Source organism: Aquarana catesbeiana, linkage group LG04 (genome assembly GCF_042186555.1).
Source record: "Aquarana catesbeiana isolate 2022-GZ linkage group LG04, ASM4218655v1, whole genome shotgun sequence".
NCBI lineage: Eukaryota > Metazoa > Chordata > Amphibia > Anura > Ranidae > Aquarana > Aquarana catesbeiana.
Genome location: NC_133327.1, coordinates 68,053,589 through 68,197,767, shown reverse-complemented (window position 1 = coordinate 68,197,767; position 144,179 = coordinate 68,053,589). Strand labels below are relative to the sequence as shown.

General features: G+C 43.1%; 3 protein-coding genes across 12 annotated transcripts in view; 1 reads left to right on the top strand and 2 right to left on the bottom strand.

Annotated features, from left to right (window-relative positions):
* Positions 1–41,251: 41,251 nt before the first annotated feature.
* PFN4 (profilin family member 4) lies at positions 41,252–74,848 on the bottom strand. 3 transcript variants are annotated; one of them, XM_073625302.1, is made up of 7 exons: positions 74,356–74,848; positions 69,255–69,411; positions 66,763–66,805; positions 61,889–62,030; positions 47,365–47,499; positions 47,160–47,265; positions 41,252–42,054 (listed from the first exon to the last, which is right to left on the bottom strand). In XM_073625302.1, exons 4-7 carry the CDS (start codon positions 62,003–62,005, stop codon positions 42,026–42,028), a joined length of 387 nt encoding a protein of 128 aa, XP_073481403.1. In that variant the 5' UTR covers positions 62,006–62,030; positions 66,763–66,805; positions 69,255–69,411; positions 74,356–74,848; the 3' UTR covers positions 41,252–42,025. The 3 variants fall into 3 exon arrangements, with proteins under 3 accessions (XP_073481403.1, XP_073481401.1, XP_073481402.1); XM_073625300.1 differs by lacking the exon at positions 69,255–69,411 and having other exon boundaries at positions 74,356–74,847; XM_073625301.1 differs by lacking the exons at positions 66,763–66,805; positions 69,255–69,411 and having other exon boundaries at positions 74,356–74,771.
* LOC141139310 (protein FAM228B-like) lies at positions 74,766–131,266 on the top strand. Its single transcript, XM_073625298.1, has 9 exons — positions 74,766–74,894; positions 95,440–95,561; positions 102,728–102,874; positions 103,954–104,031; positions 106,074–106,271; positions 115,191–115,268; positions 116,680–116,767; positions 120,892–121,036; positions 126,119–131,266. The coding sequence occupies exons 2-9, from the start codon at positions 95,442–95,444 to the stop codon at positions 126,312–126,314; spliced, it is 1,050 nt and encodes a 349-aa protein (XP_073481399.1). The 5' UTR covers positions 74,766–74,894; positions 95,440–95,441; the 3' UTR covers positions 126,315–131,266.
* Positions 131,267–140,641: 9,375 nt separating this feature from the next.
* ITSN2 (intersectin 2) overlaps positions 140,642–144,179 on the bottom strand; it is a 272,629-nt gene continuing 269,091 nt past the window's right edge. For 6 of the 8 annotated variants that reach the window (XM_073625291.1, XM_073625295.1, XM_073625293.1 and 3 more), the window contains one exon: positions 140,642–144,179. This exon is cut by the window's right edge and continues 532 nt beyond it. The gene's annotated coding sequence lies outside the window, so the exon portion shown is untranslated. The other 2 variants (XM_073625289.1, XM_073625294.1) reach the window with 1 other exon arrangement.

Here is a 144,179-nt window from a genome sequence, read left to right as displayed (position 1 = left end):
CTTTTGTTTTTCTTTTTTTCTTTTTTGTTTGTACCATTCTAAGTTTATAACTTACCATCGTTTCTTACAGGTTTTATCTACTGTTTTATAGGTATATTTGTCTATTTATTTGTATTAACTCAGTTTCACCACTGTGACTGTAGGTCTACCCCCTCAAATTATTATGTGTACAGGAAACCCATTTTGCATTCATCAAACCCCCTTCCTGTTCCCACAAACAATACCCTCACTGTTACTTCGCCAACGCCACCAAGAAAAAAGCAGGTGTTATGCTTGCCGTACGCTCCACAGTCTAATTCCGACCAATCCACACAGACATAGACCCGGGTGGCAGATTCATAATCTTAAATGCCACTATCAATAACCAAACCATCACCATTGCTAACATCTACTCCCCCAATACAAATCAACACCGCTTCTTCAAATCACTATTGAAAAAGCTGGAACCCTTCAAACAGGGACCCCTGATCATTTGCAGGGACTTCAACCAAATTGTTGATAGACACCTCCAACCCTGCCCGCAAACGCTCCACCTCTCTCGCCTCCCTGCTAAAATCGGAAGACCCTTATGATCCCTGGAGGTGCCATCATGGCACCGAAAGATTATACCTTTTTCTCCTACAGGCAACAAACCTATTCTCGGATAGATCTCTTTTTGACTGACAAGCATACCCTGCAAATGGTCCAAGATACTAAAATTGTCCTCATCACATGGTCCGACCACGCACCCATATCAGTGAGGCTGTTCCCAGGACTAACAAACAAAAACAATACTATCTGGAGGCTAAACACCTCTATTATTGCACGCCAGCTCTACCAAAAACAGATTATATCCGAGTTACAACAATATTTCACCACAAATGAAGGATCGGTGGATAACCCCACCGTACTATGGAATGCCCACAAGGCCTACATTAGAGTATATAATTCCATCACAAACAAACTCTTGGATAAAATACGTACTCTTGAACGAGCTAATAAACCCCAACCCTCCCCTCTGCTCACCTCTGAACTGCAAGCAGCTAGACAAGCCCTCAGTGATTACCTCCATACTAACTTCGACTATCACCTCAAACGCCTCCGCTTACAAACCTATTCTCATCACAACAAACCTGGGGCATACCTAGCTAAACAACTCAAACGCAAAATAACACAATCCAAAATCCCGTTCCTTACAGACCACCATGGTACAAAACATATCAACCCTAAAGACATTGCGGACCAATTTGGTTCTTATTACTCCAAATTCTATAATCTCACCAGCAATAGCTCAGCCTTACCTCCTTCATCCTCTGATATAGATTTCCTCCCCAACCTTCACCTCCCCACTCTCTCACAAGAACAAATCCTCCAGCTTTCCTCCCCGTTCTCCCCATTGGAAGTTGCAGCAGCCATCAACGCCCTGCCACTGCATAAGGCCCCAGGCCCTGACTGGTTTAATAATGAATATTTTAAAACGTTCTCTGATCTCCTTACCCCCTACCTATGCCACTCTTTCAATTCTATCGCAAACACAGGCTGCATTCCACCAGAATCCCTCCAAGCTACCATTGTCACCATCCCAAAACCGGGTAAACCAACTGACCAGCCTGCCAGCTACAGACCCATTTCCCTACTAAACACTGATACCAAGCTATTTGCCAAACTCCTGGCCACACTACCTGACATCATACCGCAACTAATTCATATCGACTAGGTGGGTTTTGTGGCTGGCAGGCAGGCCTCAGACGGCACTCACAGATTCATCGACCTGATACAATGGGTGGAACATCATCAAATGCCTTCTCTGCTCATCTCCCTTGACGCAGAGAAGGCGTTTGATAGAATGGATTGGTCCTACCTAACTGCTGTCCTCCGTAAATTTGGCTTTAAAGGGACCATTCTACAGGCAATACTCGCCCTCTACACCTCCCCCAGTGCTAGAGTACTGACTTCCGGGCGACTCTCAGACCCTTTCTATATCTCCAATGGGACACGTCAGGTATGCCCACTCTCACCCCTGATATTCGCCCTTGTCATGGAACCCCTTGCCCAATCAATTAGAAACAACCCGCTTATCTCAGGAATAGAAGTGGCACAAGAAACACACAAAATTGGCTTATACGCGGATGATGTTATCATCTCCCTAACCGACCCTGTCACCTCACTTCCCGCACTACACAACACCCTGGATATATTCAGCAAAATTTCTCTCTATAAAATCAACTTTTCCAAATCCAGCATGCTAGGCATAGGACTGGACCAACAAGTCAAACAAGCTGTTACCAACTGCACCTCCTTCTCGTGGATGCCTAACTCCACCCTTAAATACCTGGGCATACAACTGACCACACCCTCATCAATCATACGTTCTCTCAACCTTAGTGATCACTGCCAAACTACAAAAAACTGTATAAGACCTCAAACACACAACTGCCTCCTGGGCAGGCAGAATCGCTCTTGCTAAAATGTTCCTTCTACCCCATGTCCTATATATATTCCGAACCCTCCCCATACCCTTCCTTAGACAACAAATAGTACAATTGCAAACCATAATTAACACATTCATATGGGGCGGCAAACGTTCTTGACTCAAAAGCACCACTCTCTGCAAACCGGTTACTGCTGGTGGGATGGGAGCGCCGGACTTAGCGGCCTACTATAAAGCGATTATACTTGACCAGGCCAAAACCTGATGGAACACTGCTCAACTAACCACATGGTTACAAATAGAGCAAGCAGCACTCGTCTCCCACTCATTCCTGGACACAATTAATGCCACCATCCGGGTATGGAAGGCCACCATACAAACCTCCAAGGGTATCCCACCAACCCTGCTCCAGCATATACCACTGACAGCTCTCCACATCCTCACCCCTGACATCAATGTCTCTGAATGGACAGCCATGGGCATCCCCAATATCGGAATCCTCTACCAGGGTTCCATTCTCAAATCGTTCCATACTCTCCAAACCACCTTTCACATAGATCATAAAGACTTCTTCAAATACCTTAAAACACCATCGATTCTCTCTAAAATACAGTGGTCGAAAAGTCTACTTACATTGCACATGCTGACATTTTTCAATCTTACCTCATCCCACCAATGAAGAATTTCATTTTGCTACAAACTCCTCACCAAAACCTGCCCAACATTCAAATCCCCCACGATGTTAAAATGGGAACTCTTACTACAACGTACCTACACTCCCCAGCAATGGCATTGCTCACTTCAAACACCCCTGAAATTCTCCAAATGCCTACTTCATTGGGAAACAGTTCAAAAAATATACCACAACTGGTACCTCAAACCAATCAAACTCGCCCACATAAACCCAACTACAAGCATTCTGTGCTGGAGAAACTGTGGATCCCTTGGTACCCCACTCCACATATGGTGGGACTGCCCGATCCTAAATATGCTATGGTCTATGCTCTCCAAACTCCTCCTCTCCATATTATCAGTTCCTGTACCCCTGACTCCACAAATGGTACTATTAGGCCTTGACTTGGAATCTTGGCCTCGACCCTCACGGAATATTATCTCCCATGTTCTTATTGCTACACGCTTAGCCCTCACCAAAAACTGGAAATCCCCTCTACCCCCCTCCAACGTGGAAATAATCACACTCCTAAATAACCACTGCCTGATGGAATTCATGCACGCCAAAGCCCACCTCCAAATTCCTAGCTTCCAAACAAACTGGGACCTTTGGCTTAAACACCCTAAATGCAAAACCCCTATGAACGATCTCCCACACAACTGACACCCCTATACCATCGCCATCCGATTGATGTAACCCTGTTTACCTGTCTTGCTCCTCTCAGTTAATATGATGTTTAATATTACTGTTACATACTATAACCCATAGCTATACTATATGTGTTGCATTACACCAATAGCAAGAATTTTTTTTGTTTTTTTTGTTTTGTTTGTGTATCAATAACTCACGGTGGAGCTGCTGGTTTATAGTGGGCTGTTACTGTCACCTTCGTTACCTCTATTTCACCAGAACCGGGTCTAGGGTCCCATTGAGTTTAACACCAGACAGTGTAGGCACCGGACACTTGAGTATCTTTTCCAATGCTTTAATAAACGTAAATTAAAGGAAGTAGCAGGAAAGAGGTAGAAGGAGAGTTGCAGGGAAGTTCAAATACCTTTTATTAGTGTAGTATTAGGAGTTGAAACTTGTAGATGAATATACTCTCTCTGTAGAGTTAAATCTTTGCCCGCCTGGATAGGTTTCTCTCACTAACCTAGCAGCCAATACGCAGCACGAACAAAAGTCTCTGCCACAGACTTGATTGGAACAAAACCCGTACGATCCTCTGCCACAGGATGTAATGGTTTACGATGAACAGCAAACACAGCACTAGAACCTTTAAGCCGACCCGGCAGTACTATGCGGTAGGATTACTTTAGGATGCGTCCTCCAACTGAGTCACCAGGCCCCTCTCCAGACCAGCACTCTGCATGATCCTTCCATGACGGGTCCTCCCCTGGGATCTTCTCAGTTGTCCAGCTTCTTCCCGTAGGACAGACAGCCCAGGACCATTCCTCTGCCACTGTGGTGGGCCCCAGACAGGCTTCTGGGCCCACCCACATGATGCAGCGATGTGGGCCTCCCGATCGGAGGACCACGAGGTAGTACTCTCAGCACATACCTGTCGGCCAGGAGGGCCAGCAGGTGAAACGAAAACAAACCCTAAAACATGACGTCTGTCCCATAATTACCCTCTCCCAGAATGCAACTCGGAGGACCACCTCCACCGAGTTATCTCCGGGACAGAGGAGCTCTCATACGCTTCAACGTGTTGCCTTTCCAACACCGACCCATGGTGACAACGACACCCACAGGCACAGTGTGAAACTACATGCAACTCAGCCAAGCTGGAACAGAGGCAAATCTGACTATGGATAAACAGATAACCCACTAAATTTACCTATAAGCAGTAGATTGAAAATCTACCAGCGCTACATTTGTTTCTTAGTTAATACCATTATACATATGCACTTACGAGATAGAACTCCAGAGACCCTCATCTGGGTCAGAGGCAGGCCGCGTACACCGACATTCCACCAAGAACCTGCTCACAGTGAGTACCCAGATGGGGTGACAGGTTCTACCTCCTATTGAGGCCATTTACTACTTACTATTCCATGAAAAGCCTGCATATTTGAGGCATTGTTTAACCGTTGACCTTCTATCTTTTGTTATCACTTTGTATATCTAGCATGCTGTACTCACTGTAACCTACCTTATACTGTACATTATGAAAATCAACAAAAAACTATGGTTAAAAAAAAAACAAAAAACAAGCATAATAACATTATTCTTGATATCACTAGGAAAAAAAGCCTTTGAAAATTTGTTTGCAATAATTCCATCAGTATCACCAGCAAATCAGCTTCATTATTATCCCATTAAAGAAGAAGAGAATGTGCGCTGCATTTCGAGATTTCATAATTTTCCACGCCACGAATGTTAATTCTCCATTCCGACCGCTAGTTTACAAGACTGAACGCTTCTAGCTCGTCCTTGCTTCCGAACACACGCTCGGAAAATCCGACAACAGAGATTTGTCCACGGAAAAATTTAAAACCTGCTATCCAACATTTGTCCGCGGAAAGTCTGACAACAATTGTCCGATGGAGCGTACAAACGGTCGGATTTTTCGCCAATCGCCTGTCATCACACATTTCCCGTCGGAAAGTCCGATCGTGTGTGCGCGCCTTTACACTATCAATCACTTTTCATTCCTGGTATTCAGGGTTTTTCAGGTGCAGCAGACTTAATCAATTGAATTGTCAGCGCTTCCCTTCACCTACAGACATTGGCATGGATTGGGGGGACCCCACATGCTTTTTTCCCAAAATTTCTTTTTTCACATTAGCTGTCAGCGGGGAACGCAAAACGCATTGCAAAGTGAGGCTGAAAAAGAGAGGCTGCAGCTACTGGAACATGTTACATGTTCAGTCCTAAGTTTGGGTGGAACATGTAACATGTTCCAAAAGGTGATCCTTTAAAGTCCACCCTCCTTGCCTCTGCTCATATGCATTACGTGGGCGGCAAGAGGTTAACATTACATAAAAGGTGAAAGCTGGGTAGGATTTTAAGCAAGTAAAAAGGGAAGAAGCAAAATGATGCTGTGTGAATGGGGACGTGTAACAAATATATAGTAGGTGCGATCCCAATTATGCTGCAACAGTGGACATACACTTTAAGGTGAACATTCAAGCGGAGATTGGGTAAGTCAATGGGTAAATAAAAACACAAAGCCGTAGTAAGAACTATAGTATGATTGAATATGTCATTTTAAATCTCTGAAAATATAATGATTTACAATAGTGTACCTTACATACCAGAACGTTGTCACTGTATAAACATTATAAGTGTTATTGGTTAATAATGCGGTCAGCAATGTTTTATGAAAGTGTATTTCCTCCTCCCAATCAAATATGTGATGACTAGAATTGTTTCATTTGACAATATGTTGATGATGACAATGAATGCTCAATCCAGTTTAAATTAGGTACCGACCGCAAAATTTCATTATGTAGCCTTGAGTGCCGTCACCTAGCCATAGTCGTCTGCCAGCATGGATGTTGTTGTGGCACGCACCACTATTATACAGATGAATAATGCAGGGATTAGCTGTGACATGACTTGTACATCTCCGTGTGATTGCTTATGTTATGATTTTCTGTAGCCAGGGAGCTAGAACTCTTATAATAAACCACAGATTCTTAACTGGGGGTATGTAGACAAATTTAGAAGGTTTTAATCTTCTTAAACAAAATGAAACACAACAGTATAGAATCTCAACAAATATTTAAGTATACAGTCAGGTCCATAAATATCGGGGCATCAACACAATTCTAATCTTTTTGGCTCTATACACCACCACAATGGATTTGAAATGAAACAAACAAGATGTGCTTTAACTTCAGACTTTTAGCTTTAATTTGAGGGTATTTACATCCAAATCAGGTGAACGGTGTAGGAATTACAACAGTTTGTATATGCGCCTCTCACTTTTTAAGGGACCAAAAGTAATGGGACAGATTAACAATCATCCATCAAACTTTCACTTTTAAATACTTGGTTGCTAATCCTTTGCAGTCAATTGCAGCCTGAAGTCTGGAATGCATAGACATCACCAGACACTGGGTTTCATCTCTGGTGATGCTCTGCCAGGCCTTTACTGCAACTGTCTTCAGTTCCTGCTTGTTCTTGGGGCATTTTCCCTTCAGTTTTGTCTTCAGCAAGTGAAATGCATGCTCAATCTAATTCAGGTCAGGTGGTTGACTTGGCCATTGCATAACATTCCACTTCTTTCCCTTAAAAAACTCTTTGGTTGCTTTCGCAGTATGCTTCGGGTCATTGTCCATCTGCACTGTGAAGCGCCGTCCAATGAGTTCTGAAGCATTTTGCTGAATATGAGCAGATAATTTTGCCCGAAACACTTCAGAATTCATCCTGCTGCTTTTGTCAGCAGTCACATCATCAATAAATACAAGAGAACCATTTCCATTGGCAGCCATACATGCCCACGCCATGACACTACCACCACCATGCTTCACTGATGAGGTGGTATGCTTTGGATCATGAGCAGTTCCTTTCCTTCTCCATTCTCTTCTCTTCCCATCACTCTGGTACAAGTTGATCTTGGTCTCATCTGTCCATAGGATGTTGTTCCAGAACTCTGAAGGCTTTTTTAGATGTTGTTTGGCAAACTCTAATCTGGCCTTCCTGTTTTTGAGGCTCACCAATGGTTTACATCTTGTGGTGAACCCTCTGTATTCACTCTGGTGAAGTCTTCTCTTGATTGTTGACTTTGACACACATACACCTACCTTCTGGAGAGTGTTCTTGATCTGGCCAACTGTTGTGAAGGGTGTTTTCTTCACCAGGGAAATAATTTTTCGGTCATCCACCACAGTTGTTTTCCATGGTCTTCCGGGTCTTTTGATGTAGTAGAGCTCACCGGTGCGTTCCTTCTTTTTAAGGATGTTCCAAACAGTTGATTTGGCCACAACTAATTTTGCTATCTCTCTGATGAGTTTGTTTTGTTTTTTCAGCCTAATGATGGCTTGCTTCACTGATAGTGACAGCTCTTTGGATCTCCTATTGAGAGTTGACAACAACAGATGCCAAATGCAAATAGCACACTTGAAATGAACTCTGGACCTTTTATCTGCTCCTTGTAAATGGAATAATAAGGGAATAACACACACCTGGCCATGGAACAGCTGAGCAGCCAATTGTCCCATTACTTTTGGTCCCTTAAAAAGTGGGAGGCACATATACAAACTGTTGTAATTTCTACACCGTTCACCTGATTTGGATGTAAATACCCTCAAATTAAAGCCGAAAGTCTGCATTTAAAGCACATCTTGTTCGTTTAATTTCAAATCCATTATGGTGGTGTATAGAGCCAAAAAGATTAGAATTGTGTCGATGTCCCAATATTTATGGACCTGACTGTATGTAAACCCAATCTGTTGAGTATCCTGGAATCGTTAAAGTAGGGTTGCACCGATACCATTGTTTTTATCGGCGAGTAAGAGTACCGATACTTTGCTATGTGATTTGCGTCAATTCAAAAATAATTGGCGCGAATCGCACTGCAAAGAATCACATGCGATTTCCCCCACTGCTCCTGTGTGTGCGTGTATAGAGAAAGGGTATAAAGCACCATCTAGTGGGCAGTTTAAAAACTGTTAGCACTCACAGTACATATCTGGCCTCATACAAAATAATCTACATAGGTGTCACAGTCCACCGATGGTAGCAAATCAGGGCCGCTGGAGGAGAAGTTTCAGGACCCCATGGGTATAGTGCGGAAGTAATGTCAGCTTGGGGGCGGACCGCCTCTACACCTCCTCCAGCCCTGTGAGCACCTCCAGCGGCCCTGATTTGCTATCATCAGCGGACCGGGACACCTATGTAGATTATTTTGCACGTGGCCAAATATGTACTGTGAGTTCTAACATTCTTTACCCCCTTCCCGACCAGCCGACGCAGTTGTACTGCGGTAGGTTGGCTCCCCTGGGCGCACCGACGTAGCTGTACATTAATTCGCCTTTTGACCACTAGGGGCACATGCGACGCCGAAGCCGATGCCCGTGCCCGGTGGTCGTGATGACCGCCAGGCACCCGCGATCGCTCCACACAGAGACAGAATGGAGATCTGTCAATGTAAACAGACAGATCTCTGTGCTGTCAGGGGTGAGGAGAGCAATCTGTTGTTCATACTAGGTATTAACATACTAGGTATGAACAACGATCAGTCTCCTCACCCAGGCAGTCCCATCCCACCACAGTTAGAATCACTCCCTAGGGAACACAGTTAACCCCTTGATCGCCCCCTAGTGTTAACCCCTTCCCTGCCAGTGACATTTACACAGTAATCAGTGCATTTTTATAGCACTGATCGCTGTATAAATGCCAATGGTCCCAAAAACGTGTCAAAAGTGTCCGATCTATCTGCCATAATGTCGCAGTCCCAATAAAAATTGCTGATCACCGCTATTACTAGTAAAAAAAAAATAATAATAATAAAAATGCCATAAATCTTTTCCCTATTTTGTAGATGCTATAACTTTTGTGCAAACCAATCACACGCTTATTGAGATTTTTATTACCAAAAATATGTAGAAGAATATATATTAGCCTAAACTGAGGAAAAAATTAGCTTTTTTTAAAAAAAATTGGGGCTATTTATTATAGCAAAAAGTTAAAAATATTGTGATTTTTTTCAAAATTGTTGCTCTTTTTTTGTTTATAGTGCAAAAAATAAAAACCGCAGAGATGATCAAATACCACCAAAAAAAGCTCTATTTGTGGGAAAAAAAGGACGTCAATTTTGTTTGGCTACAATGTCGCATGACCACGCAACTGTCAGTTAAAGCTATGCAGCGCCGTATCGCAAAAAATGGCCTGGTCATTGAGCAGCCATATCTTCTGGGGCTGAAGTGTTTAAACTGCCCACTAAATGGTGCTTGAATCCCATTCTATACAAACACACACAGGAGCGGTGGGGGAAATCACATGTGATTCGGACAGGAATCTCACCGCATTCCTGTTCAAATCGCATGAGATTTTTTGCAGTGCGATTTGCGCCTATTCATTTTGTATTGATGCAGATCGCACCGCAAAGTATCAGTTTCACTATGGGGAGCATTTGGGCAAGTACCGATACTCGCGCAAATGCTTGATATCATGATCGGTGTATCCCTATTTTAAAGCGTACCTAAACCCAAAACCAAAAATGTAATATAATGCAGTTTACTAGTGGTATGGTGGCTGCATTAGTTTTCAGTTTTCTTTTGCTTTATTTTAAACTGGTAATCCTGCAAAAAACACACTTCCTGTCGCTAAGTGGCTACGTCTTTCCTCCACTATGGAGGGAGCCATGGTTGTCACCCTAGGCTGCTCTCCTGATACGGACTACAAACATGTTTACCTCTATATCTTCATATAGTGGTCCCCCCAACCTCCAAGGGCCTGGTGGTGACCCCCTGGTGGTGAAGGGCTGACATTCCTTCTCAGGGTGAAGGTACTAGGCATGGTGGGTGTAGTGCAAGATGGAAAGATGGGCGCCAGTCACTTTTAAAATGAACAAAGAGAGTTTTATTTCTCTTAGCAGGAACAGGGGGAGAGAGGGATAGGGCACAGGACACCCTTAGGCAAATGCAATAACAACTTGGCAGAATCCACAGACTAAAAATAGAACTAGGCAGACAGCGATACAGAAAAAGGGCCTTTAAGCTGAATGCAGCGATCTGTATCTTGTAGCAACTGTTGTCTCCTATGGCCACGACATCACGACTATCCCACTGTAGATCCTTAAGCTTAGCTCCCAGCTACCTGCTGGACTTCTCAAGCTTCACTCACAGCTACCCACTGTATTCTTCAAGCTTCACCCACGCTACCCGCTGGGTTTCTCGGACTCACAGCTGCCCGCTGGATCCCTCAAGCTTTACTTGCAGCTACCCACTGTACTTCTCTTAAACCTTTACTTACAGCTACCCGCTGTACTCCTTCAAGCTTTACTCACAGCTTCCCGCTGTACTTCTTGGATAAGTTCTCTCCTGATGCTTTCCCACTTACTTCACTGTCCCCGGCTAGTGAAGCATCTGCTCTGGTACTCCTTCAGAACTCCATCCCTTCTACACTTGCCTCCGGCAACAAGAGTGGATGTCCCTCTGGCAATGGCTTCTCCTTTGCCTCCGGCAAGGATCAGTCTCCCCTCGGGCCAAGCCTCTTTATACGTAGCTAGGCTTCAGGTCTACACCTCAGCTGCTGTTTCACACACACCCACCCAGGCCGCAGCCCGGGTGGAAAGAACCCCGATCACCTGACTCTCTCCAAATAAATAGACTATCCCAGCAGCCTCAACGGCCAAAGAAGCTTGTGCTGATTGGTTGAGAAAGGCATATTCACTCATACCCTGAATTCACTGTAATTTATCATTTTAATGCCAAAGGCAACAGTGTCACCTATTGACAGAGGAAAAAAATCACAGTTAAACTCAAGGAGAAAACCATTTGATCAAGACTACCAATTAGCCAGGCTAGTTACCACCTAGCACCACAAAATTTACTAGCAGCCCTGTTTAGGAAAAGGAAGCTACATTCATTATGTGGGCAACAGGGCAATTGGTAGATTACAGAAGATAGCTAGACATTAAATCTGTTTTCCTCTAGACTTGCAACCCTAGATGATCCCTTTAAAAAATCGATATGTGCCCTTTTAAAAAGCAGGATAACGTCGTAACTAAGTAAAGTGATTAAACACTGCCTGGGATCCATCCACATCTTTCACCAGGCTGACTTTTTTTGAGAAAGATACAATAAAGTTTTGCCCCCAAGTTCAGGGCAGTTTTGTGTGGGATTTTTACCTTTAGTACTTTCACAGTTCTGGATGATGATATTAGTTTAGCCTGGAATTACACCCTGTGACATTACCAATTGCTGCACCACGACGTATGGGGTTTCAGTGGTTATACCGGTGTGATGGTTGTATCAGCATCATGTAAAAGCAATCCTGGATTGCTTTTTACAAGTAGCAGGAGGGAGGTCCCCATTCCTCCCACCGTCTTCCTCTGCCTTCCTGGCTCTCCCGTCCCTCCAGAGAACCCGGAACTGCAGCTGGCAGTTTTGCCGGCTGACCCTAGAGTTGATCGGGGACCGGAATGGCCCCAATTAGCTCTATGGTCTAAGAAACCAGAAGCGATGAGTATTTCATCACTTCTGGTTTCCCCGGTTGTAAACAAACTGTACTGGTTTAAAAAAAAATCTTGGTATGCTCTGAAGCATTTAAGGGCAGAGGAAAGATCTGGGGTTTAATAGAGACCCCAGATGTCTCAGTAAAGAGGACCTATCACTGCCTATTGCTATCACAAGGGATGTTTACATTCCCTGTGATAACAGTAAAAGTGATTAAAAAAATTAAAAGTAGAGTGTAAAAATAAAAAAAAAAAATAATAAAAAAAGTCATTCCCCCATCCCCATGAGGGTTTACAACCCCCTTTAATGCGTAAACACTGATCACCCCACACATGTGAAGTATTGCCACGAACGTCAGATTGAGAGCAATAATTCTAGCACCAGAACCCCTCTGTAAATCTAAAGTGGTAACCTGTAAAGGCTTTTAACCACTTGCCCACTGGGCGCTTAAACCCCCTTCCTAACCTGACCAATTTTCAGCTTTCGGTGCTCTCACATTTTGAATGATTACTCAGTCATGCAACACTGTATCCATATGAAATTGTTGTCCTTTTTTTCACACAAATAGAGCTTTCTTTTGGTGGTATTTAATCACCGCTGGGTTTTTTATTTTTTGCGCTATAAATAAAAAAATACCGAAAATTTTGTAAAAAAATGCATTTTCTTTGTTTCTGTTATAAAATTTTGCAAATTAGTAATTTTTCTTCATAAATTTTGGCCAAAATTTATACTGTTACGTGTCCTTGGTAAAAATAACCAAAAAAGTGCATATTATTTAGTCTTTGTGGAAGTTATAGAATCTAAAAACTATAGTGCCAATCATTGAAAATTGATCACACCCGGCCTATCTCATTTCAGGAGACCCTAACAAGCCAGGAAAGTACAAATACCCCCAAATGACCCCTTTTTGGAAAGTAGACATTCCAAGGTATTAAGTAAGAGGCATGGTGAGTTTTTGAAGTTGTAATTTTTTTCCCACAATTCTTTGCAAAATGAAGATTTTTTTTTAAATGTTTCCCCACAAAATTGTCATATTAACAGGTTATTTCTCACACACAGCATATGCATACTTGCAACTACACCCTAAAATATATTCTACTACTCCTCCTGAGTATGGTGTTACCACATGTGTGAGACTTTTACACAGCCTGGCCACATACAAAGGCCCAACATGCAAAAAGCACCGTTAGGAGTTCTAGGAGCATAAATTACACATATCATTTTTAGACTACCTTTTACAATTTTGAAGGCCGTGAAGCACCAGGACAATGGAAAGGCAGAAAAAATGACCCCATTTTGGAAAGTAAACACCCCAACGTATATTCTATGAGGCATAATGGATCTTTTGAACATGTCATTTTTTGTCCACAAATTTTTGGAAAATGTGTTAAGAAAATGAAAACGCGTTTTGTTCATTTATAAGATATTGCTAACACATAGCATGTACATAACAAAAATTACACCCCAAAATATATTTTGCTACTCGTCCTGAGTATGGCGATACCACGTGTGAGACTTTTACACAGCCTGGCCACATACAGAGGCCCAACACGCAGGGAGCACCATCAGGTGTTCTAGGGACATACATTTTAAATCTAATTTGACTACCTATCACACTTTTGTATGGCACTGATGAGCACTGATGTGGCATGGATGTGGCACGGATGAGCACCGATGTGGCACGGATGTGGCATGGATGTAGCACTGATGAGAACTGATGTGGCATGGATGAGCACTGATGTGGCACGGATGAGCACTGATGTGGCATGGATGGGAACTGACGTGGCACGGATGTGGCATGGATGAGCACTGATGTGGCATGGATGTGGCACAAATGAGCACTGATGTGGCATGGATGAGCACTGATGTGGCATGGCTGATCACTGATGTGGCATGGATGAGCACTGATGTGGCATGGATGTGGCACAGATGATCACTGATGTGGCATGGATGTGGCACGGATGATCACTGATGTGGCATGGATGTGGCACAGATGATCACTGATGTGGCATGAATGTGGCATGAATGTGGCACGGATTATCACTGATGTGGCATGGATGAGCACTGCTGTGGCATGGATGTGGCACGGATGAGCACTGATGTGGCATTGCTGATCACTGATGTGGTATGGATGTGCACTGATGTGGCATGGATGTGGCACGGATGAGCACTGATATGGCATGGATGTGGCACAGATGATCACTGATGTGGCATGGATAGGCACTGATGTGGCATGGATAGGCACTGATGTGGCATGGCTGATCACTGATGTGGTATGGATGAGCACTGATGTGGCATGGATGAGCACTGATGTGGCATGGATGTGGCACGGATGAGCACTGATATGGCATGGATGTGGCACAGATGATCACTGATGTGGCATGGATGAGCACTGATGTGGCTTGGATGTAGCACGGATAAGCACTGAAGTGGCATGGATGTGGCATGTATGATCACTGATGTGGCATGGATGAGCATGGATGAGCCATGGATGGGGATGGATGAGCATGGATAAGGATGGATGAGCCAGGGATGGAGCATGGATGAGCAGGAATGTGGATGGATGAGCCAGGGATGGAGCATGGATGAGCAGGAATGTGGATGGATGAGCCAGGGATGGAGCATGAATGTGGATGGGTGAGCCAGCGATGGAGCGTTAATGTGGATGAATGAGCCTGAGATGGAGCATGGATGAGCATGAATGTGGATAAATGAGCCAGGGATGGAGCATGAATGAGGATGGATGAGCCAGAGATGGAGCATGGATGAGCAGGGATGTGGATGGATGAGGCAGGGATGGAGCATGAATGAGGATGGATGAGCCAGGGATGGAGCATGAATGAGGATGGATGAGCCAGGGATGGGTCATGAATGAGGATGGATGTGTGTTTTCTCAGTAGTGGGTGTCTTCTCAGCAACAGGCATGAACACCAGGTGCATTCACAATGCCTGTGGTTGTGCTGTCATTAGAGGGTGCAGATCATAGGCAAAAAAGCACACAGCCAATTAGAGTGACTCTGTACCTTGTGAGCATTGTGATATCCAATCACAGAGATCACTGTAGTAAACACTAGTTGAAAACAAATAAGAAATCCCTCCCCTTCCTCTCACAACGAATCTGTCTGCTGATCTCATATATCTATCTATAAAGTTGTATAGAAAGATCATTTAGTCTTTAGCCATTACAGTACTGTGTATTATTCAGTATTTATTGTGCACAATCATAATGAAATGAGTGCATAAAATGTTTAGCACAGGTCTCAGGTATTTGCAGATGTGTAAATTACACTCCTTTTACAGCTACAGTATAAAGGCAGCTATTTAAAGTGATTGTAAACTTAGACTTTTATTTTTTTTAAATAACAAACATGACTTACCTGCTCTGTGTAAAAGCTTTACACAGAGCAACCCTGATTCTCCTCTTCTGGGTTCCTCCATCTATGCTCCCGGCATAACCCCCCTGCTGAGGGCACATATAGCTTGCTACAACGTTTTGCTCTGGGGGCACTAGTGTGTGCTTGCTCCCGAGCCAACTCTGTGTCAACAAGACACACAGAGTGTGGCTCAGCACCGCCCCCCCCAGCTCCCTCCTCACTGACTGATTGACAGCAGCAGGAGCCAATGGCTCCCGAAGCTGCATCTGAGCCCATGAGGAGGGAGAGCCAAGATAGCCAAGAGAGCCTCACTGGATCAAGATCGGGGTCAGGTATGTTTAAGGGGGGGGCTGGGGAAGAAGCTGCATGTAGAAGGTTTTTTACCTGCATGCATAGAATGCCTTTAATCCAGGGCTGCATATGTTCCCTCGCTGGTCAAACCTTGACAGTCCCCTTGCGATGACATCACTCTTCTTCTGGATCCTGAGAGGACCCTACCACTGGACAGCCAATGGAAGAGGAAAGAAGACTTAGGACTGCAGAGACAAGTGCCTGCGGATTTTGATATGTGAAAAGGGAATTTCCTTTTTTTTATAATATAAGAATCAGTTATGCCGCGTACACACGATCGGACTTCTCGTCGAAAAAAGATACGATGGCTTTTCCAACGGAATTCCGCTCAAGCTTGGCTTGCATACACACGGTCATGCAAAAGTTCGCTGAACTTACGACCGTCAAGAACGCTGTGACGTACAACACTACGACGAGCCGAGAAAATGAAGTTCAATGCTTCCGAGCATGCGTCAAAATGTTTCCGAGCATGCGTAGGAATTTTGCGCGTCGGAATTGCCACAGACGATCGCATTTTCGGATAGGAACTTTTTCTGAAAGTTCCGGAATCGGTCTTTTGCGGGCCGAAATTCCGATCGTGTGTACGCGCATTAGAGGTAAGTGTGAAGGGTAGGAGGAGGCTAATCTTTATCCCAGCGATGGCCTTTATGTGTTATTTTCTGCCAGGCTTGGTGCGTTCACTACAACCCTTGTCGTACACATTTTCTACATCTCTAGGTAGGTTGGTCAGCTCTGGAGAGCTATGTTTGCTAGGCACTCCATAACATTTTAGGTGGAAAGCACCCAGCCACCTTATTTTCCATAATTCAATAGCAGTATCCACTTTCATAGAGTAAACAGTTCTGTACCCAAACACTGTACAGGTGACAAAGCTCAGACCTCCCACATCCTAACGGGAAGAGGTGACTTCTGCAAACACAACGTGATCAATTCATTCTATTGTACGGCACCAAATAAACACACAGCACAGAGCTTGTAATAAGACTAAGGCACGTCTGTATTATATGTCGCTTTGTATCTCCCAATATCAAGCCGCAGGATACTAAACGAATTAGAGGTAAGAGAAGTGGAAGAGTTTATCATTTTTTAATTGTATAACTTTAATTGCAATACTATAATTATAAGATTATAATTTGATTATAATTGCTTAGTTCTACATCTAAGATTTCAAAACATTGTACATAATGTTTGCCAAATTAGTATTTGTTCCCACGAGATGCTCTTTGTAATTCTGGGCGGATTTACTAAAGCTGGTGCACACTAGTGCAGATGTTCATAGTAACCAATCTGCTTCTAACTTCAGCTTGTTCAATTAAGGTTTTTTTAAATAGAACCTAGAAGCTGATTGGTTACTATATGCACAGCTGCACCAGATTCTGTGTGCACCAAAAATTAGTACATTTCCTCCTTTTTTTCCATTGTTTGCCTGATAGTTTACATTTCATATTTGAAAAGGATGTTTCAATGTACACTATATTACCAAAAGTATTGGGACACCAATGGCATCCCAGTCTTAGTCCATAGGGTTCAATATTGAGTTGGCCCACCCTTTGCAGCTATAACAGCTTCAACTCTTCTGGGAAAGAAATTTTAATTTCTGACAAGACCAACAGGTATTTTTTCTGTACTTGTAGCTAATGCAGCCACCACATCTAAGGATTTGTAAGCTGCAATATATGGCATTTGTGGTCTTGGGTTTAGATGCACTATATTACCAAAAATATTGGGACCTTCTTCCTTGACATGTACATGAACTTTAATGGCATCCCAGTCTTAGTCTGTAGGGTTCAATATTGAGTTGGCCCACCCTTTGCAGCTATAACAGCTTCAACTCTTTTGGGTAGGCTGTCCACAAGGTTTAGGAATGTGTCTATGGGGATGTTTGACCATTCTTCCAGAAGCGTATTTTCGATCATCCATGTCTTTATAGACCTTGCTTTGTGCACTGGTGCGCATGTTGGAACAGGAAGGGGCATCTCCAAACTGTTCCCACGAAGTTGGGAGTATGAAATTGTCCAAAATGTCTTGGTATGCTGATGCCTTAAGAGTTCCCTTCACTGAAACTAAGGGGCCAAGCCCAACCCCTGAAAAACAACCCCACACCATAATCCCCCCTCCACCAAATGATTTGGACCAGTGCACAAAGCAAGGTCCATAAAGGCATGGATGATCGAGTTTGGGATAGAGGAACTTGACTGGCTTGCAGAGAGTCCTGACCTCAACCCGATAGAACACCTTTGGGATGAATTAGAGCGGAGACTGAGAGCCTAGGCCTTTTAGTCCACATCAGTGCCTGACCTCACAAATGCGCTTCTGGAAGAATGATCATTCCCATAGACACGCTCCTAAAACTTGTGGACAGACTTCCCAGAAGAGTTGAAGCTGTTATAGCTGCAAAGAGTGGGCCAACTCAATATTGAACCCTACGGACTAAGACTGGGATGCCATTAAAGTTTATGTGCGTGTAAAGGCAGGCGTCCCAATACTTTTGGCAATTTAGTGTAAGTGAATGAACCAAAAAAATGCATCAATTAAGAGATTTTTTTTAAAAATGCATTGCATTCCTCTGTGCCTAAATCCCCCGAATTACAAGTCAAAAACTTTTAGCCCAAACTGGAACTTTAATGGTAGTAAATGGGAACATATTCCCTGGAATTCATAAAAACCAGAGCAGGCAGATTTTGCAAAAGCGTCTCTCATGTGTTCTAACAATGGTGCAGCAGGTGCCTGTCTAGAACTTGTACTTTGTGCATGCTGCGCCACTTAGGTATGCACTAAAGACACTTTCGCAAATTTTGTCTGTACCAGTTTTTTTCCGTACGCCAAAAGAGAATTGGTCTTTCAAAAGATACAAGCTGGCAGTGTTTTATTTGAATTTGGAGCATTCATTGCAACAGCACATTCAGTGCGCCACAATGTCTAAATGGCGCATTTTAGAATCACCTGAATTTGGTGCACGAGACACGGTGCAGATACTTCATAAATTTGGCGGAATACATCATCAAGAGGGATTAATACCAGAAAAGTGGTGCAGCATCAATATTTAATTCACCCCCCCCCCCCATTATATTTTCACGCCATGTAAAACTTAAACCTCATAGATCAAAATGTGAGAAATCTCATGATACATAATAAAGTAAAAACATTTCTTGTATTAACAAGGAAACAGTATGTTCACTTGGGTTAAAACATTATCCAATCATTTTAGGTCTGGTGCATAGACAGATGTCCCTCCATCCCTTATATTCCAAAAAAAAAACTAAATTGAATGCCTGTGGGGCTTTATAGCAGTACATCTGGACAACAAACATATATGCAATCTTTTAGGCTAGGTTCACACTGATGCGATGCTGGAAACGCACAGGAATTGCTGCATTTCCCACATCTCATCGCACAACATTACAATTGCACTGTCAATACATCTTATTAACATTTCCACAACAACTGTGTTCATACAATCTGCTGCAGGTGTCAATTGAAAGTTAACACCAAAAGCAGGTCACAGAATGCAGTGCGCTTGCTTGAATTGGATCGCATGGGTATGAACACCCATGTGATCTGATTCCGGTGCAGCAAAAATAAGGTACCTGCACCTTTTTTCGTACGAATGCGGTGCGATTTGAGTCCTACAAAATGATGAGCTCAAATGCACCGCACAGAATCGCATGTGATTTTTAGACAAATGCAGGGCAAGTCCTGTGCGAACCACATGTGATGCGACACTATGATCCAGCCCTTAATTTTATTAAATATCCACTTAATTAAAAATATTTTAGATATTTAATATTGATATTAATTAAAATGTAGGAGAATTAAAAACACACAGAAGAGCTGATTTGCTATTGTCAGTCTACGGTATTTTACTATAGACAGTAATAATACAAAATACATATTTCTACGTACAATCTTCCAACAAAGCTAAATTCCATAAACTTACAGTATAAATAGATGGATGAATTGCATCATGAGTTTCAAAACATTATGCGAATACAGTAAAACCTTGGTTTGAGAGTAACTTGATTTGAGAACGTTTTGCAAGACAAGCAACATTTTTTAATACATTTTGACTTGATATAGAAGCGATGTCTTGATATAAATGTAGCATCACATCAGAACTGAGTATAAAAGAGAAGAGAGGTGCCTCTAAGTGTAGCAATATGGTTACATTTAATGAAGGTATAACATTTAGAAACTCACATGGTTGATGATTAAAAGAGGCACATCTAAGTATGCAGGTATCCAGGGTAAAGCTGTCCACATAAATCATCCTCCTCACTGCCAATGGCATCGTCCCTTCCATGCTGCGCTCCACGAGGACAGCATCAACCATGTGAGTTGCTAAATGTTGTACCTTCATTAAATGTAACCATATTGCTACACTTAGAGGCATCTCTCTTCTCTTTTATATTCTGTAGCGCCTGCTGGATTTTGCTTCTAATCTCCTTGTGGAGGCTTCCATTTGTGGATGGACATTTTATGGTTAGACAACATATCACATTGCTATAATCTTTTTATATGGACTATAAACTGAAGGACTTATGAATAAATGGTTGTGGAACAAATCATTTGAGTTTCCATTATTTCTTATGGGGAAATTTGCCTTGATATACAAGTGCTTTCATTTACAAGCATGTTTCCGGAACGAATTATGCCGCGTACACACGATCGGACTTCTCGTCGGAAAAAGATATGATGGCTTTTCTGATTCCGCTCAAGTTTGCCTTGCATACACACAGTCACGCAAAAGTTCGCTGAACTTACGACCGTCAAGAACGCGGTGACGTACAACACTACGACGAGCCGAGAAAATGAAGTTCAATGCTTCCGAGCATGCGTCAAATTGTTTCCGTGCATGCGTAGGAATTTTGCGTGTCGGAATTGCCACAGATGATCGCATTTTCGGAAAGGAACTTTTCCTGACCGAAAAATTGAGAGCATGCTCTCAGTCTTTTGCTGGCTGGAATTCTGCCAGCAAAAATCTGATGGAGCATACACACGGTCGCATTTTCCGATGCAGAATTCTCATCGGTCTTTTGCGGGCCGAAATTCCGATCGTGTGTACGCGGCATTATGCTCACAATCCAAGGTTTTACTGTATTAATTAACTTTTTCAGAAGTAGATGATACTGACAGGATGTCTACAAAAAGAAAATGAACAAATTAAGAAAAAACATCATACATATGTCCACATAAAGTGGGTCACATCAATTTTGGGACAAATTGCTAACATTTTACACGTACAAACCAGATTGAACCAGGAGAACTTAAAACCAAAGAGCCTTATTGATGGTAACTGCCAGCGGGTGTCTGTTCCGGGAGCTGTGGGAAAGTGAGGCCCCCACTGTACAGCCCACCAAAGGGAGAACCAACAGGCATGGTCCAATTTAGTCTTCTAGGACAGTATTTCTCAACCTTATTTTCAGTCAAGACCCCCTTTAAAATTCTTCACAATCTTGATGCACCCCGTTCTAAAATGTAAAAAAACGAAGCTACATAATGCAGCAACATCCACACATTCTTTGTTGTGGTGCGGTTTCAAAATTGATGTATGACTTTGGTGCAATGCATTGCGACTTGACCCCATTCAAAATAATTGGGCTCAATTCTTACCACACGGAATCACGTGTGAATTGAACAGGAATACAGTGCAATTCCTGTACAATTTACATGAGGTTCATAGTGTGAACCTAGGCTTATTCTTCCACAGCACATAAGTACTGACTAGTATTCCAATTAGGGTTGTCCCGATACCACTTTTTTAAGACCGAGTACAAGTACCGATACTTTTTTTCAAGTACTCACTGATACTGATTACCGATACTTTTTTTTAATGTCATGTGACAGTGCCACGTATGTCAGTAGTTTTTTTGTTTTTACAATTGTATTTTTTACAATTCATTTTTTAAATTATTTTTTACAATTTATTTTGTTATGTTTTTTTTACAATGCTTTCTTTTTTTTAAGGGGGGGGGGGGAGTGGACAGTGTCAGTGTGTTTTTTTATTTTATTTTTTATTATTTTTTACAATTAATTTCTTTTTATTATTTATTGCAATTCTTTTGTTTTTCATTATTATTAGCCCTGTTGGGGGGCTTTGGTAAGATATCAGGGGTGTTAATAGACCCCTGACATCTCCCCTTTGAGACAGGGAAAGGGATTGAGGACACATGTTTCCCAGTCCCCTTCTCAGCAGCCTCAGCTGCACTGAAAATGAATGGAGAGGAGACAGATGCTCCTCTCCATTCATAAACTGAAGCATCGTAAACACAGGTTACGGTGTTTCAGTTATGTGAATGGACAGAGTCAGTTATCACTGACTGTTCATTCGGAAAAGGAAGGAGCCAGGCTCCTTTGCTGGCTCCTACCTCCGCTTTCCATCCTGAAAGATCGAGGGGGCAGAGGAGGAGAACGGAGGGGGACAGCAGCACAGAGGAGAACGGAGGGGGCAGAGGAGGAGAATGGAGGGGGACAGCAGCATGGAGGAGAACGGAGGGGCAGAGGAGGAGAATGGAGGGGGACAGCAGCACGGAGGAGAACGGAGGGGGCAGAAGAGGAGAACGGAGGTGCACAGCAGCACGGAGGAGAACGGAGGGGGCAGAGGAGGAGAACGGAGGGGGACAGCAGCACGGAGGAGAACGGAGGGGCAGAGGATGAGAACGGAGGGGGACAGCAGCACGGAGGGGGACAGCAGCACAGAGGAGAATGGAGGGGGACAGCAGCACGGAGGAGAATGGAGGGGGACAGCAGCACGGAGGAGAACAGAGGGGGCAGAGGAGGAGAACGGAGGGGGACAGCAGCACGGAGGAGAATGGAGGGGGCAGAGGATGAGAACGGAGGGGGCAGAGGATGAGAACGGAGGGGAACAGCACCACGGAGGAGAACGGAGGGGGACAGCAGCACGGAGGAGAACGGAGGGGGACAGCAGCACGGGGGAGAACGGAGGGGGACAGCAGCATGGAGGAGAACGGAGGGAGCAGAGGATGAGAACGAAGGGGGACAGCAGCACGGAGGAGAATGGAGGGGGACAGCAGCACAGAGGAGAACGGAGGGGGCAGAGGATAAGAACGCAGGGGGACAGCAGCATGGAGGAGAATGGAGGGGGACAGCAGCATGGAGGAGAACGGAGGGGGACAGCAGCACGGAGGAGAACGGAGGAGGACAGCAGAATGGAGGGGGGAGGGGGACATGGAGGAGAACGGAGGGGAAAAGCAGCATGGAGGGGGACATTGAGGGGGACAGCAGCAGAACAGAGGGGGACTGAAGGAGGATACAGGGACAGTCAGCGGTGATCAGTGCGGCTTTGGGGGCAGTTACAAGCACTGATCACCGCTGTGTAGATTTCACTAAAGCAGCTGATAGGGGGGAAGAAAAGAGGAGAAACGGCTGTCAGGCTTTATTGAAATTGGTGCTTGTAACTCCCCCTCCGCACCGATCACCCTGACTGTCTAGGTATCAGGTGAAGCATCGGAGCATTTGCCCGAGTACAAGTACTCGGGCAAATGCTCGGTATCGGTACTGATACTAGTATCAGTATCGGGACAACCCTAATTCCAATGTTTCTTTTCTCCCTCGATTTCTCTCCCTCACTCAGCTAATGTGACCCCAGTACTGATGGGGCAGGTTAGGGGCAATCAAGGATGCTGTGCAGGATCCTGATGTCCTCCTTATCAACCGATGATTTCAATGGTTGATAAGACACCAGCTCCTAGAAGGTTGGAATGGTGCACAATGAAAACCTGTGGCTTTGTGTAACTAAAAGGCAGGCTTGATCTATCCGCTGGCTTGTATACAATTTTCGGTCAATTTTCAGGTATTTTGCCAAGACAGCCCTGAAGAAACCTGAAGGCACCCTGGTTAAAAAAGGCTGCTCTAAGATGTTACTAAAGCCTACAAAAACATATAGGATAATACTCCAATACATATTATTATTAGACAGGATTTATATAGCGCCAACAGTTTGTGCAGCGGATAACAAAATGAAGGAAGACATTACAATTTGGTACAAGAGGACTCAGAGGGCCCCGCTCGTTAGAGCTTACAATCTAAGAGGGAGGGTCAATTGATACAAAAGGTAATAGCTGTGGGGGAATGAACTGATGGAGAAAGTAAAACAGTGTATTAGTTAGAAGCAGGATAGGCTTCTTTAAAAAGAAAGATTTTCAGGGATTGTCTAAAAATGGATAGATTAGGGGACAGTTGGGCAGATTGGGGTAGGGAGTTCCAAAGAATGGGAGTAGCTCTGCAGAAATCCTGGAGGCAAGCATGGGAGGAGGTGACAAGGGGGCTAGAGGGCAGGAGGTCTTGGGAGGACCGAAGAGAGCGGCCTGGTCGGTATTTTAGTGATGTAGCTGGGGGGGGGGGGGGGGGCAGAGTTGTGGATGGCTTTGTAAATTATTGTTAGTACTTTGAATTTTATTCGTTGGGTGAGGTGAAGCCAGTGGAGGGATTGGCAGAGAGAGGTAGAGGACACTGAACGGTTGGTAAGGTGGATGCATCTTTCAGCAGCATTAATATGGACTGAAGGGGGGATAGTGTATGTAAAGGTGATCCAATGAGAAGGGAGTTGCAGTAGTCTAGGCGAGAGATAACCAGGGAGTGAATTAGAAGCTTGGTGGTGTCATTGGTTAAAAAGGGGTGTATTCTAGAGATGTTGCGGAGGCTAAGGATTTGGACAGGGATGTGGGCCTGAAAGGACAGTTCAGAGTCTAGGGTTACCCCTAGCACCCAGGCATGTGGGGATGGGTGGGTAGTTGTGCCATTGATCTTTACAGAGAAGTCAGGGGAAGGGGCACATGGAGGAGGAAATATTATGGGCTTGGTTTTAGATAGATTCAGTTTGAGGAAAAGGTATAACATCCAGGCTGATATGTCTGTTAGTAAATTAGTGATGTGTGAGAAGACTGATGGGGTAAGCTGAGGGGTAGAGAGATAGATTTGGGTGTCATTAGGATATAAATGATAGCGGAAGCCACGGGAGACAAGTAGATCAAGAACAGTAGAGGTCCAAGGACAGAACCTTGGGGGGACCCCAACGGTAGGAGGAGTTGGAGAGGAGGAAATGGAGTTGTGACACTGAAGGTGCGGTGAGTAAGATTCAAATCAATGGAGAGGACAGCCATTAAGACCAAACAAATTTAGTTTTTTGAGGAGGAGGGGTTGATCAACTGTATCAAAGCAGTGGAGAGGTCCAAGAGTAAGAGTATGGAATAATCACTGTTGGTTTTAGCTGTTAGTAAGTCGTTTGAGTTTTAGGAGAGTAGTTTTTGCGGAGTGCTGTGGACGAAATCCGGACTAAGGGGATCAAGAAGGTTATTCTCAATGAAGTAGTCACTCAGTCGGTTGTAGACTAAACATTCAAGGAGTTTGGAGGCAAAAGGGAGTAAGGAGATAGGTCTTAGGTTGTTACATGACCATATAATAAAAACACTACCTTAAAGAGGATCTTCACCCGGTAAACAAAAATGTAAAAGTCAGCAGCTACAAATACTGTAGCTGCTGAGTTTTAACCACTTACGGACCGCCTGCCGTCGTTTTACGTCGCTACTTTGAAGAGGAATATTGTTGTTATGACAGCAGCTAGCTGCCATAACCCCAGTATCCTCTTCTTCAGCGGGTGGTCTGCTTTCAGATAAAAGTGGTCTCTGCGGCGGATAACTTTCAGATAAAAGTGGTCAAAACCTCACTTCCGCCCATAGCTCTTAAAGGGACAGGCTTTTTTTTTTTCAAATTGAATTAAATTTTTTTTTTTTTTTATTATTATTATTGCATTTTAGTGTAAATATGAGATCTGAGGTCTTTTTGTCCCCAGATCTCAACTTTATAAGGTCGTGTCATGCTTTTTTTCTATTACAAGGGATTGTAATAGGAATAAAAGTGACACCATTTTTTTTAAAAGAACAGTGTAAAAATATAAAAGAAAAGGTAAAATAAATAAGAAAAAAAATAAATTTAAACGCGCCCCGTCCCGCAGAGCTCGCGCGTAGAAGCAAATGCATAGGTGAGTAGCGCCCACATATGAAAACGGTGTTCAAACCACACATGTGAGGTATCGCCACGATAGTTAGAGCAAGAGCAATAATTCTAGGCCTAGAACTCCTCTTTAACTCAAAACATACAACCTGTAGAATTTTTTAAACATCGCCTATGGAGATTTTTAAGGGTAAAAGTTTGTCGCCATTCCACGAGCGGGAAGCGTGACATGTTGGGTATCAATTTATCAGTTTACTCGGCGTAACATTATCTTTCACAATATAAAAAAAAATTGGACTAACTTTACTGTTGTCTTTTTTTTTAATTCAAAAAATTGTAGTAGGCTATCATAGGGATCTAATTCATATGTTGTGGCAATGCCCAGAATTATACAGATACTGGGAATCCATTCTTAATACCATAAACCAGGCATTTCAAACTACTTTCACTCCAGATCCCAAGCTGTGCATCCCGGGCTTTGTACAATGCTGTATCTTGGCTTAGGCCGACAAGGCCCAGGCCTACGACGGCACGAAAAATCTGCCTCCTCTTGGCTCCTTCATGAAAAGAGTCCCCACCGGCTTGCCCTACACTTTTAGTGTAGCGACAGCCTTATGGGGTGGACTTGGCCAGGGGGCATATTCCAGGAGGCAAATTGGTCTGGGGTCCCCATAAAGTGACCGCACTGCTGCCTGTATGATAATACAGACCGGCAGCTGGTGACTGGCCTGACGTTCGGACAGACCGGCGGCCGCACTTAATACAACTGGTGGCCGCCAATACTAGTGAGTGCAGCACTGGCAGCAGATCTTAGCAGCCTAATGCTCTGCCTATCCTCCTCCGTGGCATCCATATGTAATGTAACTTCTTCCCAGGTCTCTCTGTGTCAATAGCATGGAGAAGAGAGGAGGGAAGCCCCCAGGTGTGGCAGCAAAGGGTTTTTGTTCTTTGCATTCTCACTGACAACTCTGAAGAGGGCATTTAGGTGGTTTCCTTCCTGCGTGATAACTTTGAGGAGATATATAAAGTGATTACGTGAATATTTCCGTGTTATGCCGTGTACACACGAGCAGAATGTCCGACAGAAAAAGTCAGACGGGAACTTTTCATCGTATATTCCGATCATGTGTATGCCTCATCAGACTTTTTACGTCGAAAATTCTGACAGACCTAGAAAGAGAACACATTCTAAATTTTTCTGACGGAACCAATTCCCATCGGAAAAACCGATCGTCTGTATGCTGTTCCGACGTACCAAAAACGACGCATGCTCTGAAGCAAGTACGAGATGGAAGCTATTGGCTACTGGCTATTAAACTTCCGTTTTCTAGTACCGTCGTACGTGTTATACGTCACCGCGTTCTGGACGGTCGGAATTTGGTGTGACCGAGTGTATGCAAGACAGCTTGAGCGGAATTCTGTCTGAACTCTGTCGGAAAAACCTTTAGAGTTTATTCCGACGGGAAAACCGGTCGTGTGTACAGGGCATTAGTCATACTTTGAGCGCTAATGAGTCTTACCCGTTGCCCTAAAGTTGATGGGGTTAAATCTTGAGAGCTCCGGTGTTGGTGTAAGGAAAATACGGAGGTTTGTAGTCTTCTGGATGAGAAGTAAAGCTGGAACGTATTTTGCTCATGTTTTTTGCAACCTGCTGATTTGTCTTACGTTTTTCTCTATAGGAACGTCTTTATGCCAGTTATTCCAGTTTTATTTAGAAAAATGTATTGTAATTAAACACACACAGGTTAAAGATCTTTCAGTCTGTGGCATGACATATTTCGGTGTCATTTTTGGCCTGATTGAGTCTTAATTCTTTGACTATGAAACTGGTTTGTGAATGTCACATAATCACAATCAAATGGAAAATTAGTTGAGCAGGTCCCCATCCCTGGTGTTCCTCCTGGTATAAGTGGCATCGACAGCCAAGAGCGATACCTGTGTGATCAGATTAGCATTGTATGTCCAATAATCCACAAATGTGGATTTAACCAAACCCTATCTCCTGGCCCAATATGTCAATTAGGAGTATTTTAGCAGGTGAATATGAGCACTTCCACCACTGGAAGTACCTTTGTTATCACTTGGCCCTGGCATTTGTTCTGACATCAGCTTGAGATGTTTCAGTGACCATTCAGAATTCATTGACAGGTGCATTTGACCTCCTTCTGACCTGCATTTACCTGTGCTTCATGCAGATTTTGCATTCCAATAGAGTTGCATAGGTATGGAAGATCTACTTGAAGCAAGCAAAAGCCTCTCAACACAGGAGCTTAAGGTCCATTCACACCAGCTGCTGAGTTGCAACGTATGTGGTGTGGTGAGGTCCAGCAGGACCCACGCAATGTTGATGTACTGATACCGGTGCAGTGCACTGTGTTTTTTTTTTTATATTTTTTTTGCAAACAAACTTTATTGAATTGTCACATTTATAGAGTTCTAGCGACTGCCATGTGGTGACCCGTGCTGGGCTGGAAAAAAAGTACTGCACACAGAACTTTCTTCAGTAGACACCGCCTGCACACCACTGCAGCACAGGCCGTCATTTTTCCTTGTCTTGTGTTGGGGTGCTGTGGGGCTGCGTGGGAATAGCCACAAAACACAGTCCCACTGCACCTGGTATGAAAGGACCCTTAAGCAGGCCGTAGATTAAGCAATTTTCCTTCCTGCAACCATAGGTTGCAGGAAAGAAAATAAGAAAATTGCTCGATTCCCCCATCAACACTGACTGTGGAGCTATCATGTTAACTCGGGGGGGGGGGGTCAGGGAGACGTCCCTGCCAGGAGAACACAGTGATTTACAGATGACAGGGCGGGTCTTAAAAAGGAAGGGGTGTGGCCTTAACAGGAATGGGTGGGTCATATTTAAATTAGGAGGTGCACGGGTTTAGTCAGGCCTAGGACAGCACAAAACCTAAATATACCACTGGTGTTGTAGATGATGTGGTGACAGACACGTTTATTAGAGAAGCAATCTCTAGAGCATTGTTTCAGGTCTTGCTTCTTCATGGAAAAGTACCTCCTCCCTTCCGTTAAGGAATAGACAGATTACAGAGGACAGAATTAGAAATAGACTTGTTAACATTAATAAATCACAGTGACCAGATGGCTTGCACCCGAAGGTACTTAGAGAACTCAGTCATGTAATTGCCAGACTATTGTTCCTAATTTTTACTGACAGTCTACTGATTGGAATGGTACCGGTGGGTTGGAGAAAAGCCAATGTAGCACCAATATTTAAAAAAGGGCCAAAATACATCCCTGGGAATTATAGACCAGTTAGCCTAACATCAATAGTATGCAAGCTCTTGGAGGGGATGATAAGGGACTACAGTATATAAAAGATTTTAGTAATGAAAACAGTAGACATGTGCAATTCGTTTAGTTCCGAATTCCTTTTTTAATGAATTTTGACAAATTTGTTAATTGCGAAACTTCCGAACTTTTCAATTTCTGAATTTCTGAATTTCCGAAATTCCGAATTTCCGAAAATTCGGAATTCGGAAATTACGGAAATTGGAAAATTCTAAATTTCGGAAATTACGGAAATTGGAAAATTCTAAATTTCGGAAATTGGAAAATTATGGAAATTCGGAAATTTAAAAATTCAAAAATAAGAATTAAAATCTGAAAATTTGAAAACCCGAAAATCTGAAATAATAACTAACTAATAATAACTATTAAATTATAGGTATTGGAATATCCTTTCAAATTTGGCTGTTGGTGAACGTAACGAGTATGAATTTAGCCTAAGTTACGAATTATCTGAAATAACGAATGCCGCATCTAAACGAATGGAACATAACAATCTAATAATAATAAATAACAATAATAATAATAATAAAAAAAACCTCTTTATTATTTATTATTAATTTGTTCCATTCCATTTGTTTAGATGCGGCATTCGTTATTTCGGATAATTCGTAACTTTAGAAAAATTTGTATTCGTTATGTTCACAAACAGCCAAATTTGAAAGGCAATTCCAATACCTATAATTTAATAGTTAGTTATTATTTCGAATTTTACTGATTTCCTTTCTTTTTTAAAATTTTAAAATTTTTGAATTTCCGAATTTTGGAATTCTGAAAATTCGGAATTTGGAAATTCGAAAATCCGAATTTTCGGATTTCCGAATTTTAGAATTTCTGAATTTCAGAAAACAGCAAAAGCGAATGAAACGAAAATGAACATGAACAAATTTTTTGTCAGTGCGGGAGCCATTGTTAACCATGACCGATGAAACAATGAGAAGAGAAGGAGACGAGGTGGGGCCAAGCCATGGCTCAGTGTGTGAATGGACATGCAGAGCAGTGGCTTAGGAGCAAGCCTGCTTGGGTGAGCCCACAGCAAGCTGTTCGCTATGGGGCACTTGGCAGGAGGGAGGAGCCAGGAGCGCCAGCGGGGGACCCGAGAAGAGGAGGATCTGGGCTGCTCTGTGCAAAACCCTTACACAGAGCAGTTAAGTATGACATGTTTGTTATTAAAAATTGCCTTTACTATCACCTTAAGAACAGAAACGGGTAGGAATCTGTTGCAAAGTTTGTTAAAATACTTATGCTTTAAGTCGTTTTTTTTTTCTATTTTACTACTTGCATCTTTTATCTACGAACAGAATATGTCGTCAATGGATCCACTACCCAAGCACCGTCCCAAGTCTGCTCCAGTTATAACCAATGCCTATGTCCAGAACAAACGAGAGGACGCATGTCTATGTGAGAAGTTGGACAGCATACATTACCAGCACTATGCCGGCCTCATCAAACTGAAGCAAGCTGTAGGCCACATCGTAAGACAAAGGAAAGTCCTGCTTACCCAACGGGCCATTACGCCTCAGTCAACACTGGATCACGTCCTGGATGAAATCCATACCTACAAAAGGGATAAGCAGGGTTCCAGTCTCAGCAAGAGCTTCTTGCCCACCAGCACAGAACTGTATGCCGAAAACAGTACACGTCCAAAATGGCCTCCAACCTGTCAGGGTTTGCCCAACGTATATAAACATCGGGAAGCAAAAACGTTTCCCTTTGTCACCTCAGGCAGAATAGTTCCACTCATGGAAAACACAGAAATTACATCGGTGGAAAGCACAATAAGACATCCACAGGGTTTGGAGAAATCAGCACGGAGACCTCGAGCCACCTCAGCTTTGGAGAGGACACCACACAGCAGTATGGATTTACTGACATACAAGCAACTCAGCGAGATCTCCCGTATAGAAAAGATTTCCGTGAGGGAAGCTGAGCGCCAAAAACAACAGATGCAACTCCAAAAAAACAACATGAACAAACAGCTGGACAATGCCCTGCAAGAGAAAGTGCACAACTTCCTCAAGAAGCTTGAATAAACACCCAAAACCACAGTTCATTGCCCAGTGTTTATTGCTTGAATAAACACTGCTTAACCTTTAGGGGTCATTCACACTTGCGGTTGGAGGGGTGGAAAAAAACCCCAATGTAACCGCATCTTTACCGCCCCCAACCACTGAAACAAATTCCCCTACATAAGTTGTACCTGTCTATCTGCAGTCTTCTCTACAGCTATTCAAAGTCCAGAATTTATAAAGCTTGTCCATGCTGTCAGAAAGCAGGGGATGGAGAACTGAAATTACACACTGCAGAGCTCAGTGAGGATAGCTCGCAGAGCTAATTAGAGGGAAGGGACACACCCCCTTCGTAGCACACGGGGACAGAGCTGAGGCTGTCAATCACAGGCTGTGTGCTGGAGATCCCTCCCGTCACCTTTTTTTTTAGCATGGTCTCAGAAAAACTTGTCAGAAGTGACTCTTGCTGATAGCAGAGGAACACAGAAATGACACTTAGTGCTCTTAATTGAGACAAGTACACATCATAGAGAAATATGCTTTGTTTATATTTCATGTCTAAGGTTTACAACAACTTTAAAGCTGCATTCCAAGCACAAAAGCTTTAATGGAAATACAAAATGTATTGTCCTTCAATTATAACTGTGGAAATAATTAAAATGTAGCTAAATCCAAGAGCAAAAACTGATAGTATTGAAGCTTACAGGTCCTTTTTCCCTTTGTTTTAACCTTTTTTTAACCTTTTTCCTTGCTTAGGGTGATAACCACACTGAGCAGCGTTGTCACCCTAGTGTAGGGCAGTGTGTTTGGAATTTATAACAGTGCGTTTTGATTGCATAACACACAACTCTTTCTTCTGAATAGCAGGGGGAGGTGTTTTATAGTCCATAGCGCTAACAGGGAACAATGCTAACTGATAACAGTCCAGAAGCAGAGATCGGAAATATGCTTAGCTCTGACCGGATGATCATATACAGGTAAAAGCCAGTAAATTAGAATATTTTGAAAAACTTGATTTATTTCAGTAATTGCATTCAAAAGGTGTAACTTGTACATTATATTTATTCATTGCACACAGACTGATGCATTCAAATGTTTATTTCATTTAATTTTGATGATTTGAAGTGGCAACAAATGAAAATCCAAAATTCCGTGTGTCACAAAATTAGAATATTACTTAAGGCTAATACAAAAAAGGGATTTTTTAGAAATGTTGGCCAACTGAAAAGTATGAAAATGAAAAATATGAGCATGTACAATACTCAATACTTGGTTGGAGCTCCTTTTGCCTCAATTACTGCATTAATGCGGCGTGGCATGGAGTCGATGAGTTTCTGGCACTGCTCAGGTGTTATGAGAGCCCAGGTTGCTCTGATAGTGGCCTTCAACTCTTCTGCGTTGTTGGGTCTGGCATTCTGCATCTTCCTTTTCACAATACCCCACAGATTTTCTATGGGGCTAAGGTCAGGGGAGTTGGCTGGCCAATTTAGAACAGAAATACCATGGTCCGTAAACCAGGCACGGGTAGATTTTGCGCTGTGTGCAGGCGCCAAGTCCTGTTGGAACCTGAAATCTCCATCTCCATAGAGCAGGTCAGCAGCAGGAAGCATGAAGTGCTCTAAAACTTGCTGGTAGACGGCTGCGTTGACCCTGGATCTCAGGAAACAGAGTGGACCGACACCAGCAGATGACATGGCACCCCAAACCATCACTGATGGTGGAAACTTTACACTAGACTTCAGGCAACGTGGATCCTGTGCCTCTCCTGTCTTCCTCCAGACTCTGGGACCTCGATTTCCAAAGGAAATGCAAAATTTGCTTTCGTCATAAAACATGACTTTGGACCACTCAGCAGCAGTCCAGCTCTTTTTTTCCTTAGCCCAGGTGAGACGGTTTTCACGCTGTTTCTTGGTCAACAGTGGCTTGACACGAGGTATGCGGCAGTTGAAACCCATGTCTTTCAAGCGTCTCTTGGTGGTGGATCTTGAAGCACTGACTCCAGCAGCTGTCCACTCCTTGTGAATCTCCCCCACATTTTTGAATGGGTTTTTTTTCACAATCTTGACTAGGGCGCGGTGATCCCTATCGCTTGTACACTTTTTCTGACCACAGTTTTTCCTTCCCTTTGCCTCTCTATTAATGTGTTTGGACACAGAGCTCTGAGAACAGCCAGCCTCTTCAGCAATAACCTTTTGTGTCTTTCCCTCCTTGTGCAATGTGTCGATGGTCGCCTTTTGGACAGCTGTCAAATCTGAAGTCTTCCCCATGTTTGTGTAGGCTTCAGAACTGGACTGAGAGACCATTTAAAGCCCTTTGCAGGTGTTTTGAGTTAATCAGCTGATTAGTTTGTGGCACCAGGTGTCTTCAAAATTTAACCCTTACACAATATTCTAATTTTGTGACACACGGAATTTTGGATTTTCATTTGTTGCTACTTCAAATCATCAAAATTAAATGAAATAAACATTTGAATGCATCAGTCTGTGTGCAATGAATAAATATAATGTACAAGTTACACCTTTTGAATGCAATTACTGAAATAAATCAAGTTTTTCAAAATATTCTAATTTACTGGCTTTTACCTGTATAATGTTTGTTGAACAGATATAATAAAATACTTTCAATTATATATTTACTGTGCCCTGAAAAAGTATTCATACCCCTTGACATTTTCCACATTTTGTCATGTAACAGCCTAAAACTTAAATGTATTTTATTGGGATTTTTCAGATATTTATTTGTAAAAAAAAATTGAAAGTCATTTATCATTTTCCTTCCACTTCACAATTATGTGCCACTTTGTGTTGATCTATCACATAAAATCCCAATAAAATACATTTACGTTTTTGGGTGTAACGTGACAAATTATGGAAAATGTCAAGGGGTGTGAATACTTTTTCAAGGCACTGTAACAGACCAAAGGGAAGCAAAAGGGACATTTATTGTTAGTTTACATACACTGTAAATGAAAAACATGTGATATTGATTTTGCCATCAGTAACACATTCCACAGTTTTACTACTGTATATACCTGTATATCTTTAGTAATAAACTAATAACTAGATCTCATGATAGCTTATATTATTTTTATGTGGATAAAAAACAATAATGACAGTATCAATATAATAACAAGTTAACACTAACTTATGTTATAATGAATAACTTTTTATTGTAATAAATAAAATTTTTTGTTTTGTACTTAATTTGTTTAAATAAATATTCTGTGAAGTGTATGTGTGAGAGAATCCTAATCAAATTTTTCCATCATGCTGCAATGAAGAACATAGTTTGCGGATATTACCAAAAAGAAAATACTGAAACAGCTTAAATAGATAGGCACAACATTACTATGGCCAAACTGCATAGTATATTTTGAACCTACTGGGTTAAACCTACTGTGAAAACATATGTAAAGTGTATGTTTCTAAACCAGTGAATGTGACATTCAGAGCCGATGTATGTTCCTGGTACATGTGTTTGATTTGACGATGATTGGTTCACCTGCAGTGAACGTTTGTTGAATGTCACTTTCACTGCTTAGTGTGCGATTACTATAGATTACTATTGATAGACAGACCTTTGATCAAAAAAAACATGACGTTGAAACATCTGCCCATCCTTTAAAGGGAAATGATTGTGTTTTTTCAGCAGGCATGTATATTATCGTGTTTATTCTAGAGCTCAAATACATACCCTGAACTCTCCCCTTCAGTCCTCCCTCTCACCCCCTGTGTTCAGGTCAGTCATGTGACACGAAGGATCGTTTTCCTCTTTGGATCTTCTCATGTGTTGGGCGGTCCTCAATGATGTAGAGAAAAGCACTGGCATCACCATTCGCTGAATCATTATATGCGAGCATGGGGAAGTCCATGACAGCCTACCTTCACAGGACATCCTGGGCGTCATATAACCTGGAAGACTGAGGACATCTAGTGGCAGAACAGAATTAATGCATGGTACAGTGCTAGATAGGTAATGAGTATTGCAGCCAGAACTTGCAAAAGTCTGTATATAAATATATATCTAATATGTACTGTATATATATATATATATATATATATATATATATATATATATATAAATACACACACACACACACATACTGTATGTATACACAGCAGCCTCTTCAGTTGTAAAGTTAGTGAGACATTGCTATAGCCACTGGCAATAATTGCATGAAAACTCAGACGTGCTGGTTGTACCCAAGTTGATGGATCAGCTTGGGTACAATCAGCTGGCCCATATATGGTTTGAATCTCGGCCAGTTCCTGCTGAACCAGCCAAGATTCGAACTGTATGGCCGGCTTTACATTAGGAGACATTTATTCCCTTTTCAAGATGACATTGTGATACACACAGGGAATAAAAACTTTTTCAGTAAATTGTTAGGAAACATTAGGATAAGATTAAGTCAGGTTGACAAGGGCACAAACAAGTATAACGTCAACTTTGAGTTCAATTACATGAGCATTGTGCTTGTACAGTAAACACAAATGTTATCCAGATAAACCGACACCATTGTTACAACCAATTTTTGGAGGGAATTTTATTTATTTTTATTATATACATAGTACACACATTGTGCAATTGCACTTGGGACTCAAAATGGTTAACAGACCAAAAGAGCGCAAATTAAAAAAAGGTTTATATTCCAATTCAAAACAAGCTTAATACTATTATGAAAACTGTTCTTTCCCCCCTCCTCTTACTTATTGCATAGCTTGTATAAAAAAGATCTGTGTACTTACCTATTTTTATTGTGCTGTGGTCTGGTCAAGTGACCCTGCATCTCCAGCTCCCCCATGTCAGTGAGTGACTGCTGCAGGGGAGAGGAGGGAGCACTGGCAATGGATGGGCCATGGGAGCCTTTGGGTGATGCCACTGGTGCTAAAATACCCAGCTGTGGTTACACAGAGCTGCAGGATCACGTAACAGGACCAAAGCAGACTAAAAATAGGTAAGTATACAGATATTTTTATACAGGGTATGCATGATAGATAGGAGGAGAGAGGAGGGGATAGTCTAATGCCGCGTACACACGGTCGGACTTTTCGGCTACAAAAGTCAGACAGCCCGTCCGACAGACATTCGACGGACTTTTGGCGGACTTGCGGCGGACTTTCTAACGAACGGACTTGCCTACACACGATCACACCAAAGTCCGACGGATTTGTACGTGATAACGTACACCGGACTAAAATAAGGAAGTTGATAGCCAGTAGCCAATAGCTGCCCTACCGTCGGTTTTTGTCCGTCAGACTAGCATACAGACGAGCGGATTTCTGGGTCCGGCGGAATTACGACGTAAAGATTTGAAGCAAGTTCCAAATCTAAAGTCCGTCAGATTTGCGACTGGAAAAGTCCACTGAAGGTCCGGTGAAGCCCCCACACGATCAGATTGTCCGCCGGATTTGGTCTGTCGGCGTCCGACCGTGTGTACATGGCATTAGGGATAGTTAATATTAGACTTTAGTACCATTTTAAGTCTAGGTTCTCACTAATCTGATCCAATTTTCAGTGTGATTTTCCAGCGCAGTTGCGGTGTCACATGATGTGATTTTGACGTGACGTGGATAAAGCTGTGATTTCTGTGCTGGGGAAGAAAACTTGCTGGAATCATATGACAATAGGACTGATAAGCAATTTGAAAGTGTTTCCACTGTTGGTTGCATCGTGCCAAAAAAGCACAGGACCCATTCCTAAAGGCAAAATAAAATAGATTTGGTTCTTTTACAGTATGTTGCCAGCCCATTAAAATAAAAAAAAAAAAAACACTTCTGCACATAAGCAAATATGGGACACTAGATATACTTATTAGACCCACTGCACATAGTAGGTATCGCTGCCTATAAGATTAATTTTAGGGATTTTAGTTTGGTCTAACACTAAAAAGAAGAAGTGGTAACGCCTTCATAATGTTATTGTTTCATAAAAATGTACAATTTTCATCCCATGCACTTTTGTTACTTATAAACTCGGTAGTTTTATTTTTTAGATTATGGAATCAGTTAACATGTAAAAAGATCATTTGTTGATAGAGTATTGAAACAAGGCTATAAATCACTTGAACCTTCAGTGAAAGTAACCAATAAAGCCAAAAATAAAAACAGAGAGAGAGTCTGCTTAGCTAAATAGTAAGAGATAACAAGTGAGACAATAAATAGATACAGATATGTACTGTATATTGTACAGCAAAAGAGATTGATTAGATATCTTGGGCCCCTTTCACACGATTGGACCGTTCAGGTCCGCCTGTCAGTTTTGACGGCGGACCTGAACGGGCGCTCCATGTTAGCCTATGGAGTGACGGATGTCAGTGGAGACATGTCCGCTGACATCCGACCCTGTCCGATCCGTTAAAAGCAGACGTATAGTCCTACGTCCAGGTCCGTCGCTGGCGGATCGGATTGGGTGAGATCTGATGAAAACGGACATGCCGTCTGTTTTCATCCGATCCCTCCATAGGCGGCGGCGCCGCCTGACAAGCTCCTCCCCGCTCAGTGAGCAGAGAGGGACCTGTCATCCGCCGGCTCAGCGGAGATCCACGGAGAGATGTCCCGCTGAGCCGTCGGACCGAGGCGGGCTCCGTAGAAACGGAGTCCGCCTCGTGTGAAAGGGGCCTTGGAGTTAAGAGATATCTTAGAGAGAGAGAGAGATACATTAAAATAGATTAGATAGCAATACCTTTTACATATATACATACAGTATGTCACAAAAGTGAGTAAACCCCTCACATTTTTGTAAATATTTTATTATATCTTTTCATGTGACAACACTGATGAAATGACACTTTGCTACAATGTAAAGTAAGAAAGGCAATCACACTTTTCGTGGTACATACTATATCAATACTACATGGTTAATCAAGCCTCTGTATATCTAATTTGGTTTGTCTACAATGTAAAGTAGTGAGTGTACAGCTTGTATAACAGTGTACATTTGCTGTCCCCTCAAAATAACTCAACACACAGCCAGTAATGTCTAAACCACTGGCAACAAAAGTGAGTACACCCCTAAGTGAAAATGTCCAAATTGGGCCCAAAGTGTCATTATTTTGTGTGGCCACAATTATTTTTCAGCACTGCCTTAACCCTCTTGGGTATGGAGTTCACCAGAGCTTCACAGGCTACTGCTGGAGTCCTCTTCCACTCCTCCATGATGAAACCATGGAGCTGGTGGATGTTAGAGACCTTGTGCTCTTTGAGGATGCCCCACAGATGCTCAATAGGGTTTAGGTCTGGAGACATGCTTGGCCAGTCCATCACCTTTACCCTCGGCTTCTTTAGCAAGGCATTGGTCATCTTGGAGGTGTGTTTGGGGTCATTATCATGTTGGAATACTGCCCTGTGGCCCAGTCTCCAAAGAGAGGGGACCATGCTCTGCTTCAGTATGTCACAGTACATGTTGGCATTCATGGTTCCCTCAATGAACTGTAGCTCCCCAGTGCCGGCAGCACTCATGCAGCCCAAGACCATGACACTCCCACCACCATGCTTGGCTGTAGGCAAGACACACTTGTCTTTGTACTCCTCACCTGGTTGCCGCCACACACTTGACACCATCTGAACCAAATAAGTTTATCTTGGTTTCATCAGACCACAGGACATGGTTCCAGTAATCCATGTCCCTAGTCTGCTTGTCTTCAGCAAACAGTTTGTGCTTTCTTGTGCATTATTTTTAGAAGAGGCTTTCTTCTGGGATGACAGCCATGCAGACTGATTTGATGCAGTGTGCGGCGTATGGTCTGAGCACTGACAGGCTGACCCCCCACCCCTTCAACCTCTGCAGCAATTCTGGAAGCACTCATATGTCTATTTCTCAAAGACAACCTCTGGATATGATGCTGAGCACGTGCACTCAACTTCTTTGGTCGACCATGGAAAGGCCTGTTCTGAATGGAATCTGTCCTGTTAAACTGCTGTATGGTCTTGGCCACCGTGCTGCAGCTCGGTTTCAGGCTCTTGGCAAGCTTCCTAAAGCCTAGGCCATCTTTATGTAGAGTAACAGTTCTCTTTTTCAGATCCTCAGAGAGTTCTGTGCCATGAGGTGCCATGTTGAACTTCCAGTGACCAGTATGAGAGAGTGAGAGCGATAACACCAAATTTAACACACCTGCTCCCCATTCACACCTGAGACCTTGTAACACTAATGAGTCACATGACACCGGGGAGGGAAAATGGCTAATTGGGCCCAATTTGAACATTTTCACTTAAAGGTGTACTCACTTTTGTTGCCAGTGGTTTAGACATTAATGGCTGTGTGTTGAGTTATTTTGAGGGGACAGAAAATGTACACTGTTATACAAGCTGAACACTCAGTGTACTGCACCTTTGTGAGAATATATATATATATATACACAGTGCCTTGAAAAAGTATTCATACCCCTTGAAATGCTCCACATTTGGTCATGTTACAACCAAATATGTAAATGTATTTTATTGGGATTTTATGTGATAGACCAACACAAAGTGGCACATAATTGTGAAGTGGAAGTAAAATGATAAATTGCTTTCAAACTTTTTTACATATAAATATGTGAGAAGTATGGCGTGCATTTGTATTCAGCCCTTTTACTCCGATACCCCTAAAATCTAGTGGAACCAGAAGTCACCTAATTAGTAAATAGATTACACCTGTGTGTAATTTACTCTCAGTATAAATACAGCTGTTCTGTGAAGCCCTCAGAGGTTTGTTAGAGAACATTTGTGAACAAACAGTATCATGAAGACCAAGGAACACACCAGACAGGTCAGGTTTAAAGTTGTAGAGAAATTTAAAGCAGGGTTAGGTTATAAAAAATATCCCAAGCTTTGAACATCTCATGGAGCACTGTTCCATTATTATTCCATTATCCAAAAATTGAAAGTGTATGGCACAAATGCAAACATACCAAGACATGGCTGTCCCCCTAAACTGACAGGCCGGGCAAGGAGAGCATTAATCAGAGAAGCAGCCAAGAGGCCCATGGTAACTCTGGAGGAGCTGCAGAGATCCACAGCTCAGGTGGGAAAATCTGTCCGCAGGACAACTATTAGTCGTACACTCCACAAATCTGGTCTTTATGGAAGAGTGGCAAGAAGAAAGACATTGTTCAAAGAAAGAGATAAGAATTCCCGTTTACTGTTTGTGAGAAGCCATGTGGGGGACACAGCAAACATGTGGAAGAAGGTGCTCTGGTCAGATGAGACCAAAATGGAACTTTTGGCCTAAAAGCAAAACGCTATGTGTGGTGGAAAACTAATGCTGCGTACACATGGCCGGACTTCCCGACAGAAAAAGTCAGATGGGAGCTTTCGGTCGGACATTCCGACCGTGTGTATGCCCCATCAGACTTTTTCTGTCGGCATTTCCGACGGACTCAGATATAGAACATGTTCTAAATCTTTCCGTCGGAAATGCCGATGGAGTTTAGCCCGTTGGCAAGTCCGGCCGTGGGTGCGCGGCATAACACTGCACATCACCCTGAACACACCATCCCCACCATGAAACATGGTGGTAGCAGGATCATGTTGTGGGGATGTTTTTCTTCAGCAGGGATAGGAAAGCTGGTTAGAGCTGATAGGAAGATGGATGGAGCCAAATACAGGGCAATCTTAGAAGAAAACCTGTTAGAGTCTGCAAAAGACTTGAGACTGGGGCGGAGGTTCACCTTCCAGTAGGACAACAACCCTAAACATACAGCCAGAGCTACAATGGAATTTGCAAAAGAAGAATGGGCAAAAATGTCACTCTCTAGATGTGCAAAGCTGGTAGAGACATCCCCAAAAAGACTTGCAGCTGTAATTACAGCTCTACAAAGTATTAACTCAGGGGGGCTGAATACAAATGCACACCACACCTTTCAGATATTTCTTTTTTTTTAAATTTGAAAACATTTATCATTTTTCTTCCACTTCACAATCATGTGCCACTTTGTGTTGGTCTATCACATAAAATCCCAATAAAAATTAATTTACGTTTTTTGGTTGCAACATGACAAAATGTGGAAAAACTTTAAGGGGTATGATTACTTTTTCAAGGCACTATATATATATATATATATATATATATACACATATAGTATATAAGTATATTTTTGACTTTCTTGGCTCACCTTATGTCAGCATACTACGGGTCAGCTCTGCTCCTGACCCCAAGGAAACCCTCCTTATTGACCTTCCAAACAAATTCAGTTGTTTGTTTCAACCTTTCTGTTGTTGGTACTTCCGATTGAGGTGGGGTGCCTTATGGTGCCAAGGATGTGTTTGTAGCCTAAAGCCAAGCTAAAGGCAGCAATACTTACCTCTGCTCAAATGATTCAACACCTGTGTGGTCCCTCACTGGCCAGCTTCTTCCACCCAGCTTCTTCCCCATGCTGGTCTTCGTCAGTCTTGATTTGCTGGTGGGGAATGATATTCCTCCTAGCACACTGGTACTGTGCTGGAAATTTAAATGGAGCAGCGCATGCACAGCTCTATTCACAATATGCAGAGGGATGCAAACAGGCAGGCAAGTTAATTTTATTGCAGAAAAAACATTGCTTGTTGCTTCTGCAATAAAGAGCTTGTCTGCTGGCAAAAAAAAAATGTGTGTAGATCCACTTTGAATAGCTTTTTTAGATTTACTGCACTGTACACATTACTCGTTGCCTTGTTAAATAAGCCTAATATTTTATTTACAATTGTGGTACACAAGATCATTAAAGAGCCAGTCATCAGTGGAGACAAAGTAGGTTCTCTCATTCTCCATTCATGGTCCATTGTCACAGTTCATCCTTTACATTTCCTTCTTCTCTTCATCCATGCCGAAGTGTGTGAAGATCATATTCCTTTCTCCCGGAAATAAGAACCTAATGACAGCAAATGTCAGAATATAACAAAGCAGACAATCGGGACAGAGGCAATTTACATTCATCAGTGCCCATTCACTGCAAATCTGACTTTATCAACAGATCTATAATATTATTCCTTTGAAGTTATAACTCTTTCACCATTTTATGGTCTGAAATTCTGAATACCTATCAGCAGCACATTTAACCACCATGACTTTCACACATTCTATAGCTGAGCAACTTGAGGTCATTTTAAACTGTTGCAGTAATGTGTTTGACCACTAGAGGGAAGAATTCAGGAAAAAAAAAACACATTTGTGCAACTGCACTTTTGTTTCATTTAATGTAACAATGCGCACTCTGTACTGTCTGTGAAGAAATGGTTACACATGCAGATTTTAGTTGCTTACTAACATAAAATTAAACTTTTGTTGATACTTCCTTGATGTGCAACACAAGGATTCCAATGTATTACAAAGAACGGAAGTCAACATATTCCAAAGAAGGTATTTGTCATTCTACTATGCAATTAAAAATTGTAAAGCTGAGTCATTAGGTTGTTATGATAATAGGAAAACAACATACTAACCTATTAGGTAAGACATACAAAAAATACCTCCAGGGCCCAATTTTCTTAAAGCGAAGTTCCAGATGTTTTTAGGTTTATCCACTTCAGCCCCGGAAGGATTTGCCCCTTACCTGACCAGGCCATTTTTTGCGGTGCTGCACTGCGTCGCTTTAACTGACAATTGCGCAGTCGTGCGACACTATACCCAAGCAAAATTTATGTACTTTTTTCCCCACAAATAGAGCCTTCTTTTGGTGGTATTTGATCACCTCTGCAGCTTTTATTTTTTGCGTTAACAAAAAAAGCGTCAGCTTTGAAAAAAAAAAACACAATATTTTGTCGTTTTTGCTATAATAAATATCCCAAATTGAAAAAAAAATATATATTTTTTTCCCTCAGTTTAGGCCGATATGTATTCTTCTACATATTTTTGGTTAAAAAAAAATTGCAATAAGCGTATATTCATTGGTTTGTGCAAAAGTTATAGTGTCCCCAAAATAGGGGATAGATTTATGTCATTTTTATTATTATTAATTTTTTTTACTAGTAATGACGGTGATCTGCGATTTTTATCAGGACTGCGACATTGCGGCGGACAGATCGGACACTTTTGACACTATTTTGGAACCATTGACATTTATACAGCGATCAGAGCTAAAAATAGCCATTGATTACTGTATAAATGACACTGGCAGGGAAGGGGTGAACACTAGGGGGCGATCAAGGAGTTAACTGTGTTCTAACTGTAGAGGGGATGGGACCGACTAGGGGAGGAGAGAGATCGGTGTTCATACTTAGTATGAACAAACGATCTGTCTCCTCTCCCCTGAGAGAACCAGGATTTGTGTGCTTACACACACATATCCCAGTTCTTGCTCTGTCACGAGCGATCGCGGGTGCCCAGCGGTCATGCGCATCAGCTCCGGAGAAACGCGGCAGCGTGTGCGCTTGCTGTGACATCTTAAAGAAGCAAAGTACAGCTACAGCGATTTGCGCAGCCGTGCCAACCTACCGCAGTATAACTGCGGTGGCTCGTCGGCTAGCAGTTATTAAAAGTCAGCAGCTACAAAAAGTGTAGCTGCTGACTTTTAATAAACACACACTTACCTTTCTCACGATCCAGCGATACAACCACCCAAATCCTCAGTTTTCTTCCTTACCTCTCCCCAGCGCCAGCATTACAAGTGTGGGCACCTGGTTGTGACAGCTTGCGGCTTAACAGCCGGGTACCTACTGCACATGCGCGAGTCGCGATGCGTCTCCTCAATAGCCAGTGTTCTGTCAAAAGTGCCAAATTGTCAAAATCTCCAATTATGTCACTTCCGCTTTCTCTCCAGCAGCAGTAATTGCAGATTTCGATGAACACCGGCAGCCTATACACTACGGTACATGACGAGTTGGCTGTTTTGATAAAACACCGGTTAAGCAGTAAAAAATTTGCCTTGGAGGTGGCCATGTTGTTGGTTATTAGCGGGTGGGCTAACAATGGGCACTCATTATATTTTCTACTTAAGTGTATATGCTGCTGATGTTACTGCTACCCATCAGATTGTGTAACGGAAGGGACGTTCTGACCAAAAATACTTACTGCGTATGCGCTATGCGTTCCAACTATACGTTCCACACACTTCTCAACTACCAACAGAGAGAGCAACGAGCAAGGCTTCCGCGTGATTTATCAGCCGCTGTGTCCACCAGACATGGCTGATGACAAATCACTGTACCGGCCCTCTGCCGGTACCATGTGATCGCTCTGGCTAATCACAGCAGATCATATGACAATTGTGCACATTGAATGGCTTTGCTTCATGCCATTCATTGTGTACTACTGTGATGAGCTCTGTTATTGGTCACAGTGATCACATGATACAGACAGGGTCAATCACAGCCCATCTGTACCATGATTGGCCACAGCTAATCAGAATAGTAAACACTTAATGAATAGTTTTCATTCATTAAAAAAATGGTTGCTTTTAACTGTAAAACTCACAGTTATAAGCAATCATGGTGTGAAAAATCCTTATCACCTCCCAGAGTAGTAGTGTTAATATGATGAGATAGTGGGTATTCCTGCGCTACTAAGGAAAATGAATGAAAATCAATCTAAGGTGCTGCAGACATCATGAGGGTCAAACACTACCCACAGGAAAATATATGTAAAAATCAATAGTTGGTGTTGCGCTCCAGAATAATAAATAGTTAAAAGAATAAAGTGCTGATCAGAGACAAAATTACCTTAAATAATGCATATGTTCTGAAACTTTAAAATATAAATGAATAAAAGTGCACAATGCATAAATGCACAGTAAAATATTGTTCAAATAAAAGTGCAAAAGGTGCTAATAAAGTGACTGTAGTGAATGAAAAATATGGCTTTCAGCTATTGGTGTGTAAAGATATACAATGCATAAACAATTCAAAGGAAGTCCATAAAATAAAAGTGCAAGTGGTGCTGATGAATCGCAGAAGGATTGAACTCTTCTGGACCCAAAAGTGCAAAGTGCAAGGCAAGGAAGTGCTATGTAGCATCAACAGGTGGCACTGTGACTTCAGTGGTTGTGAATCTTCGGTGCAGATAACACCTGTGGGTGTACTAACTTCTTCCCCTACTGCTGTAAGGTAAGCAGCATTCAGAGAAAAAAAGGAAGGGGTTTGATCATTCAGAGGGGGTCTCCTGCGCATTCCTTCCAGGGGGTCTCAGTGTGTGCAGAGCCTAATGGGTACTTCTTCTATGTTCCTTTCACTCAGGTTAGGATCAGTAGCAAAGAGCCGCTCAAATGCATCAAACTGGACATATATAGGAAAATTCGGAGAGAACAAGGAGCCTCTATGGTGTAGTATGCTTAATATAGACGTTTATTTGCAAAATATCAGTAGTAATCAAGTACAGGGGGTCCCCTAGTTACAAACATCCGACTTACAAATGACTCCTACTTACAAACGGAGGCAGACAACAGGAAGTAAGATGAAATCTACCCCTAGGAAGGGAAATTCACTCCTGTAAGTGCTATTTTGGGGAAAAGGTACCTCCACTAATGCTTTATCACCAAGGCTTGTTTCCACAACAACCCAAAATTTTCAAAATCCAATTGTCATTGGGACAGAAAGTAAGGTGAAATCTTCTGAACAGGGGCACAGACAGCAAAACAAATGTTACAGGGGTGATAAACCTTCCCTATGCTATCCAAAAAAGCTTAAAAATAGTTTTTTTGGCTGGAGCTACACTTAAAAAATGTACCTGTTCCGACTTACAAACAGATTCAACTTAAGAACAAACCTATAGTCCCTAACTTGTTTGTAACCCGGGGACCCCCTGTACTCACATTTGGTATTAAAATTGTGCACAATGTAAAAAATGAGCAGCAAGCTCGGGACCTAGACGTTACTTCCGGTGTCCGTATGTCTGTATGTCCTATGCGTCACATGACTTCATCTAGGTCCCGAGCTCGCTGCTAGTTTTTTACATTGTGCACGATTTTAATACCAAATGTGAGTACTTGATTGCATTTGAGCGGCTCTTTGCTACTGATCCTAACCTGAGTGAAAGGAACATAGAGGAAGTCCCATTAGGCTCTGCACACACTGAGACCCCCTGGAAGGAACGCGCAGGAGACCCCCTCTGAGTGATCAACCCCCTTCCTTTTTTTCTCTGAATGCTGCTGACCTTACAGCAGTAAGGGAAGAAGTTAGTACACCCACGGGTGTTATCTGCACCGAAGATTCACAACCACTGAAGTCACAGTGCCACCCGTTGATGCCACATAGCATGTCCTTGCCTTGCACTTTTTTGGGTCCGGAAGAGTTCAATCCTTCTGCGATTCATCAGCACCACTTGCACTTTTATTTTATGGACTTCCTTTGAATTGTTTATGCATTGTGTATCTTTACACACCAATATCTGAAAGCTATATTTTTTATTCACTACAGTCACTGTTTTAGCACCTTTTGCACTTTTATTTGAACAATATTTTACTGTGCGTTTATTCATTTATGCACTGTGCACCTTTATTCATTTATATTTTAAAGTTTCAGAACATATGCATTATTTAAGTTAATTTTGTCTCTGATCAGCACTTTATTCATTTAACTATTTATTATTCTGGAGCGCAACACCAACTATTGAGTGTTAATATGATAACACTGTATTGCTCTGGTCACTGTATGTAAAAAATGTTTTAAAAAAATGTAAAAGAAATAAAAAAAATTTAATGAAAAAGAAAAAAAAAAATTTAAAAAGTATTTAATTTTTTCTTTTCTTTTACATTCTATCACCAGTCAGTGTCTCTTATCGCTGCCACATCAGTAATATGATGAAACTGTACTGCACTGGTGACAGTATGTAAAACATTTAAAAAAATTGTGAAAAACACTTGGTGGTGAAGTGGTTAAAATACAATTCAATATCTTTTAAAATGAATAGATAATGGCAGTTCAGACCCTTTTCTGTCTGACCCTTTGATGCTCGATGTCCATTCTGAAGAGCACTGGAAGTAGCTGACAATGTGCGGTTCAGGCAAGGATAAAACTTCAAAAAGAAAATCGATCTGACAATTACCTAGCTTCTCAGTGGCTTCAACACACACACTGGGATACATTCCTTCCCGGTACACAGCAAGCAGGATGTTGGATTTTGTTTTTACCATGACAATGCCTTCATCATCCTGGTTGGAGAAAGATCAGATCAATGCAGTCTTAATAAAAGAACACGGGGTGGCAATAATCTGTTTACAGTATAACATATTGAAGAATAAGCCGCTTACACATTTAGCATAGATAGAACTCTTATCAGCACGGACACATTTGTAATTCTTCTCTCGGAAGTTGAATCCTTCTCTTCTTAGGGTTGCTGTGTTCTTGAAGGCATCAATGATCACCTGGATGTGTTGAGGCTGCAACTACAAATAGATAAGAACATGTCATACAGATCATCCTTAAATAATCATTTAAAGTATTAGGTAAGAAGAAGATAATGGTAAAACATAAGGCTCCGCCAAAATATTTGTACATCCTTTCCTTGTAATGGTAGCCCAGTGCCTGACACCATCACGTATGTACTTTATGTAACCATGGATGGCCAAAAAGCTCTCATTAGAAGTCTCCCAGTGCTTTATTTGGATGCATTAGGTTAACAGAAAATGTAAATCAAGATAAACACAGTAGAAAAATACGTATATGTAAACTGTTTACCTGCCAAACCATTTGTAACTAAGTTCAGACAGTCTTGTCTTTCAAACACCTCTGCCACACTGTAAAGTCACTTGAAAACAGGGCGCCGAACACTTATGGGATCTAACGTCTTATGAGATCTATCATATATCCATTCAGACAGCTCACTCAAATTCTGGATGAACCCTCTGCACACCCCTATACACCCTTTCTAGCAAACTTTGCAATACATGTTTAAGCTGGCCAACTGCGTCAGTGTAATCCCTCTCTGGCCAGTCCTACTCTGCTCTGCAAAATTCAAATGCTCCAGTAGATATAGTGCAAATATGGGGCAAATACAGACAAGCTGCAGGAGAGCTACAAGGTTCAGGTCTGGTCACTGACCTGCAATGCAATAGAAAAGATATATAGTACCTGTGCACAGGTATATCTTTTTTTTTAATAAAAAATAAAGTTTATTGAGCATGAAAGTTATTACAGGTTATTACATTCAAGATGCAAGGTGTAACAGGCACCAAACACTGAAAAAAAAGAAAAACATTTTTTTTAATTGTCTGACATATCGTACTAACAGTGGGGATATTTCTAGACATTGTTATTTGCAGTTGGAACATGAGTTCACATTTTCATAACGGATGTGAGTGGTGGTGATGTTTACTGAGCAGCCTTGCTGACAGGTGTAGAGCAACAGTTGGCATTAGTCTGTGCAGGTGGAGGAATCGTCCACCCATCTGTCCCAGATTTTATTAAACTTGCCGGGGCATCCCCGGTGGGAGTATAATGCCCCGTACACACGGTCGGACTTTGTTCGGACATTCCAACAAAATCCATGGATTTTTTCCGACGGGTGTTGGCTCAAACTTGTCTTGCATACACACGGTCACACAAAGTTGTCGGAAAATACGATCGTTCTAAACGCGGTGACGTAAAACACGTACGTCGGGACTATAAACGGGGCAGTGGCCAATAGCTTTCATCCCTTTATTTATTGTGAGCATGCGTGGCACTTTGTGCGTCGGATTTGTGTACACACGATCGGAATTTCCGACAATGGATTTTGTTGTCGGAAAATTTTATATCCTGCTCTCAAACTTTGTGGGTCGGAAAATCCGATGGAAAATGTGTGATGGAGCCCACACACGGTCGGAATTTCCGACAACAAGGTCCTATCACACATTTTCCGTCGGAAAATCCGACCGTGTGTACGGGGCATAAGACTTTTTTGTAGGAGAGGGTGAGATTCACAGCCCTTTTCCATTGCTGGATTGTGGGGGGAGAAGCTCTGAGCCACAATAGGATTATCTGCATTCTGGCTGTGCATGGGGTTTCCTGTAGAAATATCATCAGGTATTTCTCTTCCTCTGAGATAGGGAGGAGGACAAGTAGGCACTGGCGTGGGCATAATGACAAGGGAGAGCCCATGCAATCATGGAGGAATTTGACAATTTGTGACCAGTATGCACAGGTATATCTTAACGTGGAACTTCACTCTCTCAAACAACATTGACTATTTTTAATTCCTATGATGCTAGCATTATGAAACAGATAGGAAAGTATATCATGTTTACTTATTTTACACTTTTTTCCAATTTTTTTGGTTGCTTTCTGGTTTCTAGGCCCAGGAGAATGATGTCATACACCCCAGGAGTCCTCAGGGGGGAAGGAGGGATTTTCTCAGCACCCTCCTGCCTGCATGCCTGAACTAAAGGCAGATGGATTCCAGTACATAAATGCTACATGAATCATCTGTCCTTATTAAAGACGGTCGCAGCCAGAAATGCTTGGGGGGTTATTTTCAAAGTGATTACTCAACAAAACAAAGCATGGAGACATGGATGGATTGGTGAGTTTACTTTGATTAATTTAATTTAATTGTGTTTTTAGTTTGTCATCCTCAGATGCAATGTATTTTCGCTTTCATTCTGTTGCAGTGTAGGTCAGTGACAAAATCTGAACCTGTAGCTCCCCTACAACTTGTGTCTATTTGCCCCAAATTGGCACTATATCAACTGGAGCATTTGCATTTTGCACAGTAAAATAGGGACTGGCCAGAGAGGGATTACTTTGACACAGTTGGCGAGCTTAAACCTGTACGTCAAATAAAATCCTTATTTTTTTTACAGGGTTTACTACAACAGGTGTATAGCAGTGCACAAGGGGTTCATCCAGAATTTTTAGTGTTAATATGTGGTCACACCCCTTTAGCACCTGATGGGTTACAAAGTATATACTGTGTATATAAGCTCTATTAAGATTAGAGCAGAGGTATATCTTGTTTCTTTTTTATCTCCTCACAGAGATTATACTTCAGGAATTTCTTTCAAATAGAGTCCAGTAGAGTTTTCTACAACATTATTTCAGCCCTGATGAAGGGGATTTGACCCCTGAAAGGCACCGGACATCACTTGTCTTAAATTAAGTTTTAACCAGTTGCTGACCGCCGCACGACGATGTACGTCGACAGAGCGGCACGGGCAGGCAAAAGGGCTTACCTGTACGTCCTTGCCTGCCCGCGGGTGGGGGGTCCGATAGGACCCCCCCCGGTGCCAGCGGCGGTCGGATCGAGGTCAGGGTCGATCAAAGGTGAGGGGGAGGCCACTCATTCGTGGCCCCCCCCTCGCGATCGCTCCTGGCCAATGACAAGCTTCCTCGGCTTCTGTGAATGTAAACAGAAGCGGAGGAAGTGATGTCATCTCTCCTCGAGCCGGTCTTTTCGTCCGGCGCCGAGGAGAGAAGACATCCAAGTAAGTGCACCAACACTACACATACAGTAGAACACGCAGGCACACTTGTCACCCCCCTGTCACCCCCCAGTCACCCCCTGATCAGCCCCCTGTACCCCCTGTCACTCTGACACCAATAGCAGGTTTTTTTTTTTTCTGATTTATTGCATTGGTGTCAGTTTGTGACAGTTACAAGTGTTAGGGCAGTTAGGTTAGCCCCCTTTAGGTCTAGGGTACCCCCCCTTTAGGTCCAGGGTACCCCCCTAACCCCCCTAATAAAGTTTTAACCCCGTGATCACCCCCCGTCGCCAGTGTCACTAAGCGATCGTTTTTCTGATCGCTGTATTAGTGACACAGGTGACGCTAGTTAGGGAGGTAAGTATATAGGTTTGCTGTCAGTGTTTTATAGCGACAGGGACCCCCATATACTACCTACTAAAGGTTTTAACCCCTTGATTGCCCCCTAGTTAACCCTTTCACCAGCGATCACCATATAATTGTTACAGGTGACGCTGGTTAGTTGGTTTGTTTTTTGTAGTTTATTGTAGTTTATTACAGTTTTAGGGCACCCGCCGTTTATTACCCTATAAAGGTTTAACCCCCTAATTGCCCGGCGGTGATAGAAGTTAAGTTTTTAGGATCAGATAAGGTCTGCGTCGCCCCAGGCAGCGTCAGGTTAGCGCCAGTACCGCTAACACCCACGCACGCAGCATACACCTCCCTTAGTGCTATAGTATCTGAACGGATCGATATCTGATCCGATCAGATCTATACTCCCCAGCAGTTTAGGGTCCCCCAAAAAAACGCAGTGTTCAGGATCAGCCCAGATACCTGCTAGCACCTGCGTTTTGCTCCTCGGCCCAGCCCAGCCCAGCCCACCCAAGTGCAGTATCGATCGATAACTGTCACAAAACACTAAGCACACATAACTGTAGCGTTCGCAGAGTCAGGCCTGATCCCTGCGATCGCTAACAGTTTTTTGGTAGCGCTTTGAATCAGTCGCTGACAGTCAGGAGCTTTTTTGCCTGTGAGTCTCACTAGTGTACCCCTAAATTTAGAGCCCAAAATGGCAAATCGAAGGTACACTAGTGAAGAGGCCTACACGTTTCTGAGCATGATAGATAGTGAAGAGGAAGTCACTCATCTGTCAAGTTCAAGCTCAGAATACGAACCTGTAGAGGACAGCGGCTCCATGACAGTTAGCTCTGACGACGGAGTTGTGGTCCCTGCTAGGGTCAGGCGTACCAGACCCCGATCTTCTTCTTCTGTCCTTGAAGTGCAAGAACCGCAGGGCTCTCGTATGGAGCAGAGAGGTACTAGTGCCGCTACTCCTTCTGGTGAACTGGCAAGCACCAGCGGCCTAGTACACCCTGGTCGTACATCCAGCACTGCAGTATCACGTGGTGACGTGGCGAGTCCCATAAGTGCAGTTCAAGCTGGCGAGGTGGCAAGCACAACTAGTGTCCCGCTGCCACCAATAAGACAAAGACAGGCCCGTCGTGCCCATAGTGCCCTTCCTGCTGCATTCGCCAATCCGAATTGGGTACCCACCACTTCTGCAGCACCCGTACTTCCCCCTTTCACTGGCCAACCCGGAATTCAGGTGGAAACAGTTGACTTTATGCCACTGGATTTTTATTCACTGTTTTTCACCGAAGATCTCTATAGATCTATTGTGGACCAAAGCAATTTATACGCTGGTCAACACATCGCCGCTAATCCCCAGTCCTCCCTTGCCAGAGATTGGAGACCAATTACGGTCTCCGAATTTAAGATCTTTCTGGGCCTTTCCCTCAACATGGGCATAACCAAAAAGAGTGAGTTGCGGTCATATTGGTCCACTGACCCAATTCACCATATGCCTGTGTTCTCTGCTTCAATGGCCAGGGCACAATACGAGCAGATTTTGCGGTTCATGCACTTCAACGACAATGAACTCTGTCGTCCTCGTGGAGACCCTGCATACGATCGGCTCTACAAAATTCGGCCCCTCGTAAACCACTTCAACCAACGTTTTGCAGACTTGTTTACCCCCCATCAAGTTGTCTGCGTTGATGAGTCCCTGATTAAGTTTTCTGGCCGCTTGTCCTTCAAACAGTACCTTCCCAGCAAGCGTGCCAGATACGGGGTCAAGATGTATAAGCTCTGTGACAGGGCCACAGGCTATACATGTAGATTTATGGTTTACGAGGGCAAAGATAGTCACGTAGAGCCGATAAACTGCCCTGACTACATAGGAAGCGCTGGCAAGATAATGTGGGACTTGGTGTCACCCTTATTCGGAAAGGGGTACCACTTGTACGTGGACAATTATTATACGAGCGTGCCACTTTTTAGTCACTTGTTTGATCAGCAGATTGGAGCATGTGGCACCGTGCGACCTAATCGCCGGGGCTTTCCCCAGCGGCTTGTAGAGTCCTGTCTTAGGCTGGGGGAGAGAGCCTGCTTGAAGTATAATAATTTGCTCGCTATGAAGTGGAGGGATAAGAAGAATGTTTTCGTTCTCACCTCCCTTCATGCAGACATGACGACCCAAATTACTACGGCGACTGGTGTTGTGGAGAAACCCCTCTGTGTCCACGAATACAACCTTAATATGGGAGGGGTGGACCTCAACGACCAGTTGTTGGCGCCGTACCTAATTGCCCGTAAGGCCAGATGCTGGTACAAAAAAGTGTCTGTTTATTTATTTCAATTGGCTTTGCTGAACGCTCATGTGCTATACAGAGCTTCAGGACAGACTGGATCCTTCCTTAAATTCCAGGAAGAGATCGTCAGAGCCCTTCTGTTTCCAGACGGTGCTCCACCTCACCTTCCCAATCCAAATGCAGTAGGCCGGCTGCATGAGAGGCATTTTCCTTATGTCCTCCAGAGTACCCCTACCCAACGAGCCCCCCAAAGAAAATGTCGTGTCTGCAGAAAGCGCGGATTTAGGCGTGACACCCGGTATTATTGTCCCTCCTGTCCTGGCAATCCTGGTCTTTGCATTGGTGAATGTTTTGAACGCTACCATACACTAGTTGAGTATTAGCGTAGGGTACAGCACTGCACAGACTAGGACACTAGGACAGGGTCTCCCAAGATGCCATCGCATTTTGAGAGACCCAAACCTGGAACCGTTACAGTTTTAAAAGTTACAGTTATAAAAAAAAAAAAAAATGTAAAAAAAAAAAAAAAAAGTAAAAAAAAAAAAAATACACAAAAAAAATATCAAATAAAAAAACCAAAAATCGTTTTATTGTTCTCTCTCTCTCTATTTTCTCTCTATTGTTCTGCTCTTTTTTACTGTATTCTATTCTGCAATGTTTTATTGTTATGTTTTATCATGTTTGCTTTTCAGGTATGTAATTTTTTTATAGTTTACTGTGTTTTAAACATTTTTTTGTTTTCAGGTAGCTGCAGCGCGGATTTATTTATCTTGACAGCAACAGCGTTTGCTCCCACGATACATAAAGCCGTGACTCCAGCGCTGTCGGAGGTGATTTCACCACCACAGTTACATACTTCAGCATATATGCCGAAGCGTGGGGGCAGAAGTGGGTGGAGGAGCGATTTGCTCCTGCCTTTTGCGGGAGGATGCCCCCATGCTTCGGCATATATATATTTTAGGTAGGCACAGGTTGCGTTAAATGTTTTATTTTTTACTATGGTGTTTTTTTTGTATTTGCTTTGCAGGTATGGTAAGTATTACTGTTATACTGTAATGTTACTTTGTTTTTTGTTAACCATCATTTGCTTAGCAGGTACGCCATTCAGTTGCAGCGCGGATTTATTTATCTTGACAGCAACAGCGTTTGCTCCCACGATACATAAAGCTGTGACTCCAGCGCTGTCGGAGGTGATTTCACCACCACAGTTACATACTTCAGCATATATGCCGAAGCGTGGGGGCAGAAGTGGGTGGAGGAGCGATTTGCTCCTGCCTTTTGCGGGAGGATGCCCCCATGCTTCGGCATATATATATTTTAGGTAGGCACAGGTTGCGTTAAATGTTTTATTTTTTACTATGGTTTTTTTTTGTATTTGCTTTGCAGGTATGGTAAGTATTACTGTTATACTGTAATGTTACTTTGTTTTTTGTTAACCATCATTTGCTTAGCAGGTACGCCATTCAGTTGCAGCGCGGATTTATTTATCTTGATAGCAACAGCGTTTGCTCCCACGATACATAAAGCCGTGACTCCAGCGCTGTCGGAGGTGATTTCACCACCACAGTTACATACTTCAGCATATATGCCGAAGCGTGGGGGCAGTGGGTGGAGGAGCAATTTGCTCCTGCCTTTTGCGGGAGGATGCCCCCATGCTTCGGCATATATAAATGGTGCATGTATGCCCATCATTAGAAGTGGGTGGATGAAGGGAGGTATTCTAATGGTGGGCATACCCACCGATCAATATCTTTTTTTCGTTCAGCCCACAGGCTGCATGAAAAAAAAGTTTACAATATATGCCCAACAAGGACCAGCAACGTACTGGTATGTTGCTGGACTTTGAGTGGTTATACCAGAATGATGCCTGCAGGTTTAGGTATCATCTTGGTATCATTCTTTTCAGCCAGCGGTCGGCTTTCATGTAAAAGCAATCCTAGCGGCTAATTAGCCTCTAGACTGCTTTTACAAGCAGTGGGAGGAAATGCCCCCCCCCCCACCGTCTTCCATGTTTTTCTCTGGCTCTCCTGTCCCAACAGGGAACCTGAGAATGCAGCCAGTGATTCGGCCAGCTGACCATAGAGCTGATCAAAGACCAGAATGGCTCCAAACATCTCTATGGCCTAAGAATCCGGAAGCTACGAGCATTTCATGACTTAGATTTCGCCGGATGTAAACAGCGCCATTGGGAAATTGGGAAAGCATTTTATCACACCGATCTTGGTGTGGTCAGATGCTTTGAGGGCAGAGGAGAGATCTAGGGTCTAATAGACCCCAATTTTTTCAAAAAAGAGTACCTGTCACTACCTATTGCTATCATAGGGGATATTTACATTCCCTGAGATAACAATAAAAATGATTTAAAAAAAATAAAAATGAAAGGAACAGTTTAAAAATAAGATAAAAAATCAAAAAATTAATTAAAAAAAAAAAAAAAAAAAAGCACCCCTGTCCCCACCTGCTCTCGCGCAAAGGCGAACGCAAGCGTTGGTCTGGCGTCAAATGTAAACAGCAATTGCACCATGCATGTGAGGTATCACCGCGAAGGTCAGATCGAGGGCAGTAATTTTAGCAGTAGACCTCCTCTGTAAATCTAAAGTGGTAACCTGTAAAGGCTTTTAAAGGCTTTTAAAAATGTATTTAGTTTGTCGCCACTGCACGTTTGTGCGCAATTTTAAAACATGTCATGTTTGGTATCCATGTACTCGGCCTAAGATCATCTTTTTTATTTCATCAAACATTTGGGCAATATAGTGTGTTTTAGTGCATTAAAATTTTAAAAAGTGTGTTTTTTCCCCAAAAAATGCGTTTGAAAAATCGCTGCGCAAATACTGTGTGAAAAAAAAAAATGAAACACCCACCATTTTAATCTGTAGGGCATTTGCTTTAAAAAAATATATAATGTTTGGGGGTTCAAAGTAATTTTCTTGCAAAAAAAAATAATTTTTTCATGTAAACAAAAAGTGTCAGAAAGGGCTTTGTCTTCCAGTGGTTAGAAGAGTGGGTGATGTGTGACATAAGCTTCTAAATGTTGTGCATAAAATGCCAGGACAGTTCAAACCCCCCCCAAATGACCCCATTTTGGAAAGTAGACACCCCAAGCTATTTGCTGAGAGGCATGTCGAGTCCATGGAATATTTTATATTGTGACACAAGTTGCGGGAAAAAGACAAATTATTATTTTTTTTTTTTGCACAAAGTTGTCACTAAATGATATATTGCTCAAACATGCCATGGGAATATGTGAAATTACACCCCAAAATACATTCTGTTGCCTCTCCTGAGTACGGGGATACCACATGTGTGAGACTTTTTGGGAGCCTAACCGCATAGGGGACCCCGAAAACCAAGCACCGCCTTCAGGCTTTCTAAGGGCGTAAATTTTTGATTTCACTCTTCACTGCCTATCACAGTTTCGGAGGCCATGTAATGCCCAGATGGCACAAACCCCCCCCAAATGACCCCATTTTGGAAAATAGACACCCAAAGATATTTGCTGAGAGGTATAGTGAGTATTTTGCAGACCTCACTTTTTGTCACAAACTTTTGAAAATTGAAAAAAGAAAAAAAAAAAAGTTTTTCTTGTCTTTCTTCATTTTCAAAAACAAATGAGAGCTGCAAAATACTCACCATGCCTCTCAGCAAATAGCTTGGGGTGTCTACTTTCCAAAATGGGGTCATTTTGGGGCGGTTTTGTGCTATCTTGGCATTTTATGGCCTTCAAAACTGTGATGGGTAGTAAGGAGTGAAATCAAAAATTAACGCTCTTAGAAATCCTGAAGGCGGTGATTGGATTTCGGGGCCCCGTATGAAGCTAGGCTCCCAAAAAGTGCCACTCATGTGGTATCCCCGTACTCAGGAGAAGCAGCAGAATGTATTTTGGGGTGTAATTCCACATATGCCCATGGCATGTTTGAGCAATATATCATTTAGTGACAACTTTGTGCAAAAAAAAAAAAAAAAAAAAAATTGTCACTTTCCCGCAACTTGTGTCAAAATATAAAATATTCCATGTACTCATCATGCCTCTCAGCAAATAGCTTGGGGTGTCTTCTTTCCAAAATGGGGTCATTTGGGGGGGTTTTGTGCCATCTGGGCATTTTATGGCCTTCAAAAATGTGATAGGTAGTGAGGAGTGAAATCACAACTTTACGCCCTTAGAAATCCTGAAGGCGGTGCTGGGTTTTCGGGGCCCCGTACGCGGCTAGGCTCCCAAAAAGTCCCACACATGTGGTATCCCCATACTCAGGAGAATCAGCAGAATGTATTTTGGGGTGCAATTCCACATAAGCCCATGGCCTGTGTGAGCAATATATCATTTAGTGACAACTTTGTGCAAAAAAAAAAAAAAATTGTCACTTTCCCGCAACTTGTGTCAAAAAATAAAATATTCCATGGACTCAACATGCCTCTCAGCAAATAGCTTGGGGTGTCTACTTTCCAAAATGGGGTCATTTGGGTGGGGTTTGTGCCATCTTGGCATTTTATGGCCTTCAAAACTGTGATAGGTAGTGAGGAGTAAAATCAAAAATTTATGCCCTTAGAAATCCTGAAGGCGGTGCTTGGTTTTTGGGGCCCTGTACGCGGCTAGGCTCCCAAAAAGTCCCACACATGTGGTATCCCCGTACTCAGGAGAAGCAGCAGAATGTATTTTGGGGTGTAATTCCACATATGCCCATGGCATGTTTGAGCAATATATCATTTAGTGACAACTTTGTGCAAAAAAAAAAAAAAAAAAATTGTCACTTTCCCGCAACTTGTGTCCAAATATAAAATATTCCATGGACTCAACATGCCTCTCAGCAAATAGCTTGGGGTGTCTACTTTCCAAAATGGGGTCATTTGGGGGGGGGGTTGTGCCATCTTGGCATTTTATGGCCTTCAAAACTGTGATAGGTAGTGGGGAGTAAAATCAAAAATGTATGCCCTTTGAAATCCTGAAGGCGGTGCTTGGTTTTCGGGGCCCGTACGCGGCTAGGCTCCCAAAAAGTCCCACACATTTGGTATCCCCGTATTCAGGAGAAGCAGCTGAATGTATTTTGGGGTGCAATTCCACATATGCCCATGGCCTGTGTGAGCAATATATCATTTAGTGACAACTTTTTGTAATTTTTTTTTTTTTTTTGTCATTTTTCAATCACTTGGGACAAAAAAAAAAAATATTCAATGGGTTCAACATGCCTCTCAGCAATTTCCTTGGGGTGTCTACTTTCCAAAATGGGGTCATTTGGGGGGGTTTTGTACTGCCCTGCCATTTTAGCACCTCATGAAATTACATAGACAGTCATAAACTAAAAGCTGTGTAAATTCCAGAAAATGTACCCTAGTTTGTAGGCGCTATAACTTTTGCGCAAACCAATAAATATACGCTTATTGACATTTTTTTTACCAAAGACATGTGGCCGAATACATTTTGGCCTAAATGTATGACTAAAATTGATTTTAATGGATTTTTTTTATAACAAAAAGTAGAAAATATCATTTTTTTTCAAAATTTTCGGTCTTTTTCCGTTTATAGCGCAAAAAATAAAAGCGGCAGAGGTGATCAAATACCATCAAAATAAAGCTCTATTTGTGGGAAGAAAAGGACGCAAATTTGGTTTGGGTACAGCATTGCATGACCGCGCAATTAGCAGTTAAAGCGACGCAGTGCCAAATTGTAAAAAGTGCTCTGGTCAGGAAGGGGGTAAATCCTTCCGGGGCTGAAGTGGTTAAAGACTCATAAGAAGAATGTTTCATGCTCTGTTTTCAGTTTTCATGTGGATTTGGGCAGCCTCCATACTTTGGTGGACCCCTTGCTTTGTTGTAGAGTTTCTGAGGTCATTCCATCAAATCTCATCACCATATTCCACTTGATGGATAAATGATCAAAGTCCAGCACTTATTGTATACATTTTTTTTGACTCTGTACAGTCAATCAAGTGATATCACTATTTTCTGAGGCTGGTCGGTTTGAGTTACAGTGGAGGGGGGTCTGAACAATGGACTGTCTCTTCTGAAAAAACAAGCTACCGGTATATCTTTTTTAAGGGCCTCTCCACTTCTCCCTATTCATATGCCATAAACTGTGATCTGATTATATCAATTCCGTATGTCTTAGGCCCTCTCTGAGCCCTCAAATTCTCAACCAAGAATGATGAGCATTCATGTCCTGGGTCTCTGATCAAAAAACTTGACCTACCTGTCCACCCCTGTCCCTGATTACATCAATCAAGTCAGGGGAATGTATGGTATGTCAGAAGATTAAAAGCTGGATGAAGTCAAGTAAGCCAGGTGAAGTTTTATTTAGGCTGGTTCTCTACAAATACATGTAATGAATACCCAAATATTGCATAACTGGATTAAATACTTTGCACGGTGGATGTACTTACTTTCACACACAGCATGTTGGACAAGCTTAAAATATGTCTATAACTACTAATCAATCCCTACACTGCTCCTGTCTCACATCCATATGCTGAGTGCAGTATCAGTAATTCACACAAGGAAGCATGGATTTCTCACCCATGGCTGTTCTTAAAATGAGATATGACTTATGCCCCGTACACACGATCGGATTTTCCGATGGAAAATGTGTGATAGGACCTTGTTGTCGGAAATTCCGACCGTGTGTAGGCTCCATCACACATTTTCCATCCGGTTTTCCGACACACAAAGTTTGAGAGCAGGCTATAAAATTTTCCGACAACAAAATCCGTTGTCGGAAATTCTGATCGTGTGTACACAAATCCGACGGACAAAGTACCACGCATGCTCAGAATAAATAAAGAGATGAAAGCTTTTGGCTACTGCCCCGTTTATAGTCCCGACGTACGTGTTTTACGTCACCGCGTTTAGAACGATCGGATTTTCCGACAACTTTGTGTGACCGTGTGTATGCAAGACAAGTTTGAGCCAACATCCGTCGGAAAAAATCCTAGGATTTTGTTGTCAGAATGTCCGAACAAAGTCCGACCGTGTGTACAGGGCATTAGAGTGCAAAATGATGTACACTGTAATTGTAAAGTCTGCAGAACCTTTCAAATATGGACATTACAGTGGCTAAGTGATAAGCACTTTCAACTAGCAGCAGTGGCATCACTAGGGTTGGCATCACCTGGTGCTGTAAAACATGGTGTTACCTACTCCGCCCCCCAATAAGGGTGAAGGGGGGGTAGAGAGAGTTGGTGAGTGGGGGGTGAGAGAGAGGGAGAACGGGGGTGAGAGAAAGGTAGTGGGGGGGTGAGAGAGGGGGAAAGAGGTAGAAAGAGGGGGGGTAAGAGAGAAGTGGTCAGTCTGCCCCTGGTGTCATCCCTCTGGCAGGTGTCACCTGGGTGCAGTCTGCACCCCCATAGCGATGCCGCTGTCTAGCAGCATTAGGGTCGTCAGTTGAATCCCAACCACGGAACTACCTGCATGGAGTTTGCATGTTCTCCCTGCGGCTGCGTGGATTTCCTCCCATACTCCAAAGACATGCTGGTAAGTTAACTGGCTCTAGTCTAATTGGCCTTAGTATGTGTATGCAGGGCTGCTGATAGTCTTTACGGGGCCCCACGATTTCTACCTGGCAGCTCCCCCCCCCCCAAGAAAATATTAAAGCTATATTTCGCTAAAAATACAATAAAATCATTATTAGCAGACAACAGCAACAACAACAATACAACATAACTGGCAGAATTCCTGCTAAATCTAAAAGATAAAGCTGAGCTAATAAATAAAAATGAAGATGAGATGAGATCAGAGAGAGAACCAGCACTGGGGGGGGGCGGGCGGGGGGCGCACAGGGAGGGGGATTAGTGTGGGACGACTGTCTTTCTCAGCAGATAAAAGCTGACAGCAGGGAGAGGGGGAGAGACCAGCAAGTTTCAGCTGCTGGAGGAAGTGTTCTGCAATTGTCGTCCATCAATAATCCCCCTCCTTGTGTGGGCCCCCCTGTGTGCTCGGGCTCCCTACAAGAATACCAATGGGCCCCCCTATCAGCAGCCCTGGGTGTATGCATGAATGTGAGTTTGGGACCTTAGATTTGGCAGGGACTGATGTGAATGTACAATATAATGTATATGTAAAGTGCTGCATAAATTGATGATGCTATATAAGTACCAGTAATAAATAAATAGAAGTAGTCTATAAAACCCAATCAGATTCCAAATATATGTAAACCAATTATTAAAAAGGAAGGGAAAATCCTAGTTCAGCCTTTTTAAACCTTTTTAACTCACAAAATATTTTTTGGGGGAGAATCTCTGCTGAAGGCAATTCACTGGGTGGAGTAAGTGGAATAAATGGCCCTTACATTGGTGGTTAGTGCGAAAAATGCCCCCTTTACAGTGATGGACAGAGTGCCACCCTTATTGACAGCTAAAAAGATTATTGGTGTTATGCAGCTGGCTGTGCCAAGTGGTGCTGGCCAGAGAACTATGCTGGTGTTTAATCAGATTAAGCTACCTGTCAGATTTTGAAACGGAAGTGACGTTCAGTAGCCGCCATCTTGCTACACCCCACACTCGTCCACAGTAACAATATAGTGAGAAGGTGGCAAGCGGACATCTTGTTACACCCACCGGAGTCTGGCATTTCACACTCATTTTTACCACTAAACGGAGCTTATATTGTGAAATACAGTATTTGGAAATCCATATTACTGTTTCGATGTTGAACTTGGCTGCTCAAGTTGCAATCAAATTTTTCATCAACTATTACAGGAGGGATGTTTCCAGTAACAGAATAGATTTCTTTGCAAGGATTCTGCATCAGCACATGGAACTTACGTGAAATCGTGGCGGTGAGGTGAAGGCTACCCCTTCTTTTAACTTGATAAGGGCGGTACTCTCCACATGTTGTGTCTTTATCAAAGAATCATACAACAAGTTCTGTATCTGGGTCATTGCTGAACATCAGACCTGGGCAAACCTGGGGAAAAGTGACAGAGAAAGTACTGGTGAGACATAATATTGAACCGTCTCGTTTTCTAGTTTGCAAAGCAGAACAATAACCAGTGTGTGAGTGTATCCCAATATTCTGTATATTAAGAATGGCACAGTCCATTGATACAACTACAGGGGGTGCAAGAGCAGAAAATAGGATCCTGGACATGGGGTGTCGAGGCTGCCTGGGCATAACTGTGATTCCCTTTTATTTACCATCTAGGTATACCCACTAGATTAGTATTACCAGAATATAACAGTATATCTCTTTACTACAAATCCTATTTTGTGAACTGCTATCTTTTGTTTTGAGCCTCTCAATTTCTAGGACAAAATCTAGGAGCTGGTAACTATTAAACATAAAAGATCTATTTTTCCTGCATTGATTCAGTTGTATAAGCTATTTATACAATTTTGCACCAATTGAATTAGTATTCATTGGGGTACAACTTTGAAAAATCAAAAATACAGTATATTTATTTTCCTTGTCAAAAGAAGTTTATTGAGTATACAATGTTATAAAGATACATAAAGATACATAAAGTAAGTTTACAAGGATCTATAAAGTAAGCTCATTGTTTTACAGTAGGGATTATATAGGTAAATATCATGAAATGTCAAATATTAAACATTGGGTTCATGTAAACCTAAATTAAAGCTATATATCATTTCCTTAGTTACTTTTGTAGGTATTTAAATGATTTATACCTACTATATATATTGTTTACAGGTAGAGTGTATATAGGTCAAATAAATTCTGATAATGAGCTTTAATCGTAAGGTGGAGAAAAAAGGAAAGAGAAAGAAGAAAAAGGGTAGAAAGGCAGAGGTATGGTTTACAAGGTTGTCCCGCTCGTCAGTTTATTATTCTTTTTAGTTCTCTTTGAAGCCTTAGAATGGGTGTCTCTGTAAGTCATTTAATCTGTTACCATGGCAACAGGACAGAGTCATTGAAATTTGACAGGAATTGTTGTTTTATCCAAGGATGCCAAAGTTTTTCAAATTTTGGAATTTGATTTTGATCGATGGCTACCATCTTAGCATGGGACATTGTATTATTCATTCTGTGAATTGTTTCTGCTAGTACCAATGTAGGAGATTTCCATGCCTTGGCCACTGTTTGTTTTGCAGCCGTTGTTAGTTGGATCATAAGTTTGAATTGAGAGAGTGTTAACCATTCCGGTTTTAGATTAAGTAAAGTTATATATGGATCTGGTTGTATTAATTTTTTAAATATTTTAGATGCAATCACGAAGACTTCCTTCCAGAAGGTTTGGATTACTGGGCACGTCCACCATATGTGTAAATGTGTGCCTATTTCTGGGCATCCTCGAAAACAAAGAGCTAAGGTATTAGGTGAATATTTTGCCACTCTAGCGGGTACAAGGTACCAGCGAGTTAGGACTTTATAATTTGTCTCCAGTGCTAAGATGTTGGGTGAGGATGACTTAGATGTGAGCCATATGTTAGACCAGTCCGTGTCTTCTAAAGTTCGTCCCAGGTCCTCCTCCCACCTCTGAACGTAAGAGGGTCTATTAAGATTTACTACTCCATATAATTGATTATAAAGTGATGAAATTGTACCTTTAGCAAATGGATCTTTTGTACAGATTGATTCAAAAATGGATAATTGGGATAATGGTGTATCCCCCTTTAGGAATGGTGTATAGAAATTTTTGATTTGGAGATATCTAAATATCTCAGAGTTTGGTAGATCATATTTTTCTCTAAGCGATGGGAATGAAAGGAATGATTTAGATGCTATGAAGTCATTTAGGTTTAGGAATTTGGGTAGATCCATGCCGGATAAAAGGCCGGATTTCTGATAAAAGAAAGGAGAGGATTGTGTGGAGATTGTAACTGATATTTGGTTTTTAGTTTATCCCAGAGAGATAAGAAGTGTTTAGTTATGGGATTATGAATTTTAAAGCGGTCTTTAGGATCAAGCCATAACAAGTTTGATATTAATAGAGGGTCATTTTCTGAAGCCTCTATAAATACCCATAATGGGATTTCCTGTTTTGCATGGTATTTGGACAGACTGGCCAAATGTGCTGCTCTGTAGTAGTTAGTAAAATTAGGGTATCCCAGGCCTCCTTTATTTTTGGGAAGATGTAGTGTGTGTATAGGTATACGTGGTTTAGAAGAGCCCCATATAAATGAAGTTGCTCTTTTTTGTACTATTCTCAAAAAATAGGAAGGAATTGGAATAGGGAGGACTCTGAATAGATAAAGCAATTTGGGTAGAATAGTCATTTTGATTGCATTAATCTTCCCTATCCAGGATAAAGGAAGTTGCGACCATTGTTTTATTAGATTTGTGATCTGTCTTAATACAGGAGGATAATTGGTTGAGAATAAGTCAGAATGAGATGCTGTTAAATGAATTCCAAGATATGGGATTGATTTTTCTGCCCATGTGAATGGGAGTGCAGCCCTAGCCGGGATCAATTCCATGCTTGTGAACGAAATATTAAGCACTAGGCATTTCTTAGGATTAATCATAAGGCCGGATAGGGCTGCAAATCCATCAAGAGCTGGTATTAAGTTAGGGCCAGAGACCTGTGGTGATGATAGAAAAAGTAATATATCGTCTGCAAATATACATAATTTGTGTGTAATACCTCCTACTTCAATGCCAGTTATAGTTTGGTTTGTTCTGATGTATTGGGCCATGGGTTCGAGTATAAGGGCAAAAAATAAGGGAGATAATGGGCAACCCTGTCGGGTACCTCTTTCGATATTAAAGGCATCAGATTTGTATCCAGCGTATTTTATATAGGCTTTGGGTTTATTATATAATGCTTTGATCCATGTTAAAAAGTGGGGTCCAAAACCCCATTTTTGTAATGAATATTGCATATATTGCCAGGATACTGTGTCAAATGCCCTCTTAATATCGAGAGATAGAAAACATAAAGGGATTTTCCGTTTTTTAGCAATATGTGCCAATAACACTGCCCTGCGTATATTATCGCCTGCCTGTCTATTTGGCATGAAGCCTACTTGATCTCTATGTATTCATTTTCCTATAATGCTATTGAGGCGTTTTGCTATTATTTTTGCTAATAATTTAATATCAAGGTTTAACAGAGAGATAGGCCAATAATTCACACAGGAAGTATCATCAGAAAGGGGTTTTGGGATCATACAAACAATTGCCATTAGTGTTTCTTGCCGGAAAGAATGTCCTTCTAGAAGTTTGTTAAAAGTTTTTAGTGAGAATGGGAGAGAGTATTTCTGAGAATGTTTTATAGTATAAAGCCGAGTAGCCGTCTGGGCCTGGTCTTTTGTTAAGTTTTAGGTCTTTTATGGCGTTAGCAACTTCATCTATAGTTATAGGCTCATCCAAACTGCTTTTTTGATTCTGAGACAACTCAGGTAAGGTTATTTTTGAGAAGAAGGATTCAGCCTCTGTAGGATTAAATTCATTGTTTGTCTTGTATAAAGTTGCGAGATGTGAGTGAAATTTATGGACTATTTTAACTGGATTACAAGTATAAACATTTTTTTAAAATTTCAAACGTATTGGTTTGAAAGATTTGTTAGTTGAATTTAATGCCCGAGCCAAATATGTACCTGGTTTGTTTGTATTCATGTAGAAATTGTGTTTGGAGCGTTTGAGGGATTTATCAACTGACTCAGTGAGAAATAGATCGTATTCCAATCTAGATTTTTCCAGATGAGATTTTGTACTCTGAGATGGATTATCTTGGAATGATATGTAGGCTGCATTAAAATTGAGTTCTAGTTTTTTTGCTAGATTTTTGCGTTCCCGTTTAAATAGTGCCATTTGTCTTTGTATTGTACCACGCAAGACAGGCTTATGAGCTTCCCACAGTGTTATTGGGGAAATGTCTGTTGTATTATTAATTGATATGTATTCCTTTAAAGCTTGTTCAATGGCCATCTGATGTAGTGGGTGTTTGAGCATTATGTCCGGTAAGTACCACGTTGGGTCATGCGCTTTTGGTATGGCTGAGGCTATAGTAGTGTATACTGCATTATGGTCAGACCACGGAATTGGAATTATATCTGATGCAATAATTTCTGGTATCATTCCTATTGTTAGAAAAATATGATCTATTCTGGTGAAGGTTTGATGAGGGTGCGAGAAATAAGTGAATTTCTTTTTCATTGGGTTACTTTCTCTCCACGAATCTACCAGATTGTATTTGGAAAGAAGTTGAGAAAAAGATAATCTAGAGGTTATTTTGGATGGTGTAAAAGGTGATTTATCTAGAAATGGGAGGAGGACCTGGTTCGAATCCCCGCACATTATCACTGTTCCTATTTTGTGTGTATTAATCACTTGTAATATATGTGAGAGGAATGGTGTAGGTTGTTTGTTAGGAGCGTAGTAGGAAATCACCGTGATTGCTGTATCCATTATATAACCCATGAGTATCAGGTATCTACCTTCTGGGTCTTTAATTTCTGATGATAAGGTGAATGGTGTGGATCGGTGAAATGCAATTAGAGTACCCCTTTGTTTGGTACAGGCAGAAACTGTGTAAATTTGTTGATAAAAAGGAGAAATATATTTTGGAGTAGAATCTTTGGTGAAGTGTGTTTCTTGGAGGCATACTATGTGAGCCTTCTTGTTATGGAAAGTACGGAAGGCTTTGGTCCTTTTTTGAGGGACATTTATTCCCTGAACATTCAGGGAAAGTATATTCAGTGGTGCCATGGCAACAGATCAAATAGTTTTGACTTACTTTTTGTTATGCAGAGCTGACTGCGCAGATCAACTTGTGTGGACTGAAGAGATGAAAAGATAGAAAAGAAAACAGTGAATTCTGGAGTAAAGAGTAAACAAAAAACATATGAGATTAGATGATACATTGTATAAATTATTTTTTGCAAGTAATCACAATTTACCCGTGAAAGAGAATAAATATCTCTCTCAGGGGAATAAGTGCCTTCGTCACACTCCCACATAATATGGTTGGGAGAATGAGGAGGGCTAATGGGGGTACACGGATCTTCCACTTACAGGAGAGAAGTGCTATGTCAAAAGACATCAAAATGATGATTCATTAATTGGAGTGCAGAATATAGTTTTTGTTGAAATTATTTATTCCAGGGGGGTTGTATATGGTTAGTCTTGCCCTAGGCTAAATAATTCAGTTAGAAAGGTACTGTTAATAACTTTGGTATTGATGAAGATAATTTGAATTATTTTGGGATTTTAACCCTTTTAGAGTAAACAATTACATATTTTATTCATACGTAACTGTTTAGATATGTTAACTCATAAAATTGAGGTTGTATTGCTTCAGATTAGAATAAACAAAAACATAGTTCTAGGAACTAGTTAGGTACTAATATATTTGTTTTAAGAAAAGAAAGAAAAAGCTTCCATTACTTCTGGATTATTGAACATATTTGTCCTAAAAAGTAATAAATCTATTGTTATTACCTGATAATATATAACTGAACAAGAATTTCCTTATTTCACTTATTATTCTAAGGCTATATGAATCAGAAGTAATTAGAAATATAACTGGAATGTAACATGATCCCACACAGTGTGTGACTATCAGAATGCAGTTACATTCAGTTATAAATATAGGTTTTTTATAGAGAACCATCTCTTAGTATAATAAATGAAGAGATATCAGGAATTAGGATGTCAGTCCATTGAATCTTCTTGGTCCATGGATGATGTAGCATAACGGCCTCTTTTGTGAGAATGATGATTCCCATTTTGTTCTGAAATTTTCTGGGTGCTGCCTGAAGGTGAAGATGATGCCATTCTTCTGCGTGTGGGGGTGTTGCTGCTTGTGGGTTCTGTCAGATTTAATTTTAAAAGGGTTTGTTGTAGTTCATCTGCTGATCTGCTTCTGTAAATTGTACCTTGGTAGTTAAATCTGACTGAAAAGGGGAATCCCCATTGATACATAATGTTGTGGCGTTGCAGTTCCATTAGTTGGGGTTTCATGGATCGTCTTTTAGTAATAGTAAGTTGGGATAGGTCAGCAAAAATTTGATAATTGTGTCCTTGAAAATTAAGTTCCTTTTTTTCTCTTGCAGCAATTAGTATTTGTTCTTTCGTTCTGTAATAATGAAATTTTGTGATTATATCACGTGGGGGTCCATCTTTCTTTTTGGCTGTGAGGGCTCTGTGTACTCTGTCCAGTTCTAAACGTTCAATAGGGATATCTGGCTTTAGTTCTTATAATAGAGCAGTAATAGTAGATTGCAGGTCTGTCACAGTTTCAGATATTCCCCTTATGCGCAAGTTTGAACTTCTGGCTCTATTTTCGTAATCTTCGAGCTTAGTTTGAAGTATTAAATTCTCTTCTTTTAATTGTTCCAATTCTGTTATATTTTCTTGGGTTGTAATTTCAATTTCATCAATTTTTATTTCTAATGGGGCGTACACACGGTCGGACTTTTCAGCTACAAAAGTCCGACAGCCTGTCCGACAGACTTTCGACGGACTTTCGACGGACTTGCGGCGGACTTTCTAACGAACAGACTTGCCTACACACGATCACACAAAAGTCCGTCGAATTCTTACGTGATGACGTACACCGGACTAAAATAAGGAAGTTGATAGCCAGTAGCCAATAGCTGCCCTAGCGTGGGTTTTTGTCCGTCAGACTAGCATACAGATGAGCGGATTTTTCGACCGGACTCGAGTCCGTCGGAAAGATTTGAAGCATGTTTCAAATCTAAAGTCCGTCGGATTTGAGGCTGAAAAAGTTCGTTGAAAGTCCGGAGAAGCCCACACACGATCGGATTACCAGCCAGCTTTAGTCCGTCAGCGTCCGTTGGACTTTTGTAGACGAAAAGTCCGACCGTGTGTACGCGGCATAAGGCTGCGGTGCGGTTTCCCAGCTCTCTTATTTCTTTGGTTAGGCTGTTTGTTATTTGGTCTGAGGTTTGTTTTAAAGCCTTATGAAGCATCTTTTCAAATTGTAATAATATTACTGGGGATGCTGAGGAGGCTTGTGGAGAAGTTTGTGAGAGGATTTGTTCTGTATCTGACTCAAATGGAGAGTCTTGCTGTGACATTTTCTGTCTGTGAGAGCGCCCTGATGCTGTATATTGTGAGGTGACTGGAGATGCTTTAGTTGCAGTGAGTGCCTGTGAGCTCTTTGTGAGGTGATTTTTATTTCTGCCACGGCTTCCTCCCAGTACCATATTTCCTGCCCAAACTTTCACAGTTTGTTCCCAGGGGCAAAAAGGTTCAAATGAATACCTTTTGAGCCTACAGGCTCCGCTTTGTCCTTCTCTTCTCTCCTCAGCGGTGTGGAGCTCTAACAATGCATGTCTGCTCCGCTAGGCTCCGCCTCCTGTTCCGCCAGTATATTTATTTTCAAGATATAACTCATTAGCATTCTGTGGTTTTGAGACCACTAAAAGACAGTAGTAGAAACAATTAATAATAACGTGTAAACCCACCTTTTGGAAAAAGTAATTAGAACAATAAGTAGCATAATAATTTGCCAAATATACTTCTAAATCTTTTGCTGAATGTCAGCTAAAAAGGCTCTAGAGATCTCTGAATGAAGAGACTACATGTCCCATCTGTCACTGTGGTAGTGGGACTGTAGTTATTGATGGAGCACAGTGAGGTCACTGTACCCGCAGTCCATTGTTTCTTCCTCCAGCTCCAGAACTGAAGGTCCATAACTCAGGGCTGGAGGAAAGGTCTTCAGGAGCCTGGGCATTGCACCCATGATCCATTGATCATAGTTGCAACGCTTTGCAGGCTCCAAAATATATAAATGCTTCAGACCCGTTTAGATCTATCCATTGTGTCGAGGCAACACGGATTTTAATACCCACAATACCCGCATGTCTGGCTGCTGCTTCCTTACTCTGCTAGCAGCACCAATCTCATCTCTGGCTATCACCTGAGGACAGTCACTTCACTGGCTGGATGGAAAGCTCTACAACCACTTAAACCCTTGTAGTGTGGCCGCAGCACCACCGCCAGGGAGAATTTGTAGGGATCCAAGGTTTTTTTTTTTTTCTTTTTTTTATAGCTTCAGCTTTAATCTACCATCCCTGAGCAGACAAGTCTGAATAGGCCCTTCATTGTAAGTTTACCATATTTTCAAAATGAAATCCCGGGACACTCTACCGACCATGCCCACTTTTAACTACACCCACAATACTTTCCCCTCATTTTTACCAACACCCAAAATACCTTGAGCGCCATGGGAGGAAGGATGTGGCATGCAAAGTGTGCTAAAGCAAATTGTGGGTGTGGCCAAATTGTGGAAATGGTGGGCAGAGTATAAGGGGTTATGGTCAAATAAAACCTGAGCCTATGTTGTTATAGGTTAAGAGAGTGTAAAGCATATAGGTCCGGGGTCAGAAGTAAGTTATGCACATAGTTCGGGGGTCAGGAGTAAGTAATGCACAGAATTCAGGGGTCAGGAGTAAGTAACGCACAGAGTTCAGGGGTCAGGAGAAAGTAACACAGAGTTCAAGGGTCAGGAATAAGTAACACACAGAGGTCAGGGGTCAGGAGTAACACACAGAGGTCAGGGGTCAGGAGTAAGTAACATATGGAGTGCAGGGGTCAGGAGTAACAAACAGAGTTTAGGGGTCAGGAGCAAGTAACACAGAGTTCAGGAGTAACACACGGAGTTCAGGGGTATAGAGTAAGTAACGCACATAGTTCAGGGGTCAGGAGTAAGTAACACACAGAGTTCAGGAGTCAGGAATAAGTAACACAGAGTTCAGGGGTCAGGAATAAGTAACACACGGAGTTCAGGGGTCAGGAGTGAGTAACACACAGAGTTCAGGAGTAAGTAACGCACAGAGTTCAGGGGTCAGGAATAAGTAACGCACAGAGTTCAGGGGTCAGGAGTAAGTAACGCACCGAGTTCAGGGGTCAGGAGTAAATAACGCACAGAGTTCTGGGGTCCGGAATAAGTAACGCACATAGTTCATGGGTCAGGAGTAAGTAACACACACAGAGTTCATTGGTCAGGAGTAAGTAACACACAAAGTTCAGGGGTCAAGAGTAAGTAATACACAGAGTTCATAGGTCAGGAGTAAGTAACACACAGAGTTCAGCGATCAGGAGTAAGTAACACACAAAGTTCATGGGTCAGGAGTACGTAAAGCACAGAGTTCATGGGTCAGGAGTAAGTAACACACAGAGTTCAGGGGTCAGGAGTAAGTAACGCACAGAGTTCATTGGTCAGGAGTAAGTAACGCACAGAGTTCAGGGGTCAGGAGTAAGTAACGCACAGAGATCAGGGGTCAGGAGTGAGTAACGCACAAAGTTCAGGGGTCAGGAGTAAGTAACACACAGAGTTCAGGGGTCAGGAATAAGTAACTCACAGAGTTCAGGGGTCAGGAGTAAGTAACACACAGAGTTCAGGGGTCAGGAGTTAGTAACACACAGAGTTCAGGGGTCAGGAGAGAGTAACACACAGAGTTCGGGGGTCAGGAGTAAGTAATGCACAGAGTTCAGGGGTCAGGAGTAAGTAACCCACAGAGTTCAGGGGTCAGGAGTAAGTAACGCACAGAATTCATGGGTCAGGAGTAAGTAACACACAGGGTTCAGGGGTCAGGAGTAAGTAACACACAGGGTTCAGGGGTCAGGAGTGACACACAGAGTTCAGGCCAGGGTCAGGAGTAAGTAACACACAGAGGTCAGGAGTAATTAACACACAGAGGTCAGGGGGCAGGAGTAAGAAACACACAGAGTTCAGGGGTCAGGAGTAACACACAGAGTTCAGGCCAGGGTCAGGAGTGAGTAACACACAGAGGTCAGGAGTAAGTATGAACTCCGGCGTGTTTGCACACTCCACGTGCCGAGCCCGCCAGGAAGTCGGCATGGCGCTGTGCTAATCACAGGCAGTGAGACATTTCCCGATCTCTGCAGCCGCACATCGGGAAAATGTCTCACTGTTTGTGATTAGCGCAGCGCCGTTCCGACTTCCTGGTGGGCTCGGCAGGTGGAGTGTGCGAACACCCCGGAGCTCATCCTTAGTCAGGACTAAGTAATGCACAGTGTTCGGGGGTCAGCAGTAAGTAACACACAGAGTTCAGGGGTCAGGAGTAAGTAACGCACAGATTTCAGGGGTCAGGAGTAACACACAGAGTTCAGGCCAGGGCCAGGAGTAAGTAACACACAAAAGTCAGGAGTAAGGATGAGCTCCGGCGTGTTTGCACACTCCACGTGCCGAGCCCGCCAGGAAGTCATCATGGCGCTGCGCTAATCACAGGCAGTGAGACATTTCCCGATCTCTGCAGCCGCACATCGGGAAAATGTCTCACTGCTTGTGATTAGCGCAGCACCGTGCCGACTTCCTGGTGGGCTCGGCACGTGGAGTGTGCAAACACGTCGGAGCTCATCCTTAGTCAGGACTAAGTAATGCACAGTGTTCGGGGGTCAGCAGTAAATAACGCACAGAGTTCAGGGGTCAGGAGTAAGTAAACGCACAAAGTTCAGGGGTCAGGAGTAAGTAACACACAGAGTTCAGGGGTCAGGAGTAAGTAACACACAGTGTTCAGGGGTCAGCAGTAAGTAACGCACAGAGTTCAGGGGTCAGGAGTAAGTAACACACAGGGTTCAGGGGTCAGGAGTAACACACAGAGTTCGGGCCAGGGTCAGGAGTAAGTAACACACACAGAGGTCAGGAGTAAGTAACACACAGAGGTCAGGGGTCAGGAGTAAGTAACGCACAGAGTTCAGGGGTCAGGAGTAACACACAGATTTCAGGCCAGGGCCAGGAGTAAGTAACACACAGAGGTCAGGAGTAAGTATGAACTCCGGTGTGTTTGCACACTCCACGTGCCGAGCCCGCCAGGAAGTCGGCATGGCGCTGCGCTAATCACAGGCAGTGAGACATTTCCCGATCTCTGCAGCCGCACATCGGGAAAATGTCTCACTGTTTGTGATTAGCGCAGTGCCGTTCCGACTTCCTGGCGGGCTCGGCAGGTGGAGTGTGCGAACACCCCAGGACTAAGTAATGCACAGTGTTCGGGGGTCAGCAGTAAGTAACACACAGAGTTCAGGGGTCAGGAGTAAGTAACACACAGAGTTCAGGGGTCAGGCGTAAGTAACACACAGAGGTCAGGAGTAAGTAAAACACAGAGACCAGGAGTAAGTAACACACAGAGGTCAAGGGTCAGGAGTAACACACAGAGGTCAGGAGTAAGTAACACACAGAGGTCAGGAGTAAGTAACACACAGAGGTCAAGGGTCAGGAGTAGCACACAGAGGTCAAGGGTCAGGAGTAAGTAACATACAGAGTTCAGGGGTCAGGAGTAAGTAACACACAGAGTTCAGGGGTCAGGCGTAAGTAACACACAGAGGTCAGGAGTAAGTAAAACACAGTGACCAGGCGTAAGTAACACACAGAGGTCAAGGGTCAGGAGTAACACACAGAGGTCAGGAGTAACACACAGAGGTCAGGAGTAAGTAACACACAGAGGTCAAGGGTCAGGAGTAACACACAGAGGTCAGGAATAAGTAACACACAGAGGTTAAGGGTCAGGAGTAGCACAAAGAGGTCAGGAGTAACACACAGAGGTCAGGGGTCAGGAGTAAGTAACACACAGAGGTCAGCAGTAACATACAGAGTTCATGGGTCAGGAGTAAGTAAAACACAGAGATCAGGAGTAAGTAAAACACAGAGACCAGGAGTAAGTAACACACAGAGGTCAAGGGTCAGGAGTAACACACAGAGGTCAGGAGTAAGTAACACACAGAGGTCAAGGGTCAGGAGTAACACACAGAGGTCAAGGGTCAGGAGTAACACACAGAGGTCAGGAGTAAGTAACACACAGAGGTCAAGGGTCAGGAGTAAGTAACATACAGAGTTCAGGGGTCAGGAGTAAGTAACACACAGAGGTCAAGGGTCAGGAGTAAGTAACATACAGAGTTCAGGAGTAAGTAACACACAGAGTTCAGGGGTCAGGCATAAGTAACACACAGAGGTCAAGGGTCAGGAGTAAGTAACATACAGAGTCCAGGGGTCAGGAGTAAGTAACACACAGAGTTCAGGGGTCAGGCGTAAGTAACACACAGAGGTCAGGAGTAAGTAAAACACAGTGACCAGGAGTAAGTAACACACAGAGGTCAGGGGTCAGGAGTAACACACAGAGGTCAGGGGTCAGGAGTAACACACAGAGGTCAGGGGTCAGGAGTAAGTAACGTACAGAGTTCAGGGTGTTTACCATAGAATCCTTCAGTTGGCACTGTGCCCACAGTTGTATAAGGACAGACAGGTCACCGGAGGATGTCACAGTGACTCCACTCTTCTAGGAGAACAGACAATACATATCCTTCCTATACAATCAGTGAATATACCCCTTCATCCTCCTCTCACCTGCACTCACTGTCCTCTCCAGTTTTCTCGTACTGCACACAAAGTAGACCCTCCTCCAAAGTTATTATGTATCCTTCCGCGAATAGAAGAAATGATGCTTCTCTCCCAGCAGCGCTGTCATTCACTTTTCAGGGAAAAGTTCTTCAACTGCCACCTGACAAATAAAATAATGTCTTCAGAAGATATATTCACAATCCCTGTATAGTATATTTGTTACTATCTTAAGTTTGTCTTATATAGTGTCTTCAGGGTACTTGTTCGCATGTTCCATCTCCATAGAGAAAAGAGTCCCTGTATATAATATATATGATATCCTTTCGCCGGTCTTCTAGTCCTGTATGGTAACCATAGCGACGCATTTGTTACTGTTGCTAATGCTCCACGAGTGTCGTTTTTCAGCCTATCAGGCGGCTGCCTTTGAATGTGGGCGGAGTTGTAATGAGCCTGGGCAGCAAATAAGGTTCCTGGAAAGCAGTGGTCCCGCCCTGACTGTGTGAAGTGACATTGGTCAGTGCTGGATGGACACAGAGCGGTGAGAGGTGAGAGGAGCTGTCCCCATTATAATGATAGGAGGACATTGGATATTCGGGATCTGTACAGAACATAGACTGGGGATTTGTATTTCTATCATATCAGATGTATAATCCTATAGGAGGGAAGGGAAGTCAGTGCATATTGTGTGTGGGGAGCTTCCAGAGCTCAGCACTGCTCATTACATATATACTCTACATCACTAGGTGATCTGTATATTGTCAGGGGAGTTGAAGTGGAACAAACAAAGACAAAACCTTTTTATTTTTTTTTTATTTTGAATAGAGTATGGAGGGAACACCTGCCAGGTTTTTATTGCTGTCTGTGTCCCCATAAGAGAGACTCACCCTATTTGTCCTGCTGAGAGTAAAAGTCAAAGAAAATTTCACATTTTAGGTTGTCACCAGAACAGGAATATAGGGAAAATCTTCCAATGGGGACACTAGTTCTGGTGACAACCAAGGTTTTCCCCTCACTTCCTGTTTTGTGTATAGGACAGGAAGTGAAGGGATATCTCTCCAATGGGACACAGGTGGCAAAACCAATGACAGGGGTTATAATAACCTCTTTTGCTCTATCAAAAATAAAAAAAAAACATCCTAACTCTTATGCTCTGTGTGTTACTTACTCCTGATCCTTTAATTCTGTTTAGTACTTATTCTGGACCCCTGATCTCTATGTGCTACTTATTCTGGACCCCTGATCTCTATATGCTACTTATTCTGGACCCCTGATCTCTATGTGCTACTTATTCTGGACCCCTGATCTCTATGTGCTACTTATTCTGGACCCCTGATCTCTATGTGCTACTTAATGCAGACCCCTGATCCCTATGTGCTTCTTATTCCAGACCCCTGATCTTTATGCTCTACTTATTCTAGACCCCTGATCTCTATGTGCTACTTGCTCCTGACTCCTGAATTCTGTGCGTTACTTAGTCTTGTCCCATGTACTCTGTGTGTTAATTACGAAGAGTGGGGTCACTGTGACAGTATCTGGAGGCCCATCTGTTCTTATAGAAGAGTGGGGTCACTGTGAAACCATCCAAAGTCTTTGTGACACCATCTGAGGTCCTGTCTGTTCTAATAGAAAATTGGGGTCACTGTGACACCAGCCAGGGTCCTGTCTGTACCTACGGTATAAAAGTGTGGGATCACTGTTACACCAGCAAGGATCCTGTCAGTACTCACAGACGTTTGGGGTCACTGTAACACCATTCAGGGACAGAAGAATGAGATCACTGAGACGCCAACTGGGGTCCTGTCTGTTCTTATAGAGAGTGAGGTCACTGTAACACAAGCCGGGGTCATGTACTTATAGAAGTGTGGAGTCAGTGTGACACCAGCCGGTTGTCCTGCCTGTACTTATAGAAGTGCAGGGTCACTGTGATATCATCCGGGGTCCAGATTGTACTTATAGAAGTGTGGGGTCACTGTGATATCATCCGGGGTCCAGATTGTACTTATAGAAGTGTGGGGTCACTGTGATATCATCCGGGGTCCAGATTGTACTTATAGAAGTGTGGGGTCACTGTGACATCAATCTGGGTCCTGTCTATTTAAACAGAAGTATGGGGCCACCCTGATGTCATCTGGGGTCCTGCCTGGCCTTTATAGAAGTGTTGGGTCACCATGATGCTAGCAGGGAACCGTAGAATGTTATTTAGCCTGTGTTTTCCTTGCTTACGCTGGACATGCATGGATAGAAATTCAGCCGGTGCAGTGGTGACTGACTACATTTTCATCCATGTATGGGCATGCTGGATGTACAGAAGTCAATCTACCGACCGATTTCTGTATAACCAACCTATAGCTGGCGGCACTGATCAGTCTATTATGACGGCGGGGCAGTCATAATATAATACCTCATCAGGAAGGATTCCCCCGTTCACATTGAATATGTGGATGGGAGAATCAGGTAATTTTTTTCATTTAACACACTATTGAATGAAATAAAATGAGGAGTGTATGGGCTGCCTTAAGTGCTTACTCTTCATGTCTGCAGTCTCTGCTCTGACCATCTCATGTCACATACCTGCAATTTCTGACCATCTCCTGTAACATGTCTGCAGTCTCTGACCATCTCCTGTCACATGTCTGCAGTCTCTGATCATCTCCTGTCACATGTCTGCAGTCTCTGACTATCTCCTGTCACATGTCTGCAGTCTCTGATCATCTCCTGTCACATGTCTGCAGTCTCTGATCATCTCCTGTCACATGTCTGCAGTCTCTGACTATCTCCTGTCACATGTCTGCAGTCTCTGACCATCTCCTTATGTTCCTGGATTAGGCTCAAACGTAACGGGTGCTGCAGCAACATCCAGCTGGAAACTGGAACAACCACAGAGCCACTTTCATATTTGCCAGCACACCTTGGATCACAAATGTCGTCTGGATGGCTATTTTTATTGAAGAATGACATCACAACAAGATGCAACGTTTCTGAGCTGCGCAGGACCCCTTTGTCAGGCATGCGATGACAAAGGGGTACTGCACGGCTCTGAAAAGTTGCACCTTTCTTGTTGTGATATGATCATTCTTCAATAAAAATTGCCTTCTGGATCGGTGGTGTGGTGGCAAATATGAAAGGGCCACAGTTGACTCCCTTACCATCCCTAATATATCAAGAATGTTTAAGACCATTTATCTAGGAGCTTCAGAATGCCTATGACTTTCTTTAGAATTCTGTCATTCCTCCTCATGAAAAATATTGGTACTCGTAAATTCATGTACCTGTTCAAAACAGGTCTCTGTCCATGTCTGCCAACTCCTAATTGGTCCTAATTAGCTCAAATTTCATTATCAAGGGATGGAAGGTATTTTTTTTTTTTATTTGGTGCAGGCATATTGCTACTTTGTAAAAGAATTATCTGAATCAAAGTTTATACCCATAAAAGAAAAAAGTTGCATACGGTATCTGGTGGCAGCCAGTCTTGGAAGAAACAATAGCAATTTTTCCGAAAAAATCTCCACTAGTCAGCTGATATGTCTGGCTGGGCTATTCCTTCTTGCATGCTTTGATACTAATGTGTCTTCTTGGGTATTCTGTGCATTCATATTTATGAGAAGATTTTTTCTTTATCGTACATCATACATATACCATAATAGCTAACTGGGTTATACGCCACCTATAGGTGAATGGAAGACAGGAAGTCCTCCCCTATATAACCCCTCCTACACAGGAAGTACCTCAGTTTTTTTCACCAGTGTCTTATAAGGTGATGGTCATGGTTGGAGAAGCTCTCCATGATCTAGCTAAGAGAATGGTCCTGGAACAGATCTTGAAGGATTTAAAGGGCTATATAATCGGATCCATCCGGACAGTGATAGACTAAAATGGATGGTAACCAAACCTCGTTTACACAAGAAGATTACGAGGTATTGCCTGTAATGTGACCCTTTGGCGCTGGACCTTGGGATCTGGACCCTTGGTCAGAAAAAAGATCAGGGTGCTTTACAGGTCTAATGGAGTGGCCCCATATTCAGGGAGACCCAGTCCTTGAAGGTCCAAGAGATAGAGACCCGCCGTGACGGGGGAAGATTGGAATCTAGCTTTTTAGCAGAATCCTGGTAAGTGTTTAAAAAAAAAACCTCTTTTTGCACTTGTTTAAACCGAAAAATGTATTTGCAGTCTCTTACTTTATAGGACCAGGTGTCATATTTTTTCTGTCCACTGGGGGCAGTGGTGTTGCCCCTGTACACCTAGTTCCTACGCCGGCGCCTTCGGTGGCCTTTTCCCACCAGTATTTATGCGGTCATAGGGGGCGCGCACATGAGCGTGTGCAGGAATGGTGCAAACCAGCATGCATGAGGGACGTGCACGTAGGAGGGACGTGATAGGTGTACAGGATGCTATGAGCGTGCATGTGGTAAACGTGCACACCGGACATGCGCAGTAGGGGCGGAAGCGGCCATATTAGGAGCTGTTCCAGCCCTAGGCTTCTGTAAGCAGGCTGGAAGGGACATAGAGCGACGTCAGCTGGGCACGTGAGTCACTGTGGGTGGATGGACCAGGGCACCACAGGTCCTGTTAGAGCTCTGTACTGCAAGGACTAAGTGTAGTATTTTCAGGGCGGTTGAATTGCATAAAGTGGGGTTTTTTATTACCTCAAGTTTTTGTCTTAGGCATGTCTTCCCGGAAGAGGAGTGGGGGAGGCACAGCAGGAAGGGGTGCAAATGCACCACCATCGGTATTGGAGGATGCTAGCCTTACATCTGCTGTGTTTAAGTCTCCTGAAAGACCTGAGGCAACTGGCCAGTCTGAGCCATTACGGTTGTCAGACATTGTAGCAACAGCTAATGCTTATGCCTCAACTTACCTCACAAAGGACGACTTAGCATCAGCTTTGGCTGGGCTGGAGAGAAAAATAGCAGGTATGATTGCTTCAGTTTACCAAGGTGGAATGAAACGGGATAGACCCCCTTTTCCTGAGCCCCCATCTGCATTGGAACAGGATTGGGCAGAAGAGGTGGAAGAAGTGGCAGTAAATGACCGGAAAGAAGGTCAGGCCACAGATTCCACTTCTGAGGAGTCAGGTTCTGAAGAACCGTTTTCAGCCTTTCAATCCCAGAGACTGCTAATCCAGTCCCTCAAGGAGATGGTCCGATCAGGATTTAAATTGCAGCCTGTAGAGGTCCCTGAGGTTTCCTTTTCTTCTTTAGGATCTCTGTGGCCTCCACAGAGTTTACAGGCTTTTCCCTTGCATCTGTTGCTAGAGCAGAATGTGTATGCTGACTGGGAGCAACTTTTTATCCCTCCTAAAAGGTTTGCACTTTTGTACCCTATGGAGGAAAAGCTTATAAGAAAATGGAGTATGCCATCTGTGGACGCTGCCATTTCCTCTGTTAATAAGAGTCTTACCTGTCTTGTAGATAATGTCCAGGTATTTAAAGATCCAGCAGATAAGAAATTGGAGTCTTTATTAAAGACTTCATTTACTATTGCCGGGTCTGCTGCACAACTGGCAGTGGTAGCTATTGGTATCTGTCAGTCTTTAAAGGACCAGGTGAAGCGGGTAACTCATGCCGCGTACACACGGTCGGACTTTTCGTCTACAAAAGTCCAACGGACGCTGACGGACTAAAGCTGGCTGGTAATCCGATCGTGTGTGGGCTTCTCCGGACTTTCAACTGACTTTTTTAGCCTCAAATCCGACGGACTTTAGATTTGAAACATGCTTCAAATCTTTACGTCGTAAGTACGACGGACCCCGAAATCCGCTCGTCTGTGTGCTAGTCCGACGGACAAAAACCCATGCTAGGGCAGCTATTGGCTACTGGCTATGAACTTCCTTATTTTAGTCCGGTGTACGTCATCACGTACGAATCCGTCGGACTTTTGTGTGGTCGTGTGTAGGCAAGTCCGTTCGTAAGAAAGTCTGCCGCAAGTCCGCCGAAGGTACGTCGGAAGTATGTCGGACAGGCTGTCGGACTTTTGTAGACGAAAAGTCCGACCGTGTGTACGCGGCATAAGACTGTTCCCGATCAAGGGGTATCTGCGGAGGATTTGGCAGAATTACCTCGTGCCTTATGTTTTGCAGTGGATGTCCTTAAGGATTCCATACAACAGGTGTCCTGGTTGGCCCTGCTGTCAGTACATATGCGCAGGATTCTTTGGTTAAAAAACTGGTCTGCGGAATTACCCTGCAAAAGATTATTAGCTGTTTTCCCCTTTCACGGGGAGCGGCTATTTGGAGACGACCTGGATAAGTATATCCAGAAGATTTCAGGGGGTAAGAGTGCACTTCTACCAGTTAAGAAGAGGAGCAGACAACCTTTCTTTAAGATGTCTAGTGCTTCAGTACCCATCACTTCTAATTTCAGGCAGTATCGACGGCCTGAGCCGTCCAGGTCTAGGGGAAAGCCTCAAGGCCAGGGGCAGAAAAAGCCCTGGGCCCAGAGACCCCCTAAAGTCAGTCCCAAGCCCTCATTATGAAGGTGCACCCCCACTCATGCGGGTGGGGGGGAGGCTATTAGAGTTCTCAGACGCCTGGGTAGAAGTGATCCGAGACAGGTGGGTTGTTTCTACTGTGTCTCAGGGATACAAAATAGAATTCTGGGAGCTTCCCCCCTCTCGGTTCTTGAAGTCCAACGTCCCCATAGACCCAGTAAAAAAGAGGTCTTTTCTTCAGGCAATAGATCAGCTGGGATCACAAGGAGTGATTTCAGAGGTTCCAGTCAACGAAAGATTTGAGGGCTTTTACTCAAATCTTTTCTTAATCCCAAAGTCAAATAGAGATGTAAGGCCTATTCTGGACCTCAAGGCTCTGAATCAGTTTCTAGTCATTCGTTCTTTCCAGATGGAGTCAATTTGTTCAGTCGTAGCCTCCTTGCACGGAGAGGAATTCTTGGCGTCAAGGATGCGTACCTACACGTGCCAATCTGCAGGTTCCATCAAAGGTTTCTGCGATTCGCAGTGGGCGACCAACATTTTCAGTTTGTGGCGCTGCCCTTCGGGTTAGCCACGGCAGCTCGGGTATTCACAAAGGTATTGGCTCTGGTATTGGCAGTTCTAAGATCTCAGGGAATATCGGCTGCAGGATACCTGGACGATCTACTATTGATAGATCAAACGGTTCCAGACCTGAGGCGGAACGTGGCCCGGGCAGTTCAATCCTTTGAGCGACTGGCTTGGATTCTGAACTGGTCAAAATCGGCCCTGCAGCCGGTTCAGCGCCTAGAGTATCTGGGGCTAATACTAGGCAAAGGTATTTTTGCCTCCAGAGAAGGTCAGAGTCATGAAAAAACCTTGTCCAGGTCATAAAAGGGAAAAGATATCCCTCTATTCGCCTGTGTATGAGGCTACTGGGGAAATGGTATCTTTATTCGAAGCAGTCCCTTATGCACAGTTCCACTCCAGATCACTTCAGAACAACATTCTGTCTGTCTGGAACAAGGCTGTCCAGACTCTGGACTGGCACATGTCTCTTCGGCTGAAGGTGCGTCAGAGTCTCAGTTGGTGGATTTTAACCAAGAATCTGGTAAAAGGAAAGACCTTTTTGCCTGTGGCCTGGAGGGTGGTGACGACACACGCCAGTCTCTCTGGATGGGGGGCAGTCCTAGAGGAGGCCACCGTCCAGGCCCAGGGAGGGTGGTCCTGGAGGGAGAGGAGCTTGCCCATCAACATTTTGGAGATTCGGGCAGCTTGCTTGGCTCTAAGCTTCTGGACTTCCAGACTACAGGGATGTCCTGTGAGGGTCCAGTCAGACAATGCCACGGCTGTGGCATACATCAATCTCCAGGGAGACACCAGAAGTCAGACAGTCCAGAAGGAAGTGGATCGCATGCTGACCTGGGCAGAAAGATTTGTTCCATCCCTATAGGTGGTGTTTATTCCGGGAGTGGAAAATTGGCAGGCGGATTTTTTGAGTCGCCAGCAAATGTTTCCAGGGGAGTGGTCCCTAAATCCAGAGGTCTTTGCATCGATCTGCCGCTGATGGGGGTTCCGGATGTATACCTTCTGACGTCCAGGTTCAACAAGAAACTAGACAGGTCTGTGTCCAGAACCAGGGACCCGCTTTCATTAGGGGCAGATGCCTTGATAATTCCGTGGGATCAGTTTTCCTTGATATATGCCTTCCCTCCAATCCGGCTGTTGCCAAGGCTACTATGCAGGATCCGGGAAAAGAGAAAGCCAGTGATCTTAGTAGCTCCAGCCTGGCCCAGAAGGACTTGGCACGCACAGATTGTAAGGCTGGCAGTGGGAAACCCCTGGGTTCTTCCACTCCGTCCGGATCTGCTCTCACAGGGTCCAATAGTCCACCCAGCTTTACGGTCTCTAAATTTAACAGTTTGGCTGTTATAACCAGAATCTTAAAGGACTGGGCCATTTTTGGGTCAGTATTGTCTACCATGTTGAATGCTAGGAAGCTAGTCTCTAGAAGTATCTACTATAGAGTCTGGAGATCCTATATTGCCTGGTGTGAGGCCAGGAGGTGGCAATCCTGCAGATATGTCATCGGGAGAGTTTTGGCTTTTTTGCAAAAAGGGGAGGATATGAATCTGGCTTTAAGTACAATTAAGGGTCAAATTTTGGCCTTAGCGATCTTTTTTCAGAGGCCTAATGCTTCTCACACCTTAGTATGAACGTTTGTACAGGGGATGATTCGTTTGCTTCCACCGGTCAGGCCACCTCTGTGCCCTTGGGATTTAAATTTAGTCCTGGGGGTTTTACAGAGGCAGCCTTTTGAGCCTATCTGGCAGATTCCTCTGGTCCGCTTGACAAGAAAATGAGTTTTCTTGGTGGCAGTGACGTCGGCCAGGAGGGTGTTGGAGTTGGCGGCTCTGTCCTGTAAAGAACCTTATTCGATCTTGCCCCAGGATAGGGCGGTTTTGTGGCCACAACCAGAATTTTTGCCCAAGGTAGTGTCCAGTTTTCATCTAAATTTATTCAGGATATCATTCTACCTTCCTTTTTTCTGAATCCACAGTCTGCAGAGGAGAAACGATTTCATTCTCTTGATAAAGTATGGGCTAACAGGGTCTATCTGAGAATGTTGGCTCAGATGCGGAAGACTGATATTCTGTTTGTATTGCCAGAAGGTCCCAAGATGGGACAGGCAGCATCTAAGTCAACTATTTCTCAATGGATCCGCCAAGTGATTGGTCAGGCATATGGATTAAGGGGTAAGGCCCCGCCCATGGGCCTAGCGTCAGGGATCGCAGGGGTTGCCATGGCGACCCGGCCCCTGCTTCAGGGGGGCCCGTGCGGGGTCCCTGTCATATCAGGTTTCATGCCGCTGTGCCTGTGTGGGGGCGGCAGGGTTACTTGAGAAGCCTTTACGTAAGAAATAATGTGCGTCAGGTGGAACGGGGCCGCTGAGTTGAATGGGCGGGCCATCAGCTCTCCATTCTCTTCTACAGAACATCGCATCTGGGCTGCCTCCAAGCAGCGTGAGTGTTCTCCCTGTCCATGCTGCTCTGTGATCTGGTTCTGCCCCCTCAACCCCTTACAGCTCTCACTGCAAGTCCAGCGTGCTTATCTCTCCTCACCATCCTCATCTCTCATGGCCTCCCCCCGGCCCCCCCCTCACCTGTTCTCAGTCATGGCGGGGCCCGGCTGGGGATACATGCTTTTAAGCTGGAGCCATTAGGAAACAGAGATATTGCAAGCAAGTGCATCAAGGGGTCAGATGCAGGGGGGAGGAGGGGGGTATGTGGAGGAAGTTCGACCACTCTAGAGTCCAGGACACTGACATGGCTGGGGGGCTTCTATACATTGAGTGGGACTGAGACTTCTCTGAACTCCCCCTGTACTGGGAACATCCCATATGTGAGGAACCCAGCATGGGGGAGGGGTGAGTCCTGGACATGCTGGGACTTGTAGTGACTGTGTGCCTTTCCCTAATTCTGTGCTGCACAAGGTTCAGATGAATGTACAAATAAGCAAATAACATAAAGAACATCAATAACAGAGATCATTAATACCCTACTGGATATTACAACTAAAATCACCAGTGCTGCACATAATTTAAAAAAGGGCAAACAAAGCGTAATAAATAGATAAAAAAGGAAAAATTCCATATACAGATCAAATTCATCAAATCATCAATAAAGTTCAGGTGAATGTCCAAATGACAAATAAATATATAAAACATAAAAATCAATAGTACCCTACTGGTTATTGCAACCAAAAGCACCAGTGCTGTAAAAAATGAAGGGTCTTGATGTGAGGTGAGCTGTTAGCACACACGGAGTGATCACACCATCACTTAAGGATTTCGTCATATATGCACGTCTATCACCACTGGGATCTGTCTTATTACTTGGACACATTGATGTGGGATGTGAAACACAAAAAAGGACACTTTATTGATGAACTTTATTATCTATGAAATTTATTTGGTTTACCTATTCGCATATTTGCACATATTTTGATTTCTTACAGCATTGGTGCATATTTGGTTGCAATACCCAGCAGGGTCATCCTATTTGGATATTGCTACCGCATTAATGAACTTTATCTGCATGTGCAATTATCTTGCTTTGTTTGCACAATTTTTAATATTTGCAGCACTGGTGCTTTTGGTTGCAATATCCAGCAGGGTACTATTGATTTTTATGTCTTATTTATTTGCACATTCATTCAATTGAACTTCATTGATGAATTTGATCTGTATACATGGTATTTTTCCTTTTTATCTATTTATTCCGCTTTGTTTGCACATTTTTAATTATGTGCAGCACTGGTGTTTTTAGTTGTAATATCGAGTAGAGTATTAATGATCTCTGTTATTGATGTTCCTTACATTATTTGCTTATTTGTACATTCATCTAAACCTCTTGCAGCACTGGAGTTTTGATTTAGTACCCAATAGGTCTTTTTGTGTTATGCATTTTTACACTTTGTTTTATTGAATTAGGGATAGCGCCACACTTTTTATTTTTAGTAAGTGTGGGGACACATTATAGTGTTGGCAACTGCCATTGGCTGTTTTTTGCCATATTAGTTGTTATTGGTTAGCGCATAAGTAATCATATTCTCTTTATCCACTACCCTACTGACGCCTTCCACTGCTCTACTGACTGACACCGTCCACTGTCCTACTGACACCTTCCACTGCTCTGCTGACACCTTCCACTGCTCTGCTGACACCTTCCACTGCTCTGCTGACACCTTCCACTGCTCTGCTGACACCTTCCACTGCCCTGCTGACACCTTCCAATGCCCTGTTGACACCGTCCACTGCCCTGCTGACACCGCCCACTGCTCTACTGACACCTTCCACTGCTCTACTGGCTGACACCGTCCACTGCCCTACTGACACCTTCCACTGCTCTACTGACACCGTCCACTGCCCTACTGACACCTTCCACTGTCCTACTGACACCATCCACTGCCCTACTGACACCATCCACTGCCCTACTGACACCATCCACTGCCCTACTGACACCTTCCGCTGCCCTACTAACACCGTCCACTGCTCTACTGACACCGTCCACTGCCCTACTGACACCTTCCACTGCCCTACTGACACCTTCCACTGCTCTACTGACACCGTCCACTGCCCTACTGACACCTTCCACTGCCCTACTGACACCTTCCACTGCCCTACTGACACCATCCACTGCTCTGACTGACACTTTCCACTGCTCTGACTGAAACTTTCCACTGTTCTACTGACACTTTCCACTGCTCTACTGACTGACACCTTCCACTGCTCTACTGACACTGTCCAATGCTCTGACTGACACCGTCCACTGCTCTGACTGACACCGTCCACTGCTCTACTGACACCTTCCACTGCTCTACTGACACCGTCCACTGCCCTGCTGACACCGTCCACTGCCCTGCTGACACCGTCCACTGCTCTGCTGACACCGTCCACTGCTCTGCTGACACCGCCCACTGCTCTACTGACACCTTCCACTGCTCTACTGACTGACACCGTCCACTGTCCTACTGACACCTTCCACTGCTCTGCTGTCACCTTCCACTGCTCTGCTGACACCTTCCACTGCCCTGCTGACACCTTCCACTGCCCTGCTGACACCTTCCACTGCCCTGCTGACACCGTCCACTGCCCTGCTGACACCGTCCACTGCCCTGCTGACACCGTCCACTGCCCTGCTGACACCGTCCACTGCTCTGCTGACACCGCCCACTGCTCTACTGACACCTTCCACTGCTCTACTGGCTGACACCGTCCACTGCCCTACTGACACCTTCCACTGCTCTACTGACACCGTCCACTGCCCTACTGACACCTTCCACTGTCCTACTGACACCATCCACTGCCCTACTGACACCTTCCACTGCCCTACTGACACCTTCCGCTGCCCTACTAACACCGTCCACTGCTCTACTGACACCGTCCACTGCCCTACTGACACCTTCCACTGCCCTACTGACACCTTCCACTGCTCTACTGACACCGTCCACTGCCCTACTGACACCTTCCACTGCCCTACTGACACCTTCCACTGCCCTACTGACACCATCCACTGCTCTGACTGACACTTTCCACTGCTCTGACTGAAACTTTCCACTGTTCTACTGACACTTTCCACTGCTCTACTGACTGACACCTTCCACTGCTCTACTGACACTGTCCAATGCTCTGACTGACACCGTCCACTGCTCTGACTGACACCGTCCACTGCTCTACTGACACCTTCCACTGCTCTACTGACACCTTCCACTGCCCTACTGACACCTTCCACTGCTCTACTGAGTGACACATTTATATTTTTATACTGACTTTTTTTAAAGTTTTCCTTACTGTTTAGTTAGGGCTTGCTGGATAATTTCTTTAAAAAGGTGCTGAACCCCAATGATCTTTGATCTCTTTCATGTTCAGGTAGATCTGCACCTCTCAAAGGTTGTCTACCCCTGCTCTAGGGTATTCAAAAGATTTTAGAGAAACTGTTCACATTTTGACATACCTCTCCATTTCTTTTCAATTACCCTCTCAATATGTAAATAAAGATCTAAAATAACTGTTTAGCCACTTGGAGTATCTTGGCGCGAGGTGGCAGGTGGTAGTGGGGGGGCCCCAGGTCAACTTTTGCACTGGGGCCCACAAGCTTTATGCTACGCCTCTGGCTCCGCATTTTCCAGTAAGGGCACACTCTACCAGAAGAGTGAGTGCTTCATGGGCAGTTCATCATCAAGCATCAATGGCTCGAATTTGCAAGGCTGCTACTTGGTCTTCGGTGCATACATTCACTAGGTTTTATCAAGTGAATGTTAGGACTCAGGAGGATGTTGCATTTGGACGCAGTGTACTGCAGGCAGCAATATAGATCCTGTTGTTCTGATGGTGTTTCTTTGGTCATAATGGGTTCCCTCCCCTCAAAAGCATTGCTTGGGGACGTCCCAGTTAGTTATTATGGCTGCTCTGTGTCCCGTGATGTACGATAAAGAATTTAGGATTTTTTCTACAGGTTACTTGTAAAATCCTTTTCTTGGAGTACATCACGGGACACAGAGATCCCTCCCCTCTTGTCTGGGAAGTTTATTGCTTGCTACAAAACTGAGGTACTTCCTGTGTAGGAGAGGTTATATAGGGGAGGACTTCCTGTCTTTTTGGTTTGCCAGTGTCCATTCATCTATAGGTGGCGTATAACCCAGTTAGTTATTATGGCTGCTCTGTGTCCCATGATGTACTCCAAGAAAAGGATTTTACAGGTAAGCTGTAGAAAAAATCCAAAGTTTTTCAAAATTGTGACGGGAGTCACTTTAGGTGGGGGGGGGGGGGGCTTGTGGAACCCAGCTTAACTTAGAGAGCTCTGGAAACTCCTTGTCCAGCTCCCCCGGGCCCCTTCTATGTGTAACTTACCCTGTGTCCATTAGGGGCACAGAGTGACCGAGAACCCCAGTCGGGTCTGCACTAACCAGACTCACAGTACAACCACACAGGACTCAGCATTTCCTTTTACCCATTATCCAGGGTTCTATATGTGTGGTTTGTGTTGAAAGGATGAAGGGGCCCTTTCACTTTGGACAGTAATATTTCTGAACAATACCCTTAAATAAATATATAAAGATAAATGAATTCCACCTTTCCGACTGCTGGAATATTGTATGAGCTTGGTCTCATAAACTGTTGTAGACTTTTTACTAGATCGTTTAAGGTGTGGCTGTATCCCATTGTTCTTTTGTTTCTGTCTGCCTTGGGTGCCACCCCTTTTATGGCAGGGCTCGACAAACCCCAGGCGCCAGGTTGCATTGGCGACTAGAAATAGTGGCCTGGCGCCTGGGCTACACTGCGGCAGGTGTCTTGTCCCCATGCGGCCCCCACCTGCAGGTGCGCGGACAAAGATGCCGCGCCGGCTGATAATTAAGGCTGCGGTTTTGCGACCTGCTGGAGCGAGATGCTTACATTGGGAAACTGGTGCCCTCTTGTGGTGGCCGGGGCTGTGACAAGCAGTCACTGGTGGCGCTGAGGGTTTCCCCTGCCTGTGTTCACTGCCTGCCCATCTCCTTCCCAAGAAGAGAAGAGGTTGAATGTGTTGTGGGCTTGATCTGGCACCCTGTTCTTAAAGGTGAGTGGACCGGGAGTGTAGGGCAGCTGGTTGGAACGGCCTCATTTCCATTTACACCACAAAGATGGAAACAGTTTTTTATTATTATTTTTTTTTCATTGAAATACGTGCGTTATTATTTTTCATTCTCTCCCTGTCATGCCACAGCCAAAGGTCCCTTTTACACGGGCTGTTCGATCAGGTCCGCTGTCAGTATTTCAGGCAGACCTGATCGGACCCTCCAGTCTCCATTATGTGTCTGCTGACACCCACCGCCACCCGGTCCTATCTGCCGAAAACAGATGGATGGTGGCCCTATTTTCCATCCGTCCGGAGGATCGGATGGCATCGGATGGAAATGAACAGGTGTTCCGTTTCCATCTGATCTCCCCATAGAGGAAAACCGGATTATGTCTGTGTTCGCTCTGCATAGCAGAGCCGACAGAACCTGTCATCTGCCTGTTCAGCGGGAATTAGCGGAGAAATCTCCGCTGAGCAAGCGGATTCCGCTTAGCAGAGGCGCCCGTGTGCAAGGGGCCTAGGGTGGCATGTGTTACTGGATCTCCTATGGCCCCCTCCTTGCTGCACTGTCCTTCCCTAGTGAGCCGCTACCCATCACACCATCAAGCTTTGTACACATGGGCCGAATGCCGGGCAACATCGGTTGGTTTATTAAAAACTGGCTGCCATTTGACCCGTATGTTTGGCAGCCGGTCCGACAGAAGCCAGCTATTCGGCATGCTGGAAAAAAAACCTGGCTCCTAACTTTTCTAGCTGGCCCCTGGATTCCAAGAAAATTTGTCAAGCCCAGTATTATGAGATGTATATGTGGATGTGGATTAGATGCTAGAAGGGGGGGGCAGGGGGGTTTCTCCAGCAGCCCCTCCCAAAGATGGTCTACTGTTGAAATGTTTGAATACCTGTGTCTTATGTTACTGTAGGAGTTCAAGTTTACCCCCGCCCTGTATCATTATGGAAAGAGGGGGGATTGTCTCCTGAGTGTATTCTCTTTGTACCTGTGTTTGTATAAAGTCTTATGCTTCCACACCCTACACTAATGTCTCGACAAGTGACTGGGTGGGCTAAGGGGTCTTGGGTCGTGCTGGTACGGGACACGGAAAGCTTATATGGCGGACATACTCTTCTTGACTACGGGGGTCCGTCACAAGAATAATCCTCTGCTAGCTGGATTGTGGTGAGTCGTTCGATTGCAGTCTAATGGCTATTACCCACATATCATAGATATCAGAAGTCCCTGTTTGCATAAGGACGGGTTCACGTATCTCCGGCCGCAGGTACGTGCCTGGGATCCGGTGCGTGTCTGTTCACTGATTCAGGTCCGGATTTTTGCCTGAATTCAAACCCGATCCGCCCCCAAAAACGCACAGGACCTTTTTGCAATACGCTCCGCTACCACCCTGGACCTGTGTGAACCGGTTCAGTTACGGGCCGGTCACAATCTTCTGTAATGCAAATTCGATGTGGGGAAACCCACATCTAATTCCCACATATGTGAACCCAGCCAGAGACATTCCCTCCATTGGAAATTGTACTGCTCTCCCCATGTCCCATGATGTGGCAGAGGCAGCACATAGGTTGCCAAAACTGGCGACCCACTAAGTCTGCTGCCTTTTTTTCTTGTTTGGAAAAGCAATCACTCAGTTTCTGTGTAGATCAGACATTTGTAGGACTTATCCTACAAAAGGGTGCTTCAGCCCTTTAACTGACCCTGCTATTCTGGCCCATTACCGCAGAGCTTAACAAAATTGCTTTGAATCTTGGTGCCAACTAAAAAATTTAGGAAAGTTTTTTTTAGCGTAGCGTGGGTTGTCAGCGTCCAGGACAAGGCAAGTAATTTGTTACTTACAGCAGAGCCGCTAGCCAAAAACACTGACATAACGCAGGTAAGTCAGTGTTATAGAGGGAAACTCTGCTCTGTTAGGCCTCGTTCACACCTGGGCCTTTTGGGATTAAGTGATGTAATTTGCTGTGCGGCAATCACAGCAAAGCCACACCAGGTTTTAGGTGCCATTGAACCTGCGTTTTACGATCACGGGCAGATTTAAAGCGATTCTGCTGTGATCTCAAAATGCCCAGGTGTGAATGAATGAAGCCACCCTGATTTCAAACTCACAGATTTGCACAACAGGCTAGATATTATGTGTTACTATTGAGGTGGTTCACGCAGGTGCGATCCGTACGCATTGTGCTTTAAAAACCATTAGGAAAAAGGTCCCGTGTGAGTTTGTAGTGGTGCTTTCCAGACTCGCAACTGATAGAGTAGAGTGGCATGTGGAGATAAGTGTTCACATCGGATTGCTATTGACAGGAGTTTTTGCATTTAAGTCAATGGGAGGTGTTTTTGCATGGAAGTCAATGGGAGCGATTTTGCATTGAAGTCAATAAGATGTGATTTTGTATTGAAGTCAGTAAGGCCCCATACACACTATTAGATTTTCTGCAGATTTTTGTCTTCAGATTTACCAAAACCATATAATATGAAGTCAAACCTCGAGAGTTTCAATTTGTATCCAAACAGGCAGGCCCTTGCACTACATGGTTTTGGTAAATCTGAAGAAAATCTGCAGAAAATCTAATAGTGTGTATGGGGCGTAGCCTCCCTGACGGTAATCCCGAGTGTGGCTCGGGGTTAAATTTCAGTCCCATTAGCGGTAACCCCGAGCCACACTCGGGATTACATTGCAGGATCCTGGTGCCGCGTTACTTACCTTGTCCCCAGGATCCTGCGATGTCCCCCGCAGTGTCCGTGGGCTCTGTCCTCCTCCGAAGCCTCTCTGTGCCAGGCTCCGTTCCCTGCGAGCGGTGCGACGCACGGGGGCGGAGCCTGGCGGGAAAATTAAAAAAAATGTGAAAATCATAACACATACAGTACTGTAATCTTACAGATTACAGTACTGTATGAAATCATTTCACATCCCTTTTTTCCCCAGTGCTTTGGCCCATGCCCTGCATGCAGTTTTATATGATATATACTGTTCTTTCTGCCTGGAAACTGGAGATTGTCCATAGCAACCAAAAAGTGTCCCTTTATGTCAAAAGTGGCTTTAGATCAGCTAGAAAACAGCGATAGTAAATTAGAACACTTGCAGAATTGAGCGATAGTGAATAGTGGGGAAATTTATTTTATTATTATTATATTATTTTTTTTTTTAATTATTTATATTTATTTATATTATAATTTATGTTTTTGTGTTTCAAACTTTATCATACCCGGGATATCTACTAGACTCTTGTTTGGACAGATTTAAGTGTGTTATTGTTAAGAATTACAGGCCTACAATATAAAACACCAAATTTCCATGCAAAATAATTGTACCGCCAGGGAGGTTAAGAGGCAGTTGTGGAGAGAGAGAGAGAGAGAGACAAAATTGCACCTGTACTGAAATCACACAGATGGAATTACATTGCGATTTCAATACACTTAGGTGTGAACCCAGGTGCCAGGACGCAATTTCTAGTAGACATAGCACCTGGGATTTGTCAAGCCCTACATTACCAGGTGTAGACCTCTGCCAGTCCCCAATAACTGACCAGCCAGAATAAATAAGGGAGTCACCACATACCATCTGCATCACAAAGGACCAAACTGAGAATGTTCCCGGAAACCATGGCTATGATCCATGCATTATCTGCAGATCATAGATCTGAGAAGGACACATTTCTAGGCCTGTTTAGGAGGGAGGAGACCTGCTAGACATCACCAGACTTAGGTCAGAGCAAATTCCAATTTAGTCAACTGACTTTATAGTAAAAGTGTCATCTCCAGGTACAACAAACTTTTCTGATTGTGTAAATGTGTTGTGATTGTCTCATCTTCATGTATGGAGCTGTCTCAGCAAGCAGATTTATCAGTTTGGGGCAATCAAGAGAGTGGTAGAGTAGATGACTTCTTGTTACACATAATGCAAATCCTTTAGCAGGTAAACAACACCATTATATGTATTTCATTTCTGTATTTAGATACTTGCCTGGAGTTCCGCTTTAAAGTAGAGTCAAAGCTTTATTTTTCATTTTGGAGCGAGTAAGGGAGGGTTAGAACCCCTGTCAGTTTTTTTGCCATCTGTGTCCTATTCGGGAGATCTCCCTTCACTTCCTGCCCCATAGCCAAACAGGAAGTGAGAGAAAATCCCTCCAAAGTGAAGGAATCCCTGATTGTCACCAGAACTAGTGACCTTACTGGAAGATTTCCTCTCTATTCCTGTTCTGGTGACACCCCAAAAGTTGGGATTTTCTTTCACTTTTGGTGATAAGGGTCACCAGAACATATAGGGTGAATCTCCCTAACAAGGGCACAGACAGAAATAAAAGCCTGACACGTGTTCTAATCCCTCTCTACTCTATCCAAAACTAAAAAAAAAAAAAAAAGTTTGCCTTTAGTTATACCTTAAAGAAGATCTTCAGTTGGTTTGCAAAAAGTTTAAAGTCAAACATTGTCTGCTGACTTTTAATAAAGGACCCTTTTATAAGAGGTCATTCAACTCTGGAAGCCTCCTTTCCACTTGAGGCATAGGGGTGGTTATAAATTGAGGAATAGGGGTGGCTATAGGTTGTTTATAAGGACACTTAGCTGTCCAGGGATCTAGCACCTTCTTCACCCAGGATGGTTCTTCACCCAGGCCGGTTCTTCACCGGTCTTCAGGTCCCCGGCAACTACATGTTGCTGTCACAGCCAGCTTTGAGTCTTTGCGGCTCCACAACTTTCTTTCCATTGCGCATGTGTGAGCCCTTCTGCATTTTGTGAATTTGTCCCACAGCCTCTTGTGACCTGTGATGCATCCCAAGAGGTTGCGGGCATGGGGGGCAGGGTAGAACTTCTTGTGGAATCGCCTAGGAAATTCCAGAAGTGGGAGCGGGTAGCTGCCAAAAATGTTAATGGGGAAAGACATAAAGTGGAACTTACCCTTTAGGGGCAAGTTCTGCTTTAAAGCGTTTATAAAAGGTATAAAAAGTCAAGTTTTTTTTTTCTATTAAAATAACAAACATGTTCTACTTGCCTGCTTCGTGTAATAGTTTTGCACAGAGCAGCCCTGATCCTCCTCTTCTCTGGTCCCCTGTCGGTGCCCCTGGCTCCAGATCTGTGAACAGAGCCTTAAAGGGGTTGTAAAGCTTTGTGTTTTTTCACCTTAATGCATCCTATGCATTAAGGTGAAAAAACACCTTGCACTCTCCGGCCCCCCCGAGCACCCATTTTACTTACCTGAGCCCCGAATCTCCGTGGGCGCGATCCCGCGTTGCTTTCCCCCAGCTCTTGTGGGCTCTTCATTGGATGATTGATAGCAGCGCAGCCATTGGCTCCCGCTGCTGTCAATCAAATCAATGACACGGCGCGCCGGGGGGCGGGGCCAAGTGATGCACTCGGCGGCTATGGCCACTGACTGTATCACACGGGAGCGAGCCCGCAAGCTAACCCCCTTGGGAGAGCCCTTCCCAGAGGGGGTTAGCTCTTGCGGGGAGGAGCCGAGACAGCCGCCAAGGGACCCCAGAAGACGTGGTTCGGGGACACACTGTGCAAAACGAACTGCACAGTGGAGGTAAGTATGACATGTTTGTTATTTAAAAAAAATAAATAAATAATGCTTTACAACCCCTTTAATGTTAAATTCGTTTTTATGTTGCTGCGATCTGACTTCCTGTTAGGTGACTGCGTTTGTAGTAGGCTTGTAGGGACAATGTGGGGAGAATAAGGATTTTGTTTGGTGTCACTTTAAATGTTGATAAAAGTGGCATTATTGTATAACATAGTCAAAGAGCAATTACCAATCTGTATTCAGCTTTTACTAGGCTGGCAGTGCTAAGCCTCTCATTTAAAAAAATAAAATATTCTTTATTTATAGTGACATTAAATACAAGGAGTACATAAGTGAGCCCATCAAAATCAGCAAAATAAATCTCATCCCATGCCTGCCTCCAGGACTTCTCCCGAGCCTCTCCCATCCTCTGGAATGCTCTACCCCAATCAGTCTGACTGTCTCCTACTTTGTCCACTTTCAGACGATCCATGAAAACTCCTCTCTTCAGAGAACCCTATCCTACCTCCACCTAACAACTGTACATTTATTTTCTCCATCAGATCATCCCCCACACTTATTACTTCTTGTATCTCTTGACCCTCTCGCTTTGATTGGAAGGAGCAGACTCTAAGGAGCAGGGCCCTCTGATTCCTACTGTATTAATTGTATTGTAACTGTATTGTCTGCCCTCAAGTTGTTAAGCGCTGTGTAAACTGTCGGCGCTATATAAATCCTGTATAATAATAATAAATACAAAATCAGTAGGCAAGGTGCAAAACTTACGGTAGCATGGGCATATATAGAAGCACACAAAAGTCCATAAATGACGTTGGTAAGTCTAGAGAATTTGCTCAGAATACTACCATAGGCAAAAAAGCTGCCATCAGATTATGGGAGACACGAGGGACATTGAAGACACAAGTCACTGTGAGGGGGTAATACCCAATACCCCACCTGGGAGTTTTGTGTTTGTAATGGAATAGATGGAAAGGTGGAGTAGCCAAGTTTCACCCCCTATATATCTGAAATAGCTCATGGATATTGTATATCATTTACAGAGATGACATCACCCAGGAGTGAGATGATGTCGGCATGCAGAGGGATGCTAAAGGAAGGTGTTATCACAATACAGACCTCACCTCTTCCCAAAGACCTGCTACCTGCTCCGGAACATGCTAAGGTCAGTGTTGACTACATTGTCTCCATTATTTTAGGGGTTTCAGGCAGAATACACACTTGCAACGGACATCATTTTCAGTCTGTAATCCTAATGGAGGTCTCGGCTTCAGTAGGTGAGGCTGGTCTTCCCACATAACAACAATCAATGCTCTGAACAAGGAAACGTCAATCTTTTGAGTGCTAAAGGATAGCTAAACCCAAGAATAAAAGCATAATATATTGCCGCTTACCAGTCCTTAGATGTATTGGCTGCATTGTTTTCTTGTTTCAGCAAGTACAGAAAATACCTGTTGGTCTTGCCAGGAATGCAGTGTCCTTGTCACTTACTGTAAGCAGATTATAAGCAAAACAATTGTATCTTTCTTTTGTAAATTACCAATCCTATCATCCCCCATGTATTGAAGATGAACAAAAGAAGACATGTTTGAAGTACAGCCTGTGGCTCCCTCCATATATACAGTGGGGGAAAAGAATTATTTGATCCTCTGCAGATTTTGTAAATTTGCCCACTTACAAAGAAATTAAGGGTCCATCATTTTTATCATAAGGGTATTTTAAATGATAGAGACATAATATCAACCAAAAATCCAGAAAAAAACACGATACAAATGTTATAAATTGAGTTGCAGTTCAGTGAGTAAAATAAGTATTTGATCCCCAAGTAAAACATGACTTAGTACTTGGTGGAGAAACCCTTGTTGACAAGCACAGAGATAAGACATTTCCAGGTTTGCTCACATCTCAGGAGGGATTTTGGTCTACTCTTCTTCACACATCTTCTCTAAATCCTTAAGGTTTCTTCATTGTTGCTTGGCAACTTGAAGTTTCAGCTCCCTCCATAAATTTTCTATAGGATTAAGGTCTGGAGACTGGCTAGAGCACTACATGGCCTTCATGTGCTTCCTCTTGAGCCACTCCTTTGTTGACTTGGGTCATTGTCATGCTGGAAGACCCATCCACAACCCATCTTCAGTGTTCTGGCTGAGGGAAGAAGGTTCTCATCCCAGATTTTACCTCAATGCGGCAAAGTCGGGCCTGTACCTTTAGCAGGGAAACAGCCCCAAGGCATAATGTTTCCACCTCAGTGCTTGACTGTAGGGATGGTGTTCTTAGGGTCATAGTCAGCATTTTTCTTCCTCCAAACACAGCGAGTTGAGTTAATACCAAAGAGCTCAATTTTGGTCACATCTGACTACAGCACTTCCTCCCAATCCTTCTCTGAATTATTTAGATGTTCATTGGTAAACTTTAGATGGGCCTGTACACAGGGTAGATAAAAATTTAAGATTTTAAAAAACAAAAACAAAAAAATCAGATTTTTTTGTTTAAAATCAGATTTTTTTTATTTAAATCGATTTTTTTTTTTTATTTTTAGCAAATTTATTTTAATAAAATGCTTTTGGAGTAAAAATCTATCTAAAGATAGTTTTCTATACAGGATACATTAATAATTTAGTTTATTCAGCATGAAATGGAGTTTAGTTGTGTAGCATAAGGCTGTATATTCTGCAATATTTAAATTTTTGGTAAACTCATTCAATGAGTCCAAGCTCTGCAAGCTGAAAAAACATGCACTGCATTGATGCATTCACACAATTTCACAGTAACCATGAGATAAAACGAAGTTCAGGAATATTCCTTTATCCCATTGTTTTGCAAATCTATGTACAATACAAACTGTATGATTGAATCGGTTCTGATATCGCTGTTTTACTGACCTGACAGCTTATTATTCTAAATAGGAAACCTTTATTTTGTTTGCAAACGTAAACAAGTACATTTAAAGAGCACCTGTCATTTCAGATCCATCATGGCAGTGCCTGTTTGCGGGCAATCACTCATCTGCTGCTGCCACGTCCCTCACCTTGTTGTGTCAATTCCGCATCACCAGCCGTCCCATTAAAGTGGATGGGACTGTTGGTGAGTCAACAGCGGGTCAGAGGAGGAGCCGATGCGAGACAGAGATGACAGTTGCTCTTTAAAAATTATGATTTCAATCGAGTTGATTTAGCCTTTTTACTATCCTGATTTAAATCAAATCCATCCTGCCTATACATGTGCCTTCTCGAGGAGGGGGACCTTGCGGGCGCTGCAGGATTTCAATCCATGGTGGCGTATTGTGTTACCAATGGTTTCTTTGGTGATTGTGGTCCCAACTGCCTTGAGATCATTCACAAGCTCCTCCTGTGTAGTTCTGGGCTGGTCCCTCACTTTTCTCATGATCATCCTTACACCATGAGGCAAAATCTCGCATTGAGCTCCAGACCGAGGGCGATTGATGGTTATTTTGTATTTCTTCCATTTGTGAATCCATTTGTCACTCCAGCAGTTGTCTCCTTCTCACCAAGCTTCTTGCTGATGGTCTTGTAGCCCATTCCAGCCTTGTGCAGGTCTACAATCTTGTCCCTGGTGTCCTTTCTTTCTTTGGAAGAAAGAGATTCTGTGGACAGGTGTTTTTTATATACATAACGAGTTGTCGTTAGGAGCACCTTCTTAAATTGGCAGGACTAATCTGGGTACCACATGAGCACATACTGTACCCAGTCAGTGGGGGCCAGAATTATTGTTGGTTGGTAGGGGATCAAATACTTATTTTACTCACTGAACTGCAACTCAATTGATAACATTTGTATCGTGTTTTTTTGGATTTATTCTATCTCTATCATTTAAAATACAACTATGATAAAAATTATAGACCCTTCATTTCTCTGTAAGTCTGCAAACTTACAAAATCTGCAGGGGATCAAATAATTATTTTCCCCACTGTACAGTGGAGAAATGAGCATAGCCACTAATGCAGCCATCACATCTAAGAACTGGTATGCTGCTTTAGATTACATTTTTGTTTTAAGGTTTAGATATACTTTAAGATACCCATAGATAAGCAATGACTGGAATGGGATCAGACGTTCCCAGACAATATTAGATGGAAAAGTTAGGGCATACATGTACATATGCTTTTTTATCAGACAAGTAGGCCAAATCCAACTTTCCCGACACATATTCGTGTGTGTATGGGCATATGGATGTAACTGGAGGATCCTAGATACTTCTTTTATAGTATACAGATCTTCGGAGCAATGAATCTTGAACTGCTAGTTTATACGAGTTTGTTTTTCCATATGGAACCTCAATGCATCAAGCCTTGATTAAATATATTTATGTACCTTTGATGGTTCCTATACAGGAGTCGATGGTCTCACTACAGTTGTTAAACATGCTGAGAGGCTCCTTGGAGGGACCTAAGATATTTAGACAGAAGTGACTGCTGTCCTATCTGTAATATTTAAATGGACCCTCAGTTCTTCCCCTGTTCCCTGGAGGGGATTGGGCTGGTTTCTACGGCATACCATTTTTGGGATTCCCCTTTTGCTGATGTGCTGTGTAGTTGTCCAAATTTTGCACCTATGCTCTTATGAAAGCAATATATCTGAAACATGCCGAGCATTATGTAAATGGATGGTGACAACCCCTGGATGACTACATGTACATTGAATATCATTATTTTTGTATAGTGCATATTGTTATTACAGAAAGGGGTCACCACCGTAACCAACATAAGAGTGCAGGATACTAATACATTTTTAATGTGATTTTAATGACCTTTTATTTGTAAGTTAATAAAGTTTGTATTTAATTTCAATAGATTGGTGTTGTGCTTATAAAGTCTATGGCCTGCAGTCCAACGTTTATTTTTTCCCTAATTGATCTGATTATAGGATGAGGCACTTTGATACCCTTTAGGTTCATGAGCATGGGGTTGCTTTGTTTCCACCCTTCCTTCTCTCGTGTCCATCATTTTCATTATAATCATGAGAGATATCAGATTATATATGTGGCTGAGTGACTCAGAAAAGGGACACACTTCCACCTAGCAGAGATGTTTTGTGGATTACTCAGTTATACAAGGGCTGCCAACAAGCATGCTGCCAGTGCTGGCTTTCCTAATAAGAAGTGCGGCAGGGAACAAAAAGCAAAGGAATCTCACTGTTGATGTTACGACCATCATTGAAAAGAGGACCGTGCCACTGTGGGCAAATCCATCATCAGAACCAAGCAGGGCAGGGCCTGGTCACAGTATAGTCTACAGATCAAATAGGCACCCATTGTCCCCACTGAGCATGTAGACTGGCTAAAGAGGTTTTTCGTTTTCTTTTTTAAAGTAGCACCATCCTAGTGTAGAGTAGGGAGTTATTATTTAGGACTGCTCATTATTTCACGGGCTGCTGCTCTGTTATTTTCCCCTGTCTTCTATAGTATTCTAGAAGTATTGTGGGAGGAAAAACAGAGCGGTCAGCCTGAATATTTATGAAACTCCAGCCAATACCTGGGGAGGTGTGCCTAGAGGGTGGTGAGAAAGCCCATAAAAGTCTGGGGCCTGAGTGGCAAAGTGCAGTGTTCCTGGGTCCAGTCCTGCAGGAGCAGACCCCTGTGCAGAGCCCTAGAGAAAGCCTTAAGGAAGACACTGAGGTCCCAGCTAGGCTTAGGTGGGGGGCCTATTTGCAGATCCATGTTCAGTGATCAAATTGAGTCTGAAGAAAGCTCACTGGAGAGAGCCAGGAGGAAGTTGGTGGGTAGGAGTCCAGTTGTCCTATGGTGGTGTGAGTCTACATCTCCTTCACTAGGAAGAGCCTGGTGGATATCGGCAGGAAGCAACTGATGATTCTGCAGCTATGTGAGTAGAACACCCCAGTGCTGAAGGAAAGCGACTGCATGTAGCTTTTAGCTCTGGAAGGAGTACAGCTCACCAGCGACATAAAGATCCTGTAATACATTCAGAGTGTATAGTACAGCCAGCAGTTCATACAGTGCAGCCAGAAGCTGAGGAGTCCTCAAGTTACCCAGTTCTGTAGTTTTTGGGGTATCCCATGCTCCCTTCCCCTATCTTAGTTCATTGTTCCAATAAAAACCCAAGAAGAACCCCTAGACTGTTTTCTGAGCCAGTGGAAGAATGAAAAAAGGCTGCGTGCCTGGCTAGGTGTGTTCTAAGGGGGGAGATAGGACTGTATTTGCCAGCGGCTCCCACAAGGGGTGTGCTACATTAAGATAACAGTCATGTGACCATAATGGTTTACAAAATCGGTAAAATCAGTATGAAAGGTCTATGGGACCCTTGGACAGTACATTGTAGAATAGGAAAATGCAGTTGCAGTACAGCAATTATTCTTAGATATATAATATTCAAAGCAGACAGAATGAGGAACATGAGAAGCTGGGGCACTCTGCTATCAGGTGGCAGTGATACACAATTGAATAATGTCCCCATTGTGTAAAATGAGACTGATGTTAGAGGGAACAAAGTCGGCATTGCTGGTCAGTTGTGCTGTACGATTTTCTTTCTGTGAGGACTTTTCAGGTCAATGAATATTATCGACTCAATTCTCTGCAAGTCCATACGTGTCCCAAAATGCGATGTATGTATATGTGTACAAATATATATTGTTCTTTGTCATACCTTCAAAAGGAACTGTAATTGTTTACAGTAGTTTCTGATTCCAATGATCCTTGCAGGTATTATGTTACTGTACTTTAACTTGTTCTTCCTATCTGTTCTAGGCTATATGGTTGTTGCTGTCCTTTAAAGAAACTCTGTAGGCTTATTTTTATTTTATTTTTTAAAGCATTCTGCTGGAAAAAGATCAGTAATACTTACTGGCCCTGCAGACAGTGTCTCCTAACTTCTTGAAGAGCTATGGACAGCAAAGACTCTTCAGGCATCCAACACACTTATGGAACTGCCAGACACCTTGTCCCGTACTGGGCGCTATGGTTTCATTCATGGCCACTACATCATTATTGTGCCCTGTAGTGACATAGATGCTTGCAGAAGTTTGTTGGATGTTGTAGGTTCTTTGATGGCTATAGCTCTTCAACAAAGTGAAGATGGGAGTCACTGACCTCTAGACTTATCTAAAGATTTTAATTTATCCAGGTTATGGTTTGCTTAGTAATAGTCACATTAAATTGGACTTGTTCTGTAATGTTAAAAACATTTCTGCATTCATCTGAGTATCTTCCTCAATTCTGAGTGTTGGGAACACCCCCCACCCCATTTATACCCACACGGACAACTCGATCACCTCAATCTAGTTAGTATGAGCATTAAGAAATGTGTCAAGATAGATATTGATTGAACCTAACTGGAGGCTGCAGCAGCCTGTTCTAATTCCAAAATCGAGTGACCGTGGGGCCACAAAATCTGGGGCATGTGTTAATTCCTGATGTTGCATGGGTGAAGGTGTGAATTATTGGGCAATCCATATCTTCCTTGGCACATTTCAGGATACCATGATTGGATTAAGGGGAAGAGGTTGCCTGTGTGAGTATAAATACTGTGTTGGGGTGCAAACATGAATCATGGGGCCCCATTACAAAATTTTGATGGGGCTCCATTTGGATAACTTTCTCAGTAGCAGCTGGTAGTGTCAACTGTGATAATACCAGTCATTGATCTTAACCTAAAGTATGCTTAATTCAAGGCCAGGCAGCAGGAACGCTATCAACATATTCCGAATACTAGAGACCAGTGCTTTGGATAAAAGTTATAATTGCAGGAACAATATTAAAAATAACTGTAATGATATTTCATGGCAAAATAATGCTCTTGCACACAATTACTCTACATCTCTCAAAGAAATGTCTTTAAATGTTTTTGTAGACCTGCAAACCTCAGCTGCCCCATAAGGTTTTAGCAGAGGAGAATCCCTGCTAAGACAGCAAAGCAAATGCTACTTACTGCACAGAAGGGGATCTGTGATTGGCAATCCTAAGGTCTGACTTCAGTCAGCCTTTCCATATGGGAAGGGTAACAGTTTATGGTCCCTAACAGCCCCATTAATGGGACCCCCTTCTACACCAAAACCACATATGGGCTGTGTGAGCTGCTATGGCTATAGTTACACCACTGATACTGGGGTCTGTTCCTGAAACTCTTTAGAACTAATAAAGCCACTTGGATCAATGTTGAATTGCCTTCAACAATTTAGGAGTCAAGTTTAATGTAACTATGAAGTTAATAAGAATTTTTTTTTTGCTGCACGTGTTTATTAATTTACTTACTAATCAGCCAGAGTAATAGAATTCCTACTATACAGTATGATGATGAATAGTTTGTTATACATTCCTGTATTTTTATTACCTGGTTTATAATGGCATATTCTTTGCCAGGCGGTGACCTTCAGGAAATCATCTCCGAATGACGACGGCTCGTTCCTGCCCAAGAAAGTCTTCCCATCACGTCCTGGAACCAGAAGCCTCTCTACCACTTCCCTTCGTAAAACCGAGGACTGGTTAGCGTACAAGCCTTATGTCCAGGTATACGTAACGACAATGATTAGCTCTGAGCTCTACTCCTATTAGATAAATCTTCTGAAGGCTTCTCTTCACACTTTCCACCAGCATAATCTGTCTACTTGACTTCACAAATGTGTTCACCTGCCAAGTCTCTACCAAAGTATCTTTCTAATTTTATTTTATATCGCTGAGAATGCATCAGGAAGAGGTGGTAATGGTCACCTGGACAAATAAAGAGTGTGAATCATCTTCTAAATGGAGGCTCAGACAGCAATGAAACCTGACAAGTTTCTAATTGCTACCTACCCTTTGGAAAGCTATACAAGACAAATTTTTACAAACACTTTTACTGCCATTTAAAACAGAACTCCAGGAATTGCAGCACTGCTGACCTATACGGGGTTAAGGCCAAAAAGATATGCCACTTTGTAAATTTATCAATTTATAATTCGGTATGCCTTCTACTGCACAGCAGCCACACAATGCAAAGCCTTCCATGATTGGCTAAGAGGAGAGAAGGGTCGGGCAGAACAGCTGCAAACAACTCTGCAGCTGCTGTATCAGTGATCTGAAGATCGGTGTTGGAGTGCCAGAAGTATACTGATAGCTGTACTCCCAGCACTTAGTAAAAATGAAAATAGTAAATAAAAAAAAAAAAGACGTCTGTGAAGTGGCATACACCTTGCTGGACTTAAACCCTTATAGGCCAGCAGATTTTTTTTAAAGCGCAGCAAATCCTGGAGTTCCACTTTTGGGCATGTAACAGTATTCACCACCCCAGCAAAGCATCAGGTTAACAGATGGAAAGGTATCTGTAGCAGCAATAGGGCAGACTGCTGAAATCAGAATTTATCTTCTTTACCTATACTGGAGTTGTAAAGTATGGATCCTGATTGTTTGTTAAAATAAAGAATTGAAAAAAAGAATTCATCTTCTTTGATGTGATTGGTTGCTCTGATTTACTGCATTTGGAACATAATCCTTGTAGTTTCTGTTGTCATGCTGAATAAGCCAGCAGGTCTTCTGCTATTGAATTCCTCTGTTGTCTGTTTTAAAAAAAAAACAATTTGGCAAACTGATTTTTTCCCCCATTGTTTTAGTTGATAATGGATGCAGAAAATGAGAAGATCAGTGCAAAGACGCAGTGCGTGTTGGATGCAGAAAATCACTATAACCAGGTAACTTATAGCTAGAATGGCAGGAAATAAAAGCATAGTTCCATTTCTGAAGAAAACAATATGTGACCACAAAACATTCAAATGCAGTTCAGAGTGTGTGGTGCATGCTGGGAAAACGCGACAAGAAAAAGCTCAGACGCACATGTCAGACATGTCAAAAAGATGGTTATAGAAATATAGAGGATAAATAGAGGTGTACCCCAAAGTCAGGTTTTTCATGTGTTGTAGTTTGATGACTATCTACATATATGCCTTCAAACATTATTTAGCATACTGTATGTGCCGTGACGAGACATGGTCCTTTAGTACCTAAGCAAAAAGGCCAAAGTACACCACTTGAGCTTTGAACTCCTTTAGCAGTACAGCCACCACCAACTCCCACCACCACCACCACCACCAACTCCCACCACCACCACCAACTCCCACCACCACTTCTGCTGCAGTGGGCAAGGCGGCCACCTCTTTTCCTACCCGGCATCCCGCCCTGTATCTGTGTGTGTGTGTGTGTAGATACTTTATGTAGTCCAGTATTAAGCCATGATAATAGAAAAAAAACCCTGTCTGGACACTCTTTCCTCTTTAACCTCTTCAGCTCCGGAAGGTTTACCCCCTTCATGACCAGGCCATTTTTTGCGATACGGCACCGCGTTACTTTAAATGCGCGATTGTACGACGCTGTACCCCCCCCAAAAAAAACAAAAACTGATGACCTTTTTTCCCACAAATAAAGCTTTCTTTTGGTGGTATTTGATCACCTCTGTGGTTTTTATTTTTTGCACTATAAACAAAAAAAGGCCAACAATTTTGAAAAAAAAAAAAAAATTTTTTTACTTTCTGCCATAAAACACATCCAATAAACAAAATGTAAAAAAAAATCTAATTTCTTCATCAATTTAGGACAATATGTATTCTGCTACATATTTTTGGTAAGAAAAAAAAAAATAACATTGAGCGTATATTGATTGGTTTGCGCACAAGTTATACCATCTACAAACTATGGGATAGATTTATGGAATTTTTTTTTTTACTAGTAATGGCGGCGATCAGTGATTTTTAGCGGGACTGTGGCATTGCAGCGGACAAATCTGACACGAAGTGACACTTTTTGGGGACCAGTGACAATAATACAGTGACCAGTGCTAAAAAATGTACTGTCACTGTACTAATGACACTAGAAGGGAAGGGGTTAACATCAGGGGCGATCAAAGGGTTAAGTGTGTTCCCTGGGAGTGCTTGCTAACTGTGGGGGGGGGGGGGGGGCCTGCTTTGACTGGAGCAAGACAGAGATCCGTGTTCCTGCTCAGCAAAAACACAAGATCCCCATCTTCCCCTCTGACAGAATGACGAGCTGCCTTGTTTAGATAGGCAGACCGCCGTTCTGTCTTCCTCAGAAACGATCGTCGGGTCCCGATGGACATCGGGTCCCCCAGACCCGGTGGTTGGCTTCCACTGTGTCCAAACACAGTGGGAGCCAGTCGCCAGTGGCCCCTGACCCAATGAAAGAAATCACATACAGGTACGCGATTTTGCGCTGAAGGGCCGCCCTGCCACAGGATAGATATGCGTGGGGCGGTCTTGAAGTGGATAAAATAGCACAGTGCAGTGGTTCTGAACCAGGAAAAAAATAAGGCTCAGCTCCCACAATGCACTAGCTAAATCCCACGCTCTACTACAGGGGTAGGCAATCTGGTGCCCTCCAGCTGTTGCAGAGCCACAAGTCCCATCATGCCTCTGGGAGTAATTGTAACTGACAGCCTTGCAATGCCTCATGGGAAATGAAGTTCCACAACAGCTGGAGGGCTACTGGTAGCCTACCCCCCAGCTCTACTGCATATATTAATCACTATGATGTAATGGAAGGATTGGGCACAGATATCATTTATTGGGGGTCTCAGAACCGGGACTGTCTATTACTTCCTCTGGCATTGCGAGGAAAGAAGGGGAGACTATCACTGGGTACATTTAGAGATTTAATTGCTCCTTGTATTGAAATAAAATGAAAGACCAGAGTTTATTTATATACATTTTGTATTGTGTGTTAGTGTCTGGATAAGTATGTGAAACAGGCCGAGAGCGCCGATCTGCGCAGGAAGGAGATTCAGCATAAGAGGTGGACGGAACGTGTGGCTGAACCACTACAGAAAACCATAGAGCGCTACATAGATAGCCAAACCAGCGAAGACATAGAGAGGAGGAGGAGATGGCTTCTAGAGCAGTACTTGGAATATTGCAACAAAAAGGTAAGTCTCAACATAGGTAAAGTCACTATTGACGGCTTGACATTTGTTAAAACAGAAATATTATATCCTTGTGGATTTTTAAAGGGCATAAAATAAAAGTACAATAGCCTGTGGTTGTCTGATCAATGTTACCAAAAGTTCACCTGTCACTTGTACACAGTGGTGTCAACTGTCCTTAAAATCTAGATGTTGTCTCACGCTTTTTTTTTTTTTTAACTTTTATTTATTTATTTATTTATTTATTTTTACTTGTTATGCAGTCAAGCTGTACAACAAGTAAAGAATGTTACATCATTTATTTATTTTTTACTATGCAAGTGTGCCTAACTGTACTAAGGTGTCCTGTGGCGGTAGCATGCTGGAGAGCAGGTACTTAGTACTCCATTCAACAACACCTCTCAGGGAGTATGAGCTTTTTTGATTGGAGTACTGAGGAGGGAGATGTTGGAATTACTGGAGACCTGGACCACTGTGTTCCGTGTATATGCCATATTATTATTATTATACGGGATTTGAACATTTGAGGATGGTTGGGGAGGGGGGTGGACCTTCCCCCCCTAGGTCCTGGAACACGTAGGTATCCTGCAGCTAACATATACAGACTTGGTCCATGGCTGCCATAAGGATAGTCTCCTGGAACGTTAGGGGCCTAAACGACGTGATTAAACGTTCCCTTGTTATGGCCTTTCTCAAACAACATAACCCGCAAATATGCATCCTGCAGGAGACCCATCTGGTGGGTAGCAGGGTCATGACCCTTCAAAAACCATGGGTCGGACAATATTACCACGCTACCTACTCCAGCTATGCCAGAGGGGTCAGCATACTGATACATAAGTCCTTGACCTTTGAATTACTAGATGTGAAACTGGACCCAGGGGGCAGGTATGTGTTAATACACGCCATAATCAATACGCTTGACATGCTTATCATAGGCTTGTACTTACCTCCGCCTGCTACCACCTCATTGTTGAAAACTTTGATCCCCATTATGTCTGACTATACAACTGATAATATTCTGGTGGCTGGTGATTTTAACATGCTTCCGAGTCCTTCTCTAGACAAACTGGCGGTGGGCAATGCCACGGGTTCTCCCCTGTCCAGTTGGGCCTCCCTCTATGGTTTGGTGGATGTCTGGCGGTGGAAGCACCCAGATGAGCGTGCTTTCAACTGTCATTCAGCCACACACCGAACCCTCTTGAGGATAGATCTGATTTACGCCAGCCCAGGGATGTTATCGAGGGTGTGCAAGGTGGAAATGCTTCAGAGAGGCATATCAGACCACGCTCCCCTGCTCCTGTTGCCTCCGCACGCAAACTCCTGTATCTGAGAGGGTCTGGCAACTCTCCCGCTATTGGATCTCTGACCCCACTATAGACTTTGAACGGCCAAACATATTTCTGACTTTTGGCTGATAAACGATCGCACGGCCTCTTCTGGGGGTGTCTGGGACGCATTTAAGGCGCACGTACGGGGATGCTACCAGAGTTCCATTTTAAAAGCGCGGCGGGACGCAGCTATAACTATAGAGGAAGCTGAATTTAAAGCTAGCTCCCTAGAGTCCCAATATGTCCTTACCAAAAACCCGATTACCTGTTTGGACATGCAGGTTGCCTATCGGGAAGTGGTTTTGCTGTGGGTTGCTAAGGCCAAAAAACGCCAGCTGACGCAGACCCAGCGTATTTTTGAGCAGGGAGAAAAGACTGGCAGGCTCCTAGCTTGGCTGGCTAGGGAACAACAGCAGGTCACCAGTATAGCCCGCATCAAAGATGAGGGGGGGGGGTGTTGGTAATGGATCCCCAGGCCATTAATGCCCGCTTTGCTTCATACTACAAACTCTTATATACCTCTAGGGTGACATACACTCCTGAGGAATTAAGTTCCTACTTGGACCAAATTACCTTCCCCAAACTCACTAATGCTGACAGAGACAGACTGGACAGTCCAGTTTCACTCAAGGAGATTCAGCAGGCTTTGGGGACTCTACAGGTGGGGAAAACCCCCGGGACGGACGGGTTACCAACTGAGTTTTACTGCCAGTACGGCGAACAACTACTACCCAAGTTGCATGATATGATTTCCCAGGCCCTGGAGGACAGAGATATCCCGGCCTGTATGGCTGAGGCCATCATTGTGGTAATCCCTAAACCAGACAAGGATCCGGAACTGTGTACATCCTACCGGCCCATATCCTTGCTTAATGTTGACATTAAGATACTTGCTAAGGTCCTGGCCGGTAGGGTGAATGAGGTTATTCTCACTCTGGTACACGAGGACCAATCGGGGTTCATGCCCAGGTAAGGGGACTGATATTAACCTCAGGAGACTGTTTGCGGTGATGGCCTTGGCGGGTCCTCTCACTCCATCGGACGTAGTTGTCTCCCTTGATGCCGAAAAGGCGTTTGATTCGGTGGAGTGGGATTATCTGTGGGAGGTGCTGCGCAGATTTGGCTTTGGGCCCAACTTCGTCTCATGGATTCGGTCCCTGTACAGGTCTCCAAAGGCCAGAGTGAGAACCGGGTCCACCCTATCATCACCATTCCAGCTCCGCAGAGGCACGAGGCAGGGCTGCCCCTTGTCTCCGGTCCTCTTTGCACTGGCCATTAAGCCGATGGCGATCCTTCTACGTTCCTCTGTGACAGTGGAGGGTATCCCAATGGGCCCGATACAAGAAAAAATCTCCCTGTACGCCGACGACACCCTTCTATACCTGAGAAACGACAGTGACTCCCTGGGTGAAGCTCTTTCCATAATAGACACATTTGGCAGATTCTCGGGGATTTGTATTAACTGGGGAAAGTCTGTTCTGTTCCCCTTATCCCCCACAGCCGTAAATATACAGACTAACACACCATTACAGATAGTCTCCCAGTTCAAATACCTAGGGATTAACATCCAACAAGATTTGTCACAGTATATTCCCCTTAACCTCACACCGGTGACATCCTACCTGTCAAGACGATGCAAAGAATGGAAAACGTTACCCCTTACATTAGTAGGTAGGGTTAATTTAATCAAAATGTCGATCCTCCAAAAATGTCTTTATCTTTTTAGGCAAACCCCAGTCCCAATACCGTTGGCTTTTTTTAAAAAACTAGACAGCATAATCATGGCATTTGTCTGGCAAGGCGGTGCCCCAAGAATAGCAAAGATGACCCTGCAGCTTCCAATGTCACTGGGGGGGCTAGCCCTGCCGTGCTTTATTAAATATTATTGGGCTGCGGTCCTGGTTACCGTTTATTGGTGGCTCTCTGAGGAACCGGCCAATCCGGTGGCCACCCTTGAGGCGGCTCTCTTGGGCTCCTACACCGAGCTGAAGAACCTGTTACACCGAGGACCGCGGTCCAACCCTCGCATCACTGTTCCTATGGCTACTACGCTGAAAGTGTGGGATGCTGTGCGCTCAAGGGTGGAGAAACCTGACACCTGGTCCCCGCATACCCCGTTATGGGGGAATCCTAGGCTACCCCATTTCAATACTATCCCTGACCCAGTGCTTTGGGCACGCTATGAAATTAAAACCCTAGGCGACATTGTGACTGCTGGGAAGCTGATCAGGTTCAATGACCTTAAAAGACTCCGGAACTTTCCCAATCGTATGTTCTTTAGATACTTTCAATTACGCCATGCTTATCAAGCTCAATTCCCGCGAGTTATCACTATGGAAATGTATGCAGTTGAGGCCTCGCTGAGAGCCCCGGGTGCAGGCAGCATTCTTTCCACACTGTACTCTGTCTTGGCGGGCCTGGATACGTCCATGGTATCCCAACTGTTTTCGGTATGGCAAATGGACATTCCGGAGATGGCTGATGATGACTGGGAGGAGGCTATCCAGCAGTTTATCCCACTGATGGTCTCGGCTAGGGATCGTTTAATACAGCTGAAATTCCTACATCGGGTTTGATAATCCCCAGAACGGCTCGCTAGAATTTACCCAGGTAGAGAGTCGTCATGCCATAGATGCAAAACGGAGGCTGGATCCTTTTTTCATGTGGTGTGGACGTGACCGCAGATTAGACCCTTCTGGACGGGGGTGGTGGGGGTCATAAACTCGGTGGGTAAACTGAACGTCCCCTGTGAGCCGCTACCACTACTACTTGGGGTCTGTGACACGCTAGAAGCCCCTCAATCCAAAAAACTTTTTGTATTCTACGCGGCCTTCTACGCAAGGAAAGCGATCGCACTGTATTGGAACAAGCCTATCCCACCCACGGTACATCAATGGCAGACCCTGATAGATTTGGCACTGCCTCTATACAAGTTGACATATATGGGACGTAATTGCCCCAAGAAGTTTGATAAAATTTGGGCGGGGTGGGTGAGAGGAGATTAGGACTCGGACAGCAATATGTAGCCAGAGTAGTATGGGAAGTGATGGTACACGGGTATGGGTGGGTTGGGTTGCACCACTAGTGGACACTATTGGTATCCTTCTGACTATTCTCCCCCTCTTGTCTGACCCCATTCCTCCCGTGTTTCTTCCTCTGTCCTTCTTGCTTTAACTTCAGTAATCCTTTTACCCCCTGTTTACTGTGCTTATGGATCTACACAGATGTATCCCTATGTAACACTTCCAGATCTTCACTGTTTGAACACTAAGAATGTACCACTGCATATCGTTGTTCATTTTGAAACTTGAATAAACTCTTTTCTATTATAATACAGGATTTATATAGCGCCAACAGTTTGCGCAGCGCTTTACAACATGAGGGCAGACAGTACACTTACAATACAAATCAATACAGGAGGGATCAGAGGGTCCTGCTCGTTAGAGCTTACAATCTAGAAAATAAAAGTTTTCTTTGTTATTATTTGATTACAGGTACTTATATAGCACTTTCATATTACGCAGCGCTTTACATATATATTATACATTCACATCAGTCCCTGCCCTCAAGGAGCTTACAATCTAAGGTCCCTAACTCACATTCATACATACACATACTAGGGCCAATTTACCTCCGAGCATGTCTTTGGAGTATGGGAGGAAACCATTTTTAAACATGACAACGTTGTCTTTTTTAATCTATCTGTGAAGTACATAATCAGTCTTGTGTGTTTCATTAGGGTCGCTAGGACTGCAACTCGGGGCTAGCCTTGAGCTGAATGATTGATAAACTATATATATATTTTTCTGAATTTATTTATTTTTTTAAATCAAACAAGGTTTTATTAAGTAACTGGTGCATACATAATATGATTATGTTAGCATTTTGACATCGTAACAATATAACAATTATTGTAACTTGAATAAAAATGATATTGAGTACAAACATATTTGACATGTAATGATATTCAAGGTGTATATATTTGGTTTATATAGACTGCCCATCCATACTTATATCCATTAAGTCACTTTTCTGAATTTATTTTACCATTATATTTTACGGTTGATTCAGGCATCCAATATATTTTTTCAGGAAACCATTGCAGGCACAGGGAGAAAATGCAAACTCCATGCAGGTAGTGCAATGGTTGGGATTCAAACCAACAACCCTAGTGCTGCTAGGCAGAAGTGTTAACTGCTTAGCCACTGTGCTGCCCCTGGTTTGTTGTTGTTTAAAAGGGTTCAATCATTCAAACTTGGTCAATAATACTATATTGTGTTTAAAAGCAAAATCACAAAATAGGATATCAAATACATGTCGTGGTGTAAAATTGTATAGATTTAAAATGTAACTTGTTGTTGAGAAATAAAAAATCCCCTCTGGGTGATTTATGCCAGTTGCAAGGATTTCAAAAAACTTTCAAAAAAGCTCTAAAGAAATTTGTCCTTCGAAGACTGAACGTTAATGGGGTGGTCTGGTTCATTATAATCACCTGGTGCACTCTGTATGCCGATGAGAAAAGCTATAGTGTCTGCATAATTTTAGAAGTATCCTTGGGTAATATCTCACCAAAAATGAAATTCCTATTGCAGGGGGTGCCTAAAATTAGACTTGTATCTTGGTGCAGACTTCTGAACAAGCCAATCACACAAGCAGGAATTGTCATTTCTGGAGGTGGTCTGTGCACCAGGTTGCCACGTTGCTTTGAATTTTTGAAATTACAGCGGCTGCAGATTGAAATGGAATGGTCATTTTAATAACATCAAATTACAACAGAGCTTGTCTAGCAATTGTATATGCAATGATATTTTTTTTAAAGAAAGTTGAGTTATCCTTAAAGCATAGGGAAACTACCATTGTAAATGCAGTTGCCTATGAGTGCCCACGCATGCTTTTAATTCTCCTCCAGAACCCCCATGGGCTTATCATATAGAGGAGGGGGGGGGGGGTGAATTTGGAGGGTTGTGAATTTGAGTTTACATGGAACTGACTCTCACCATAATGCCGAGTACACACGATCGCACATTCCGACAACAAAATCCATGTTTTTTTTCTGATGGATGTTGGCTCAAACTTGCATACACACTGTCACACAAATCTTGTCGGAAATTCCGAACGCCAAGAACACGGTGACGTACAACACGTACGAAGAGCCGAGAAAAATGAAGTTCAATAGCCAGTGCGGCTCTTCTGCTTGATTCTGACCATGCGTGGAACTTTGTGCGTCGGATTTGTGTACACATGATCGGAATTTATGACAACGGATTTTGTTGTCGGAAAATTTGAGATCCAGATCTCAAATTTTGTTTGTCGGGAATTCCAACGGAAAATGTCAGATGGAGACTACACACGGTCGGAATTTCCGACAACAAGCTCCCATCGAACATTTCTCGTCGGAAAATCCAACCGTGTGTACGGGGCATAACAGTGTTTAGTGCCTGAGTAGCCACTTAGTAGCTCTGTTACATGGGAGGAAGTGCCTTACATTTTCCCCCATACTTGCTACTATCAGGTATCTGTCTTCACTCCCAGCAGTTGAATTGAGATGCAACAAGTGGTTGTAAACCTCAGATATGAAATATGAACAAAGCATATCCCTCTAGTGTGTACATGTTTCACTCCAGAACGCCAAGTGTAATTTCTGTCTGCTGCCTCCTTCCTCTGCTATCAGCATGAGTCATTTCTGACAAGTTTTCCTGACACCAAGAGAATAATGGTGACAGGGGAGGCAGCTCCAGCTCATTGACAGCCTCAGCTCTGTTCCTGTGAGCTGTATGAAGGGGTGTGTTTCTTCCCTCCAATCAGCTCTCAGTGCTCTCCTCTGATATAACTTCAGCTCTCCGCCCCTGTTTTTCAGAGCTGAGAGATTCGGTGTAAATTTTGCACTTTGAATGGCCGTAGGGAATGGCGGCCCTAGAGAAACAGGTACAACTTACGTAGAAGGATATGTTTCCTCTCTGTGGCCAGTCACTTCACTTGGTATATGTGAGGGTTTACAAACACTTTAAGCCTGAATTCACACTTACAGCGGGTTAGAAATCATGCGAGTTCAGCTGAACTCACATGATTTCATACCCGCACGTCAGTCCAACTTCGGGAGCGATTTCAGAGACATCTGTGCGGGTTGCTGCACAGATGTCCATACAAATCGCACCCCAAAGTCGCCAAAAGTAGTCCAGGAACTACTTTTGGGAATCACTGCGGCACCTCTCCGATTCGGACGGTGCCATTGCCAGCAATAGCCGCCGATTTGGCATGCGATTTGACATGCCAAATCGCATCAATGTGAACCTAGGCTAGGTGAACTTGTTTCTTTTTTTTGTCCTGCATGGACAAAGCACAGGTTCACTTTTAACCACTTGCCGCCCGCCATATAGAAATATGAAGTTGGCAAAGTGGTTGCGATATCCTGACAGGACATCATATGACGTCGCCAGGATATCAAGCCACTGCGCGCCCCCGGTGGCACGCATCGCGGCGATCGTTGTTGTGATGTGTAAGTCTGACACACCGCAACTCCGATCTAGGTAAAGAGTCTCTGACAGAGACACTTTACCACTTGATCAGCTGTGTCCAATCACGGCTGATCACGATGTAAACAGGAAGAGCCGTTGATCGGCTTTTCCTCACTCGCGTCTGACAGATGCGAGTAGAGGAAAGCCAATCGGCGGCTCTCCTGACAGGGGGGGTCTGTGCTGCTTGTTTATCAGCACAGCCCCCCCTCGGATGCCCACCCAGAACCACCAGGACCACCAGGGATGGCCACCACACTAGACCACCAGGGAAATGCCAATCTGTGCCATTGAAAAATGCCTGCCAGTGATGCCTATCAGTGCCGTCTATCAGTGCCACCCATAAGTACCCATCAGTGCAGCCTTTCAGTGCCCATCAGTGTCGCCTATCAGTGCCCATCAGTGTCGCCTTTCAGTGCCCATCAGTGTCGCCTATCAGTGCCCATCAGTGCCACCTATGAGTGACCATCAGTGCTGCCTATCAGCCCCACCTATCAGTGCTGCCTATCAGTGCCACCTATCAGTGCCCATCAGTGCCGCCTTATCAGTGCCCATCAGTGAAGGAGAAAACTTACTTATTTACAAAATTTTATAACAAAAACAAAGAAAATCTTTTTTATTCATTTAGCAAAAAATAAAAACCGCAGAGGTGATCAAATACCACCAAAAGAAAGCTCTATTTGTGGGAACAAAATGATAAAAATGTAGTTTGGGTACAGTGTAGTGTGACCGTTCAATTGTCATATAAAAAGTCACAGCGCTGAAAGCTGAAAATTGGCCTGGGCAGGAAGGTGCGAAAGTGCCCGGTATTGAAGTGGTTAAGTTCTGATGTCTAATTACACTTTAAAGATACTGTCTGATAAGTTGCTAAGCATTAGACCGTTGCCCATACTTATTATCCACTAAAGTAATTGAAGGATTTGGAGCTTGGAGGTATCTGATACTATGAGGCAGCATTGTTTTCTGGAAGTACAGTGTAGATCTGTGCTGTGAACTGTATCGGCCTCCATGGAGTAGAATGAAGTACAGCTCTGCCAGGACATTAATATTCCTCTAACATTTATGTCTTTCTCCTCCAGGGTAGCGCATTTATGAGAGATTATGATTCCTCCGAGTATGACCCGTTTATTAATCGCCTCTGCAAGCACTACCTCCGGGTAAGAGAGAACTAATAGGCCTTGTAAATGACTGTCCCTGGAGAGCAGCCTGGCAGCAAAGCTTTAACCATAAACACTCAGGAGTTTATACGACTACATAATGTGCAGATTGCTGTAACCACAGCAGCCAATCACATTTCAGTGTTGTATTGAGCCAAAGATTACTTCTGATTGGTTACTATGGTTTACAACAATTACCACCGAGAATACAACAGCACACACCTATCTGTGTGAGCTAAAGCTATATTGATATACCATTTAAAGTGTGGATATGCAGATACTAACAAATGCCAGTTCCTGCCAAGTCCTCTTGAAAAGCAAGTTGGCAATTTTTAGAATTGGTAAAGGTGAGCACCGGAGAATTTGTTTTCTCTCACTATACCTTCTATTTCCTAATGACAACAAGGTTGGTCATTCTAAAAGTGTTCTATGCTCTATAGTGGCATAAGTACAGTGATTCTAAAGCCTCAAGTTTTTTTTACCTTTTTTGCATTAAGGTAAAAGAAACCTTTTGTGCTGCAGATTCCCCCCCCCCCCCCTTATTTTTACCTTAGCCCGATCCAGCAACGTGCATGAGAGCAGCAGCTCTCGCCGCTGTCCGCTGTCTCCCTCCTCATTGGGCAGATTGATAGTAGCTCCTGCTGCTGTCAATCAAATGCTGTGACGAAGGAGCGAGGGCAAAATGCCCGGTCTGTGTCAATAGATGCAGACAGGGCAGCTCGGGAGTGAGCACACATGGGTTCCCGCATTCACCGAAGAAAAGAGGCCTGAAGCGCTGGCGGGGGACCCTGGAAAAGGAGGATCAGGGCTGCATAGAGCAGGTAAGTATACCATGTGTGTTATTTTAATTAAAAAATTCTAAAAATCTGTATATATTGGTAATAAATTGAAGTAGTATTAATCCCTCATTGTTTTTTTTTTTAGCCTAACACCTTGGGTACAAAAAAAAAAAAAAAACATTCCCCAGCAGTTTACAACTGCTGCTGGCTCCTGCTCTCTTAGTGCTGCTTCCCTGAACTTCTGGTCTACATGTGAAAGATGTTAGTGCATTCTCCAGTCAGTCTGTTAGATTGGGAAAGGGAGAGGGGAGGAATGGGGGCATGCCTTGCCATCTTAGAGTCTGGGTGTTTCTATTGATGCACACAGTGTAGGGAGACACAACTGTAGTCCCTGCATGCAAGGGTGGCTCCATAGGAAGCTGCAAGAGAAAGGAGCCACCCTGAAACCGGAAACATAGATAGGCAAGGATTACATTATAAAGAAGCTGCAGTAAGTTATTAAATCTGCTGCTAAAAGTGCCTAAAAACTGAGGGTTTAATATCAATTCAATTGTGGTGTTTCTATAATTCCTAGGCACTGGGATATAGTTTAGTAACTATGTTATTTCTTTTACATTTTTTGTTTCATGTAGGTTTCAACTCCAGTATTTAAGGACCCTCTCTTGCAGCAGTACCAGAAGAGGTATGAGGAGGAGAAGGTGGCTCTACACTGTGACACAGGTACCTCTGCACTGGGCACTAAGCCGTAATAACCAATCACTAAGCATCTTGCTATAGTATCACCATACAATATGAAAGGTATGGCGCTAACTCAAAAAGCCAAATTATAGATCATAAAAAGCAAAATTATGTATCATAAATTGTGATAGTCAGCATAAATCAAACAGTCCAAAAAATAAAAGTTCCATAAAAAATGACACAATCTTCACAGAACGATCCAATCACAGTGATTAACACACTTAACACGGATGCGGCTGACAGCAGGGATCCGTGTGTCCCTGTTCTCTGTTTCAGGACCAAATTTTTGCCTAAATTCGGACCTGAAACGGAGCCAAAGACGCACAGAACCGATGTGCAATCCGCTCCGCAGCTGCCCCAGAGATGTGTGAACTGGTTCCATTGAGAGCCAGGCACAGTCTCCTGTCATGCGAATTGGATGCGGGGAAACCCACATCCAATTCCCACTAGTGTGAACCCAGCCTTAAAGATAGGTGTCTACATTCATTTTCTTTAAACCGTGCTCCACCGCAAACAGTGTGTAAGAAATGCACACTCACCAACAGTCTAAACTAGATACGCTTTATAATAATTCCAGCTTCTTAATCATCAGCCCTTAGGGAGTTCCAGTACTAGTGATGGCTCTTAACTCCGGAACTGTCTCCATATATTATTCCAACAAAAATAGGACTCAGGAAAAGCATATTAAACTATAATTGTGTAGTAAGTTTATTAAAAGATGCAGATCAAAGAAATATAAAAAATGCGGTAAATTTTGCGGTAATCGCGTCATCAGGAAGTTTCCCAATGATGCGGTTACCACAAAATGCATAGAGGCTGCGCGTCTGCCAATACTGACCTCACTACCGGTATCCTGGTTCCCACAGTCGGCAATTTGGAACGCACACCACATCTTGAATAAATGGCGAGCGCACATTGAATTAACCTGTACATGTTGGTGCTGACTTATAGCACCATCAAAGTGCGCATTTTTTCTTTTCCTTTTTTTTTTTTATTTCTGTGGTCTGCATGTTTTAATAAACGTAATGCACGATAATAGTTTAATATGCTTTTCCTGAGTCCTATTTGTTGGAATAATATTTGGAGTCACTTCTGGAGTGACGGGAAAACCTGTCCCCGCTGGGAGAAGACAGTGATTATCGCTAACGGCTATAGCAGCCACTTGCAATAATTGGAAGCGAATCCGGCAGGATGGTTGTACCCAAGTTGATCGATCAGTCAACTTGGTACATTCAGCCTGCCCATTAACGGTTTGAATCTCGGGCGGTTCCTATCGAATCGGCCAAGATTCAAACCATGTATGGCCAGCCTTAGTGGCAATTGCAACCTAAAGGAGTTGTAAAGGCAGAAGGTTTTTTTTATCTCAATGCATTAAGATAGAAAGCCTTCTGTGTGTGGCAGCCTCCCCAGCACCCCCTAATACTTACCTGAGCCCCATCTCTGTCCAGCGATGTCCACAAATCCCTCGGCCTTTCTGGACTCTCCCTCCTGATTGGCTGAGACACAGCAGCGGCGCCATTGGCTCCCGCAACTGTCAATCAAAGTCAGTTAGCCAAGCAGGAAAGAGAGGGGGCGGGGCCGAATAGCAGCTCCTTGTCTGAATGGACACACGGAGCTGCAGCTCCGCTCGGGTGCCCCATAGCAAGCTGCTTGCTGTGGGGGTACTCAACAGGAGGGAGGGGCCAGGAGCAGCGAAGAGGAACCCTGAGAAGAGGAGGATCGGGGCTGCTCTGTGCAAAACCACTGCACAGAGCAGGCAAGTATAACATGTTTGTTTGTTTTGTCTTGTTTTTTTAAAACGACACTTTACAATCACTTAAGTATCTAAGAGCGGATTCTGTAACTTGAAGTGGTCAAGCGTGATTAACTGGAGCACACCTTGATGTCAGTGAAAGATAATCAACAAAGGGACACCTAGGGGGTTATTAACTAAAAAGTGCATTTGGAAGTGCAGTCGCTGTAGATCTGAGGGGGGACATGTTGGGACATTTAAAAAAAAAACATTTTTGCTTGCACATGATTGGATGATAGAAATCAGCAGATCTTCCCCTCAGATCTACAGCGACTGCACCTCCAAGTGCACTTGTAGTGCACAGTGGATCCGCCTTTAGTAAATCCATCCCCTAGTGTCAATAAGATATTAAGAGTAGAAAGGAACATGAGAAAGAAGGAGAGAAAAGGGATGGATAGCAAGGGGGAAGGAAAAGGAGTAAAGTGCGGATCCTGAAGACTTAATAGGGAGTTAATGGCTCTGCGGCCAAAGATGGAGTGACTGCAATAGAGTAGTAAAAGGGTAAAGCTGAAATTTGGGGAAAGATAATGTTCCACCCACGGTTGCCAGATTTTGGTGTGTTGTTACCCTATCCTTAACAACAGCTTCAATTTTAGCATGAATCATAGCAGATGTCACTCTGTTTTTAGTCTCAACAAGATTCAAATTTGGAGATTTCCAGGAGTGAGCTTTAGTCTGCTTGGCAGCCGTCGTTATTTGCAGTAACAGGGCGATTTGCACTTTGGTAAGTTAATCAGGCTTACGGTTCATAAGAGCCACTAGCGGGCCGAGGACTACCGGGTGTGTAAACAAAGTAGAGAAGATGTGAAAAATGTCTTCCCAAAAGGTGGCAACTATAGGACAGGACCACCATGTGTGGTGATGTGTGCCTAAATGTCAGGAGATTTTTCTCTAATTGAAAAGATATTCTTTTACTTCCTGGTGAGCCTAAAGGACAGGAAGTAATAGGAAATATCCCTATTGGGATGCAGGTGGCAAAAAAGCCCCTTTCCTAATCTAGCTAAAATTAAAACAAAAAAAAAAAAAAAAAGGTTGAGGTTTCAGATAAGCTTAAAAATTGGACTTCAGGTATTTACTACATTAATAAAATGCCCTCTCTCCCAGCTGATTAAGAATGTAATGCTTGTTTTGCCTAGGGGATATGATAACAGTGGTAAGAGTATTTCTTACCTTATTCATGGTCCTGTGGAAGCTGGTATTCTGGTCCTCCCCTCTCCATTACTGGGATGTAAGTGGGTACTGCTAAATCATTACCTACAATGCAGGACTGTTGGTGGCAGCTGATCTCGCATTGCATGTGATTACATCACTAAGAAGCATGGCAACAAGATTGGTTAAGGATTGCGCAGGTTTGGGCAAATTGGTGGGGCGAAAAACCACAGGACCAGAGATTAGGATAAGAAGTCTATTTTTTCTCATTCCCTAAAAAAAAAAACAAGCATTAAAGTGTTAGTCCACCTTTAGCAACAGTTTACAAAAAGCCCCCTATGCAATTCCAGATTCCCTGAATAGTACATACCAACACCCATCATTTTCAAATGCTTACTGGTTTTCCATTACATATGCAATCGTGGGGGGAACCTCTTCTCAGAAACTGATGGGTCCCCCTCTGTCCTGCCGATTGCAGGAAGAACTGGGCACTATAAGTGTGCGCCCCCAAGCGACCGCCCAAGCCAATTAAAACTGCATAGTTTCTCTATTTGCACTTAGGGCTGGTTTAACCTGGAACCCATGCATTCCTATGTGGTCCCTTGCATTCCAGTTTTGACAGCCTATTCAATTGCAAGATGCATTTGGGGTGTCATTAACAATTAATGCCACCCACGTGTGTCCCGCAAGGGCAATGCATTCATGTGCGGTAAATGTGCATGGAACACGCCAAACTCGCACTGCATTCTGGTGTGAAAGGGCTCTTTACACTTTAAATTCCTTTAGCTGGCAGGGGTGCATTTTAATGATTTTACGAATAACCCAAGATAGGGATTAAAGTGGTTCTTTAATCCCAGGTAAGTATGACATGTTTGGTATTTTAGAAAAAAACTGAAATCTTTAACATCACTTTTAGCTTATAATGGCATTCTCCTGAACATTTGGGCTTGATGTACTAATGTGTGAAACAATCCTGTTTCCAGTTAGCTCATCCAATTTGCACCACTCTAGTGTGCAGTCTCGTTAAAAAGTAAGCTTCTCAGCTCCATTCATCTCTATGTACACTTCGGTAAATCTGGATTTCTAAGCTTTGAAGTAAGAAAAAGGATGACAGTGCCAAACTTGTGTGCTGATCTGGTTTTCAAATATTCATCTTCTTCTAAAGGCAGGCTGTATTCAGCCAATGAGGTCAATGAGCTGAACCTTCAGAAACTTCCACAGGCTCCTCTGGGGCGTCAGACCATGAATGGGATCAAGTGGTTGAAGACTCCATTCGGTTACATTGAGAGTGACATCAGGGTAAAGAGCAGGTGAGTGTGCAACTCTGTCAAATCACAGAATCAACAGAGGCAGCCAGTGTGTTGCCTAGAATGAGAAACGTCGCAAATGCATATGGCAGAATTTGTTAAAGGGGTTGTAAACCCTCGTTTTTTTTTTCTTGCTTTAAATAACAAACATATCATAATTACCTCCACTGTGCAGTTAGTTTTGCACAGAGTGACCCTGTCATAGTGTTCTGGGGTCCCCCAACCGCGCTCGCAAATTGGGTAAAGAGCTCTTCCTGAGGGTTACTTTGCGGGTGCGCTCCCGAGTCCAGCATTTGTGTCCATAGACACAGAATGCTGGAATCGGCCCTGCTCCCCAGCGCCCACGTCATTGCATTTGATTGACAGCAGTGGGAGCCAATGGCTGCACTGCTATCAATCTATACGATCAAGAGCCGAAAACCCCGGCCAGAGAGGTAAAGCACGTCTCCGGCGGGGGAAAGAACAAGCTCAGGTGAGTAAAATGAGGGGGCTGGGGGGCTAGTCAGTGAGAGAAGTTTTTTCACCTTAATGCATAGGATGCATTAAGGTGAAAAAACACGAGGGTTTACAATCCCTTTAAGTGTTCCCTGTAAATCGAATAGCTGAACATTGCTTACAATCTGTATTCTTTAATTCTGCTCATTATAGTATAGATTTTATATAGTAATTATGTTCTGCTCTGGCAAGGTATGTTCTTGAGGAGAAAAACTGCTATATACTGTGTGTATATACTACTAGGTTCGTATATATTTGGACCCTGGCACAATTGTAGTTTTTTTCACTGTGTTCTATGATATACTCAAAGAAAAGGATTTTACAGATAAACCATTAACCCTAATGTCTTAATCATACATCAAAGGACTTCACATTCATGACTACTTAGGATGTGCTAAAGCAGTAAAGATGAAGGGTGCCACCACAGCCACAAGTCCAGCACACTCAAAACCCCCAAAAAACACAACTGGGTGAACCTCACAACAATGCTACTTGCAATACCTTCTGCCCAAAATTGGCATCTGCAGGGGCATGAACACAGTAAACGTGTGAACAGAAGAGCAGGTAGCAGCTTTACAAATTTGAAAAACTGCTGAACACCTGGTGAAATGGGCCTGGACAAGGAAGGAGGAACCTTGTTTTTGATACCATAGATTTGAGTATTAAGCTGATGAATCCACCTAGAAATAGTAGATTGAGAGGCAGCCTGACCCATGCGGTAACCCTCAGGCAAAACAAGCAGGAAAACAGACTGTCAAAATTAACCTGTAGACTTTGGTTAAATTCCTACAGCTCTATTTTGCCAAATGTCATATTGTTTGTACTATGTAAAACCTTCAATAAAAACATTAAAACAAAAAAAAATTCCAACAGCTCATACAACATTCAAAGAGCATCCTTCTCCTCAGGATTTGGAAAAAAAGATGGCAACACAACAATGTCCTGCTTCTCGTGCAATGAAGAAACCACTTTAGGTAGGAAAGAAGACTGCGGTCTCAACACAACCTTATGCTGGTGGAGAACCAGACAAGGCTCTTTTCAGGAAAATGCAGCCAAATCTGATACTTGTGAGCTGAGGTAATGGCTGCCAAAATTGTAGCCTTGTGCAAGGAGCAATAAGGGAGTCTCTCACAGGTTCAAAAAAAGAAGTCTGAAAAACAGACAACATCAAGTTAAGGTTCTGCAGAGACCAGGATGCACAGGGAGATCATTTTGCCTTATACTTTGCACAAAGGCTTTCACAAAGAAATAGGTCTCTGAAAAAGAACACCTAAGGCCAAGATGTGTGCCCTGATGGCTCTCAATGCCAAAACAACTCCACACCAGACCAGAAAAAGCTGAAATGCTCCCCACGACATTCAGTCTGGAAACTTATGAGCCTCACACCTGGTGAAAAAGGCTCCTCATGTACTGTGGTACAGCTTCCTGGATGGTGACTATCTTGCAGTGAAGAGGGTAGGGATGGCAGAGTCAGAAACACCCCTATTTCTCAGGGCTTGGGCTTTACCAGCCCCAATCAGTCCTTTTGACAGCAAATCTGGAAGAGCCCACGGCTCATCTGCTAAGACATCCACAATGTCTACATACTACGTTCTTCTTGGCCAAGCAGATGCTAGAGGAATCACCCAAATGTCGAATGCCTTTGTCCTGTGCAACAGGTGAAGAAGAAGCTGAAGTGGAAGGAAAGCATAGATAAGGTAAAATTAACCCCAAAGAGTTATCAGTGCATCTACTGCAAACACTTGAGGACCCCTGTGGAGGGGGCTGGAACCTGAAGTTCTGCCAAAGATGAGATCAGGTCCACGTCTGCCTGAGCAGCACAATTTTTTTTTATCTCTACTTGATGGATGATGAATGCCAGAGTCACGGCATCATTCAATTGCACTCTGTCAGGGAGTCCCAGAAGGCAGGCAGACAGACCATTGTAGAAAAGCCAGCCAAATCGACCAAAGTTCCATGATGTTGATTGGCAACTTCTGCTCCCCTGACAACCATGTTACCTGAACACCTCCACAGCCTGACAGGCTGGCATCCATTGTCAAGACCTTCTACTTCATCAGAAGAATGTACCAGCATCTGCATGGAGATCAAACATTCCAGAGCCAATCTCGTCTTGGAGTCGGATGCATCAGTAGATCCAAGGATTTCTGACGTTTGTCTCATACTGACAGGCTTTTGAGCTGAAGAGCTGTAGTAAAACCGAGCATAGGGGCCTGCACCAAAAGTAGCTACCATCTTTACCAGTATCTTCATGCAGTCCCAAATCAAGAAACTTTTCCGCAACCTCTGGGAGCCCACCTGGTATTGAAAAGGCAGGCATTTCTCTTGCGGGAGCAGTAACCTTTACCCACACCAAATCAAGGACTAAGGCCAAGTACTTCAGACGTTGACTTCAAACTCAAGAACCCAAGACTTACTTCTGAAAGTTTCAGCACCTAACTGAACAGTTCCAGGACCTGTACTGTCTGCTGGATGTTCAAAGTCATCTTTTGAGCTGATTGCTTCCTGAGGAGCGGGATACCCCAGGTCCTCAACAACCCCAGGACTGTGACCTCCAACTCCTTGGTGAACACCCCGGGTGCTGTGGACTGGTTGAAAAGCAATGCCACAAACTAATAGTGGTGATCCCTCCACTGCGAATCACAGAAACCACTGGCGAGGCTGGAAAATCAGGATGTGTACTTAGGCATCCTTAATATCCACTGACATCAGAAGGTCCCCTTGATGAAGCAAAACAGTCACCGATCTGGTGTATTCCATCCTGAAACTTGTAGACACCCAGAATATGCTAGGTATCAGTTTGGCTTGGAAACCATACCCAGGTTTTAAGAGAAGCTGTGTGTCCTTCTACCCCCTCCTGTACGGGCGTGATGGCCCAGAGTTGTAAAGGTCACCATTTTTTGTGGATCCAAACATACACTTTAGGGCATAAAGCAACAAAGCTCCAGCTTGTAGCCTTTGCACATCATGCTGCAGACCCAGGACTGTAAAAAAAAAAAAAAGGGATTTGGGATGTGCTGAGAGCAATAGAACGTGCTTTCTTGGACTCAGAAGTCACAGACAGGACAGTCTCTGACTTTTAGGGTCCAAAAAAAAAAAAAAAAGAACTTTCTATTGCCCTGAGCCTCCTCCACATCTCCAAAATCCTTTTTTTGCTGATGTGATGCATCTTCCTGTTAGAGGGTGGCTACATGTGTTCTCCATGGTCCCACTGTATGTTGGAACATAGCCACCCCCTCTTTCTTATTCCCGAGATGGACTAGGGACTATAGACTGTGGGATGTGTAGTGTGCATAGAGCAATGCACATGACCACAGCCAATGTGCACTACTGGTTTCTCCCTGAACAATTGTTTCTTTACCTCTATATTATAAAAATATTTGTCATATCTCCTGATCACATTGGACATCACTGAAGCAGGGAGGTATATAATCCTCAAAGTGTGTTTTAAACCAAAGGTCTACTTCCCCAGGAGGAGCAAGGAATCTGAACATTATAATAACATAGTATCATAATTTGGTTATAAAAACATTAGGAGTGTTTGTGTCAGTGCACCAAACCCCCCCCCCCCCAACTTCTGTACTTCTGTCTGTATAAAACCATGATTTGCTGAGGGTTAATACTGTAGGTATGTGAAACCCATTAAGGGAGCGACCACAAGCCAGAACACCTGTGTGGCAAGTCAACCCATTATAGACAAGTGTCCTAATACTTGCTGTGCCTGGTACCCAATGGAGAAACTACTGAAGCTGTGCAGGGTTGTGGCAGTATAACGCTGAATTGCTGGAGCCAATCTGTTTAGTGGTGTACCAGGGGCCTTCAAATACACGTCTCCTTGTGAATTGGTAAAATTGTGCATTTGCGTGTGCAGACGCGAAACATGGTTGCTGGACAGCCCAGATTGAGCTCTATCAATGCTATATGTCACTCCACACAAAAAATTGGCCATAACACCCCCAGACAGAGGATACAACTTGAGGGCCATCGCTCAACCATAGCAGAGGCATTTCAGGGCAGGAAGGCCTAATCTTCACTCTTCAAAGTGGGTGCATGGCACCCAGCCTTCAGGGACTTTACTCCCCTAGACTTGTGAGGTCAGCAGACACATTGTATCTCAGAGATTGCTGCCCACAGGATCCAGCCCCGACTGGCAACATTCACATTCTGGATCTAGGCACAGTCACTCTTGGTTGTTGTGACCAATACAGACAAAGCCGTTCCCTACCTCAGTAAGGACATTAGAAAAAGGCCAGGAACTGAGGAACTAAGCCTCTGAAAGAAAATCTTCAGAGAGACATTTGTAGGCTAATCCATTACCTAAGGATACTAGTTAAAAACCGAGACTTAGCTGAGCTGCGAAGGGTTATGCCTGGGTCTTTTCACCTGTAGATGGCAGCCAGCCCCAAATAGTCATGAATATGAAGACCTCTGTGTTCTGTGATGTACGATTAAGAAAAGTGACAATTATAAATAAATCATGGTTAGAACTAGGACTCCATGGAGCATGACCCTGGTAGAGATTGCTGCATCTGCTACTACACCACTGTTTTAACTTCCTGTTTGAGATATATTATATCTGTTTAATTGTAGACAGAGGGTGAGAGGATCTGTTAACCAAGGAACTTTGGACTTCAAGACATGGGCCGATACCAAATACCCACCTGAGATCTTCAACACCGAGAGGAACATCTGTCATAAGAGGAAGTTTTCAGTTAAAACATCTTCCATGCCAGCATATTCCAAGCAATGGGGTCCAGACCACAGAGTCACGATGATCACAATATAGAGCATTTGGTTATAGGCTGGTGAGGTGGTGGGTATGGTTTGGTGTTGGTGGGTGCAGCATTATGTTTAGTGAGTGGAACTGTATTTCTATATTAGAGCTGAAACAACTAATCAACTATTTTCATAATCGATTAGTTGGTCAGCCAATTAGTTGGCCTGCATGCAGAATGCATTATTTCTTTACATATCAGAAAATACAGCTCAGTACACTGTTTATACATGTCAGTAAGTGCTTTTGTACTGTAAAGGGCAATTATTTTTTGTTCACCCCATCATGGCAGGTTATAAAAAAAAAAACAAAACATGCTTTTGCTACTAAATGTCTTATGCTGGCCATACATGTATCGATTTTTGGACGAGAATATTCACAAGAATATTCGTACAAAATTTCTTTGTAAATTCGATGAATGAATGAATGAATGATGTTCGAAAATTTCTCTTGCTTTTAACATTCAACTTTAAAATCAATGTAGTTTCTGAACGAAAACCACATACACTGTCCGAAAAATGTGTTTGATCGGGAAAAGTTTTCTATTCTGCTCCTTTGAATTTTCTCATCAACGTGGTTGAAAACGAACGTCAATTTGAACCCACTAACGATTAGAAAATCGACCAAACATTCTTAAAATGAAAATTTTTGAAGGAACAATTAGTGTATGGCCAGCAAAAGTGACAGTAGGTGCAGGTAGCTTGTATCATTCTACCTGCCTCTGTCAAGAGAGTTTGTCATGCATAAGATACTACAATCCTGTCTGAAAATCTGCAAAACAGCGTTTTAGGTCTTTTTACATTTTTTTCTTTGAATAAAAAATTGGATCGGATGGTCTGTACCAAATTCAACCTCTAATAGTATACACTGTACATCTCTTCTGTCTGTTATTCTCAGAGTGGATTAGAATTATTTTTTACCTAACCAGCTGGTTATTTACAGTATATTTACCATTGCACATGGATAATCAAGGATAAATTGCCCTTTTTTTTAAACTTTACATATTAACTACCGTATATACTTGAGTATAAGCCGAGTTTTTCAGCACATTTTTTTGTGCTGAAAATGCCCCCCTCGGCTTATGCTCGAGTCAAGCACTTTTCTGCAGCAGAGAATGACATTTTCCGAACCGACTTTGGGGTCCTGTATCTCGGGGCCACTTGGTGCTAGGAACCCCAGATTTGGTGTGCAAACTAGCACTACAACATATCCAAAGCTGGGATTCCTAGCACCAAGTGACCCCGAGATACGGGGCCCCAAAGTCAGTTAACTGTGTCCATCTGCAGCAATGTCATTTCGGGACCCTTTGGGTCCAGAGACCCCAAATTTTGGCTGCAGATAGGGGGCATCTAGGAACCCTTAATGACCAAGTTTGAAGTTTGGGGGACCTATGGCTGCAAATGGGCACAGTGAGGCTGCAAATGGGCATTGTTGACCCTCTTTTCCCACTTACAGTAGCTGCGCATTTCTGACCCTAGGCTTATACTCGAGTCAATAAGTTTTCCCAGTTTTTTGTGGTAAAATTAGGTGCCCCGACTTATATTTGGGTCAGCTTATACTCGAGTATATAGGTAAATTATACACCACACTTTTTTAGAGGTTTTTATCCGATAAATCCAAACATTAATCGGCCAGCTAATCGATTATGAGAATAATCGTTAGTTGCAGCCCTAATTTATATATGAGCAGGTAAAGAAAATATCCTCCCTCATACAATCATTGATAACACTGGTGCCAGGGGTTGTGTGCGTTCAAAGCACCAAAGAAGCCAATGTGCTTGAGGAAGGGAGAGTCGAAGGTTTCCACCCCTTTTCAGAATTCCTAAATTCTATAGGGTAATTCTAACGGAACAAGGGGCATCTGCAGATTATCCTGTATAGGCTAAACACAAATAGTGGGCCAAACTGTCCATTCATGTCTATGCTGCAAGTGGCCTTGAAGGCAGTCAGATGCCTCTCCAACTATCCCATGATGTTCATGTTTAGCTCTATATCTTAACAATGAAAAAGTTAGGGGGATCTTGCAAAGAGGGATGAAAACACCACCACTTTATGTTCCAAGGTCTAGGTAATTTGTTTTATTTGCTATAGTCTATTGTCTGTGTATACTGTTTTCTTTGTCTTAAACCCCTGCATGGGTGTTTCGCTTGTTATGTTACTTCGGAATTTAATAAAAAATATTGAAACAGAAAACACCCCCACTAATTTTTTAAGGCAGTGGGGAATGTGGTCACCCCAAAACAGGAAGTCCTGTGGCTACAACACTGACTTGCTTACTTTTTTTTTATTCTTTATTTTCAGCGACAAAATACCAGAAAAATCAAAACGTGTATGATGTCATTTGTGGATATTATCCACTGTCGCACGGTGGGAGGTGATGGGGACTGTGCTGGGATACACACCCTAGCTGCATTGATGAGATGTCTCAGAGAATGTAGGAATTTACATTTATAGAAGGAGCTAAGGTGCAGGAGGCAGGCTGCTGGGTTCTGTTTCAGGGACAAGTCCGTAAGATCGTCAGTCAGGGCGCATACATCCTGCCAAAAAAGATTGGATCCTCTGACACAACCAAAAAAATGTATGGAGAATTGAACCCCTGGCCAGGCCACATCCCCAGCAATTGGGGCTGACACCAGGGAACATGCAGTACAGCCCAACAAGGACTCTGTACCACCGAGCTAAAAGCTTGTACCCACTTTTGCAACCTAGTGGAAATACTTAGGTTTAATAAAAAGAGGATAAACTTTCTCTGTTCAGGTGTTAATTGTAAATCAAGATCCTTCTCACAGGCAGCAAGGAAATGGGGGGACATAGTCCTCCCGAGGGGTCACTAGATCAGTGTAGGCCACAGAAGGACTGTGCCTAATAGAAGTGGTAAAGAAATGCATTCCCATTTGAAAAAAGTGGAAGTATAGAAGCTGGTGGACCCAACTTGCTCACATTTAAAGGATCCCTGGAGGTGAAAAAAAACCCCAAAACTGCATAGGGCCTCATGCACACTTGATGTTTAGCCCCTGTGCGTAGGATTCTGGCTTTTTTTTATGAGCAGATGGCATAAGTGTATCTTATGGCCCTGCTACAAGCAGCCTGTAAAAGTCTATGCTGAAAAATGTGATGGCAGTACTAACGTTTTGGGCTGAGTTCACACCATATTGAATTGGATGCGGTTTTCCAGCATCCAATTCGCAATAGCAGCAGATTTTGACCAGCTCTCTATGAAGCCGGTTCACATCTCCGCAGCAGGTCCGGTGCATCTTTTGGTCTGTTTCAGGTCCAAATTCAGTCCAAAATTCGGGCTGAAATCGGACCTGAAACGGTGAACCAGGACGCACTGGACCCCTGCTGTGAGACGGATGCGGGGATGGTGTGAACCCAGCCTAAGGGTCATATGCGCCAAATGCTAGAATGTAGACTTTGTGCATTCCAGGCATTCGTTCCAGGGGGCATACAGCCCTCAATGTTAGTACCAATAGGTACAGCGTCCAGCAGAAAATTTTTCTTAGGCTCTCATAGATTTTTACAGGCTGCTGGCAGTGGGGCTGGATGGTGCACCTGTGCCTTTCGACCCATACAAAAACACAAGAATCTCAGGCACAGGGGCTAAATGGCCAGTGTGCATAAGGTCTTAAGGAGCCACAGGGACAAGGGAAAACATTTATTTAAGGATCTCTTATGGTTAACGTACCTTTGAAACCATTGCGTCCAGTACATGCTGTTTTTAATCATCTTTCATGTAAGTGCATTACCTTCATTAAATCCTGGTTAAAAAGGTTTAGTACGGTTGGAGTGAAAGAAACCTAATGTCTTCCCCGGTGGTGGCTTGAAGCTTTTGTTAAGTGGACCTCTTTATAGACGTGGAGTATCCCAGATATACAAGCCTATGTTGACCCTGCGTAATAGGTGGTCGACGCTTTTGGTAAGGGCACATCCTATTTTTTGGTGGTGGTCTCACAAGGTGGAGGAAGTTGGTGACACAACAGTCAAACTTTTCTTTTTGTCACGTTTTGTGACTCTTGGACTGGTTTGCAATACATGGGCCGGACCACCTGTGCACTAAATATAAGATTAAATGAATATATAGCAAATATCCGTAGTGGATATAAAAACCACAGTGTATCCAGACACTAAGATTTAACACACGTTAGGGACCCAGCTGGAACATTATTTATGGGCATAGACAGTTTCACTCCCTATTGGAGGGGTAGCCTTAAAGTTAGGGAGCTGTCAAGAATAGAAACTAAATGGATTTTTCTTCTCAAGTTATGTTCCACATGGGTTAAATGTTGATTGGGACGTCAACTGTTTCTTGAATAATTCTTAATATAATTTTGTCTTTCACCAATATTTTAAGATAACCTTATATAGTTCGAGAATAGTCATTTTTATCTCATTTAATTTTATTCTTATTGTATTATCATTATAATTTGTTCCTGTATTTATACTATATTGTTCATGGGCCCGGATCCACCTTTTACCTGTGTGGTTTCATTAATCTTGTACAGGATGTGGCCGATATCGTTGGGAGGGAGCTGCGGTGTCAGCACTTCCTATTTATTGGATCATGTAAGCGATGTCTTTTTGTGATAGGTCTGTGTGGCGAATTCCCATTTTCATGGCTGACGTCATGACTGGCCATAATGAGGCTTGGTTGTCTGCATTGAACCGCAGGAGGATTCTGTGGCCAGAGGGAGGCTTGGTCACACAGAAAGAACCACACAGAATGAGGGGTGGAAACGAGGCTTTGACCTACAGAGAGGATACTTATAGCGATGGTGGGGAAAGACGCCTATGTCCCGGAAGACGTTCGATTAGTGACGAAACCGGTCGGGCAATAGTGTAATTTCCTGTCATCGCAATTGGAGGATACACCTTTGAAACCATTGCGTCTAGTACATGCTATTTTTAATTGTCTTTCATGTAAGTGCATTACCTTCACTAAATCCTGGTTAAAAAGGTTTTACACTATTGTGGCGTTTGTCTCTCATTTGGGGTATATGACCTGATATCATGATTGGAGTGAAAGAAACCTGATGTCTTCCCCGGTGGTGGCCTGAAGCTTTTGTTGAGCGGACCTCTTTACATACGTGGAGTATCCCAGATGTACAAGTCTATGTTGACCCCCCCATAATAGGTGTTCGACACTCTTTGGTAAACACCTATTATGGTGTTCAACATCCTATTTTTTGGTGGTAGTCTCACAAGGTGGAGGAAGTTGGTGACAACAGTCAAACTTTCACTTTTTGTCACGTTTTGTGACTCACTTGTTTCATATAATTCTTTTATTGCTTTTCTTTATTTAGCACAACATACCTATTTACGTAACGTACACTTAATCATCTCTGGTATGTAGTTATATTGACCAAGTTGCTGCACAAATCAGGCATGTGCTTTATATAATAATTTGAGCATGGGTACCCACATCTTTGGATACTGGACTATAATGTAAACTTATTAGGCCAACACATACAATGCTGTGAAAAAGTATTTGCCCCCGTTCTTATTTTTTCATTTTTTGCATATTTGTCACACTTAATTTACTATTACACAAAGATAACCCGAGAAAATACAAAATGCAGTTTTTAAATGATGGTTTCATGTATTAAGGCAAAAAAGCTGTCCAAACCTTCCTTGCTTTATGTGAAAAAGCAAACCTAATAACTGGTTGTGCCACCCTTGGTGGCAACAACTGCAATCAAGCGTTTGCGATAACTGGCAATGAGTCTTTCACATTGCTGTGGAGCAATTTTGGCCCACTCTTCTTTGCAGAATTGTTTTAATTCAGCCACATTGGAGGGTTTTCCTGCATGAACAGCCTGTATAATGTCATGATACAGCATCTCATTTGGATTTAAGTCCAAGCTTTGACTAGGCCACTCCAAAACCTAAATTTTGCTTTGTTTGAACCATTTGGAGGTGGACTTGCTGTGGACTTGCTGTTGTGTTTTGGATCATTGTCCTGCTGCGTAACCCAAGTGCACTTGAGCTTGAGGTCACGAATTGATGGCCGGACATTCTCCTTTATGATTTTCTGGTAGAGCTCAGAATTCATGGTTCCATCAATTGTGGTAAGTCGTGTAAGGTGAAAAATCTGCTCTGCCCCGGATCTTTAAGAAAGAAAATTAATATATAAAAATAGTAATGAAAAAAGTAAAAATGGTTGGAATGTAGATGATAAAATCAAATGTGACCATGTGTTAGGGGCTGCAACTCAAATAGCCTGAATATTCAGCTCATAAATTTGTGGATCAAGTAAAATTGCACAACCAAATAAAATATATCTGAAAAAACAACTACAAATTAAATAGTGTGTGTATTCAAGTCCATAATACTGCTCCAATAAATAAACCATGATGTTGAACACTCAGGATGGGACTTGATACTTCAGTTAGGTAAACATGATAAGAGAAGCCGCTTACCAGATAAGGTGGATCTCAAATTATAGAGATCATACTCGCTCAGTAAAAGATCATTCAACTTGTGAACACTCCTCCTTAACCACTTTAAGACTGGGCCTCTTTTTCAGACTCGGTGTTTACAAGTTAAAAACACGTTTTTTTGCTAGAAAAATGTATAATGTTTGGGGGGTTCTAACACCCTAGAAAATAAAATGGCGGTCATTAAAATACTTTTTGTCACATCGTATTTGCGCAGCGGTCTTACAAGCGCACTTTTTTTGGAAAAAAATAAATTTTTTGAATAAAAAAAAAAAAAAAAGACAACAGTAACGTTAGCCCAATGTTTTTTATATTGTGAAAGATAATGTTACGCCGAGTAAATTGATACCCAACATGTCATGCTTCAAACTTGCACCCGCTTGTGGAATGGCGTCAAACTTTTACCCTTAAAAATCTCCATAGGTGACGTTTAAAAAATTCTACAGGTTGCATGTTTTGAGTTACAGAGGAGGTCTAGGGCTACAATTATTGCTCTCGCTCTAACGATCGTGGCAATACCTCACACGTGGTTTGACCACCGTTTTTATATGCGGGCGCTACTCACGTATGCGTTCGCTTCTGCGTGCGAACTCGTCAGGACGGGGTGCTCTAAAAATTTTTTTTTTTTGATTTATTTTTACACAGTTAAAAAAAAAAAAAAAAAAAAAATATTGGGTCACTTTTATTCCTATTACAAGGAATGTAAACAACCCTTGTAATAGAAAAAAGCATGACAGGTCCTCCTAAATATGAGATTTGGGGTCAAAAAGACCTCAGATCTCATATTTAGACTAAAATGCAATAAAAGTAAAAAAATAAATAAAAATTTGTCATTTGAAAAAAATGACAACAGAAAAATGTGCCTTTAAGATGTATGGGTGGAAGTGACGTTTTTACGTCGCTTCCGCCCTGCTATGGAATGGAGACGGGTGGGGGCCATCTTAGTCTCACTCGTCTCCATACCCAGCCACGGACCTGCCTCTGCTGACGGCTCTGGTAAACGGCGGAGGGCGTGGGAGAGCGGTGGGGGGGGGGCCTCTCCTGTCACCGATAACGGTGATCTCGCGGCGAATCCGCCGCAGAGAACACCATTATTGTTAACCGAACCACCGCCTGAAGAGATGGATACTCTGGTTGTGGCAGCAGCTGCTGCCATTACCAAGATATCCCTCTTCAAAGCCAGGATGTATATAGTCGTGCGGCGGTCGGTAACTGGTTAATAGCTTCGTTCCCAGTCGATGTTTTGCACGGGGAAACGCTTTGTGTGGAGCACCAGTTCTTGACGTCACCATGCACCGGCTGGCTTGAGGCACGGCTGTTTGAAAATCGTTTCATTGTCTTTGGATGTCAGTGCCTGTAAAGCTTTTAAAAAAACTTTTAAACAGGAGTACTGCACCATGAAGCCTCCTCTTCTTTTTATCTTGTGATACATCCCAATGCTGGAGACTATTAAGGAGTTGCCATCGCATTTGTAAGGAGTATCATAGAGTACAGGAGCCTGCTGTACCGGAAGGGATACCGGCTTTAGAGGAGTCCCAGGAGGAGTGTTCACAAGTCGAATGATCTTTTGCTGAGTGAGTTTGACCTCTATAATCTGAGATCCACCTTATCCGGTAGGCGGCCTCTCATATTTACTGAGCAGAAGTATCAAGCTCCACCCTGAGTGTTCAACATCACGGTTTATTTATTGGAGCACTATATGGACTTGAATACACACACTATTTAATTTGTATTTGTTTTTTCAGATAAATTATGGTAAATCATCCAGGTCCTGAAGCTGCAAAGCAGCCCCAGACCATCACGCTACTACCACCATGTCTGACTGCTGGTATGATGTTCTTGTTATGAAATGCTGTATTAGTTTTATGCCAGATGTAATGGGACGCACACCTTCCAAAAAATTTTTTGTCTCATCAGTCCACAGAATATTTGCCTAAAAGTCTTGGGGATAATCCAGATGTTTTTTGGTAAATGTGAGATGAGCCTTTGTGTTATTTTTGCGGTGGCTTTGGCCTTGGAACTCTCCCATGGATGACATTTTTGCCCAGTCTCTTTCCTATTGTTGAATCATGAACACTCATCTTACCTGAGGCAAGTGAGGCCCTGCAGTTCTTTAGATATTGCTATTATTATTATATAGGATTTATATAGCGCCAACAGTTTACGCAGCGCTTTACAACTTGAGGGTAGACAGTACAAATACAATACACTTTAATACAGTAGGAATCAGAGGGCCCTGCTCCTTAGAGCTTACAATCTAAGAGGGAAGGTCAAGAGATACAAGAGGTAATAACTGTGGGTGATGTGCTGATTGAGATGATAAATGTACAGTTGTTAGGTGGGGGCCAGATAGGCTTCTCTGAAGAGATGAGTTTTCAGGGATCATCTGAAAGTGGATAAAGTAGGAGAAAATCGGACGGATTGGGGTAGAGCATTCCAGAGGATGGGAGAGGCTCTGGAGAAATCCTGAAGGTGAGCATTGGATGAGGTGACAAGGGAGTTTGAGAGCAGGAGGTCTTGGGAGGAGCGAAGAGAACGATTAGGTTGGTATTTTGAGACTAGGTTAGAGATGTAGCTGGGGGCCAGGTTGTGGATGGCTTTGTAAGTTATAGTTAGTATCTTGAATTTAATTCGGTGACTGAGTGGCAGCCAATGGAGGGATTGGCAGAGGGGTATAGCAGACGCTGAGCGGTTTGTGAGGTGGATAAGTATGGCAGCAGCTTTCATGATGGACTGAAGTGGGGATAGCCTATTTAGAGGTAAGCCAATGAGGAGGGAGTTGCAGTAGTCGAGGCGGGAGATGACCAGGGAATGGATTGGAAGCTTTGTGGTGACATTGGTTAGGAAGGGGCGTATCTTAGAGATGTTGCGGAGATTGAGGCAGCATCAAATATCGTGAGCTCAGTTTTGGATAGGTTGAGTTTGAGGAAGTGATGTGACATCCAGGCTGATATGTCTGCTAGTAAGTTGGTAATACGTGAGGAGACAGATGGAGAGAGCTGGGGGTGGAGAGATAGATTTGGGTGTCATCAGCGTAGAGATGATATTTAAAGCCGTGGGAGGCAATCAGCTGACCCAGGGAGGTGGTGTAGATTGAGAAAAGGAGAGGTCCAAGAACAGAACCTTGGGGAACCCCAATGGAGAAAGGAAGAGGAGAGGAGGAAGTAGAGTTGTAAGTGACACTGAAGGAGCGGTGGGATAGGTAGGATGAGAACCAGCGAAGGGTACAGTCACGGAGACCAAAGGAGTGGAGTATATTGAGGAGGAGGGGGTGGTCCACTGTGTCAAAGGCAGCAGAGAGGTCCATGAGAAATTGTTCTGGGTTCTTTTATGACCTCTTGGATGAGTCGCATCATGCTCTTTGAGTAATTTTTGTAGGCCGGCCACTCCTGGGAAGGTTCAAAACTGTTCCAAGTTATCTCATTTGTGGATAATATCTCCCCCTTGGTGCACTGGAGTTCCAAAGCCTTAGAAATGGCTTTGAAACCCTTCCTAGACTGATACATCTTTGCGGTTTGTTCCTAATCTGTTCTTGTTTTTTTTTATAGATTGTGGCATGATGTGTGGCTTTTGTGATCTGTTAGAGTGCTTTACTTTGTCAGACAGCTTCTATTTATGTGATTTCTTGATTCAACAAGTCTGGCAGTAATCAGGCCTGGGTGTGGCAAGTGAAATTTAACTCAGCTTTCCAAAAAAGTGTGGTTAATCACAGTTCATTCATAATTCAGCATGGGAGGGGGCAATTACTTTTTCACATAGGGCCAGGCAGGTTTGAACAGCTTTTTTACCTTAATAAATGAAATAATAATTTAAAAACTGCATCTTGGATTTACTTGGGTTATCTTTGTGTAATATTAAAATTTGTTTGATGATCTGAATCATTTAAGTGTGAGAAATATACAAGAAATGTAAAAAAAAAAAAATCAGGAAGGGGGCAAATACTTTTTCACAGCACTGTAGATCTAGACCCTCCTCCCTCATTGTTTCTATGATGCCAGCATTTGTCTACAATCCTTATTCTGATATATGACAACCCACTGCACATTATTCCCATTATAATTACAGAGGACACAGAGATTAGAAAGATTCAGAACAAAAGATTTTGTTTCCTTTTATATACATTTCAGCAGGGATATAGTGACATGCATGTCAAACAGGAAGATCAGCTACAAAATACAGTTATACACAAGTTTGTATATATACAGGATCTGCAGAACATTGCAAGTCACAGCATTGAAAATAAACCCTTTCCTCAATTGCAGCGTTGATTATCCAAACGATTTTGCCTGAGCATAAAATGTCAAAACATTCAGCAATAAAAATATAATAATAATAGAATAAGATTCTGTAACCAGTGTTAATTCGGGTCAAATAAAACATTAGAAATACTGCATACCATCTATCTTAAAAGAACCCTGTCTGTCAGTTAAGGCATCATATATTAGGCAATATACCGGTTTATAAACACAGTGTAATGCAACCATAGAATAGATATATTAACATGACATTTTTTATGCATTATCTCACGTCAAATCAAGTTTCCCCCATAAAGGGTCAATAAGTAGGAGTCATAAGGAAAATGCTGCTTAAAAATAAAGGTGCAGCAAATAGCAAATCAACATGATAAAGGATATAAGATAAAACAAAAACCTTGCTTTTTACCGTTCAGGAACTTGCATGTCATAGTTCTACTATCTGCATCTAAAATGGGACATGTTTCTGTAGCTTCCCTGTGCAGTACGTTAGCTGCCATTTAAAGCTAAAGTTTAATCTGTTTATGCCTCCCCTTGGTTCCTTACCCCAGCAACATTCTAAATAAATCTTTTGTATAAAATCTTCTTGTTTTTATTACTTACCCTATTTTAGACCTAGTGACATCACTGGGTCTCTATACCCTGCCTCAGTACTCAACGGCCCTTAGACATGATGTAAGCAGTGAGTTGGTTTGAAGGGAGAATGTCAGTATGAGGGGTGGGTGTTCCTAGGCAGATTGTATTTGCATAAAGTCCACCCTAGGTAATGCCCACATATGATGCTGAGCCTCTGTGATTGAATTAAAGTGCTTGTAAACCTCAGACATGAAATATGAACAAAGCATATCCCTCTATAGTGTGTACTTGTCTCATTCCACAGCACTAAGGGTGATTTCTGTCTGCTGCTTCAGTCCTCCGCTATCAGCATGAATGACAAGTATTCCTGACACTAAGAGAAAAATGGTGACAGGGGAGGGACTTGTAACTGTTTGACAGCCTCAGCTCTGTTCCTGTGTGCTATGTGAAGGGGGTGTTTCCCTTCCCTCCAATCAGCTCTCAGAACTCCCGTCACTGAGATCTGCAGAGCAGAGTGCAACTTCAGCTCTCCACCCAGTCTCTTCACTGGGTACATGTAAGGGTTTACAACCACTTTAAGTTTATTTCAATGAATGAGGTGGGAGCTATTGGACTTGCTGCGGCTTCAAATGCACACTGTAAAAAAAAGCGGACTCTGAAGCCTAGACCAACTGATATACTTCAAATACCATATATTTTAACATTAAACTAAAGAGGGGTCTGGGGCAGTATTTATGAGATCTCCTCTATGTAGTAAAAAGCATGATAAAACCTGCGGTCATAGTACCGACCAGTGGCTGGAAACCTACACCGCGTCTTGGACAAGGTAACAGCTACAGGGTGTCACTAGTATGACCACGGTTAGTGGCATTTTTAAATGAGGGTCAGTTTTTGATCCATTTTTAAGTAAAATTCAAAGCCAAGCAACTCTGCCATTATTTCTCCCTACCCACATGCACAGTAAAGTGTAAATAAAGCCAGTTTTTGCTAAAATGTTAAAAGGAGAATAATCCTCACCATTGGTCCTGGGTGACCATTGTCTACAGCAGCCTTTCTCAACCAGGGTTCCTCCTGAGGTTGCTAGGGGTTCCTTGAGCGATGATCACCTTCTGCCTCTCAGATAAGTAACCATAGTCCCCAATGATCTTTTTAGTGATCTGTAAGTGGGATTCTTCCCAATGACCTCAAACGTAAGGAACATTCTTCCCACTGACCATCACACTAATGTATTGTGAGCTGTAGATATAGTAACTACTAGTGGAGGTTCCCTGAGCCCACAGAGTCATTTCAAGTGTTAAAAAGGCTGAAAAAAGGCTGGTCTATAGTATAGAAAATTATGGGAAATCAAACATTTTTGAGTTGACACATGAACAGAAGGGAAATTTTCCAATGGCTAAACCTGCTCTAGTGACAACAGTTTAAGGAGGCTATCTACTTTGGTTAGCTCTCCTTTTATTTCCTGCTGAACTGGGACAGAAAGTGAAGGGAAATCTCCCTGATTGGATAAAGACAGAATAAAAAGAGGTCTTAACCAATTCACACTTTATCCAAAACTTTACAAATTTTTTGCTTTTCATAAACATTACCATTATGCTACCTCTAAGAGAGGACATGCCGCAGTTTTGATAAGCATATCCTGCAGCTTTACCCATGCTTATTTCCGTTTTCCACACTGCCAGGGATGTCTAACTGGGAGGAGTAATGCCTGGGCAGGGATGCCGTTTTTTGCCAGTGTCCAATCACCTAACATTTTTTTTGTCTTTTTCTCTCTGTCGGTTGAACTGGATGGACTTGTGTCTTTTTTCAACCAGTTTAACTATGTAATGGATGGTGGCAGCATAACCCTTATAGTGAATATGAAGATACCCTGTGTCCTGGGATGTGTCAAAGAAAAAAATGTTTCTAAGAATTAATCCTAAATGGAACAAATTAATTGTACTCTTTATCAAGAGCATCAGCAGCACTGTTTTCCTAGATCACTTCCAACTCAGGTTCCAGATGTAAATGTCCGATACAAACAGTCAGCTCAAATGTCTGAAGAACCGTCATGGCAGCCAATAAGATTTCCCTGTGATTTTATTCTTCTAGCAGTGTAGGATGATAAAAGGCTGTGGGCAATTCAAACACTTCTTTCAGACTGATAAATTACTCTTGCACCCCCCCCCCCCCTCAACTGATGCACTTTCAAGTGGAACTCCAGTCCAAACTTTTTATTTTATAGTTGGATATAATGGGGTTAATTGAGAAGATCTTCCCTATTTCAGGGCCCATTTACACTTGTTGCTGTGCACAATGTCAAGCATTGACGTGCATTGTGTTAAGGCAGTCCATTTACTTGAACACACAAGAATGGACAACATCTTCACAAAAGGGACAGAGACAGTAATAGATAAAAATAAAGTGGCGCTTCCCCAATATAACAAAAAAATACAATTAAAATTTGGGTGAGGCTCCACTTTGTTCATTTTTAATACATTCCTATATACTATGTATACCAGATCTGAGAATCCAAGTAGGCACTGAAAAGCATTCAGATCATTTGAATTCGAACAAGGTGAGAAATGTTAATCTGAGATTAGAAGGCTTTCAAGTATTTGGTAATGTAACAGTGTTACACATCCCCCCCCCCCCCAACCGTCATGGCATGCTACGACCTGTGGTGCTACCACAAACGGTAATCCAAGGGAATTCACCCTGGAGCAGGATTGTCTTCTTAGTGTCTCAGGGACACAATTCTACTCAAACCGCAAAAAAATCATACAGGAGGGCACAACCAGGTTGTGCATTTCCATTGATAAATTTTATTGAATCCACATAGACAAATGGATACTCACATGCCAATAAAAAAAAACATCAAGCAAAACAGATCTGTTCCAGCTGGAACGCAATGTGACTCACCCTGGGAGTAAATGATTGACAGCTGACGTGTTTCGGGGGTCATGCTCCTTTTCCACAGCTCTGAAGAAAGGGGCATGACCCCCGAAACGCATCAGGTGTCCAAACATTTGTTCCCAGGACGAGTCACATTGCGTTCCAGCTGGAGCAGATCTGTTTTGCTTAATGTTTTTTTATTGGCATGTGTGTATCCATTTGTCTATGTGGATTTAATAAAACTTATCAACGGTAATGCACAAGGTGGTTCCACCCTTCTGTATGTTTTTTGCAGTTCGTTTGGAGGCCTTCTCGGTTGGTGGAGGGCTGCACCCTTGATGGCCATTGCGGAAAGAATATGAGGATCCCCCTTGGGTTTAGCATTAAAGTGTTTTTTGGACAAAATTCTACTAACTGAGGCATTTTTGTGTTTTGGGATAAAATCTCAGACCGCCTTTACAAACTCTCTGAATAGGTAACTTTCTTTCTGCTAAGTGCACAATTGAAATGGATGCATGTTGCATAACTATGCAATAGGGGGAACATGAAGAGAGCTCTTTATTGGGTAGGGTGGCCAGTCATCTCAGTTGGAACAGCATCAGGGGAGAACCTGAACCTGTCTCCAGACAACTCAGCTGGAGCCAAGAGAAATCTGCATTTGATTGAAAGAATGTTAGAAATATTTGGTTGCTCAGCATAAAGCCCTAAATCTCTAAAGTTAGCATAATTATAGAATAACACAACTAGAGTCCTGTCAGTTAAAGAAATATGCATTCCGATTTAACCGTAGCACACAGTTTGAAAAAAAAATAGGGTTTTTTTTTTTTTCTTAAAGGCTGTGTGCACCCAAAGCAAATATTCAAGGTGGTGGGAGGGCCCAGGTGGGGTAAATCACCCATAGGTTCCTAAATTTTGTGTAGACTCCATTGACACAATCTCTCAGTAGTAGCTGGTGTTCCTGGCAGTTTCTACAAGGCTACAATGAAAGTGTTAATCTTTTTATTATACATTGTGGAGGTATCACGCCATATCATTATGCTTTAAAAAAAAAACATGGCAGCTGGGTGGAACAAGGGATTCTACTTGGGTTAAATACCTACTGCAGTCTTCAAGAAATTAGGAAGCCAGTAAGTGAACCAGCCTTCTGACAACCTGAAATATTTGCTGACCGTTAAGATTTATATCCCAGTTTGGGCATTGCTAGTTTCATACAATGTATACATGTGAAATAAACAGTGATATTTAAACTGGATTTACTACCGCACAAACTAGCAGATTCTGACAGGTACTCTAATGCATGGAATTAAAATACAGTAAGTCCCCTACATACAAACATTCAACTTGCAAACTTTCAAAGATGCAAATGAGTTGCATGTCCAATCCTGTAAAGCTGGGTACAAACACTACAAACCCCCAGTGGGCTGAATGAAAAAAAACCTGAGAGATCGCCGTATCAACACAAGCAAAGTTGGTGCAGCGCTGTGCCCATGCTGTGCCTTTGTGTTCTGATGTTGGGCTCCCCCGACAGAACACATTGATCAGTGTTCACAGCCTTTGTCTGCGAGAGCTGTACTTTGTTGGTCTTACGAACAAGTTGAACTTAAGAACGAGCTCCTGGAAAGGAACTCGTTCGTACGTAGGGAGCTTACTTACTATAGCTAGTGTGTCTACACTTTCCAGTGCTGAGGAACTGTAAGAGAAACACAGACCAGGGCAGAAGCTGCAGCCCAAGTCCACTGCATGCATGTGCAACCTTATCTGTTTGTTCCAATGTACTCCTTTTATCCTGAGTGAAGGCCATAGGTGCCATTTTGGCAAAACGTCAGGAGTAGGTGTTACTCTGACACCCATTATATGAGCCTTCAATCCCCCTGCTCATGCTGCATTTTCAACACTTAGCACTATTTAGTTAAAGCAACCTCCCACCATTTTTTGGATAGCGTGGCGAAGGATAGGAAACTTCTAGTCAGAATTTTGCTGATCCCCACAAGGGAGCTTTCCCTCCATTTCTGTTCCCAAAAGGGGCAGCATATAAAAGCAGAAGAGAGCTTAGCCTAGCTGCTGACTGGCTCGGATTCCCATCATGGCAGTCATCGTCTAAACCCGTCTCTCCAGTCTGTAAAATCATGCCAATGTCTTATCTGGTTTACACACCATCTAAGACCACTGTAGCTTCTCCCGCGCTCAATGGAAAATAACTGGGAGGAGTCACAGCTCAAAATCAAGGGATAAGATGCCACAGAGCCCAAATCCCTTTAAGAAGCCTGATGAATCTGAATTAATGTGTTCTATAGACAACTCACAATAAACGCAAGCTGAGCAGATGTAAGTAGAGCTGCATAGTGTCCATGCTATCCATAAGCAATCATATTTCAATTGGTAATAAGCAGGTCACAAAACAAAAGCAATTATCTGATTGGTTGATTTCCTTCCCTGCAGTTTTTATAAACCCCTTACCAAAAAAAAAACCATGGCCATGAGCAATGAAATGATTGTCATTGCCGATACTTCTGCCATGTAGCTATCAGTATTGCCAATGCCCATCTCCTAGATACAAAATGCAAAACGAAAAGGGCAATAGTGTTTTCTTAAAGTGGACCTGTCTTAAGAGAAACGTGGGAGGCGTCCATTTCTTTCCTCTAATATTTCTTTTAAGACAAGTTTGATTTAGAGCTGAACTCCAGGAAGGCACCGGATATATTTAATTAACCCTGTTATGCACTCCTTAGGAAATTATTAAATGTATTTAAACAAAACAAGTACATATACCTGATTCTATCTTTTCATTAGTTTCTGTGATGCCCTGCACGGCAGGACTCAAACTGGGAAAAAGAGGGTCAGCACCATGAACCGATCACGTTCTACTACCTTGCACAGAGTGGGGTCCTCATCACTATGCTACCACTCCTTCTTTGTGCAATGAGCAGGCTTGAGGCAATGACCAAACCGCACTGCCTAACTGCAGTAGAGAAAAATGAGGAGTCTGATTGGGCTGTACTGTTTGGATCACAAGACAGACTGAACTGAAATGCTCATATTTTGGCAGATAAGATATCTCACATATATGTATTTTCATTGTCTGCCTGCCTGGAGTTCAGTGTAAAGAACTTCCTCTGCTATTTCCATGTTAAATAATCTTTTGTCATAAATATAAAAATTTTGCATACCAGTGTGTCTTTGCCTTCAATATAAATATGTACATTGCTATAAATATATGTTTCTATTTCCTTGTCACTTTCATACTCTCTGAAATTCCTATAAAATTAAAAATTGGATTAAATCCTTCTCTTTAAACAACACACATTCTACATTTGCAAGTTACAGTGTTTTGGAGCAAAGAGTTCATATAATGTTTCTTAAACACCTATTTCGTTCCTTTAAAAAAAAAAAAAAACTCAACAAATTAAATGATAACCGAGTATAATCCATACATTTCCAATGGGGAACCTTTAAGGCACACTGCAGCCAAACTCTTTGCAATCAATGACACAGCCTTCCTTGCTGAGACTCTCTAATTCACGTATTCATCCCTGTGCAGCTGGCTGCCTTGTTTGATAAATCCCTATGATTACCTGAACCACAATACAGGCCAGGAGTGCCCAGCTTTAGAGCACTGCCCCTGGAACTCAGAGAGGGTAACAGCACAGTGTGTGACAAGAGATTGAAGTCCTACTAAGTCCTGTGAGAACCCCACTAAACCTAATTTTGTAAAAGATTGAGAGGGCTTTTTGACTTTAGCACAGT

Bases quoted from the DNA above. Each gene is read 5' to 3' on its own strand.
- PFN4 (XM_073625302.1), bottom strand. From the start codon at position 62,005: ATGACCCAGATACAGAACTTGTTGTATGATTCTTTGATAAAGACACAA. The intron at 47,266-47,364 runs GTAAGCGGCTTA...TTCTCCAACCAG, and splicing joins GTTCTATCTATGCTAAATGT to GATGATGAAGGCATTGTCAT. The intron at 42,055-47,159 runs GTAATTGTCAGA...TGCTGTCATTAG, and splicing joins TGAAGCCACTGAGAAGCTAG to GTTCTTATTTCCGGGAGAAA.
- LOC141139310 (XM_073625298.1), top strand. From the start codon at position 95,442: ATGACATCACCCAGGAGTGAGATGATGTCGGCATGCAGAGGGATGCTA. The intron at 106,272-115,190 runs GTAAGTCTCAAC...TTTCTCCTCCAG, and splicing joins TGGAATATTGCAACAAAAAG to GGTAGCGCATTTATGAGAGA. The intron at 115,269-116,679 runs GTAAGAGAGAAC...TGTTTCATGTAG, and splicing joins TCTGCAAGCACTACCTCCGG to GTTTCAACTCCAGTATTTAA.